This window comes from Equus asinus, chromosome 22 (genome assembly GCF_041296235.1).
Source record: "Equus asinus isolate D_3611 breed Donkey chromosome 22, EquAss-T2T_v2, whole genome shotgun sequence".
In the NCBI taxonomy this organism is placed as follows: domain Eukaryota; kingdom Metazoa; phylum Chordata; class Mammalia; order Perissodactyla; family Equidae; genus Equus; species Equus asinus.
Window position 1 is genome coordinate 26565957 of NC_091811.1, and position 126123 is coordinate 26692079.

Here is a 126123-nt window from a genome sequence, read left to right on the forward strand (position 1 = left end):
TGTCTTGTTCAGGAGCTTGTCTTGCTGCCTTTAAGGTTACTATTTGAGACTAATGTTTTTGTGTCAACATAGTCCTCTCCAAATTTTATTTTTGAAATGCAGACATTTCCTTGAAAGGACAAAGGCAAACTTTGTTTTGGCCAGTAGTGGGGAGGGAGTAGATAGAAAAAGAGAGACTGGAAAGGAAAAGTGTGGATGCTTAAGACAATATTTTCCTTCTTTGTCATAGCTCTGTCTCAGACTGACCTGGTCTCAGGTCTTCCTATGCCAAAGCACGTGTTAGTACTTGCCTAACATGGACTCAAAGCTCTGGGGTCAGGAGGAGTTTGTAAGGCCTGACCTGGGAAATCCTCTAAACAGCACTTCATCCAGGAGACTTCCTCTGATTCACTGTAAACTTTTAATGAACTTTCTTGGCTGTCTGTCCTCTTGGCCCTGTTACTTGGATTTATATTGGCTTATATATTAGCTAATCATTATGTAGCACCTGATAACTTATCTAGGCATTTTGAATAATAAGGGAATAAAGCAAGTAGGGCCTAGTGACTGACCATAGATAGCACATGTAATGAGCTTATTGGCTTCCTGAATCTGCTTTGGCATCTCTAATACAGCAGGCTAGACTAATGGGAATGCATGTGCCACAGTGGGTGATACAATTAGCTCTGAAGTAGATTTTAATGCCAAGTACTCCTCCCTAGTTTTGCCTTCTCAGACCTTCCCTCACTCTGCCCCTTTTGCCCTCTTTCCTCCTGATGAATCTGTGGCTAATCCTCATTGGTTAAAATATTTTATTCAAACACTTAGATGAAGAATTCTCATAAAATTTTCAGGTGAATCAGATCTCCAAGAAAGAGCTAATAAAATAAATGAGAAAATTACCTCAACTATTGAATTCAACAAGATGACATTTAAAAAGAGATAAAATATACTTTGCATTGAGATTATAAGATATGCTTACAAGGACAGGATTGGGGAAGATGTGACTTGTCATCAATTTATGTTAAAAATACCTGAAGGTTTTAACAAGCCATGAGAAGCAAACATGAGGAAAACAAATATAGGCTTAGACTCCCCATAGATGCAACAAGGTTTGGGTCATGAGCAGTCACAATTTGTTGCTTTCTGAGACCATTAGACAGTATGTTGTATCTCACATTGAGTCCTACAGGACAAATACCAATGAACTAGAATGTATTCAGAGTAAGATGCATGGGGGAGAAGGTGATGTAAGCAAGATGGTGGAATAGGAAGCCCTGGACCCTCCTTCTCCCCACACACACACCAATTCAGCAACAATTCACAGACAAATTCCTTTTCTGAGAAATCCAGAAACCAGTTGAAAATCTCCTGAACCTCAGGAAAACACAAAACAAGACTGACTGAAGCTGTTAAGGAGTCTCTGCCCCCAGCACAGCCATGATCTGGAAGAGACCCCTTAGCTCCCAGGAGGGATTAGTTTGCACGTCCAAGACCCCAGATTTTCTGAGGAAGCTATCTAGAAGCTGATTCTGTCTTGCCAGTCTTGGAACTCCGATGGGTCTAGCACAGTATAGCCACATGAGGGTAAAAGAGATGGCAGCCTGGGCTGGTAGGTGCCAGAGATGCTCCTCCCTGCTCTGCACAGAGTGAATAGGTTGAAAAATCCCAGCTCTCAGCTACCTACTGGGAGACAAAGAATTGATCCATGTGTCTACTCTTTCAACTTTTCCAGGGCTGCTCAAAGAACTAACTTCTGTAGTGCCAGTCTTGGAGTTCTGATGGGTCCAGTAAAATCTAGCTGTCTGGGGTAGAACAAAGATGGTGACTTGGGCTGGTAGATGCCATAGATTCTTTCCCCAACTTAGCACAGAATAAGCAGTTGAAAAATCCCAGCTCTCAGGTTTCTTCAGGAGAGGGAAAGAGTTGATCCATGCATCCAATACCCCAACTTCTCTGGCATCTATCTTACCAGTCTTGGAACTCTGATGGGTCTAGCACAGTCTAGCCATTGAAGAATAATGGAGATGATGGTTTGAACTGTTAGACACCATAGTCCCCCTGCACCTCCTCCTGCTCCCTGGCTCAGCACAGAGTAAGTGGACAAAAAATACAGCTGCCTGCTTCTCCCTGGGGAAGGAAAGAGTGGGCAGAGGCCCCCAGAGATTCTACTTGGGCTGATAGCTGGGAGTATACTCCTGTACGAGGTCAGTCCCTGAAGACTTGGAGAGGTGCCTGCTTTGTCTAATGTACAGACACCAATACAAAGAGTCAAGGAAATGAAGAGTCAGGCAGAGATGTTCTAAACAAAGGAACAAGATAAATCTCCAGAAACTGACCCTAATTAAATAGAGTTATAATATTTAAGTGAGATATAATTCAAACTAACTGTCATAAAGATGCTCACTATGGTCAAGAGAACAATGTGTGAACAAAGTGAAAATTTCAACAGAGATAGAAAATATAAAAAAGTACCAAACAGAAATCAAGAAGCTGAGGCTGGCACAGTGGTGCAGTGGTGAAGTGCTCACGTTCCGCTTCGGCAGCCTGGGGTTTGCCAGTTCAAATCCCGGCTGTGGACATGGCACCACTTGACAAGCCATGCTGTGGTAGGCGTCCCACACATAAAAATGTAGAGGAAGATGGGCACGGATGTTAGCTCAGGGCCAGCCTTCCTTGGCAAAAAGAGGAGGATTGGCGGTAGTTAGCTCAGGGCTAATCTTCCTAAAAAAAAAAAGAAGAAATCACGAAGCTGAAGAACTCAATAATTATAACTGAAAAATTTACTAGAGAGGTTAAACAACAGACTAGATCAAGTAGAAGAAAGAATCAGTAAACTTGAAGACAGGTCATTGGAAATAATTCAGCCAGAGGATCAAAAAAATGCAAAAGAGTGAAGAAAACTTAAAGGATTTATAAGACACTATCAAGAAGATCAATATACACATTATGGGAATCCCAGAAGGAGAAGGGAGAGAGAAAAGACCAGAAAGATTATCCAAGGAAATAATGGTTGAAAATTTCCCAAATCTGAGGAGGGAAATGGCCATCAAGATTCAAGAAGCCCAATAGAATCCCAAATAAGATGAACTCAAAGAAATCTACACTGAGATACATTATAATCAGATTGTCAAAAGTCAAAGACAAGGAGAGAATTTTAAAAGCAGAAGAGAAAAGTGAGTTGTCATATACAAAGGAAACCCCATAAGACTATGAGTGGATTTTTAAGCAGAAATCTTGCAAACCAGAAGGGAGTGGGATGATACATTCAAAGTGCTGAAAAAAACCCTGCCAACTAAGAATACTATATCTGGCAAAATTATCCTTTAAAAATGAAGGAGAGAAAAAGACTTTTCCAGACAAAAGAAAAGCTGAAGGAATCCATCACCACTGGACCTTCCTTACAAGAAACAGTAAAGGGAGTTCTTCAAGTTGAAAGGATGCTAAATAACAACATGATGGTATAAGAAAGTATGAAACTCATTGATAAAGGTAAATATATGGACAAATATAGAGTATTATATTACTGTAATAGTGGTAAGTGAATAACTTTTAGTTCTAATAAAAAAGTAAAAAAAGTATTAAACATAACTGTAACTGGAAATGTGTTAAAAGATATACAATGTGATTACCTGCAAATTGTGACAACAATAAAATAAAGTGTGTAGAGGGAGAGAAGTTAAAGTGTAGAGTTTTTTATATGTGATTGAACTTAAGTTGTTATAAGCTTAAAATAGACTTATAACTATGAGATATTTTATATGTCTCAAAGTAATTATAAAAACCTATAAAAGTAACACAAAAAAATAAAGAAAGGAATAAAAACATACCAATACAAGAAAAAATTAGCAAAACACAAAAGAAGACAGCAAGAGAGGAAAAGACAGACAAAAGAACTACAAACCTAACAGAAAATAATTAAAAATAAAAATGACTATCATAAATTCTTCCATATCAATAATTACTTTAAATGTAAATGGATTAAGCTACCTGTCTTTCTCCATTCTGGCTGCTATCATGAAATATCTCAGCCTGGGTAGCTTATGGACAACAGAAATTTATTTCTCACAGTTCTGGAGGCTTAGAAGTCCAGATCAAGTCACCAGTATAATCATGTTCTCATGAAGGCCCTCTTTCTTGTTCATAGCTGGCATTGTCTTGCAGTGTCCTCACATGACAGTAGGGGTGAGGGGTCTTACTTGGTCATCTTTAATAAGGCACTAACCCCATTTATGAAGTCTCTATCCTCGTAAATAAAGCACCTTCAAAAGTCCCCACCTACTAACATCATCACCTTTGGGAGTTAGGATTTCAACATATGAATTTAGAGGGAAGGCATGTTAGATCATAGCATTCTCCAATCAAAAGCAATAGAATGGCTGGGTGGATTAAAAAAAAAAGACTCAACTACATACCATCTACAAGAAACTCATTTTAGATTTAAGTACCTACAAAGACTGAAAATCAAGAGATGAAAAATGATATTCTATGCACATAGTAACCAAAGATAACAGTACTGTCTACACTTATAGCAAACAAAATAGACTTTTAGTCAAAAACTGTCAAAAGAGGCAAAAAAGGTCATTACATAATGATAAAGGGCTCAATTCACAGGAAGATATAATAATTATAAATGTATATGCACACAACATCAGAGCACCTAAATATATAAAGCAAACATTGAGAGAACTGAAGGGAGAAATAACAGCAATGCAATTATAGTAGTAGACTTCAATACCCTACTTTCAATAATGGATAGAATATCCAGATAAAAGAATATAGACTAAATAAACCTAATCCACATATGCACAACATTCTACCTAAAAGCAGAACACACATTCTTCTCAAGCACACACGGATCTTTCTGTAGGATAGATCACACATTAAGTCATAAAACAAGTCTTAAGAAATTTAAGAAGATTGAAATCATACCAAGTGTCTATTCTGACCACAACGAAATGAAACTAGAAATCAATAACAGGAGGACAGCTAGAAAATTCACAAATATGGAGAGATTAAACAGTATATTTTTGAACAATCATTAGGTCAAAGAAAAAATCAAAGAGGAAGTTAGAAAATACCTCGAGACAAATGAAAATGAAAACACAACATACCAAAATTTAGAGGGTGAGGCGAAAACAGCACTAAAATGGAAGTTCATAGCAACAAATGCCTTCATTAAAAAAGAAAAAGATCTTAAATAAACAACCTAACTTTACACTGCAAGGAGCTAGAAAAAGAAGAAAAACTAAGCCGAAAGTTAGCTGAAAGAAGGTCATCACAAAGATGAGGATGGAAATAAATGCAATAGAAAATAGGGAAATCAACAGGAAAAAAATAAAGACAACTAGGAGTTGGTTCTTTGAAAACATTAATAATATAGACAAACACTTGGCTGGACTAACAAAGAAAAAATGAGAAAATACACAAATAAACAAAACAAGAAAGTAAAGAAGAAACATTAAAACCAGTGCTGCAGAAATAAAAAAGATCACAATCTGAGATATGGGATTTATCCTTGAGATGCAAGAATGACTCAACACACAAAAATCAATTAATATGACATACCACATTAAAAGAATAAAGGGTATAAATCACATGATCATCTCCACAGATGTAGAAAAAGCATTTGGCAAAATAAAGCACCTTTTCATCATAAGAATTTCTCAATAAACTAGGAACACAAGAAAATACCTCAACTTAGTAAAGACCGTATATGACAATCCCACAACCAACATCATACTCAACAGTGAAAAGCTAAATCTTTTTCTCTAAGATGAGGAAATATCAAGGATGCTCACTCTCAAACTTCTATTCAACGTAGTACCTGAAGAGCTAGCCAGAGCAATTAGCCTGGAAAAACAAATAAAAGGTATCCAAATCATAAAGGAAGAAGTAACATTGTCTTAGTTTGCAGAAAAAATTATCTTATACATAGAAAAATCTTAAGGATTCTATTAAAAACCTGTTAGAACTAATGAACAATTTCTATAAACTTGCAGGATATAAAATGAATGTATAAAACCAGTTACATTTTTACATACTAACAACAAACTATCTGAAAAAGAAATTAGGAAAACAATTTTATTTACAATAGCACCAAAAATAATAAAATACTTAGGAATAAATTTAATTAAGGAAGTGAAAGACTTCCTTTCAGCATACTGCAAACTATAGAACATTATTGAAAGAAATTGAAAAAGACACAAAAGAAAGACATTCCATGTTCATGGAATGGACGACTTGATATTATTAAAATGTCCATGCTATCCAAAGCAATCTACAGATTCAATACAATCCTTGTCAAATTTCCAGTGGAAATTTTTGATAGAAATAGAAAAAACAATTCTAAAATTCATATGGAACAACATATGATCAATATAATCAATTAAATCTAGCTAAATCAACCCTGAGAAAGAAGAACAAAGCTGGCAGCATCACACTTCCTGATTTAAAAATACATTACAAGTTACAGTAATCAAAACAGTATAGTACTGGCATAAAGACAGATGTATAGACCAATGGAAAAGACTAGAGAGCCCAGAAGCAAATCTACAAGTATATGGTCAATTGATCTTCTACAAAGTTTCCATGATGCACAAGTGGGAAATGATAGTTTCTTCAAAAAACGGTGTTAGGGAAACTGGATATCCATACACAAAGGGACCAAATTGGACCCTTATCTTACACTATACACAAAAACCAACTCAAAATGGGTTCAAGACTTAAATTTAAGACCTAAAATTATAAAACTCCTGGATGAAAACACAGGGGAAAAGCTTTATGACATTGGTTTTGGCAATGACTTCATGGATATAACACCAAAAGCACAGGCACTCAAAACAAAAATAAATAATTGGGACAACATCAAACTTACAAGCTTCTATGTAGCAAAGGAAACAATGAACAGAGTGAAAAGACAAACTATGGAATGGGAGAAAATATTCACAAATCATATTTCTGATAAGAGGATAATCTCCAAAATGTATAAGGAACTCCTATAACTCAATAGCAAAAAACCAAATAACCCGATTAAAAAATGGGCAAAGGACTTAAACAGATATTTCTCCAAACAAGACATACAAATGGCTAACAGATATATGAAAAGATACTTAACATCATTAATCAGAGAAGTGTAAGTAAAAATCACTCTGGGATATTACTTCACAATTGTCAGGATAGTGATTAACAAAAAGATAAGATAAATGTTGGCAAGGTGGTGGAGCACTTGGAATCCTTGCACACCGATGCTGGGAATGCAAAATGGTGCAGCCACTATGAAAAATAGTATGGGTGTTCTTCAAAAATTTAAAAATAGAACCACCATGTGATCCAGCAATCCCACTTCTGGTTATATATCCCAAATAATTGAAATCAGTATTGTGAAGAGATAATTGCACTTCCATGTTCACTGCAGCATTATACACAACATTCAAGATGTAGGAACAACCTAAATGTCCATTGACAGATGAATGGATAAAGAAAATGTGGTATATACCTACAATGGAATATTATTCAGCCTCAAAAAAGAAGGAAATTCTGCAATATGCATGGATGAATTTTGAGGACATTATGCTAAGTGAAATAAGCCAGTAACAAAGACAAATACTACATTATTTCACTCATATGAGGTGTCTAAAATAGTCAAATTCATAGACTCAAAGAGTGGATGATGGTTGCTAGGGTTGGGGGAATGATAAAGACTTCCTAATCAAGGGGCATCAAATTTCAGTTAAGTAAGATAAATAAGCTCTAGAGATTTGCTGTACAACATTGTACCTATGATCAACAATAATGTACACTTAAAAAATTGTTAAGAGGATGGATCTTATGTGGTGTTCTTACCACAACAAAATAAAATAATAAAAACAGAAATTGTATAACTTTGCTGTCTTAGAACATGGCAAATAGAACATATGGCATTTGGTTGTTTTTTGCCTTGATATGAAAAGAAATTTGCCTTTGGTAAGTGAAATAGACCCCCATTCCTGAGAACTGTGAGCTCCTGGTCACCATGCCCTTCTCAGACCACAGCTGATATACCAGATTACTGTGCTTATGAAAAGAAAATGAGTTTGTTTTACAAGTAAATGGAGTTTGTGTTTCTGTTTGCTAAAAAAGAAAAAAAGAAGAGATGCATGGGAGGGTGAATGTGTCTGAGCAACATGGCAAATGTGGAAGTTTGAAAAGAAGAGAAATGAAGCAGTAGGAGAGACTCATTCTGTTTTGTTCTAGAGAGAATAATTAAGGCCAAAATATTTAAATTGATTCAATACGAGAAAAATTTCTATCCTAACAATTAACTATCCAAAAATGAACTAGGGCATCATGAGACCCAGAGAACTCCGTGGCACTGGGGTTTTGAGTGAAAACGGGAAGCCCATCTGCTACTGTATAGCCATATTGTATGGTATAGAGTAGCTACATGATAAATTTTTGTTAAATGTTAAATATAGGCATGCTATAGAAAGAGTGAGAGGCTGGGCTTGGCTAGTAATTCTAAAATAATGTTGTGCAAGATGATAATCAATACCCTTGAAAAGAATGTTCTATTGTCAAATTATCTTATGAACCCCTGTATTAAATAGACTCAAACAGATTTCTTTATTGATGGATCACACAGAGGGTTTAACATATTAAATATGTTTATATCTCCAAGAGGGGATATATAAAGACAGTAGAATTTATTTGGGCATAATAGAACTTTTAGCAAGACACTGAAAGGAATATCATTCCTTAGAGTACTCATTTGGGAAATACTGGTCTAAAGTTGCTCCATTTTTTTCTTCCAACTCTTCATTCCTTTTTATGTTTCCAAAGAGATAGATGCTATTTGTCCATATGCTTCCACTAAATTTTGTAGTTTTAGCCACATTTTCCTGGTGGCTAAAAGAACCATGGCTGTTCTATAGAAATATATTTCCAGTTTAGTGAAAAGTTTATCTCCTTTATCAGCTCTGTCTTCTTTGATATGTTCTCATGTTTGAGGTCTAATTTACCCCAAAGACTAAGTCACAGCACTTATGATTTTTTTGGGGAATACTTTTACAATAGAAAATCATTATCCTTTAGGAACCTTTCCAAGACCTCTTGTAAGGAGGAAAATACTCTCTCAGAATGTTCAAAAACATGTATCCAAATGTATGCAGATTACTTTCCTACTTTATTATAGGTTTTTGGTCAAAAGGAGTGGTAATTATCTTTAGATGAAAAGAGTAGAGGCAAGTTTTGTGTATTGCTCTCTCCAAAGTAAAGGAGTCAGAGTGTTTCGAGGCAAACACCATAAAAATCTGCTGTATTAAATGAGAAAAGAGCATATTTCTTGAACAGTATTTTTCAAAGCTTAACCTCATGTTTTAACAACCCTAGATGACTTATGTTCCTGGCTTTCTTGTTTGTTGGTTAGCTTTCAGTGCCTGAATTCAGAGAAATGAAAGATGGAAAAAACCCCAAAAGGTCACCTTGTTCATTTCTCTAAAGAAATTAACAGACGAATCTCATAATATAGTCCCTGGCATCAACTTACTTGAGGATAGTTGGGAGGTTACATTTTCAAATCAGAACAATTGGGGCCAATTTCTATCATGGGATAAATTTAGAGACCACTGGGAGGTTCTCATATCCTACCTCTACTTTATATATATGTGTGTGTGTGTGTGTGTGTGTATGTGTTTGTATGTATAACATATATTTATAAACTGAGCAATTAAGCCATGACACATTCTCGCTTTTTAACACTGAACTGGCAGGGGAAGGGACAATGAGAAAGAAGCAATCATAAGACTGAAAAATGCCATTGTTTGGGAAGCTAGGTCTTTACACACTACATTGACTAGTGTGTGTATGTGGGCTGTTTCTGGAGAGAGATGTGTCTTGTGGTAAGTTGCTCTCTTCAGCTAAGGGCAATCTTAGGAGAGGGACTTAGTCAGCTTGAAAGCCGTCAGCAGTCAGCATCTAAGGGAGTGAGTGCCTCAGTATTGAAGAAGGGACCTGGGGAAAGCACCACAGCATCAATTACAGTCCACACTCACACTGTCATATCCACTTGCTTCATACACTATGTTCCAGGAACAACTTCTCCAGAATTCTGGTTGGTTTTTTTTACAGGAAAGAATTACAGTAGATTCTAGCCACACTTTCCTGGATGTTGTGGCTGTCTTACAGATATGTATTTCCCACTTTTAGCATAACAACTATCTCCTCTTTCTCACCTCTATAATTTCCCCTTTGGTGTATTCTCCTATTTGAAGTCTAGTTTGTGCCTAGGGACAAGTTAGAATATTCATGAAGGTTAGTGGGACAAACTACCACCTCTGCTGCTGCAGCTGGTTTTAAGGCCACTATTAATACTCATTGTCTCCTTCTTCAACTACCCGCTCTAGATGGCCTCACTCTTGGCACATCTGGTGGTCTAGGTGTCTAACTTAGTGAGTGAAATAGACCCCTATTCCTGAGAGTTGTGAGCTGGTCACATGCCCTTCTCAGACCATGGCTAATATACTTGTCTATTTACTGTCACAATTGGGCAGAGAAATATCAAGAGATATTGCAATGGATTACCTGGGTATCAAGTGCATTTTTCACTTCTTAGATTCAGAAACCCTACCTTCTCTTGATGAACATGCTCAATTACCCCCATTAGACAAGATGACTCCTTTACTTGCTGGCTGGTCTCAGCATGAAGAGCCTGAAGTGACTGGGTGGCATCTAGAGCTTAAATGGAACTCTTTCAGCATTCCATGATACAGGTGTTCTCTCTATAAGAACCAGGATCTCCAGGCCCACAGATATTAGAATTGTAGGGATGGAAAATGTAAATTGCTTAGGTGGGTTACAAACGATGATAAATAGAGCCACTCCTGCTACCATACTTAAATTCTCAGACACATGTATTCTACCTAGTGGGGACATACCACTATACAATGCTTGGTAGTTTAGGATGTATAACATCGTGGATAAAGGTGCTCTATTCTTGCAGGAAAAGTAGAGTGGATTAATATGTTCTGTTCTGAATTAACTTCAATTGCCAGGGATTCTTACTGGTGGGGGTAGCATGGCAGAAGGTTTATCTGGCAATAGTCAGAGAGATAGCAATGTTTGGGTGCAGAGGACGGCCATCTAGGATGAAATAGAATCCTAATTCATGAATAGAAAAATGAAGGCAATCTAGGCAAATTTTCAGGGTTCCAAATTAAAATGAGTTTAGGATAGAATTTACTCTCATTAGAGTTCTGTATTATGACAAGGAACTGAGCCAGAAGCATTGGGATTGAGGAATTGAAAGAAAGGCTGCTCATGATGGATAATCAAGGTACTCAAGAACTTAGATGCAGAACAACAAATGACTTGCAGATTTCCTTTTTTTGAGAAGGTACAAGTAGGGATGAAAATAGTGCTTGAATGTACTACAACTACTATGTAAGTGTATAACTTTAGCTCTATTTTAATACAGATACTTTTATGACTGCATTAAAATATGGCTGCATGAATTCCAAACCCAGTTGACCATGAAAGCTAAGATCATGAATTTTCCTTAAACAAAAATCAACTTTCCTGACCTAGTCTTCTGAAACTGCAGGCTTCATCAGTATATGCAGATGTAGCATGGTGGAAAAGAGAGGAAGACTGGAGTTGGTATGAGGTAGGCAATGCTATCAATAGTTTTTGCCTATAAATCCTGTTGACTGCTTTAGAAGTATAAGTGTGAATCTCCAAAGTGGAATTGTCTTGCTGTTTCTTAATATCCAGAGTATAATACATTATAATAATTATAAAATACAATAGAAAATGACAGTAGAATTAGTTAACATTTCTTAGGCACTTACTTCATGCCAGGCAGTGTTTTGTGCACTTTACATATATTCATTTATTTAATGTTTACAACAACTCTAAGGTGGTTACTAGAACCATCTTATTTAATAAATAAGGAAAGTGGAGCCCAGAAAGATTAATTAACTTGCCCAAGAATGACACAGTTCTAAGTGGTGAGGCTGGGAGGCCTACTTCCAAAGTCCTTATTCTCAAATACTATGCTAAAATGCTAAATTGCTTTTTATGGGGTTGGAGCAGAGCATTCTGCCTTTAAACACTTTTTGGTTCCCAGGATGTACTAGTCCATGAAATGCCTGGTGATGAAAGATGGTGAAAGAGGAAGAAGATAAGACGTGTAACATATCACTTCATGTGTCTTAGCTCTGAAAAACCAGAGTATATCAAAAAGAAATAGAACTGAGAAGGTGGGTAGATAATATTTTGACTGAAGTGAAAACTACATTAAAAATACTTTCATCAGATTGGAAGGTGTGACTATTCACAATGGGAGGTTTGTTCAAATATATGGATCATTTATACATAAACTTTAAAAAAAATTGGCTTAAGGAATTAGATTTTATGAGGTCAGTACATGTGAATTTCTTAAGAGAATAGAATTACCTGCCCTTGGAACACTTATTTAGTCTCTAAGCTCTCAAATTCCTCAATGTAAAATGAGGGGGTTAAATTAGGTTTTTGCTGGACTGCATGCCAGCTCAAAAACCATGAATCTAGTGTTGTATAATGCATAAAACAAGAAGTCTGGAGACAGAAGACCCTGGTCCCACTATTTACCACCTGAATGACTATCATAGATCTGATTCCCTGGGAAACAGGCTCTAAGACTCAGAGATTTGTGGGGAAATGGTTTATTGGGACAATACTTTTGGGTGTAACATATGAGAGGGATGCAGGAAGTAGGATTAGGCAGAGTGAACACTTGAGCTGTGCAATTGCAATAAATGCCTCAGCCAATTCCATGGGGAAACTCTGAGGTTGGGATGACCATTCAGAGTAGTCCTGCTTGATTTAACGGGCTTTTAGGCAACGTGGAATCTCAGGGATGGGATTTATCTTCTCTTTGGAAACAACTAGAGAAACAAATATAAATGAAACAATGATTTTCAAGACACTGGACATCAAGCAATAAAAGATGGTGATCCCTAAGAGACGAGAAACAAAGTGAGCCCTGTGATTGCCCTAGCTTATTGCCTTAAGAGAGTTTCCAGGCTATGGCTCAGGGAGGGGGAGCCAAGAAGGAGTTCAGTGGATATTTTGAGTTGAGATGGAGTTGAGGGTCCTGGGAGAATGTGGTGTTTATGGTTCACATGGCAAAATACTGGAGAGAAGAGAGCTATAGAGAGAGGGATCTCTGGATATCTGTGGAGGACACTCCTTGTGTATATAGCAGAGAACTGATTGGCATATGTGTGTGAGGAAATGACCATCCAAAGGGAATGGAGGGAACAATGGCTGGCACAAACTCAAAGCTGGAATTATTGCCTGTTCCTACCACCCAGTCATGGGACATTGGGTGCAGTACTCAGAAAATCTTGTCTCAGTATGGGGGAAATAACTGGCCCTAGATTAAATACTGTGTTTGTCTCATTTTAAAAGCAAGACTTAAAATGATCAAGCTTTTTCCAAGTGATGCAATTGCATCCCAGAGCAAAACTCAAGAATACTTACAGAAATACAGAAATATCCAGCAGACAAAAAGGTAAAATTTGCAATGCCTGGGATCAAATGAAAGACTACCAGGAATTCAAAGAAGTAGGAAATTAGGATCCATAGCACATAGAATAATCAACCAATCAAAACCAACCGGGAGTGGGGCCAGCCCAGTGGTGTAGGGGTTAAGTTTGTGCATCTGCTTTGGTGGCCTGGGGTTCGCAGGTTTGGACCTGGGTGCAGAACTGGCACTGCTCATCAAGCCATGCTGTGGCAGCATCCTAGATAAAATAGAGGAAGATTGGCACAGATGTGAGCTCAGTGACAATCTTCCTCAAGCGAAAAAAAAAAAAAAAGACGAAGATTTGCAATGGATGTTCGCTTAGAGCCAATCTTTCTCACATACACACCAAAAAAACAACCTGCAAGTGAGATAGATATTAGAATTAGCATATAAGGACATTAAAATAGTTATCATAACTGTATCCAAGATGTTTAAGTTGAGACATGGACAATATGAGAACACCCAAATCAAACTTCCAAACATAAAAACTGTAATGTCTGAAATGAAAAATACACTGGATAGGATTAATAGTAAGTTAGATATTGTTGAAGATAATGTTAGTAAACTTGTCAACAAATTAAAGTCTGAAAAACGAAACACACAAAGAAAAAACAACTTATAAAGATAAAAATAATATCAAGGAGCTGTAGGACAACTTCAAGTGACCTAATGGGCACAACATCACAGTCTCCAAAGGAGAAGAGGAGTGAGAGAGGCAAAATACTTGAAGAAATAATGACTTGAAAAATTTCTAAAATGAATGCAATCCAAGGAGCTCAATAAACCCCAAGAAAAATAAAAATAAGGAAAACCACACCAAAGTACACCATAATCAATTTGGTCAAACCCAATGATAAAGAGAAAAACCTTAGAAGCAGCCAGAGATAAAAGACACAGTACATACAGAGGCATAAGGATAAGAATGACAATAGATTTTACATCAGAAATAATGCAAGCTAGAAGACAGTGGAACACCATCTTAAAAGAATTAAAAGAAAAAACTGGCAACAGAATTTGATGTACGGTGAAAATATCTTTTTGTTTAAAAATTGCAGTAACATTGGTTTATAACATTATACAAATTTCAAGTGTACATTATATTTCTATTTCTGTGTAGATTAAATCATGTTCACCACCCAAAGACAAATTACAGTCTATCACCACACACGTGCCTAATCACCCTTTTCACCCTCCTGCCTCCTTTCTTCTCTTCTGGTAACAGCTAATCCAGTCTCTGTTTCTATGTGTTTGTTTGTTGTTGTTTTTATCTTCTACTTATGAGTGAGATCATATGGTATTTGACTTTCTCCCTCTGACCTATTTCACTTAGGATAATACCCTAAGGTCCATCCATGTTGTCACAAATGGCCAGGTATCATCATTTCTTGTGGCTGAGTAGTATTCCATTGTATATACGTACCACATCTTCTCTATCCATTTGTCCCTTGACAGGCACCTAATTGCTTCCAAGTATTGGCTTTTGTGAATAATGCTGTAATGAACATAGGGGTGCATGTATCTTTATGCCTTCATGTTTCCGTGTTATTTGGATAAATTCCCAGCAGTGGAATAGCTGGATCATGTGGTAGTTCTATTCTTAATTTTTTGAGGAATCTCCATACTGTTTTCCATAGTGTCTGCATCAGTTTGCATTCCCACCAGCAGTGTATGAGAGTTCCCTTCTCTCCACATCCTCTCTAATACTTCTTGTTTCCTGTCTTGTTAATTATAGCCATTCTGACAGGAGTGAGGTGATAGCTCATTGTAGTTTTGATTTGCGTTTCCCTCATAGTTGATGTTGAACATCTTTTCATGTGCCTTTTGGCCATCTGTGTATCTTCTTTGGAGAAATGACTATTCAGATATTTTGCCAATTTTTTAATTGGGTTGTTAGTCTTTTTGTTGCTGAGATGTATGAATTCTTTGAATATTTTGGATATTAATCCCTTATCAGATATATGGTTTGCAAATATCTTCTCCCAGTTGTTAGGTTGTCTTTTCATTTTGTTGATGGTTTCCTTTGCTGTGCAGAAGCTTTTTAGTTTGACATAGTCCCATTTATTTATTGTTTCTATTGCTTCCCTTGCCTAGTCAGACATTGTATATGAAAACATGCTACTAAGACAGATGTTGAAGAACGTACTGCCTGTGTTTTCTTCTAGAACGTTCATGGTTTCAGCTCTTACATTCAAGTTTTAATCCATTTTGAGTTAACTTTTGTGTATGGTGCAAGATAATGGTCTACTTTCATTCTTTTGCATGTGGCTGTCCAGTTTTCCCAACATCATTTATTGAAGAGACTTTCCTTTCTCCATTGTATGTTCTTGGCTCCCTTGTCAAAAATTAGCTGTCCATAGATGTGTGGGTTTATTTCTGGCCTCTTGATTCTGTTCCCCTGATCCGTGTGTCTGTTTTTGTGCCAGTACTATGCTGTTTTGACTATGAGAGATTTGTAGTATATTTTGAAATCAGGGAGTGTTCTTTTGTTCTTTTTTTCTTGGGATTCCTTTGGCTATTTGGGGTCTTTTGTTGTTCCATATAAATTTTAGGATTCTTTGTTCTATTTCTGTGAAAAATGTTGTTGCAAGTTTGACAGGGATTTCATTGAATCTGTCAATAGTTTAAGGAAGTACGGACATTTTAACTTTGTTTGTTCTTCCAATCCAAGAGCATGGGACATCCTTCCTTTTCTTTGTGTCTTATTCAATTTCTTTCAACAATATTTTATAGTTTTCAGTGTACAGATATTTTACCTCTTTGTTTAAGTTTATTCCTAGGTATTTTATTCTTTTTGTTGCAATTGAAAATGGGATTGTATTCTTAATTTCTCTATCTGCTACTTTATTGTTAGTATATGGGAACACAACTGGTTTTTGTTTGTTGATTTTGTATCCCGCAAATTGGCTGTGTTCATTTATTGTTTCTAGAAGTGTTTTCGTGGATTCTTTAGGGATTTTTATATACAAAATCATGTCATTTGCAAATAGTGACAGTTTCACATCTTCCTTTCCAATTTGGATCCTTTTTATTTCCTTTTCTTGCTGGATTGCTCTGGCTAAGATTTCCAATACTACATTAAATAAGAGTAGTGAAAGTGGACGTCCTTGTCTGGTTCCTGTTCTTAGAAGGGTAGCTTTCAGTTTTTCTCCATTGAGACTGATATTAGCTGTGAATATGTCATATATGGCCTTTATTATGTTGAGGTAGTTCCCTTCTATACCCATTTTATTCAAAGGTTTTAATCATAATTGGATGCTGTGTCTTGTCAAATGATTTCTCTGCATCTATTGAAATGGTCGTATGATTTTTATTCTTCATTTTGTTAATGTAGTGTATCATGTTGATGGATTTGCAGATGTTGAATGATCCCTGCATCCCTGGAATAAATCCCACTTGATCATGGTGTATGATCTTTTTAATGTATTGTTGTATTTGACTTGCTAGTATTTTGCTGAGGATTTTTGCATCAATGTTCATCAGTGATATTGGCCTGTAATTTTCTTTTTTTCTGTTGTCCCTGTCTGGTTTTGGTATCAGGGTAATGTTGGTCTTGTCGAGTGAATTAGAAAGCTTCCCCTTCTCTTCAATTTTTTGGAAGAGTTTGAAAAGGATTGGTCTTGGGTCTTCTTTGATTGTTTTGTAGAATTTGCAAGGAAAGTCATCTTGTCCTGGACTTTTATGTTTGGGAGATTTTTGATTACTGTTTCGATCTCCTCATTGGTGATTGGTCTATTTAAATTCTCTATTTCTTCTTGATTCAGCTTTGGAAGGTTGCATGATTCTAAGAATTTATCCATTTCTTCTAGCTTTTCCAATTTGTTGGTGTATAGCTTTTCGTAGTGTTCTCTTATAATCTTTTGTATTTCTGAGGTGTCTGTTGTAATTTCTCCTCTTTAATTTCTGATTTTATTTATTTGAGGCTTCTCTTTCTCTCTCTTTTTTGCGGTTAGTCTAGCTAAAGGTTTGTCAACTTTGTTTATCTTTTCGAAGAACCAGCTCTTGGTTTCATTGATTTTTTTCAAGTCTCTATTTCATTTATTTCTGCTCTGATTTTTATTATTTCCTTCCTTCTACTGTTTTGGGGCTTTGCTTGTTCTTTTTCCAGTTCCTTTAGGTGTACTGTTAGATTGTTTATTTGAGATTTTTCTTGTTTGTTGTAGGCCTGTATTGCTATAAACTTACCTCTTAGAACAGCTTTTGCTGTATCTCATACATTTTGGCATGTTGTATTTTCATTTTCATTTGTCTTCAGGTATTTTTTGATTTCTTCATTGACCCAATCGTTGTTGAGTAGCATTTTGTTTAATCTCCACGTGTTTGTGACTTTTCCAATTTTCTTCCTGTTGTTGATTTCTAGTTTCATACTGTTGTGGTCAGAAAAGATGCTTGATATTATTTCAAACTTCTTAAATTTACTGAGACTTGTTTTGTGGCCTAATATGGATTATTCCTGGAGAATATTCCATGTCCATCCAAAAAGAATGTGTATTCTGTGGTTTTTGGATGGAATGTTCTGTATGTATCTACTAAGTCCATCTGGTCTAATGTGTCATTTAAGGCCAATGTTTCCTTCTTGATCTATTTGGATGATCTATCTATTGGTGTAAATGGAGTGTTAAAGTTTCCTACTATTATTGTGTTAGGCTATTTCTCCTTTTATGTCTGTTAATTATTGCTTTATATATGTAAGTGCTCCTATGTTGGGTGCATAGATGCTTAAAAGTGTTATGTCTTCTTATTGGGTTGTTCCCTTTATGATTATGTAGTGCCCTTCTTTGTCTCTTGTTACAGTTTTTGTTTTAAAGTCTATTTTGTCTGATATAAGTATTGCTTCCCCAGCTTTCTTTTCATTGCCATTTGCGCAGAATATCTTTTTCCAATCCTTCACTTTCAGTTTGTGAGTGTCTTCAGGTGTGAAATGTGCCTCTTGTATACAGCATATGTATATGGGTCTTGTTTTTTTATCCATTCAGCCACCCTGTACCATTTTATTGGAGCATTCAGTTCACTGACATTTAAAGTAACTATTGATAAGTATGTACCTATTGTTGTTTTGGTACTTTTTGTCCTGTAAATTTTAGTAGTTCTTCTTTGTTTCTTTCTTCTCTTGCTCGCCTCCCTTGTGGTTTGACAGCTTTCTTTAGTATTAAGTGTGGGTTACTTTCTCTTAATATTTTGTGTTACTTATAGATTTCTTGTTTGCGATTAGCATAAGGTTCATATATAATAACCTGCATATATAGGAATCTATATTAAGTTGATCTCTTTAGTTTGACCTCTTTCTAAAAGCTCTACTCTTTTACTCCCCTCTTCCCACATTTTGTTCTGGATACCATATCTAACCTCTTTGTGTATCCATTATAAGAGTCTCATGGAAACAGCTTATTTTAATACTTTTGTCTTTTGACTTTCACGTTATCATCATTGTTGTTTAATCTGCTACTTTACTGTATTTTTGCCTTTTCCAGTGATTTTATTGCTTTTTTATGATAATTTTCTTATTCCTACTTGTGATCTTCTCTTTCCCACTTAAATAAGTCCTGTTAGCATTTCTTGTAAAGTGATATCTTGGTGATAAACTCCTTTAATTTTTGCTTGTCTGGGAAACTGTTTATTTCTCCTTCCATTCTGAATGATATCCTTGCTTGGTAGAGTATTCTTGGCTGTATGTTTTTCCTTTCAGCACTTTAAATATATTGTGCCACTCCCTTGTAGCCTGTATGATTTCTGCTGAGAAGTCAGCTGATAGCCTTATGGCATTTCCTTTGTAGGTAACTTGTTGCCCTTCTCTTGTGGCTTTTAGGTTTCTCTCTTTATCTTTAATTCTTGACATTTTAATTATAGTATGTCTTGCTGTGGGTCTCTTTGGTTTTATCTTGTTTGGTACTCTATGTGTTTCCTCTACCTGGATGTCTGTTTCCCTCCTTAGGTTAGGAAAATTTTCAGCTATGATTCCTTCAAATAGATTCTCTTCCCCTTTGCTCTGTCTTTTCCTTCTGGGACACCTATAATACAAATGCCAGTGAGCTTGATGTTGTCCCAGAGGCCCCTTAGGCTGTTCTCATTTTTAAAAATTATTTTTTCTTTTATCTGTTCAGCTTGGGTGATTTCCTCTAGTCTTTTGTCCAGCTTGCTAATATGTTCTTCTGTATCATCAATTCTGCTATTGAGTCCTTCTAGTGAATTTTTCATTTCCAGTATTGTATTCTTCATTTATGATTGATTCTTTTTCATATTTTCCAGTTCTTTGGAAGTTCTCACTGAGTTCATCCAGTCTTCTCCCAAGATTAGTGAGCATCCTTGTGACTTTTTGTTTGAACTCTTTGTCAAGTAGATTGTTTATTTCTGTTTCATTCAGTTCTTTTTCTAGGGTTTTGTCCAGTTCCCTTACTTGGAATGTATTCTTTTGCTTCCTCATTTTGCCTCTTTCTCTGTACTTATATCTATATATTAGGTAGGTCAGCTATGTCTCATGATCTTGGAGAGATGGCCTTATGTAAGAAGTGGCTTATGAAGCCCAGCAGTGTGCTTCCCTCTCATTGTTAGTTCCAACGGTTGCAGGGGTCTCCTGTGTGGGCAACCTATGTCCTTCTGCTGTGGCAGGGTTGCTCTTGCTGCAGGTGCCCAGGGAAGATAGGCTGTCCCCATGTCTGATTGATTTTAATGCTTAGCTGCGTGTGGCTGCTAGGGACACTTCAGTCAGTTTGTTGGGCATGGGGAGTCCCAGCACAGTTGGTTGCAAGGTTTGATAGCGCATTCCTGTTGCAATTTTTCTGTTAAGTGAGTAGGCCACCACCATTCCTTGTTGCTAGGCTTATGGACTTACAATTGCTGTAGGCCTCTGGCCTGCAAGCCTCTTATCAGCTTTCTCAGGATTATAGTTGAGTGTGGCTGGCCCCAGGCATGGAGCACCCAATTGTTTCAGGCTTTGGAAGGTGGGGCTGATCCCCTATATGGCTGTTTGAGAAGCACAAGTCTTTTGCAGCTGATGACCCCCACTGCCTGCAGGGCCACAGACACTGTCAACACAGGCCTGTCCCATGTGCATGCCACAACCCCCTGAAGCAGACCTAGTTTCCCCACTGCAGAGACTCCACACACTCCACCATTGCCTCAGACACTCCACCCAATCCTCATGCATGCCTTGCACCTCAGAGGTGGACCCATGTGCCCAGATGCAGAAGATCTAGGCACCCAGCCTATGCAGGCCCACAAGTTTCCTGAGGGCTTGCTGTTGGGTAGGGCCAGTCCCTAGGGCAGGCTACCTGCCCTAGCTGAGCTGGATTAAATCAGTGCTACAGTGGGCAGGGGGAGATCCTGGGCTAACAGCCCATGGGAAGACCTCCACTGGCATCTGCCAGTGTCTGCCAGCATGCCTGTACTAGGTCACAATAAAGACTGCTGCCAATGTCTTAGTCCCTGGAGAGGTGCCACCTCTCACTGAGATGTGCTCAGAGACTATCTGGTGAGTCCCTTTTCAAGAAAAGACTGTGAACCTTTCTTTCTGGTGATTTTAGGTTGCTTTCTGTAATGGGTGAATGTGTGTGCTAACCCTTTAAAAGCTGGCTTTTTTCTGTTTATGTTGGTAGCTTTTCTAGGGGTAGTCTCTGTTGTAGTTAATAGCCAGCAAGGTCAGATATTATGACACTCACTCAGTTGTGCTAAGTCCAAAGAGTGCTTATAGTGGTAACGTTCCCACGCTCAGGTCCCCGGCTCCTCCAGGGAAGGCTGCATACCTTGGGATTGCTCCTGGCTGGCCATGAAGCACTATGGTTTGTGGAGGTGGATTTTTTTTCTCTCCAGAAAGGAATTTCTGCCTCTTCAACCTGAGTCAGGACTGTCCTTGTTGTGGGGGTTCTTTTTATCCAATTTTTGGTTCTCTCTCAGGGGTAACTGTGTCAAGAATAGCTGTAAATTGGTTGTGTCCATGAGGGTGGGTGTCTTCAGAGTCCACCTACACCGCCATCTTGACACCAATTCCCCAAAATATCTTTTAAATATTAAAGCAAACTTTCAAAACTTAAAGAATCCAGCAGATCTTCACTGCAAGAAATGTTAAAGGAAGTCTTTCAGGCCAAAGGAAAATTACACCAGATGGAAATCTGGATGCACACAAAAGAATGAAGAACATCAAAATGGAAACTACGTGGGTAGACGTATGAGATATTTTTTGTATTATCTAAACCTTTTAAAAAATAATTGTTCAAGAAAAATATTAAACAACATACTGTAGGATCTATAACATGTGTAGAAGTAAAAAAATAATTGGACCGTTTATACTATTTACATATAATGAGATTATTGAGATAGGTTTAAGTCTATCACCTTGCCACTTGTTTTCAATTTATCTCTTCTGAGTTTTTTCCCCTTTTCCTCTTTTTGTTTTCCTTTTATCTTCTTTTGAATTGCTTGACAGTGATGCATGAGAGATGGGAGACAAATGAAGTGAGCCCTTTAATTGTCCCAACTTACTTCCTGAAGACTTTTCAGGCCACGGGAAAGAAAATGGAACCCTGACAGAGCTTCTATGGCTCTCCTAAATTGAGGAGACGCAGCTGGGAGTCCAGAGAGGTGGTTAGTAATCAGAGGAAAGAGAACCAGAGAGGATAAAGATGCTCACAAAGAGTGCTCTAGAGATCTGTAGAGAGATGTACTCAAGTTCTGAGCTGGAAACCATCGGCTCCCAATACCCTGGTGGCCATGGGAATAATTTCTCACTCTGAGTGGCATACCCCTGCATCTACTGCAACATCTTCAGAAAGTTATTTCTCTGAGTCTCAATTTTACCATCTAAATATTACCCATCTTCTGGGTTGTTGTATTATCTAATGAGTTACTGCATGCAAAGGATCTCAGAAAATTATACAAATCTCACCATTATATTAACATGATCATGGTTTAAAATATACAACACATTTTTATGATGAATCTAACCGTTTCAGAATTCAGTGATCACTCCCAGGCATGACTAGGCAGTCTGTTCTTCATTCAGCTTTCACAGAATACTCTTTGTGAAGAGAACATGGTACTAAGGTTATAGAGAGGAAAAATTGCAGTTACAGTGCCTGCGCTCAAAGAATTTGCCATAATGCTAGACAAGCCAAATATACATGAAAATAAACTTTAATCAAAACACGAACTGAATAATATCGTACTTAGTTCTTTACATCATTCTCAAAAGGCTGAATACTGATACAAGGTGAGTAGTTTTAATCATTACTGATTTCATAAAGTACTTGAGTTTTGAGTAGGATTTTGAAGGAGTGGAAAGACACTCCACTAAAGAGATAGACAGTGGACCTACCAGAAGGAATGGATGTAAAAGGTGGGCTTGAACAAGTGTACATGGCAGAAAAGAACAAAGTCTGAATTGACACTGAGAAGTGCTGGCTTCTATTCTTAACAACCAAGGAGGGAAGACTTCGGAGCCTCATTTACTCCTCAGCAAATCAGGCCTAAAGGACCTCTAGCATCAGGTCTGGCTCCAAAATTCCACGGATGTGTCATTTTAACATCACTGGTGATTATTAAAGCAAATATTTTCTCTGTACAAGTAAGAGTGGAAAGTGTAGCATCTTAGGAACTGATAACTTTCACATGAGGGTGATGAGCCAGGATACAGAGTCACACACAGAAGGAATTTAGGAGCCATTTAAAGTTTGGGAGCAGGAAAATAAAATGGTTAAGTGTCTATGATGTTTGAAAATCCTGGAAAACACATAATAGAAAGCAATCATTTACTGATACCAAGGCAGAGAGAGTCTAGACAAATTAGGGCTGGGTGAATGTCTTCTAAAGTTCATTATTCCTATATAGTTTTGCTTCTGATTGACACTAGAACATGACTGACAGAATCTCCTATTCTGGGTTAGACGGCTGTGATTTAAACATCTCAGCATTTTCCCAGAAGAATCAGACTCACAAAATGAAAGGATCCAACCAGAAGTTTATTGTGTAGTAATTACACATCTTAACTCCCCTTCAACCTTCACTACACTGCACTTTCACTACTCATCAATGCGGGCAGGAAGGACGGGTGCAGCCAGATGAGAACATTTAAGAAACAAGCAATTTGTGTGTGTCTATATAGTTCAGTGATGCTACTGCAAGGGAATACAAAACCAGGCACCAGGCTCTGGAAAGAAAGAGACGTTTCCCAATCTCATTTTTCCCATCGGCGCTGCCGGAAATAGCGATTGTAGGCAGCATCGTATCCGTAAACCATAGCATAGCGTTCGCAAAGTTTGAAGTCCTCACAGGCTTCCCGGTTGAGCTCATGGGCAGGCTTGGTGCTTTCTCGGATCCTAGAAAGAGGAAAACAAGAGACAAACTGAGAAGCAGAAAGAGAGTGGAGAAAATAAGAAAAAGGAAAAGGAAAAAAAGAAAGAATAAGAAAATCGCAGAGAAATAGCCCATTTGCCGCCAATATTAAGAGATATTTGAAAAGCAGGGAGGAAAGGTGAAACTGGGAATTTTTTTTTCTATCCTCCTTTCCCTCTTCCCCCCTCTCTTTTCTGAGAATTAAATAATCTCCTAGATTTTCATTAAATAATCTCCGAGAGATTCAGCTGTTTTGTATATTGTTATTAAATTCTTTGATTTTGGGATACAATTAGAAATAATATATATGATGAAAAATCTATCTCTCACTCCATTCAGATCTGGGATGCTACACTGGGAAAAACTATTTCCCCCCCACCCCGACCCTGTCAAGTTTTGTTACCCACCTTTCTTGGGCTCTAGCTCTCCATCTCTGCTGCGGAGTCATAAAGGTATTAGCATTTCTCCTGTTAAGGAAGGGATCTTAAAACAGAAAGTAAAATAGTTGTAGTTTTAGGGAATCAGTAGCTGAAAATATTTCCATGAATATTCCCTAACACAAATATATTTGAAAGCTTGTTAACCCAGGCATTTCATGTAACTAGGAATCTGGAAAAATCAAGGGGAAGATAGAGCAGATTTCATAAACTGCCTGATTGAAAGAAATCAATAACCCACACTTGTGTCTTGGAGACTTTTTGCTTGTTTGTTTTTCCTTTGGGCTATCCCTTTGCCTCTTTCAATTTTGGTATTCCTACTCAGTGTGTTTTTAATTCCTTTGAGGATAAATTGTCTCTGTCCTGAGGACTTGTAAAGCAAAACTTCAGATTACCAGTAAATGCACAGTGTAAACATTATAAAAATAGTGAAAAAATTAAAAATGAGAGTGATGCGTTATTTTTCTCCAATACCCAGTCTTTATAAATCCAGACAGTCAATAGCATCCAATATAGGACTGGCGTCCGTGGTCTCCCAGTTGACTCGGCCTCCCATTCTGTACTTTACCATGTATTATTCCTCCTTGTTTTCCACCTGTGTAGTTGATGTGGTGCCAACTTAAAATTTCCAATTGAGATTTTATGGATCCTAAGTATGTTGAATGCAGTTTAAATGCCATATTACACTACTTCAAGTTTAAAAAATTGCTCATTTGGCGATTTTTATAGTTATTCGATTTTTAAATTTACTTTAGTTTTCCAAAAGAGGCCCTCTTTATCCTCCCTGTTATATATCTTACCACTTTGTCTGTTTGAGAAGAGGGAGAGAGTCTTTAATACATGAGATTTAAATAAGGAAGTTGAATATTCACTTACTAAGTTCATAGGATTCCAAGCTTTCATGAGATTCTGAAATTAAAAACAAAGATTCATTTTATTGTTATTTATCATCCACTGCAGTAGTCTAAATATAGGGAAGGAGGGAGAGGGAAGAGTCAAAAAGATGTGAGAAATAGATTTAGCGATGTGGTTATTAAAAATTTCAGGCATTTAGGATTTTTGGGTTGTTTCTCTAGCTCTGTCGTTGTGGTGAATATCTCTGTGCTTTAGTTTTTCCGATGTTGGAAGAGCTGGTGAACAGTCTTGGCTACAGTTTCCCAAGGGCTCTCTGGTTTTCAGGCCAGTGAAATAAGACAATTTAAGCGCTGCACGTGAGTCTCTGGAGAGCCTTCTTCTCTGATTAATTTGGGACCCAACTGAAAACAGGGCTGAGGAAGGGACAGAAGGGTCTAGAAAACAGCTAGATTTTTCCAGGCAGGCTGGGCAGATGCTCAGCTGGGCTCTACCAAGACAAGTTTCTAAGAGCTTCCAAAACCCTCTTCAGAACCTGTGTTAAATTGGCAGCCACAGAAACCACTGGCTCCAGCTGACAACTCAAACTAGACACAAGGCCAGTTCAGAGAAAGAACTGAGATGATGTCAAAGCAAAAATTTTCTTCTTTCTCCCACTCTCCTGAGCACAGCAGGTAAATTTGGCAATAAGAAGCTTATATTTGCAAGCAAGTGAATTTGCTTGAAAAGTTAAAAAGGAGGTAAAGAAACCAAATCCTCAGATGCAGAAACCTTGTGAATAATTTCAAGAATAAGAAGCAAAATACACATGGTTGTTAATATAATTTAGGCTTAAGAACGGCTAAAATATCCAGATAATTGGAGCATAAAACCGAACAATCTAAATAATTTTGCTTCAGATTTCCTTTCATTAGCTTTGAACAGACAGAAATATATTTAACAACATGCAGAAACCAGGCAAAATTTATCTTTTCACAATAGAGATTATAAAACCTATTTTTCTCTGAGGTTCTTTAAATGTAAAACTTTGTTTTTAAATAAATCCACTGAACAAACGTAGTACGTCCACGAGACAGTTCTGTCCCCAGAGACGGCTATAGTTAAGACTTCATGAGAAAACTCATTTTCTTAAAGATGAGTGATTCAATCAATATCCTTAACCATTTTTTTTAACCAAAGTTTAAATAAATATCCTCAAAAATGAGATCTCAGGGGCCAATAATTGGCTATCTTCTTTCTGAAATAGTGAAGTTTCCAGGTGCATAGTGACTTACCATAGAAAGAACTTGCCTAATAAGTTGAATACAGGAATCTGGATATTTAAGATGCAAAAAAAACTTGATGGAACGGATGAATGTCCATGGGGCTTGGGAAAGGTTAAATTGATGGTACTTTAAGATTATAATAGAGAAAGAGAGAAGAAGTGGAGGAGGTGGAGGAAAAATCAAAGTGAACTGAAGTCAGAGGCAGCAAAGAAAAACTGGAGAAACGCCAGGAGAAAGGATTCTCACCGTAACACAAAGCTGCCATGGCCAAGGCAGCCAGAATTGAGAGAAGGAGCAGGCTCTTCATGTCTCTCTGTGGTCCTGTGGGTCGTTCTCACTGTCTTGTGCAGCAGCAGTGGGGAGGGAGGCTCCTTCAGGCCGTGAGTGAAAGGCTGTGGAGTTTTTATATGAACCAGAGCAGCTGAAAGGGGAGGAACCAGTGGGAGGAGGCCCGAGAAGGTGGGGACTGGTTGGCACTAAACTAGCACTGGGACGTTTCCCAAATATTCATTCCTTCCAGATATTATCTACTCTGAGTGGGCAGCTTTCCCTCATTCCGGGACCTGGCTGTGCTACGGCCAGATGCTGCCCTGGTACAGCAGTTGTGGCCACCCTATGTTTGGGGCCAGACCTGGGCAAAAGTCCATGGCGAAAGGAGTTGCCACAAACACGTGTTTGCCTTTCTAATTCCTCCTCTGATCTACCCTTCTGGCCCTGACTGCGGGCCTTTCAGGTTTGGTCCACAGACAGAGCCATAGTGTTCTGCTTAATCCCCAGGTGGATGGATGAAAGGTTCTGGGGGGAGAAAGGACTTCGCTTCCTATGCTGGTTCTAATTTAGACTTATTTTCCCAGTAGGGCTGAACTGTGAATCCTGGACCAACTGGGCGATCACCTGGTAACATTGTACCATTTGCATTTTTCCAAGAGCTCAGTAGGGTAAAGATGTACAGTGACCCCATGAATTCTGTTTCCTCAATTGATTTTGTTGTAACTCGCTCATCTGGTTTTGTGACTTGAGTCCAAACCTGTGCCCTAATGCTCTCTTAGGCTGAATATCACTGATCTAAAGTGCAGCAAGGATAAGAGGGTACTCATCTCATTTTCTGAAGGCATTGTCTTGATAATTAACTCATTCAATATGCTTTTAGTGAGTGACAGATGAGATGCAAGGTACTGTGCTAGGTGCTGTGGGGGATCTAGAGACAAACAAGGCGTCTCCCTAAGGAGGTAAGTAAGAGCTACTTACCATTCACTTTGCTCTTTAGCTGTCATGTATCCTCAAACACAGATTCTCACAAACATACACTTCCACTATACCTTTAGGACCGGAAATGCTGTTTCTTTTCTTATAGGTGCCTCTGGTTATCTTGTAGACAGAACGCTTTTGGTTGCATTTTTTTTTTTTTGTCTCTTGGACAATCAGAAAATCATAGAAAATGAGAGTGTCTCTGTTGCCTGGGTACCCAAGAGTCCCATACAAATAGACTTGAGTCACAAAGCAGCAGATTGCAGAAGTGCTAAAAGTGTAGGACCTCGGACTCTTGGGCTGGACAACAGCAAAAGGGCTGGGCTGGGAGTGGGTGGGTCTACTTTTCAATAATGATTTGTTTCAGGGAGCCGTGATAAACAGCTAGGCCTCATGCCTTATTCTTTTTGTCTCTTTGGGATGGACTTTCCCTCCTAACACCACCCTGTAAAGAGCTTTTATAAATACAAAAAGATACTCTGCTGAAGGAAATAACTCAGTTGTAATCTGAAGGATTAGTGAGTTCTGAGGGACCCATGCAATTCAGGTTTTCCTTCCAGATTTTTTCCATATTAAGAGATACAGCCTTTGTGACAAAATCTTAAAGAATACCTAAAAAAGAAGACAATATATGTTCATCTCTGATAAATTCAACCATCACAGTTTCTACTCACAAGCTTGGTGGTTGTTCCCCTCTTTAAATCATGAACTTGCTCTCAATGTTGGCTTCTGTGGCCTTTTCCCAAGATAAATCACCCAAATCAATATATTTGCAAAAGTCAGTTTACTACACTGCATGGTTTTGGGGCAACAAGCTAGACACGGTTTGCTCATGTAGCATTTTATATGTGCTCAACTTAGTCACTAACCCCCAATTAATATGATATGAAACAAGTTTTGTTTTGATGTTTTACTCCTAAAATGTGTAGGCTACTCATCTCGCCACTCTATCTCCAGAATTCAAGAGAATTCTCTCTTTTCCAGTCATAGATACGTGCTTTGTAATGTACGTTAACCTGGTCTTTTCCAACCAGTTCTAAATGTCTCTTCTACTCCCCAGATCACATGGCAGCTGCGCTCTGTCAGCCTTCTGACATCACAGTGGTTCATTTTTACACTCTTTCAATCCAACCTTGAAAATCTTATACTTCTCTTTCCAACTTAAGCTTTGTCTTTTTTCACAAGTCTTTGTTATCACTGCTTCCACTGGATTTCCTAAATTTTAAGCATTTCTCTGTATCATCTTGCTGTTTGTAAGGCTAACACATTCTGCTGGGAACTGTCTCTCACCAGTCATTCATCTTTCCTTTCCACTGTTTTCCATCTATTCCTGGGTTCTTCTGTGCTAAATCCCATTTATAAATGATTCATGAAAACTATTAACATGTGTGAGAATTCAGAGCTCTTCTTTTTCTCTTCTCCCATATTACTGAAAGACAATTTTGTATGTGCCAACTCCAGCCATGTGTTTTTTATAAAGAGGATTTGGACTAACTTGATGGCGGCTTTGTATTGAAAAGGGCCAAGGTTGACTCATCAGAGATAAGAGAAAAAAAATAGAGGTGGAAAAAAGTGCAGAAGGAGAAATGAGAAGAGCTTTATGGATTTAATTTGCTGGGTGGGAGTTTTAGGTCGGGATTGAGTTCTAGGTAGAGAGAAAAGTTTTGAGGAAGCTGCAGGCTGTGAGACCTATTAAAAGTGAGTCATGGGAAAAGACAAATAAGAATTGCTTTGGTTATGAATAGGATTGTTTGAGATTGTAAAGTATTGTTTGAGAATTGCCAGAAAGTATTGAAATTGTTTTTAATTAATGTTGGCTGCTAGTTTTATTTTCTTAAGTGGGATATCTTGTAAAGACTAGACCACATGAAGCTCCAACTTATATTTGGGTTTTAGATAATTATGAAAGTTATTTATATAGATACTTCTCTCTAACTAAAGAGGAGTATTCTTCAATGGGGAGAATATTTAAGACATTCCCAGAAGTGACAAAGAAAGTATGAGAGAGACAGCCTCATGATTGCCAGTTTGTTTAGATTGTACGGAAATCTCCTCATGTGAGATTGGCAGTGTGGTATAACCCAGGCATGAGAAGCCACAGAGCAGTACAAGATCTCCTATTCCACCTGCTCTCAGGAGGAAAAGAGAAGCAAGACTGTGCCTTCCAGAACCAAATTAACCTCATGGTTTTAGTCATTCTTCCATTCATCCATCCATCCGTCTGTCCAACCATCCATCCATCCATCTATCCATCCATCATCCATCCAACCATCAATCCATCTAACAAATGTATTGAGCATCTACTCTGTGCCAACTCTAAGCTGGAAATATAATGGAGAAAAATACGGATATGAACCCTACCCTTGTGAATCAAGTCTGCTCTTAGATCACAAATTTCATTAGTGGCTCTTCTTTTTAAAAAATTTGGTTAGCCAGAAATTGGCCTAGAGAAGACCAAGTGATATGCTTTCACATTAGATTGAACATTTTTGGGGCACTCAGGAGCGTTTTTGTTTGTAGAACGTTGAAAAAAGCACGGATAACAAGCTCAGATGATTCTGAATTCAGCAAGAGAATGGAGGAGAGGGAAAGTTTGCAGAGCTGCCAGGAATTACTGTGGGGAGAAGTTTCTCAGAAAAGCATTTGCTGGAGGATATACCAAAAGAGTTATCCTTTTTCTGTTGTATTTCTGTGACTGAAATAATGGCACAGTAATAATAAAGGTAATGTATTTCCACATCAATTCTACCTCCTCCTCTCTCTGTTTTAGCTTATCTTTTCTCTAACTCTTTTTCAGACTGCTAGGCATTTTGTCTCTTTAAGGAATTTTCCTGGCTCTGGGAAAGATTTTTTTTTTTTGGTTGCTATTCCATGAGATTCAGCTTTATTTACAGAATGTTGGTTTTATGAGTTCGTATTGTTATTTTACTGGCAGCACTAAAACCCTTACTCTTTACCAGTAAAGGAAAAATGCAAAGGAGAGAAGAGTTAGGAAGCAGCAGCCCTGAAAATAAAAACAGAAATCACTTTCTAGGACATCAAAGGGCAACGAAATGAGAGAGAGATCTGGCCAATGTCATGGGACAGTGCTGACCACTTCATTCTGTTCTTTTAAGGGAAGTCCCCCGACTGGATTCTACAGCTCAGATTTCTTAATTGACATGGCTGCCCAAGCACCAAATCCCTCGGTCCTTTTCTTCATTTGCCTTAGCTAAACTAAGTGAAAATAAATGTTTGTCAAACTCAGGTACGGGAGGACCATCTGGGGAATCGTGGGCAGAAACTTCTGGGGAAAAGTGGAGAAGCCTGGATTTTAAATAAACTGAGCTCCTGGTTTAGAACAGCTGTAATTTTTCTTTTCTTCCAATATAGATCATTTCCTCTATGCTCTTCCTTTCCACTAAAAGCTTCAAGTTTTAAATAAGATGTCAAATATCAAATAATAATTATACAGCTATCTAAGTAATATTATCACATATCAAGAGCTTGCTATGTACTAGGTACTGTGTTAATCACTTTTTATTCATTGTGTTATTTACTTCTGGTAATCATCCTACACACTGAGTATAACTATCCACATTATATATGAGAAAATTAAGGCTCAGAGAAGTTATATTTTATCCAAGGTCATATAGAAACTAAATGGCAAAGGCAGGATTCAAACCAGGGCTGTTTGATTTCAAAGAATAGGATTTTAACCACTGATACAATCACACAATATTCCCCAAGTTTCTGACACCTGCTTAAGTAATTCTGTGAATGTGGCCACAGGGATCCTAGAGTCTGCAGTTTCAGAGTTAAAGATAAAATTATACAAAGATATACATATTTAAAATGCTGATTCTCAAAGTTCTTTAAATAGGACAAGAGGAATTAAAGATTTGCATATTACCACTTAAGCCCAGATAGTTAAATGACTTATAAAATCTGTGAAAGGGATGAATTTGGTATTGGAACGCAAGTCTTTTATTTTTCTATCCAGTACTCTGCACACATTCTGTATGTTGTCCAGACAAGCTGTAGCTCAACCATCTTGCTTTCCAAAACCTTTCATCTTAGTTCGGGAATCAACAAGTCTCATCACGGTCTATGAACACTCATGTTTGCTGACTGTCACCTGACACTATGTCTGGTTTTGTATAAGAATATAGGTTCTGCAGTGTCTACAAAGTCAATTTCCACAGTTACTTAGACCTCAAGCAAAACTGGAAATCCAGGCTCAATTCACAACATGTTCCCTCAACTCAAGTAAAATAGAGAACAGGTCCTCTGTCCCCTGTCTTGGCTGGACATGGAGTTAGGAAACGCTGGTCATCTAATATTTCTCCCTCAGAAGCATGGCCTCCACTGGAGGGGAAGCAGCACTTTCAGATCTGTTCCACCATCATCCCACTCTCTGCCACATCCTTGAATTCTCCTTTCATTATTCCAACTCATCACCTTAAAAATACTCCTTCCTATATTCAGGAAATGCATAACAGCAAGAAATGGACCTAAGTTACTTGTAGAAGTTTAGATATTGGTGACTGGCAGAAACAGGAGACTTGAAGGCAGGACTGGTGAGATAGGATGTGAGAAAGATGAAGTGATGTCTCTCTGAAGGAGAAGGAAGCAGAGCAGGAGTATGTTTAGTATTTGTCAAACATTAAGGAAAGGGAGAGGCTGATAGCTTCACTCATCAAATCATGGCACACAGGAATCTGAGAGCACAGTTATAAGTTTTAAAAAGTAGTTTTAGAGAAGATAGTGCAACAGCTTTAAATAGTGGGTGATTTAAGAGGGACTTAAGTAAACATAGTAATGATAACATTTGCTATTAAGAAAAGTTAAACATAGCTGGTGACTTTTAAAGTTGACATGAGAAATGAAAATATACTCTGTGAAATTTTTCAGTCTGGATGGACCTGGTATCTAATCCTAAGGTATTTCATGTAAATGGAAATTTAAAACATTCATAAAGTGATTTTAACTTTAGGTAATAGATTGACCAGAAGAAAATCTGGTAGCTGCATGAATCAAATCTACCAAATTCCTCTGCATTTCAGACTATCTTTTTTACCTGCTCTCCTCTTGCTCTGTCAAACAAAACAAACAAACAAACAAATTAGGGGGAGTGAGCAGCCTCATCTTCGCTCCATCTTGGTATCCCCTCCATAATTTTGGTATCTCCTTAGACAAACAATCATCACATAAGCTAGATTGGACTGTGAAGAAAGGATCTGTAGAAGGTAAATAACTCTTCCGGCTGAGGGGTTTGGTTTTTGGAGTAAGAAAGCCTGTGGGAACAACCTAAGTGTCTGCTGACAAATGAAGGGATAAAGAAAATGTGGTATGAATACAATTGAATATTATTCAGCTGTAAAAACCATTTGTGACAACATGAATGAATCTAGAGGACCTTATGCTAAGTGAAATAAGCCAGACACAGAAAGACAAATACTGTAGGGTCTCATTTATATGTGGAATCTAAGAAAGTTGAACTCACAGAAGCAGAGAGTAGAATGGTGGTGCTGGGGGCTGGAGGGTGGGAGAAATGGGAAGATGTTGGTTAAAGGGTACAAACTTTCAACTACGAGAAAGTTCTGGGGATCTAATGTATAGCATGGTGACTATAGTTAATAATACTGTATCATATACTTGAAATTTGCTGAGAGTAGATCTTAAGTGTTCTTACCATGCCAAAAAATGGGTAACTATGTACAGTGATGGATATGTTAATTAACTTGATTTTGATAATCATTTTACAATGTTTATGTATATCAAATCATCACATTGGACATCTTAAATATATACAATTTTTATTTGTCTATTATACCTCAATAAAATTGAAAAAAAAAGAAAACCTGGATTTGATTTCTTCTTCTGCCACTTACTGCTTGTGTGACATATGACAAGTCATTTAAATTCCTGAGCCTTATATTTCTCAGTGACACAGTTAGGGCTTATAAAATCTGACTCATGGATGCTTGGATGGATTAAATAAAAAAATAAACGTAGACCTCAATTAATGGCTGGCATGTAATGCCATGGAGTACACACACACACAAAACAAATATTATTTTAAAAAGATTCGTTTAACTCCATTGGTTTAGTGTTACTTCTGTTTTCCCCCAAGAGCTGAGGAATAGATTGCCGAGGATGACAAAAGCAGAGAGAATGCAAAAAGTTGGGATGATTGAATCAGCAAGATCTTATCCAATGGGAACCAAAGTGGGAGCTGGAAGAGCTCAGTTTAGTTCTGACAGTGCCACGCAATGCCTGTGTGACTTTTGAATGAACCATTTAATTCTCCTTTTCAAACAGAAATTGGAATAGATTTCTATAATTTTGTGTTTCTAGACTATTTCATCCTTGAAATATATAAACAAGATAGAGAAATTATTATATAATCCAGTGTTTGAAGGAACACTCTGTTCTTAATGCTGTTTTGCAAGTGGTGTTCCAGGGCTGACTGGTGTTTGGACATCCACCCTGGGCCTGAAAACCACTAGCAAGATGCCTTGCAAAAGCTCCATTCAAATCACTGCCTGCCAGTAGATCCTGTCTGCTGTTATTTCTCAGTATAGTCACATAACCTTATCCATTCGAGTTGGACATTGATATGCTTTGAAAGGCTTGGGACAAAAAAGGCAAGATTTGCAGCCAGGCTTTGGTCGGTGAGAGAAAAATCTCGTAGAAGAGATCTGAAACTTTGCAGTTCCTCTCCTTTGTTTCATCCTCTAGTCATTGCAAATTCTGGAAATAGGATGAAATTCAGAAAAAGAAAGTTTAGAGAAGACACAAAGGAAAAATTCCAGGTTAATAATCAGGGAGGGTTTAGTGCAGAACATGCCTCCGCTGATCAAAATAAGTGAACAGGTTTTGAAATAAGAGATTGTTTCCACATCCAGTTTCTCCCTGATAGAATTGTGATGGAAAATAGCACAGTGAAATGTGGGTTGGGGCGACCCGGGGAAAGTTAATTCAACCCTGTGTGCTGGCGTTCGCTTCAGCAGTCCTATCACCAGTGCTTGTCTGAATCTTGGTGGGTTCTCCCCGACTCTGATTCTTCCAATTTATCATTCTCTGTGTTTTCCGTCTTTCTCAACATCTTAGATTATTTATTTCCTGCCACTATGGAATTTTGAAAGAGACTTTTATTTTGTTGGGGGAATGAAAGGATTTTTCATTGGAGTTCTTTCTCTGGCTTTCAGTTAGGAGATAAATGAGTGGGAGTAAGAACGGGATCAAAAGGAATGGAAGATAAAGTGAAGGGAACAAGATGTGATGTAATTTGTCGTTTTGTTTTGAGAGAGCAATAGAAGGGTAGGTGAAATGGATATGGGCCGGGGTGTGGGATTAGTAAGGATGAGATTCTGGCAAGAACTTTGTTTGTCTTACTCTTGCATCAGACTGTGAGGTGGAAGAGGTTTTTGAAGTGCAGATTCTCTGGACCTTTTTTGTCTTTAAAACATACGACAGCTGCTCACTGCTTGAATTAAGACAACATCCCTCTTAAATGCATCCCTAATTCTCTGGTGACATAATAGATAGTGGAAAAGAGCGTGGGCTTTGGAGTCAGTAGGACTGAATATGAATCCTACTCTGTCACTTAGTGATCTCTGCTGTTTCCCTAATTCTCAGGGTTTTTGGATTTAAAAAGAAATGGAGGTGATAATGGAAAGTAGCTTATTGAATTGGAGTGAGGATTAAAGGAGATAGTGCATGCGAGCATCCAGCTGGTACAGTGCTGGCAAAGAGTGAACATGCCATGAAAGGAGCCATTGTTATATTTCTATTGTTATTAAATCTAACTAGCTATGTGACCCTGGATAAGTCATTTCCTCACTGTAGCATGCGAGGGAAGACAATTTTTACGTAAATTGTTGTAAGGATTTAATGAAATCACCCTGTAAAATACCCAGTGTCTGCAATATAGTGGTTGCTCATTAAATGTTCCCTTCCCTCTATTTCCAGCGGTCTTTTCCATTCTTTTCTTTCACTGTTTCCCTGCGTGTAACCAATACCCCAGCCAACCTGAGCACCTGGTTCCTAAGATGTCCCTGAGTGGTTGCCATCACACCTTGGCTCATTATCCTCTCTTTTTCTGCTTCCATGTCTCTGTCTATAGCAACCCTGGGCATCTTTTAAGGCTTATATCAAATACCACCTACTTCATGATGTCTTCCTTAAGTCAGCTTTCCAAATGGGTTGTTTCCCCTTCCGTTAAACATTCCCTTAGCGCTCTATTTTATTTTTTCACTAGTCTATACCTTCTTCTGTTTTGAATTACAGGTATTTCTGTTCTCCACGTTGCCACACATCCTCTCCCCAGCTATTGATGCTACAGTCACCAGTCTCCCCATCTTCCTCCACCTCAGAGCCATTTATCCGCTAGACTCCAACTCATTATCTAGGAAACTGTCATCTCTAGAAAGACCAAATCCTTTCTTATTGAAAGAAGAAAGAATTCCCTTGCTGAATTCACATATTGAGTTAAATGCGTCTCGTGTGTCCTCATAGTAACCCTATGAACGCTTTCATAGATCTTACCTGATTTCATTACAGAATACTGAAATTGTCTGCTGGCACGACTGTGGCCTACACTGAATTTTAAACTCCTAATGGATGGCAGGGATTGTGTTCTCTTCCTCTTTGTGGCCCCAGTTCCATGCACACTGTCTTATCTGTGAACCCAGTACAGTGCTTGAAAACCACAAGAGCTCAATGAAGTTGCCCGTAACCATCCGCTCCAGCAGGCTCCCGAAGCATACTCAAAATATCCCTACCCTTTAATGGAAGTAAAAATTTAGTTGCTTGTGAAGATAGGAAATTGCTATGATTTGAAACACTAGTTGTACAGTATGCTTAAAGAAGGGAAAAAATGCTATTTCACTCCTGTTTTCTCTACCTTTCTCTTATGTAGCAATCCAACTGCTAAATTAGCTGTTTATCTTCTTTATAAAACAGCAATATTCCTGAAAGTTTCCAGATAATAACATTGTAAGATTGAGTTATAGGGTAAATACATGAAAAAGTATACACTCTCTTCAAGGAAAATCACTTGAATAGCAAGAATTCCTCTGGAAGAGTAAAACAAGAAATGCTCCCTTGCCGTGTGTGGGATGTAAATTCTCCCCTTATGTGCTTTTCTTTACATCTAGATTTTTCTCATTGAACTCCTGGAGTGCAGCTGCACATTGCAACATGAGATCTTAGAAAGAAACTGACCCCATGCACAGCACCAAACCTTGGAGGATTATGGATATAAGAAGTTCAATGGAAAGAAAACAAGAATATATGAAAGGTTGCTAAAGGGCAGAATTAACTGTTAATTCAATTTCTTTTTTCATTAAACTAAAAATGAAAAATAAGTATTGATTAATTAAATATTATCTCATTTCTTCCGTTTTTCCAATTTTTTTCTAGTGGACCAAAACATTTCTCATCTATGTCAAAGAGCTTGAACAAAAGCACAATTTTTTGTCTGAAAAGGAAAAATATGTGTCTTATCTATAAGTAATCATCAAAAAAGTTAATTCATGAAGAAAAGAGAGTATGGCTATTCAAAAGCTTCTCCTCTCTCTATGTATGCAAATTTTTGCATTCACTGAACTTTTACTGAATAGCTGAAAGGAAGAAAATTTGGTACCATTTTGTCTTTTCCCAGAAGTTTGATGTATTTGTTGGAGTGAGTTTCGGTCCTTTCTTCCCGTCTTGAGATGACGGTGACATATGAACTTTCTCACAAGGTCAGCAGCCAGAGATGAAGGATATGTGGGGCTACGTGTTTTGAAGCCAAAGATTCCTGGGAACGAGAAGGAACTCAGATACAGATATTGGCTGTTCTCTATACTGTGGACTCTCAAGAAAAGCAGTGTTTAAATACTTAATATTTTGGAGCCAGAAATAAATCAAATGGACAACGGTGCAAAAGTTAAAATGTTCTCGGAACAGCTGGAGGTCAATTTTGACCTGAGCTAGCTAGTCTGGCAACCTTCACTTGGATTTCTCAGCCCCCACATTTGGTCTGCGTATTGTGCTTTGTATCTGCACTCACCCCTTCTGGGGCCAGGCACAGTTCATCTGGCTGGGAGTTTTCCTGTGTATGCTCAAAGATAAGTCAAAAAACTGACTCACTGCTCTTCTTGCCAGCGTTTCTTTCTGTTGTACAAGAAGAAAACAACAACATTGGCTGCCGTGAAGAGGTTTGGCAAGGCTGACTTGTGGGAATGATTTCCATATGTTGTGAGATTAAAATTAATTATTCAAACACACAGCAGTTAAAGATCCCTAAGGCGTATTGTGTGTCCTGAAAGAAAAGATCAAGAAAGGAAAAGATATGGAAACATTTCAGTGATGACCCAAATAAATTTATACAGGGCTTGGCAGATAGCCTATTATTTAAACTGTCTAGGGCTTAGACGATACTTCAAGGAAAAAATTTCCACTAATGGCATACATCAAAATTGAAAAAATACATAGAATATATGCGTAAAAGAGGCTATTTTTAGTCCTCTTCAAAGAGGACCAGGAATAAAAGGTATGCAAACAAGTAAACAAATCTATAATAAGAATTCATATATGCATATGGATACAAAATATAGTTTAAAATATTATCTTGAGCTAGGAATATAATTTATTTTTATAAAGTTCTTATGGGGAAATGGAGGCTCAGAGCTGTCAAGTGGCTTATCCCAAGAGGTACCCTGGGCTTGCATGCCTTTGGCTTAACCTGACTTAGAACAGTTCTCGTGTGCATATTTATATGTTTGCATATACATCACTTGTACTAGACCACATATCATTTATATTAGATTATAGATATCGAAAGAGTGAAGATTATGTATTCCAATACACATGATGTCTGTATTCTAATGTTAACACATGGCACATTGCCTAGCAAATAGTAAGCACTTAATAATTATTTGCTAAATAGAACTTATAAAAACAACTTAACAGATCAGTAACAATCAGGGCAATTTCTAAGCACAATAATAATAGTTCATTCATTTGCTCATTTATTCTACAAACACTTATAAGCTACCCACACTATTCCAGATATTGTATTAATTAGAATTCATATCTGTCCTCAGAAAAATAATAGTCTATAGAGGGATAGGAAGAAATATAAACAAATAATTATAAATACTGTGAGAAAGTCTTTAATCAGTTCTGTAAAGAGCATTATACTGTAGAAAATAGTCTTACTATAGCAGTAATTCTAGTTAATGTAAATAGGTGAAACTCACCAATCAAAATACAGACTGTTAGAATAGACTTTTAGAAAGAAGTCTAGGGGTTGGCCCCGTGGCTGAGTGATTTAAAGTTCTGTGCACTCCGCTTTGGTGCCTGTGTTGGGATCCAGGACGTGGACCTACAACACTCGTCAAGCTGTGCTGTGGCTGTGTCCCACATGAAAAAGAGAGGAAGATTGGCAGAGATGCTAGCTCAGGGCTAATCTTCCTCAAGCGAAAAAGAGGAAGATGGGCACCGGATGTTAGCTTAGAGAGAATCATCCTCAAAAAAAAAAAAAAGGAAGTCTACTAATATATGTTTTCTAAGAGACACATTTAAGGCCAAAAGATACAAAAAGATTTAAAAAAAAAGAATAAGGGGCCAGCCTGCTGGTATAGGAGTTAAGTTCACATGCTCTGCTTCAGGGGCCTGGGGTTCACCAGTTCAGATCTCGGGTGCAGACCTACACACCACTTACCAAGCCATTGTGTCGGCATCCCACATACAAAATAGAGGAGGACTAGCACAGCTGTTAGCTCAGTGACAAGGTTTCTCGAGCAAAAAGCGGAAGATTGGCAACGGATGTTAGCTCAGGCCAATCTTCCTCACCAAAAAAAAAAAAAAAAGAATGGAAAATTATTTCAAGCAAATGTGAACCAAAGGAAACTTGGAACATCAATTTTAAGGTCTGAGAAAATAGAAGTCAAGGAAAAATTTCGTAAAGAACAATGGAGTATGTTTTATACTGAAAAACTATCAATAGAACAGAAATAGAATCATCATGAACATGAGTGCACCTAACATTTCAACACATGTGCACCCAACCTTGCAACCTGAGAACAGATAAAACAGTAAATTATAGGAGTTCAGGGATAAACAAATAAATTGCACACCTGGATTTTTAACGTACTTTTCTTTGAAACTCAGAAACTGCTTACCAAAGAGATCTCATTGTTTTTCCACCATATTTTCAAAAATATTCTATATCATGCTGCAAATGAAGCTTCAATAATTCCAAAGTATCAGAATCATATAGGCCATAATTTTTTATCATAATTAGACTTTAATGTGAAGTATAGCAAAAAAATGCCAAACACTGGAAATTAAAAATATACCTACCAAATAATTCCTAAGATAAAAGGAAATAAAGGATTAAAGGAAATAAAGGAACGGTTAGATCTGTATAATAATGAGAGCCCTACATATAAAAATTTGTGTGATTCAAATCAAATTAGTGCTGGGTGGGAAATGTATAGCTTTACATACATTAATCAGAAAACAAAATAATTTGAAAACAAATGAGTTAAGCATGCAACTCAAGAAGTTAGAAAAAGAACAACAGAGCTACCCAAGAAAAGAAGGAATAAAATGACAAGGATACAGTAAGAAATCAATGAAATAGAGAACAAAATGTAATATAGAAGACATTTATAGAAATTTATTATTTGAAAGAGAAATAATAGAGGTGTCTCTGCAAACACAAAAGTGTTAAACCCAAAACTGGCACAAGAAGAAATAGGAAATTTGAACAGATCAATAAACACTAAGGAAACTATAAAATGGCAGCCAAATGCCTCTTCTCCAAAATTCCGCTGGCCCAGATGGCTTTGCAGTGCAGACCTACAAATCTTCTGGAAAATAGTTTCTATCTTATACAAGTTGTTCCAACAAAATTTTTAAAAAGTTAAAGATGTTTTGGTTATTGTATGAGACTAGTGAGCTCTTGATTTTAAAACTAGATAAAAACAAAGAAAAGAACAAAGAAGGAAACAAAATTATAGGCCTATTTCGATTATGAATGTGGATACTAGAATCCTAAATAAAATATTAACTAACATAATCTGAAAAAATATTACAAATTATACATACTAGTCAGGTAGGTTTATACTAGGAATGCAAGCCTTTTTGAGAAAATATTTTCAGAAAATATATCAATGTTATTCACCACAATAGATCAAAAGAGAAAAATTGTATAATGATCTCAATTGATGCAGAAAAAGCTTAATGATATACATCTTTTAACTTTATATATATTTTAAATATTGATTTTGTATTTATAAATTTAAAATTTATATATTATAAAACCTAAATGTATTTATATAATATAGATATATTTATAATATATTTATATTAAATATATACTTATAAATAAATATATTTATGTATAAATAATATATGTATACAATATATATAATATCTTTTCAACTTACAGATAGATGGGAAACTCCTTAAATTGATAAAGGTTACGTGCCAAAAACTTACAGCAAACATTCTGCTTAATGGAGAAAGTTAAAATGCCTTTTCTTTAAAACTAGAGATAAGAAAACGGTGCTCACTGTTATCACTATTAGTTATCACAGGACTGGAAGGCCAGGCTGATGATATATAGAGAGAAACAAAATAAAACCTGTAAGGACTGGAATGTTAGAAAAGGATAAACAACATTTTTTGAGACAGCATTATCTCAACAACATAAAAAATAATCATCCAATCAGCAAACTATTAGAATCAGTGAGAGTTTAGCAAACATATCTATACACGATGGTACCATTTCTCTACATCAGCAATAGCTAACTGGAAAATACAACGGAAATAGAGTACATTTCACAGTACCTACAAAAACTATCAAGCATCTTTGAATTAATTTAACCAAGAATACATAGAATCTCTATGAAGAAATCTCTAAGACTTCAACAATAGTGATGGAAGATAATCTGAATGAATGGAAATACCTCCCATGCCCATGGATAGGATGATTTCATATTTTTTTTTTGAAGATTTTATTTTTTCCTTTTTCTCCCCAGAGCCCGCAGTACATAGTTGTGTATTTTTAGTTGTAGGTCCTTCTAGTTGTGGCATGTGGGACCCCACCTCAGCATGGCTTGATGAACGGTGCCATGTCCGTGCCCAGGATTCGAACTGGCGAAACCCTGGGTGGTCAAAGCAGAGTGTGTGAACTTAACCACTCGACCACCAGGCTGGCCCCAGGATGTTTCCATATTTTAAAGATACAAATTTTCCTGAACTTAATCTATAAACTAAATGCAATCCCAATAAAAACTCCAGTTGTAAATTTTGAGACATCATAATCTCTTAAAAGTTTTACTTTTTATTTTTCACATTTAGGTCTTTAATCCATCTGAAAATATTTTCATATGGGTTGAAGTAGGGACTAATTTTGTCTTTTTCCATGTGAATGGCTAATTGTTCCAGCACCTTTTGTGTAATAGTTCATTCTTTCCTCATTGATTTGCGGTGTGCTCAATTTCCCATAGAACAGGATCTGTTTCTAGTTTCTGTATTCTGTTACATGGGTGTTATGCCTGTGCCAGTAACATATCTTCTAATTTCCTAAGACATCTAGTAATTTTGCTGTGTAGAAGAGCAAGTTTCCACCTTTTATTAAGATTGTATTGGCTATTCTTGGCTTTTTGACTTTTCATATAATTTTTTGACTAACTCGCCAAATTTTATTTAAAATCTTTTTGGGATTTTTCTTGGCATTTCATTTGGATTTACTGATGAATTTGGGGAGAAATGATATATTTAGAATATTGAATCTCTTCATCCACAGGTGCGATATATTTTAACATTTCCTTAGTTACTTTATATTTCTTATGGAAATTTTACAATTTTTTCCCCAAAGTTCTTGCCTATCTTTTGTTTGATCTATCCTGTTCAGCATTCATGTGAATGGCATTTAAAAAGTGACATTTAAATATAATTTTTACTTTTACTTTAAAATTTAGGAGCACTGTAGATTTTTAAAAAATACTATACTTACAACATGGCAAATTTATTGCTCTCATATTAATTTAAAAAATGTATCTGTAGATTCTTTGGATTTTCTATGTAGGCAATTATATAATCCATAAGTATTAGCAGTGCTGTTTTGCATATTCCTTTCAGAATCATACATGTTAGATTTCTTTTTCTTGTTTTATTGCACTGGTAGGAATATGGTAGCTAGTAGGTATCCTTACCTTGTTCCTAACATGAAAGGAAATGCTTCTCATGTTCCCTCTGATTATAATGGGATATATTTATAGGTTTTTGGGTGAATATTCTTTATCAGGAGAAGAACATTCTCTTCTAATCTTAATTTGCTAAGAGTTATTATTTTTAAAACCAAGGGGTGTTAAATTTTACCTAATATTTTTTTCTTCATCTATTGAGATATCATAGTATACTATTCTTGTTCTGTTTTGATAGAAAAGTTTTACCAGCTTTATAATATGAGTCGTAGAGATTTCCCTCTTTTTCTATTCTCTGGTACAGTTTATGTAAGATAAGAATTTTTAGATTTTTAAAATATTTCAGATACTTCTCAATTAATAGTGTTTAAATTTTGCTAAATACATGGTTTTAAAGATCTTTTGTTATTGATTTCTAGTTTTATTGCATGTTGGTCAGTAGAGGATGTGATCTTTATGATATTTATTCTTTGTTATTTTTCAAGACTGTCCTTTTTAGCTTAATGGTCAATTTTTATAAATGTTCCATATTTGCATAAAATTTATTTTTAAATTATTAGATGCAGAGCTATATATATGCTTATTTTATTAAGCTTATTAATTGTGTTTTTCAAAACTTTCATGACTTTATTAAATTATTTTTGACTGATTGATTAACCCATTAATGATTACACCTCCAGTCCTAATTGTGGATTTTTTAAATCTTGCAATTTTCACAATTTTGCTTTATATATTTTAAAGATATATTGGTAGGTGCATATAAGTTGAGAATTTTCATAGCTTCCCAGTGAATTCTTCCTTCAATTGTCATTCAGTGTGCCTCTTTGTCTATAGCAGGCTTTCCCTCTTAAAGTTTATGCTAACTTATATTCATTAAATTTAGCTATGACAGCTTTGTTTAGCTAAGTATTTTGTTGGTATTATTTTTTCAATATCTTTTCTTTATGCTTTTATAAATTCTTATATCTTAAGTAGCTCTCTCGTTAATGCATACAAATAGAATTTAAAAGTCTAATTAATTTGTATTTATTCTCATTACTGATTTATTCAAATTTATTTCTAAGATATTATTTTGTGCTTTCATATGCTCCTCATTTTATACTTATATTTTTAAAAATTTCTTTCTTATTTCTGTTAGCTTATTTAAGACTTCATTATTTCATTTTTATTCCCTTATTAATTGCTAAATTTTACATTTTATATCAAATCTTTGAGAGAATTTTCTCAAATTTTTTAAATGATATTTAACTTAGCACAATCAAAAATTGATCAATACCCCCATATATCTCCTAAACGATACAAGGACATTAAAAGGTTTTAATGCCAATTAGATTTTTTCCATTATTAGTCACTGTTACCATTAATGTTTGTTTTGATTTATGTGATTTACATATATGTTTACCAATCTCTTTGCATTCAATTTCTTCTCTTTTTGTACAATATTCGGGAGTAAATCCTTTACCAACAAGGATTTGTGAATGGTGAACAATTAGAGTATTCATCTAAAAATGTATTTATTTTGCGCTTCCTCTGAAATAACATTTCACCTAGGCATAAAATTTTAGTATGAAAGATGCTTTCCCTCATACTTTCAAGATGTTTTTCTGTCATCTTCTGGCTTCTTCTGATACTGTTGCAAAATCTGGGGCCAGTTGACTGGTTGCCTCTTCTCATCAGTGATTTTGAGATTTTTCTCTAATTCTTTGGTGCTCTGTGTTTCACTGTGATGTGGGTACATGTGGCTATGTTTCTATTTACATGGCTCAGGACTGTGCTTCTCTAATCTGATGAATTCATGTCTTCCTACAATACAGGCATTTTCTAAAACATTATTTCTTCAAATTTGCCTCTGCCACATTTTCTTTAGTGTCTCCTTCTTCAGCTTTTACTAGTTTATGTTGGACTTTCTCATTTTATCCTCCATGTGTCTTATGCATCTTTCATGCTGACTATTTATCTCTTTACTGAATTCTGAGTAGTTTGCTAAAACCTTTCCTTTTATTCACTGATTTTCTGTTCTTGATTTTTATGTCTCTTGATTCATACTCTTGATGAGTTTTCTCATATATTTCGTAATTTTGGATAGTTAGTTTATCTTATTCTGGCTGTTATTTGTGAGGATCCTAAGCTACAAGTCATTAGATTGTTTTTTCAGAATTGTCTTACTTTTTACTTACTTTCTGTCTCCAAAGGGACAGAATTTCCTGCTAATTTATCAACTTGAGAGTTCTTGGACACAAAGGTAGTATATATTTTGATTCCAAACCCATCAGCAGAGTAGGCCTAACTTTTTGATTTCTCCTGGGAGATTTTTTTTTTTATTCCCAGATATCAACAAGCTTCCAAGCAATCTCTCTGTGCTGCTGGATGAATTTTTTTCTGGTCATTTATTCAACACTATTTATCACGTATAAACTGTGTGCTACACACTGTACTAGGTGCTAGCTGTTTTCAATACAAAGATGTGCCCGTGAGATAATAGAAAATATATAGATTGGTCTCTGCCCCTACTCCCTGGCAGAGCTCCTAAAACCCTTGTAATTTCCTAAGTGGTAAGAGCAATAAGAGATCTCTTGTTCTAATACTTGTCTTTGACTCATCTCTGACACAGAGCTCCTAAAATTCTTATAAATTCCTAAGTGATTAGAGCACTGGCAGCATATTTTATTCTACTGAGGTGAGTCTGGGTGGGCTCCTGGATGGCAGCTGTCACCAGAAAAACCAAGCCATGAACAGAAGTTTGGAATTTTCAACCCTACCCCTCATCCTCCAGAGAGGGGAGAGGGGCTGGAAATGGGATTAATAATTGACCATGCCTACATGAGGAAGCCGCCATAAAATCCCAATAGTATGGTGTTTGGAGAGCTTTTAGGTTGGGAATACATTCACACCAGGACAGTGACACACCCCAACTTCTCCGGGACAAAAGCTCCTGTGCTCAAGACCCTCCCAGTCTTTGCCTTATGTATCTCTTCATCTGGATGTTCACCTGTATCCTTTAATAAACTGGTAAATAAGTGTTTCCCTGAGTTTTGTAGGCTGCTCTAGCAAATTAATTGAACCTGAGGAGGGGGTTGTGGGAACTTCCAATTTGTAGCCAAATTGGACAGCATTGTGGGTAACCCGGAGACCTACTACTTGGATTGACATCTGAAGAAGGGTGGGAGCAGTCTTGTGGGACTATGCCCTTAAAATGTGGCATCTGACACCATCTCCAGGTAAATCGTGTCAGAATTGAGTTAAACTGTAAGACATCTAACTGATGTTGCAGAGAATTGCCTGGTGTGTGGAAAACCCCTCCCTGACATTGCAATTGGATTTAGAATCTTTATAGTACCTGACACAGATCTCAAGAAACTCAAAATGTACAAAGGCTCAGTTAGTCACTCAAATGTCACAGTAGAAAAATGTAAATGCTTCTGCACGTCAAGGAAGTATAGCCTCCTCAGGAGTTAGCCTGGCAGTCTTTGTCAGAGGGTACAGACTACACTTCCTTCTCAGATTCCAGAACCAGGAAGTTTTGTTTGTTTGTTTTTAACTTTTCTCAATGGAAAAAATGAAATATTGGCATGAATAACCCTGGTCGGTCTGTGCTGCTCATTTCTCCAGCCTCTGAAAAGTTCCACAGCTCAACCAAGCCTAGAATAATGGCCTCAACATTTTCTCGTAGCTTATATGTCTGCCATAATAGGGTTTCAAAACTTAGGCTGCTTAAAATATATTAAAAAAACGGTGGAACAAATATTAAAAGTTCACTCTTCACTGAAGTGGTTAAATGGAGGTGAGTACCATGAAGGATTAATTAATCAGCTCCTTTCTCTTTCTGTCTTCTAGTTGTTAGTTTTACTCAACCTTATTAATACGATAATAATAATTATAATAGGGGAGACTTACAAAGATGCATTCAACAACTGTGATAATATAACTACACATCTCACAGACCCTTCCTTTGCCTAGTGCTCTGTCTATAGCCACCTTTCTAGGTACTCATCTCCACTTTCCAGTCATACATGTTATTCTTAGACACTGACTACTCTCAAACATTTATACTGATTTCTAATTACAGACATAATTTTCTTCTTCCTTGAGGTACAAATTCGTTTTTTGGTATGAGGGTCATTTCTCTTGAATTGGTTCATTATTTTTTTTTTCATTTTAACGTGACATTCACTTTCACTCATTTTTCAAGCCATCTATTTATCAAAGCCTACTCTGCGCAGGTACCATTCCAGGCACAGAGAATAAAGTATAGGACTGAGCAAAGCAGGCGGAAAAACAGCTCTCACAGAGATTAATTCTAGTAGAGGAGACAAACAATAAACTAGTAAAAATAAGTAAATAATTTTATATGAGATAGTAGTAAATGCTAAGAGGAAATGGAAATGTTGTAGGAATTGCTTTGAAGCTCTGCACCTATTTCACATGATCTTTGGTTCGCTTACTCATATTTGGGTGTTCCTTTGGATCAGCCCACCCCCATCTGCTCCCAACATGTGTTCATCACGTTATGCTACGCTAATCAACCAGATGGATAGAGCTCTACCCATGTGGAACATACAGTTTTGTGGAATGAGATAATCGTGAAAATGTATGATTATAAACTTTGATAAATATTGTGAAGGAAAAGTACCGCGAGTTGAGGAAGTACACGACAGAGGATCCAGACTTAGTTCAGTAGGTTAGAAAAAATCTTGAAGAAGAGTGTTTGATCTGCAATTTGAGGTATACATAAGAGTTAAATGTGTAAAAGGGGCAGTAAGAACAGAAAAGAAGGAGTCTTACAGGCTGAAGGAGCAGTCACTATACGTAAGTTGTAAGGTGGAATGAGATTTTGTGTTTTAAAAGGCACAGAATCTTAAGTGTTCTCACCACACACACACACACACAAAGGTAGCAATGTGAGATGATGAATGAGTTTATTAACTTGACTCTGGCAATCATTTCATAATGTACATTAGCTCATCACGTTATACAGTTTAAGAACACAAATTGTACAACCTAAATACTTACAGTCTTGTTAGTTATACCCCAATAAAACTGGGGGGAAAAGACACAAGACAACGCTAGGCAGAACCAGGTGAAAATGCTAAAGATCTAACTTTTTTTAATCTTAAAGGTAATTGGAAACCACTGAAGAACTTTAAGAAGGAGAAGAGAGACATAAACAGATTGTGTTTTAAAAAAATGAGTCTGGCTGCAGAGTAGAGAATAGATTGGAAAGGAGCAAGAGTTAATGCAGGAAGATAGTTTGGGGGGCCATTGTAGTAGCCCAGTGCTAGGAGATGGTAGCTTAAATTAGAATGGTGTTGAAAAATGAAGAAAAGAAGAGGGATATGAAAGTTATTTAGAGGGTACTGTTGAACCAATGAAAGTAGCAGTAAAGGTGTGCTGTCAAAGGTGGCTTCTTTGTTTCTAGATTGCACAATAAGTGTTAATCTAGAGCAGTTCACACTTTACAGGGAGAAATGAAAATGGGTATTGTGAGTTGATATGTTTTTGCAATATCCAGATAGAAATATAGAGTAAGTGGTTGGGGTTCAGTGTCTGATCTGAACTTAAAATACAAATTTGGGAGTCATCAGCCCATACAAATAAAGCACATCTATTTTTCAAAATAAATGAAAATAAACCTTTCCCTAAATGGGTTCCCACTTGTCTTCCTCCATAAAACAAACTGTTTATACTCTGAGATGGATGAAGAGAATGAGTCCTTAGGAGTAAGTGACTGTCATTTCCTTTTGCTTACTATTTTTTAACTCCTCATGAGTAATCATAATAAAACCAAACAATATATTGCATAATCTCAGTAAAATTGAGTTATATAGAGAAAGTTTAAACCACATAAGTCCGTTGGGATGATTTGCTCAGAGTAGGCAATCAATACATATTTGTTGTTTGACCAAGTTGCGCTAAAAGTATTGCTAAATCTTTTTATAATGATGGCTTATAATTGAGTTTGTTGTAAAAAACATGACTGTGACCATAAATACTTTTCTACTCCCCTTTAAGAAGACAAGAGAAAGTCCTTCCCACTCTGGAGAGGCTGACTTTGGCTACATAGTTCAGTGACCTGGCATAACCTCAGACCCAAGGTTTCAGTCTGTCACTTAGCCTTTGGTGGGACATGAGCCTTCTCAGCTATTATAATTTGGCAAACACAGAGTGTTTTATGAGAGAGGTGATGTGGAAAGAACTGTGTAATTTTGCAAAAGATTTTGCAATGTTTTTAACTACTCACCTTCCCAAATGCTCTGCCTCAAATTCATTTACAAATATCTTGTATTTTCCATGTCTTTTTCCATTCCCTCTCTAGGGACCAAGGACTTGGCATGAACCCTAACTCTAATGACCTCATGGGATTGCGCTGAGTAATCATCTGAAGGGACCAGAAAAAGATACTATTTAAGGGGCAAGTTCAAATGATTCTCAAGGAAAGGGAATCAAGGGATAGAATCAGAGGAACAATATTATATGTTGGGTCCTAGGTAGAATTCAGGGCTGTAGACAAGAAATGTGGCAAGAATGGAGCCAGCCCTGTGGCTGAGTGGTTGAGTTCACGCGCTCTGCTGCCGTGGCCCAGGGTTTCACCACTTCGAATCCTGGGCACGGACATGGCGCCGCTCATCAGGCCATGCTGAGGTGGTGCCCCATATGCCACAACTAGAAGGACCCACAACTAAGAATATACAGCTATGTACTGGGGGGCTTTGGGGAGAAAAAGGAAAAATAAAATCTTTAGAAAAAGAAATGTGGCAAGAAGACAAGAGATTGGCAATAGGTCTCTGAGCCTAGCATAAGGATACGAGAACATGAAAGCAGGTCAGGAATGGAGCTCTGAATAAAACCGTAGTGTCAGGAGTTTCTGGGGACATTTAGAGGCTCAGCATCTTCTCAGACACTTGTGTCTCTTTGCTTTGTTCCACTCCCTTCTTTTGGAATGCTTTCCTCTCTCTTGCCTATCTAAATCCTTTCTCTTTTCTGCGGACCAGCTTGAGTCCTACGTCTTGTGTGACCACTGACATAATATTTAATTGTCCTGAGGACAGTTGGGCAAAAATCTATTTCCTAATAAAAATGCCAAGTCATTGTAGTATGTTTGTTTTAAAGAGGTAAATTTTGCAAGCTTTTATGTGTCTTTAAGCATTTTTCTCCAGAACTTTCAGAGGGTTTTCCTCTTCTTTTGTTTTGAAAAATTTCTATTTTCAGGAAATAATTGCAGAAGATGTTTTAGTCATATTTTAAAATTTAGTGAGTCATATGCGTATAACCCACTTGAGGTTAGGAATCATGTTTTACTTACATTGCTTTATATTCTGTAATAATAATAATAATATCTATTATTTATTAAGTGCCAATTATATTCTAGATGCTTCACCTATATTATTTCTAATTTTCATAAAAACCCTTCCAAGTTTGCATGTTACCCCCATTATGGGCTTAGAAAGGTTAACTTGCTCAAAGATTGAACCAGTACGTGCTGGAGTTGTGATCAGAACTCAGATTTGAGCTCTCTCCACTACTCCAGGCCGCCTTAGATCTGTTGATTTGATTAATGTGAATCATTGGTTACATAGTTATATTGCCTCTCTCCTAGAGCTTCTGTGACAATCTCCAGAGCCAGACAGGAGCCAATGCATGCGCATGCAGGGGAGAGAGAGAGAGAGAGAAGGAGAGAGAGACACCCACATTTTGTGTCTCCTCATTTCACATGAGAAAAGCTCCAGTTTTCTTCTTTTTTGCCTTCATCATTTTTTGTCCTTTTCCTTGTTCATAAACACTCCTTGACTTAAAAAATGAGTTTTCCTCTATCATACTTCAACCCTTCCTCCCACCTCCCTGATGTAATTTTCCATCAGTAAATGTCTGATCTAATCTATACTTATAATTTTCCAAAGGCTCTAGCAGGGAATAACTTGTATGCCCTTCCAAGGAGGAAAAGCATATAAACAGTTTCTTAGAGGAGAAAATCAGTAAGTTCTAGCAAATTCACTTTTGGAGGCTACCAAGCTAATTTTCTAAATTAAAAAGAGAAACTCTGTGGAGTCTCCTGAATTGTTCAGACCTGGCCCTGAGGCTTAAGACCCTACTTGCTGTCCTCCAGCTCTGTGCTCAAAACCTCTGTCTTCCCCAGGCAGCTCTGTCCCCTGTGACTTGTCGCTGTCTTGTGCTCACACATTTTCTGATCAGCATAGACACGATGGTGAGAAAAAACCAGTGAAATCAGGTTTTTGGATGTATCCCAGAGATATTTAAACTATGTATTGAATTCTCAGTGTGTGCTATATGCTTTTTAAAGAAAGTTAGATACTTATAAATAAATTAATAGTGGCAATAAGATGCAACCAATGCTATACTAGTTGAAGCCTGTACCAAATGTGAGTTGAGTCTAATGATTAATTTACTGATGTGCTGCTAGGGAGCCCAGAGGCCCAAGGGAGGCTCCAGAGAGACCCATTTGAATGGTGCCCTAGATGGCTGATGAAGGAACTGCCAACTAGGGAAGGTGGAGTGGATATTCTAGGTAGAATGAACAACTGGTGCTTTAGCACGAACCAGGGAAAAAAAGGAAAAACAAAGAAAGCTTGTGAAGTGTGTGATGTCTGCCCACTTTGGGGCATTGCTCAAGTATAATAGTTGACGTTTGCTCTGTGCCATGTGATGTTCCAAGTCCTTAACTTGTGTGTTTCATTTAATCTTCACAATAAGCCTAGGAAGTTAGTTCTGTTATTATTTCCATTTCACGTTGTAGAAACTGAGGCACAGAGAAATTAGGAAACTTGTGAAAGTTCACACTACTATTAAGAGTGGAATCAGGTTGTCCAACCCCAGAGCCTATGAGTCTAATTGCTGTGTTCTATTGCCTTCCACTAGGCTCTTCCAAATGTTTGTTGAAAGACTAGACGTAAGCATTAGTGTGGTTCATTTTTCAGGTCACTTGTGCACTTCACAAATTAAAAGCCCTATGTTTTAAGAGCACTTCACAAAATCTCCTGAGGAGAAAAGGAGGAGGCAGACCCAAAAGGAAAGGAAAACCCTAAAAGGTGCAAGAGAGAAGGCTGAAAACAAACTTGATCCTGGATTTAGTGATAGATCTGAATATCATGTTGGAACAGGAACTGGTGAAGGCCACCATTTTTAATTAAAGCTAGAAGAGCTGTGAGTGCCAAAAAACATGGAATACAAGATTCAGACAAAAATGTGTCTCAATCACTTGGATTAATGTGCCAACTTTTCTCAAAGGAAGATAAAAGATCTTCCCAGGGTTCAGGTAATTGATTTTTTGTCGTGTTCGATGTGTATTACTGTCAGCTGCCTTTAAGGACTTCTTGTATTCTTGGCTTTATTATTCATGAAGGGTCAGGTGTTCTACATAGATCTGGGGCAATAATCACATGTTGAAGGCCCAGATTACAAGGGCTGTTGGGAGCAGATTTGTGAGAAAAGAGTGAAAAGGAAGCAAGAAGGAGGATGTTTATTTTTAATACAGAGACCCTGCCCTAACTTCCTGAACTCAGAACAGTCTAGACTTGTTCTTTCCATTTTGCACAATGTCCGCAACAACAGAATAAATTTATTAAAACCAAACAAACTGGGGGTTGAGTTTTGGCACCGAAAGTCAGACAGAAATAGAATCAGCTGCTTTTGAGTTGAGTCCAATAACTGATTTACAAAGCAGGGGTAGATTAAAGCTGCATTGGCCTTAACTGAACCACAGTTATTTTCATTATGAGGAGACAATGGGGAGGCAAAATGTCTGGACTGGTGCCCAGGACATGAACTTGTCAGTTATCAGCTCTGCCCTCTTTTTCCATCAGTTTTCAAGACTCAAATTGTTAGAGTCAGGAAGAATCCTTACAGTAATTTTTCCCAACATCTTATTTTGCGTAGAGGGAACTGAGACTTGAGAAGTTCGATGTCCTCCCCTTCCCTTAAAAGCATTAGATTAGAATGACATATTCATAAATTACTAGACAGTACCTACAAATGGGGAGATTCAGTTTTGGCTCCTCTGGATTGGGAAAATAAATGTGGGAACAATTCCATTTCTACATACTTTAGCATGAATTCACAGAATCAGCTCTTTATGAATTGATCGACTCTGTGTTTGTGGATTATCCCATTTTCTCCCCTCTCCTTCTTAGCCATTTTAGGCTACCTTTAATAGTGCTTCAGCATCTAGACTCATGGGAGTAGTGTGTGTTTGTAGAGGGCTTGTTCATAGGAGTTTCTGAGTCCAGGTCAAAGTCAATGTGTATTTTTACATTTCACAATGCTTTTCATTCCTCGTCTCATTTTGTCCCAACTATACACTTGTAAGGAGATGGAAAGTGAAAATTAACTTCATTTCACCTGTGGGGAAAATGAGACACAGCAATATTCCCAAGATGACATGCTGAATTTAATGGAGAAGTCAGGATTCAAACCCAAATATCCTCTTCCTTGTTTCAGTTTTCATAACAGCAGGCCACTCTTGGCCACCACTCCTCTCCATTAGAGAAGTGGTGTAATAAATGAATACTGGAAGATACATATGCCCCATGTTCATTTTTACAAAAGATGGTTCTAGTTAAATTGCTTCAATACATTGGGTTGATTTTGAAGGGATGTATGACATTTGGAAACCTGAGAGCCACTTCTTTTCCGGACCCCATTGTTTTAAAATTTAACTCTCCATATCTAGATTAAAGAGACAGACACTTTTACAGTCCTCTTTGCAATGAGCAGTACTCCACGCCTGAGTCTTCTAACAGACAATTGTTTTACCGTGGCAAATTGTAAAAGACAAAATGTCTTAAATAAATGAAACCTTATGACAGTCTTTGAAGTGCTGAACAGAGAAATAACTCTGATGGAAGGGACAGCTGCTTGGAAAAGTGACTTTTTCCAGAGATTTCCATTCCCTTGAAGTGTCTTCCCTTTCCTACAACTGTGACCACTTTGCTTGGATCTTAGGGGCTCCATCTCCCTCCAGAAAAAGGAAAACCCTTTATCTTATTGAGTTTTTGAGTATCTGTTTATTTAAGGGTATGTCTCTTACAGAAACATGGTCACGAATTTGTAGAGGGTCATGAGAAATTAATATTAGCTTCACAAACAATACAGCCTTTGCTGTGGTTTGGGTTCTATTTTGTTTTTCATGACTAAGAGCTGTAACTGTGTGTGACCTCTTCCAGATGCATCCCTTGCAAGATCTTGCCTGATGGTTATCACAGCTTTCCTCATTCCTTCATTAGTTATCTAGCAACAAAGTCCTTTTAGGTTTATCCTTATAATTCTATCTCTTCTTAGAACTTGAAAATATTGTGCTTAAAACCAGACATTTTGAGAACTATGTGGAAATAGTGTTTTGTGACTTGAGCTTTTCTGAAATGGCTATGCTAAGATACTAAGATGTAATTAGAATCACACCGATTGAAAAATGGTGACTTTCTCCTTGAGGAAATCCTGATGAACTTGAATATTCTGTAATTTAGGAAACTGGAAAATGAGAAGGTGGAAGGAGAACTAGCGGGTCATAAGCTTATGACAGTTCTACAACTGTAGCCCTTATGAATTGCCATTTTAACACTTGGTCTGGCTTCCATAATTATATACAGACTTAACCTCACTAGCTACCATTCTTTTCCAAACAACAGCTGACCCCAAAAGAGCAATGATTCTCTGACCTTTAGCCCTCACCTTACAAATCAACATCACATTATTGGCCACTACCATTCTTGAGTTTCACAATCATGTAAATACCTTACCACAAAACACCTACCTGCCCATGAACACCTAACATTTCCACTGTTGACTGACCTAGCCTCTTCCTCTCTCCAGCCCTGGCGTATCATTAGTGGTGTGAAGGGAAAAGAGCATGTGGAATGAAAAGAATGAGTCAATCCAGGAGAGGCTGCAGGTCTAAGGAGTTAGATCACAAGTAATTCTTTCCCATTTTCATTCAGTGGCATGTTTGCCAAAGTGTGGTGGAGTGAGGGTTACTCATTCCGTGGCATATTTGCCAAAGCGTGGTGGAGTGCCCTTTGGGACTACTAAGATTCTCATGGTCATGGTGTAAAGCATAGAGATTGCAGGACAGGGCCAGAACTTTCAATATACTGTTCAGTGTGTATCCACTTTCCTCCAGATACTTCCTTCCTTGACCATTTTCCTTTGTGCCCAGCTCCCATACTATAACTCAACCTACCTCAACCTCTTCCCCACGTAGTCACCTGGAGTAACATCCTAGGAAGAGGTGAAGATGGAGGAAGAAGTAGAGACAGAGGTCATGAATTGGTAGGAAAGTAATAAAGGATGGACCACAGGGTGGGTAATTATTAGCAAGAAGGTGGACGTGCCAGAAGGAGTGAGAAGCAGGGAGTAGAGGCAGGAAAATAAGGCACCCCCGATTCTAGATATAAAGGGAAAAGATATTTAATGAGAAATATGATAGGGTCCATGAAATTTAGTTGGTATAAATAAGTATTATGGTCAGAATTTAGAGTCAAATCTGACATTGGTTTTTGCTCACTCTCAAATTGCTGTTCAAGTCTTTTGTTTCTCTTTATTGAGTATACATTATCATCATCATGATTAAAATATCTGAGTATCTACTAAGTACATTAGAAATTCAGACCGTGTTGGAAGAGGTCATCAAGAGGATGTGACTACACTTTGACCTGTGAGCTGGACTCAGGCAATCAAAGGCTCCTCCCCTCCTCCGCTGTCCTTAGGATGTACATTCTGCCCACCATTCCCATAGCTGGAGCCGTTTCAAGGACATAGCCTTGAGAGAGTAAGGTGTTGTTGAGGCCATGTGGAGTGAATAAATGACTGAGCCGAGTTAAGGGTTCTACATAAAGTTTTAAGATTCTGGTGGGTGGGTGCGGAGATCTATTTGTCTTCCAGCTGCCCCAGATGAGCCTCATATAAGTTCCTTTTCTTATTAAAACTCCCACCTGCCAATCTGGAGTGATCTTCCTCTTTCTTCAGTCTCTCCTTGCCCTGAGTGTATGGTGTTCAGATTTCACCTGGGGAACTCCCAAGGTTTCAAACCAACAGACCATTGCTCAAATTCCTGGTGAATTTTGTCCTACACTGGGGAAGCAGATGGCTGGGGATAGGATGGGGTGAAGTCAACATTATGCTTTGTGGAGTCTGCTTAGTTTCCTGATACATCTTCATTTTGTAGTAGAGGTACTCAATAAATGGTTGATGAAGGGATGAATGAGTGAATGACTATGAGAGTAAGCACTCGTGTACACTCCTGGAAACCTGTTCTAATCCGTTCTGTGAGGACAACATAGACATATGGTCTCCCCCAAGACAAATTCAAAGAAGCTTCTAAGTATTTTATTTGATAAAATAAATTCATTCTTTCCTCACTCTTTTGCATAGCATTGGTGCAATCATTACGGTAGCCCGAGAGAAGACACTCTTCTAGGCATGTGTAGTGGATGCTGTGGTGAGCCACACAGATCACCCTCAACTTTTTTAGGTCAGAATCACTGTTCTCCCATGTCTTAGTCTGTTCAGGCTGCTGTAGCAAAATATCACGACTGAGTGGCTTATAAACAACAGAAATTTATTTCTCATAGTTCTGTAGGCTGAAAGTCTGAGATCAGGGTGCCAACATGGTTAGGTGAGGGCCCTCTTTTGGGTTGTAGACTTCTAATTGTATTCTTACACGGTGGAAGTGGAAGGAATCTCCCTAGGGTCTCTTTTATAATGACACTAATCCCATTCATGAGGGTTTCACTCTCCTGACCTAATCACCTCCCAAAAACCCCATCTCCTAACACCATGATATTGGGCATTAGAATTTAACACATGAATGTTGGGGCCACACAAACATTCAGAGTTTAGCACCCCGTCTGCTGAATGTGTTGACAGATGACAGTTCTTAGCTGAATCTTACTCACCAACCTCCAACCCAGAGATTGCTCTCTGCTGAGATGAGCCGTTTTGCCCATGATCACACACCCTTCCTGTGTGCAGCCCACACCAAAGGATCAGTGTGAGGGTCCAAAGGCCTGGCTCTCGTTCTCCAATTTGGGACAACTCTGAGAGGACTTCTCAGCAGTGATTTCTTTATGGGATCATCTGAGCCTTGGTTGTGATTACATCACAGACCAACTTTTCCTGCTGCCCAATCCTACTTTCTTCATTTCCCTACAGGTGCCAAGAGCACTCCTCAAAAAACTTCCTGCGAGGAAATTTGGTCTCAGAGTCCTTTTCCTGGGAAACATGACCTGTAACACAAAATGTTTGTTAATTTAAAAATTCTTACTTCACCATAGCTAGAATGATGTCAGATCTCATCTATTTTTACATCCTCGAGCCTAGGCTAACATCATGTTACCACTTTAAGATCAGTGGGCCTAAAGTAGAAAGTGAATCCTGTGCAACTCTTTGGACAATGAAACACTAAAGTCTGGGTTCCACATAACTTTTCATAACCTATACACATAGCTTAACCACCTAATCCTTTCCTCTCTCTTACCTTCCACTCCTAGCGTCAGTCAGATAAATCACGGTCAAACCCACAGGAACAATGACCTCTGCTTACAAAATGGAAAGAAAAGAATGCACACGGGCCTATCTTAGAAATGATTTCAAAGAGGGTAAATCTTCCTCAGATTTAGAGAGGTATGATTTAAAAATTGTTCCTTTTTTAATTTCTAGACTATCTTTTCTCCAAAGGTTCAAAACTCAAAAGAAGGTTTTTACTTCCTGCTTTTTCTATTCTCTAGGTCTCTCCACGTAAAAGTACCACAATTAGGAAAGTGGATCAGACATATCCCACTTCCTGTTTTATTTTTCTCTGCTTAAAAAACCAGATACTTTTAGAAAGGTGAAATAAATAGAGCTGCTTCTCAATTCAATTGTGGAATAAAGTTTGCTCATGATGAGTCTCTTCCCTTTTGTGGTAGACCCTTTCCCTTTGTGGCTTCTCTTCCCTGAGCTCTGAGGCCTCCTCAGCCCACTAACAGCCTCCTGTCCATCCCTCTTCCTTTCTGTCCCGCTTTTCCTGTTCTGCTGTTCTCTGTCCATGACCCAGAATCAGTCTGATGGCTTCCATGCTGCCTGTTGTCACTACAACTGAAATCTCCCTGTTCCATAGCTCATTACCCAAGGCCAGCTTTGCTCTCTTAGGAGGCAATTTTGCAGTTGATTAGTGAGTATTGAAATGAATGAATAAGTATATGAATAAACAACTGCTCTCTCATTATATACCACTTAGCACCCATGCTATCCCCACCCACCCAAGATTTATGTGTATTAAGAGGGGCGTGATAAAGACAGCATGGCTTCCTTTGTAGCATGACCAAATTAGCTGAGTTGGAGAGAAATACCCTGATATGTAGATGTTTGAGTATTATTTTAACCATGTGCTTTTGATGCTTTGACATCAGGGGCCTTGCTGACCCTGGAGAGATTGTTCCTCCCAGGGCTAGCTAACTCCTAGAGATAGTAAACAACTCAACTGCTAGAACGTCTTTCATATGTAAACCAAACAATCCAGAGCCCACACGTAGCCACTTCCTTCACTGAGCTCTCACAGGACTCTCACACTCTGGGCCACCATCCACCTGATCTGATTACCCCAAGGCCAGGTTCCAGACAACTAGGAATAGCTCTTATGCCCCAAGCCTGCTGAAAGTATTCAGACAGCCAATCCTAAGCCTGTCTACACTGCCATGCTTGTTCCTTCCCATAGAAAACACAGTAAAGGCTCTTGCCCACATTTCCCCTTGTTCCCCTGCTCCTGTGAACACTAGTGCTTCCCCACGTGGAACGCTGTGTTCCTTCCTCTTGGGAACTGTGAGTAACAAACTATCTTTTCAATGGCAATTGTCTCCTGATCTGTTGGCCTAACCATATTCAAATAATAATAAAACCTACATTTTAACAGTTATCTCAAATACTGCTCTAATCTCAAGTGTGAGGCCTCCCATATTAATTCTTCTAAGACCCTAGAGGAAGCCTCTCCTTTTCCATAAGTTCTGACAGTTGGAGAAATGACTACTACTCAGAGAAGGCACTGTAGTATTAAACAAACAAAACAAATAAGAGTAAAGATAGACTTTACTTAATATGTATTATTACTCTGATTTCTCCAAAAATCCTATAAATTACTGTATTATACCCAGTGAACTGAAGTTCAAAGATAGAAAGTGGTTCTTCCCAAGGTCACAGCCACATACAGAGAAGAGGTGAGACTCAAACACACACTCTCCTGGCATTCCTCTGACTCATGCTCTGCTCCTGCTCCTTCCTTCTATCATAATCTTCCAAATCTTCCATTATCTCTTACAGAGTTCTCTTGCATAACATCACTACTTCTTTCATACTTTAAAGAAAAAGTATGGCCGTCTTGCCAGCTAGGGCCAATGAATGAGTCCATGATGAAAAGTAGTGAAGATACATTTAGATATTTCAACAATAAAATAGCCTTGGGGAAATGAATGTATTATTTTAGGAAGATATTTCCCAAAGCCAGTGAAGATCTAGAAATTACAGAAGTTCACAATACAAAGCTGGTCTTTAGTGAATGAATGAGAACTTTCAGAAATCTCTTCTTTCTGAAGAAGTTCCATTCTTTGGTCATGAACCCCAGAGCTACAAAGAACAGCATTGACTGTGAAGAAGACATGCAAAAATGTCTTGGAATTTTGAAGAACCATTAACTGAAAAGAAATACTTAACTTCAATACCATAAAGATCAAAATAAGCAAACAAAAGACAACAGATAACAAAATTGCTATTGAATGTCATCCAGCAGCAAAATACACCATAAAGATGTTAAGACCTATGTGGTCAGTGTTGACCCTAGTCGTCGGGGGGAACACTTCAAGTAAAATAATTGAAAACTCAACCCAACATTGAATACAATATAGCTCATGGGAAATCATCCTTTAGCATTTACCAAATTCCTACAATAGTTTGGGATCCCACTATTTTAAGCAAGAAAGAAGGAAACTTGAGAAAGAGGGAAGAGAGAAAAACAATAAAGTGAATCAAATGACTTGAAAACAAAAAAAAAATTGGGTAAAGAGCTGGATTGTAAGTATGGAGAAAAGAAGACTGGATAAGGGGGCTTAAGAGCAACCAGCAAGAGCTGAAGGCGGCATTTGGAGATGCTGATTGGCAGCTGTTGAGAATTTCCATGGTGTGTAGGTAAGAAGAAACGAGCTTGTGTGGCTAGATGACCTCAGTTGGATATCAGAAGAATTTCCTGACTGTGAATGTCAAGAGTTCTGGTTTATAGGATCAAAGGGAGACTTCTGGGATATGCCTATCCTAGGAATATTTTTCAGCCTCAAGCAAGAGAGTGGGTGGTTTTCTGCAGCCCTGTGGATGGGCTGGATAGCCTTCTCAGAATCCCTCAGTCTCATGTTGCTGAGAGGCGTGCCGTACACAGCTGCTTTCACAGTGTCCTTGCCAGCTGCTGACTCCCAGCTCGGGGGCTGTGGAGTTTTCCCCACAGAAAGGAATAACTAAGCCTTTCATTCTCCGTTCCTCTCTTGGACCAGCCCTTAGGTATACACTGTGGTTTTTCAGCTCTTCAGCACTTAGGCCCTTTCCTTCTGAGCCAGGGGCCTCCTGGGAACAATGTAGCATCTGTGTGTTGACAGTAACAGCCTGTGGGCCAGAGACACTCAGCCAAACTCTCCCTCCTTCCCACATGGGCTGCCCACCTCACCTGCAATATAATCCATGGCTAGTCAGCCCCAACCTGCCCCCTCGCCAAGTCCCCCCTTCTCCTATCCGTTCCCCAACCTTTTGCTTAATTTGGTTCCTGGCCCCTTTGCCACATTTACACCAGTCCTCATGCAGCAAGGTCTCTACCCACCTCCCATCCCACCCACAGAGTGAACAATAACACATTAATGGTTCACGGCCTGACACTAAACAGTGGGCATCGAAAGGTGAGGTGCATGCTGCTTAGTCGGGCAACTGGGTGTTTGGAAAAGGTTGGGCCTGCAAAGAGATGCCAGTCTTTTCCTATAACATTGTTGCTTTTTATTTATTATGTGGTTGTTGATTTACAGGGGGAGTTAGAAATGCTAAATAAACACAGAGTTTTAAAATGGCCTGTTTCTGCTGAGTTCGGAAACTTGGAATTATCTTCTGGCAAAAAGAAAATTCCAGAAAGGTGTTTAAAATCATCCTTTTGTTCTTGGTCCTGAGTGAGAGAGGAACATGTGCTTATGAGGAAAGTAGAGTTTCCACCCCCAGGGAATCCTAAAAGAGCAGAAGCCATGCTGTAAGACGTGCAGTGTAGAAATTCAATATTAAATGATGAATCAGAACAATCTCCCTCTAGGAAAGTCTCTCCTTCATAGTGGTTTGCAGTATTTCTCTTAAATCCTCCATCCAGTGATTTTATGGTGGTGCTATAGTGCGTGGGCCTGTGCAGTATGAATGCATAAGAGAAAACTGGATGGATAGTGCGTGAGGATGGGAAGTTTAAAAGAAAAGACAAGAGATCAAATGGGATTTTAAGGAGCAAAATGCAGCTGAGTGCGTGTGTGTCTGAGGGCCTGAGGATCCTGTTGTTTAGTGTCTCTGAGGTTTGAGTTGCCCCTTTTTATTCAGCGTAAAGTTGATACTTGGTAATACGCGGAAGTGTCAGGGAGAAATCAGAGTTCCACCTTTGGAGTCTTTTCTTCTGATTCAGGATTTTGTTTCTGAAAAACACCATGACACTGAAATTTAGACTTGGAATCCACTCTTGTTTTTGAGCTCTGAGATTAGCAAACTGAGCTATTTAACCACTCCCGGAAGTCGTAAATCCATCTTCAATTTTTATTTCATGAACTCTTTATAGGCAAGTTGATTTCTTTCCCATTGATACTGTAAACAGAATGTTGAGAAGCAAAATTCAACTCCTTTGAATACGCAAGACCTTTCCAAAAGTGCTTTTGTAGTTCTTTTCCCATAACTGTAATCTAACCAGCATCCTGACTCTGACCACCATATCCTCATATATTTTTGCTCTTAATCAAATCCAGTAGAATTCTTACTCAACAGGAAATAAAAGGGACATAAAGAGGAAGAAAGCTCAATTGGCTTTACCTGTAGTCTCACACTTACCAACCGTTTCCCTTTTAGGAATCCATCACAGAAGTTTTGCACACGCTCTACTGCAACTTCCGTAATGGGCAGCGTGTCCCACTCATCATCCACAGTGTGGTAAATTGCCAGCGCAGGCAGCTGAGACACGTTAAGTTTGAAAAATGCTATCACCCTCTCATTTTTCTTCACACCACTGTCCATCAGAATAAAAAGTATCTGTATTTGGAGAAATTTGAAACAGAAAGCTCTATCTGAGGTCCTGGGCAGAAAGACATAGCTTGTAATTATTGCAGTTTATACTGATTGAATTTGTGGTCTGTGCTGCACAATTTAAATCTCAGTTTAGAATGAACTTCTCCTTATTTAGCATTGCTTTGGTATTTTATCCCTTTGATCAGGTTTGTTTAATTTTAAGAAATTAGAATTGGAAAAGACTTAAGCAACTAGCTAAGGGAGAAAGTATAGCTTAATGGTTGAAGTGGAGAATTAGTCTTGAATTTTGTCTCTAGTACTTTCCAGCTGTGTGACTTTGGGCACATTACTCAGCCTCTCTGAGACTCAGTGTTATCAGAAAAATAGGCTTCTGTTGGGGGAGGTTAAATGAGAGGATGCATGCAATACGTCTAGCCCAGTTTTCAGCACATAGCGAGCGCTTGTTGAATGTTAACTATTTTATATTTTTAAATTAAATTTTTTACCCAAAGTAGAAATCTTCTTTATGATATTCTTGTTAGAGGATCATCTACATTCAGGATCACTGAAAGCTTTGAGTGTTAGGGAAACAACCACTAGAAAGTCAATTTATTTATTACCAGACAGCTCTCATCATTGAGGAGATCTCTAGTTCAATGCAGCAGCCTTGAAGTGGTTGAAGTGTTACTATTTCAGTGATATTGAGCAGAACTTCACAAAGTAGGGAAGGGAAAGAAATATTTATTGGACATCCAATAGGCACCAGGTACGTGATTGGTGTTTTATGTCAGAAATAAGCCCTGAGGTCTAAAACCTTAATAGATGATGACAAGGAATAAACAAATGGTGACTAATAGGTGATTTTTATTTTTCAGTATCTTTGGGTCTCTATTTTCTCTCCACCTGTTAATGCACAAAAAAAGAAATAGACTTACCACTAAGGGAAGATTTCACTATAATAATAATACTTTATTAATACAAAATATGGGCTTTTAATAATACAAAATACAACATCTTTAATATTAAATCAGAGTAATGTGATTTATTATGCCCCAGTTATCACTTTGTTACCTCTTAGCCATACTTGTTGTTTTTCTTACTTTTCCTTATTCCTGGCTCCATCTTCCTTTTCCTAGTGTCCTGGGGCTGAGTATTCAATAGGATGTCTCCCCTTACAGACTTACCTTCCCCTGGAAGAGCTTAGCTGCCTCCTGGTATCTGTGCAAGCTTTCTTCGTACTCTAGGGAGGCCTTGTTCATCATCAGTACAAGATGAATCTCAATCATGCTATTAAACAGGCCAACCGCAGTCTGGCAAGTAGAAATGTATTATGGTAGAATGAAAGAGAGAGGGAGGAAAAACCCCATTAGTGGCAACCCAGTGAATACGTGGACTGAAACAGTAATGAGAGTTGTCCGTTCTTAACACAAATGATAACTAGCCTACAAGATGGCTCTCAATAAATCTCATGCTCTGGTTTTCATGCAATTGTGTAGATTTCCTCTCCACAGTGAATAGGGCTGAGCTGAGTGGCCAATGGGATATTGCAGAAATGACAGAGCATGACTTCCAAGATCAAAATATAAAAGACACCATGGCTTCTGCCTCGCTCTCTCTTATATCACTCACTCTGGGAAAAGCCAGCTTCAATGTTGGGCACTCAAGCAGCCCTAGGGAGAGATTCACATGGCAAGGAACTAAGCCTCCTACTAAAAGCCAGCATCAACTTGCCAGCCATGTGAATGAGCCATCTTGGAAGGAGATCCTCCAGCCCCAGTCAAACCTGCAGATGACTGCAGCCCTGACCAATGACTGCAAGCTCACAAGAGACCCAAGATCAGAAGCACATAACCTACCCACTCCCAAATTGTTGACCCACAGAAACTGGATGAGATAATCAATGTTTATGGTTTTAAATTGTTAAGCTTTGATGTAATCTGTTAGGCATCAATAGACAACTAATGTAACATGTAACACATTAGTTACTTATTTCAATCCCTCTTTGTGTTGCAAGTGCAGTCGTATACTCTTGAAATGTGGCCTTTGGCCGCATATTAGTAGCACATACCTACTAAGTGCTTGCTGTGTACCAGGCATTATTTTGAGGTCTTTATATGTAAGAATTAATTTAATCCTCAAAATCTCAGCTTTTTTTTTTCTTTTTTGGAGGAAGATTAGCCCTGAGACAACATCCACTGCCAATCCTTCTATTTTTGCTGAAAAAGACTGGCCCTGAGCTAACATCTGTGCCTATTCTCCTTTATTTTATATGTGGGACACATGCCACAGCATGGCTTCATAAGCTGTGTGTAGGTCTGTACCGCGGATCAAAACCAGGGAACCCCAGGTCACCAAAGTGAAGCATGTGAACTTAACCACTATGCCACTGGGTGGCCCCAAGGTCCCAGCTTTTTAAATGAGGAAATTAAGGCACAGATAATTAAGCAACTACCCAAAGTCACAAAGTGGTGGACTTGGAATTACACCAAGCACTTTGGATCCAGAGTCTGTGCTCTTAACCAGCGGGGTGTACTGCCTCGTACACAGCTGATTGCAAAACCCCATCTAAACCAATCCAACCCCAAGCATAGTTGAACCAGTCTGCCCCCCGTCAGGAATAAGGTAAGCTCTTCTGGAGAAGCATTGGCCCTTTTTTGCTGATTAGAGATGGTGATTCCCTATGAAGTTGTCCATGACGGAGGGAAGCGGGACAGTCATAAGCCCGAGTGAGGAGAGGAGAAAGAGGGTGAAACTATGGCAGTGGCTCCCTTCATTTCACTTTCCTAAATAGTGCTGCCAGTGTCTCTATTTTAAACAAATTCCATTCCTTTTTACCTCTCCCTTCTGAATACAGACAGCATTGCTGTAAAACTAGTATGTGCCCAGGAAGACAGAGTACGGTGGATTAACGAACCAGAGGGCAGAGTCCTAGGATGGTGGGAAGAGGGGCAACTAGGTAGGATCCTTCTGGAAGCTACACACTGCTCTGTAGAGATTCTCCAGCTCTATTGGCTGGAGGCAAGGAGAGCCCAGTGAGTTCTTTCCCAAAACTATCTCCCTGGAGTTGAAAACCAGCTCTTAGATTTTAAATTTGGAAGATTGGATGGTAAATAATTGTCTCTTGTTTTACTAGATCCTGCGACGTAAATTTAGAGCATGCATCTACCCTCCTAGAGCAGAGATGAAGGGTAACTCTTGAGAAGAATTGAGAAATAAAAGCTAAGGAGTCAAAAGGTACCATTGTCTTAGCAGAAAGGATTGAGCATAGCAGAGGTGATTAGTTTAATCCTAACAGACACAGCCTGAATTTTCACCTTGAAGCCACATATTGCATGGGCATTAAAAGTGCACAGCAGGTCAAGTACACATCTGTGAGTTTCTGCCTAATTGCTACCGGTACAAACCTCTGCACCAGCAACAGATGAGAAATAACTATAGAGGTGTGGGCAGGTCTTCAAATGAGAAAAATACTACTTTTGGCAAATGAAAAAGTCAAAATAAAAGTTGAACTTGCTTCCCTAAAGAAATTCTTACCTAATCTCTTCTTGAAGTGATTTGCCTTCACTACTAATGTGAGACTTAAAAAAATATGTCACTGTTCTGTAAGATGAGACATGGACCAGGCATAAGAACTCAGGAAGGCCAGTCCTTACTCCTTACTCCTGCATTAGCCTGAAGAATTCCAGGATGCTGAAGCCACAAACCCAAGGACCATAAGATCATCTTTTCTGGTCCCACATGCACACCTGGCAGTCCTATAGAGAAAAATGCCTTTTTGGTTCTCGCTGCCAACACCCCCGGCGTGCACGTGTTTGGAATCTTAGCAAAAGTGGAAATGGAGTCACTGCTCCACAGAGACAAACATGATGTGAGAGGTGGACAGGAATTTAGTCAACAGGAAAAGGCGTGTTTTCTACTGAAGGCTGTGTGGGGCAATGGAAAAACCACAGGACTGTCAGACAGAACATTCATGAAAAAAGCAGGGACCAGTGGATACAGATGTCTCTGAAGCTCAAATTACTAGTCATATGGCCTTGAGGAAGTTATTTCACTTTTCTGACCTTCCATTTCCTTTCCTGTAAAATGGAAATAGACAACATGAGCTAACGCATCATCAGGTAAATTTTCTGCCTGAAATGATGCTTTTCTACATACTCATTGTGTGATCTTGAATAAGTCACTTGGACCTTGAATTTTCTCTTCTGTAAAACGGGCATAATAATTTTCTCTCTTCTACCTCAAAAAAGTTAGTGGGAGGATTAAATGAGAAAATGACGAGAAAGAGATTTGTAAGTTCTAAAAATCATGACATGCCTGTAAAGTCCTGTCATTAGAGAATGCACAGCATTTCTGAGCTGATGTAGATCACTGGAAATTAATACTCTGTCACTCTGATCTATGTCATGGAAAATAAAAGGCAGGAACTATGGTGACTCTATAAGTTGTAGGATGTTAGAAGGCCAGAAGATTATCAGGACAGGTGGAGCAACACCTTCCTCCAGGTTGCATGCAGCATGCAACATCAAAGGAAGACAAGCCTAAAAGGGAGCTGAGGCAGCATGAGAGTCTAGGCACGTGCAGGTGGTGCCAGACCAGGATCCATTAGATACTAGTCCATAAGGGGGTAGATGCAGAAAATGGGAATAAGTATTTAAAACATAGAGAAATTTTACGTTACATAGAAATCCAAATATGTGAACAGTGGGTTTTATTTTTCAAAATTTCATTTGTCTGTTAATTGACTTTTATTCTATTTTACAAAAGTATTGGTCACCAACGCTTTATGTAAAAAATGGACCTTTGGTGTGGATTGCAATCTTATTTGAGAAGCACGGTCTAGAGAGTTGCTTGGATCAGAGTTGCCTTCACAGAACACTCTCAGGCTGTAACACTCAGAAGTTTTTGAGTCAGTCACCTTAACTATGCATTCTGGCTCTTTCTTACTAGTCGTGTGATACGTCATTTAACTTTTCTGATTCTGTTTCTTTGTTGGGTAGGGCCAAGTCTATCAATGATAAAGGGTTGTAGGAAGGATGGCAACATAAACAACTCGGTGTTCAGTTAAAGGTGGTTACTGTTATTATTGGTCAAAGGACTCGAACTCCTGGACAGAAGGATCTCTGCTATGAAAAGTACCCTCCCTGGCGTGGGGACTGAAGGAGCTGGAGACAGGGACTATTTTTTACCACATCGTTGTACTCTGTCACCAAGTGGAGATTGTTGGTCTCAATGAAAAGGCTTAATTTGGTGGCATCAATGTTTTCGATGTCTTCGTTCTTTAAATCCAGTTGCTTGTTATCCACCTGGGTAACAAAAAGGATAAAATTATTACTGTTCTGTCTTAATTCATTCATTGATAAATGTTTCTGGACCACTTACCACGTCAGGCACTATCTAAAGCTCCAAAGATGGAAAACTACGTAGGAAATGTTCCCTGCCTTTGAGGAACACACTGTCCTGAGGGATACAGAGAAGTGGACAGAAATGTCCCACGTGTGGCGAATGTCATCACAGGGGAGTCACAGTCCTGTATGTCCCATAAGGACGAGCAGAAAAGCTTCCAGGAAGAGGTAGCTCCGGAAAAATGGCTAAGATTTGGTGAGATGAATGAGGATGGGGAGGGAATTTTAAGTAAGGAACGGTATTCCCAAAAGGCCAAAAGATGTGAGATGCCATGTTCTGGAAGCTGCAGTTAGTTTACTGAGACTATAGCAGTAGATGCCAAGTGCAGGGAGGAAGGAGACAGGTCAGTGGGGTAGCCAGGGTAAGAAGACTAAACTCTAATCTGAAGGCAAGGGAAGCCATTTCCATGGTCAGTTTTATGTTTTATTTGTGAACCCTTTTAATGTGAAATAAAAGGTACATATAGAGAAAAGCACAAAACGGAAAATGTAAAACAGTATATCATTACACAGCAAACAACTGAGGAGCTACCACTTGAGTAAAGAAAGAGAATTTTGCCAGAAAACTTGAAGCCCTCTGTACTCCCTTCTAATCAATAATCCATCCATTTGTTCCAAAAGTAACTATTATCCTGACTTTTATGATAACCATTTTCATCCTTTCCTTTATAGCTTTACCACTTAAAGATGCATCTCTTAATGCTATAGTTTAATCTTTTTAAAAAACATTATGTATATGGAAAAGAACTATGTTTTTTGTATGTGTACCTCATTTCTTTCGCTTAACATTTTGTTTGTGTCACATATGTTATTGCATGTAGCTGGAGTTTGCTCATTTTCCTTGCTGTATAATATTCCATTGTAGAAATGTGCAAAATTTATTTATTCATTTTCCTGTTGATGAATATTTAGGTTGTTTCCAGTTTCCAGTTATTAAAATAATGCTGCAATGAACACTCTTGTTCACGTCTCTTGGTATAAATATGCCTCTTATCTGTTGAGCATATATCTAGGATTGGGATTTTTGATTATAGAGTATGTGTATTTTCCACTAGCAGAAAATACCAAGCTATTTTCCAAAATGGATAATTGCTTACACTTGCACCTGAATTGTTTCAAAAAGTTCTATTGCTCCACATTCTTGTCAGCACTTGGTATTATCAGCCTTTCTGAATTTACTTGTTTTTGTGAACATGTGGTAGTATCTCATTGGGGTTTTAATTGCATTTCCTTGATTAACCACTTGTATATCCTCTTACAGGAAGTTTCTGTTCAAGTCGCTTATTCTGTTGAGTTGTCTGTCTTTTTCTTGCTGATTTGCAGATGTGTTTATATATTCTGGTACAGGCCCTTTGTTAGCTCTATATTGCATATCTTCTCTCTCACTGGGGCCTTCCCTTTTAATGGTCACTGCTCATAAACAGAAGGTAATTTCAAAGTAGTTGAGGTTTTCAATCTTTCTTTATAGTTAGTGTGTGTTTTTGTTTTGTTTTTAAAAAAATCTTTGACTACACCAAGGTCATGAAGATATTCTTTTATGTTATCCCCTAGAAACATTATTTTGACTTTCACGAATATATCTAAAACCCACATAAAACTTGTTTTTCTTACTTCTTACATGGATGCTTAGATCCTTGATCTTTAGGATTACTCTTTTCTAAAATGTACATTAAGATCTACACATTTCCTTCTTAGAAATGTGTAGGCTATAAATGCATCCCCAAATTTTATATGTAGATTTTATTATCATTCAGTTTAAAACGTCTTCTAATTTCTGTTATTTCTTCTCTAACCTATTAGTTATTTAGAAGTGTATTTCTTAATTGTAAAATGTAAGATTTTCTGGTTATATTCTTATTACTGATTTCTTGCTTAATTTCTACATTTTATTTACATCACATGTTAACTTCCATATAGAGTAGTCCCTCTTTATCCATGGAGGATATATTCCAAGACCCATGGTGGATAGTACAAAACCCTATATAGCCTATGTTTTTACCATACATACATACATATGATAAAGTTTAACTTACAAACTAGGCACAGTGAGAGATTAACAACAATAACTAGTAATAAAATAGAACAATTATAACATTATACTGTAACAAAAGTTACTGTAGGTCCTAGCAACCTCAGCATAAAGATTTTGTTTTCTTTCCTTATTAAGTTGAGAACTTTCACTTTTTCACTTAAAGGAAGCACTTTACAGCTTCTCTTTGGCACGTTGGAATTGCCAGCATCTCTACTTTGGGGCCATTATTAAGTAAAATAAGGGTTACTTGAACTCAAGCACTGCAATATCACAACAGTTGATCTGATAACCCAGCCAGCTACTAAGTGACTAACTGGCAGGGAGCGTGCACAGTGTGGATACACTGGACAAAGGGATGATTTATGCCCCTGGCAGGAGGGAGCTGGATGACAGGAGATTTCATCATGTTACTCAGAATGGCAAGCAATTTAAAACTTATGAATTAATTATTTCCAGTATTTTCCATTTAATATTTTCGGACTGTGGTTGACCAAGGGTAACTGAAACTACAGAAAGCAAAACTACTGATTAGAGGGGGCTAATGTATATTACATGTGTCCTTAAAATTATGTATATTCTACAATATTTGAATACAGGATTCTGTACATGCCAATCAGGTCACTTCATTAATTTTATAGTTCAAATTGTCTATATTCTTAATGATTTTTTAAAACCAGTTTATTCTAGCGAGAGAGAAATATTAAAATCTCGCACCATGATTGTGGTTTTAACCAGTTTCTCTTACAATTCTGTCAGTTTCTGCGTATATATTCTCTGGCCATGTTTTAGGTAAATGCAAATTTAAAACCATTAAATCTTCTGGACAAATTGAAATTTTTATCTTTATAAAATATCATTCTTAACCTCTAGCGATGCTTACTGCCTAAAATTCTACTTTGTTTACTGTTAATATGCTTCTATTAGTTTTTTTTTTGGCAGTGTTTGCTTGGTATATCTCTATCCTTTTACTTGTAACCTATCTTTATGTTTTACATGAGTCCCTATGTTTTAAAATGACGCATTCCTTGTAAAAAGTATGTAATCGTATTATTTCATCCAGTCAGTTTGTCTTTCAATTGGATTATTTTTATATAATGTATTTGCTAGTGTATGTAATTAAATACGTATTTTCCTTTGGTTCTGCCTGTTCCAAATCCCATTTTCATTCACTTCTGGCCTACTTTGAATTGAAAGAGCACTTTATTTTATTCCTTCTTTCCCTTTATTGGTTTAGAACTTACATAGGCTGTAATTATTCTCTTAGGGATTACCAGCATGCATGACACAACATGCATTCTTTACTTATCAGAATCTGATATTAATCGGCAGTTTTATCCTTCTTGGCCACTGCAGATACTAGAATATACTAATACAGGTTACTTCCTTCCAATTGCATCCCCTGGCTCCACACTCAAGACTCACAGGCGATTATTGTCCTGTGTCTTAATTCTAAATCTCAGAAGACATTATTATTATTGTTGTATAGTCAACACACTTTACATTTATGCACATATTTACATTTAAGGTTCTCTTCATTTCTTCCTGCATTTTTGAGCTTCTATCTGGGCTTTTTTTCCCCTCTGCCTAGAGAACACCTTTTAGTATTTCCTTTAGTATGAATTAGATCTGTTGGGTGACATAGACTCTCAGTTTGGCTGTTTAAAATATCTTTGTTTCACCTTTATTTTTGAAGGCTAGTTTTGCTGGGGGTAGCATTCTAAGTTGACAGTTATTTTCTTCCAGTTTTTGAAAGATGTAATTCTTTACATTCGGCCTTTCACTCTTTCTATTTAGAAGTCAACTGTGAATCTTTAATATTACCCCTTTGAGATTACTTTGAGGGTAATCTTTTTTCTCTGATTTAAGATATTTCCCTTTTACTTTGGGTTTTAGCTGTTATGCTATGGCATGGTGGAGGATAGATTATATATGCTACATAGATACATAATTACATATGGATGCGGGTGTGTGTGTGTATATATGCATGTGTGTATGTGAGTATGTGTATTTAGATATTCATATGGGAGCATCCTAATCCAATTTCAAGGACTGAGGTGATTTGAATCTGTGCTGCAGCCCTTGGGAGGACTGATCTACTGATCTAGTTAGGGTTCACTCTTATCTTTAGGGTCCTAAGTGGGGCAAAGAGTGTTTACCAGATCTGCCTCCTACTTCCTCTTGTGGGCCCTGGACTCCAACGTTTACTTTTCTGGCTCTTTGAGGGTCTCAAAAATGCTAATAAACCTCTCAGCCTCTTGACTGCTTCTTCTAGAACTGGCTAGGCCTCCCAGAGGAAAAGCAGGCCCAATACAGGGTTCCTCTTTTTCGGTTTCCGTCTTCTTTTAAATCTTAGTCTAGACATATTCCCCTCTCTTGCTAGTTCTCCCATGCCTTATTCTTATCTTTTTTTTTTTGCCCAGGCTTTAAAAAATCATCTTTGATGGAAGGGATTGTCTAGTTACGCAGTCCGTTCTCCCAGATTTGCATTTTAGAACAACTTTTCCACCATATTTAGATATATTAAAAGATAGAATTTCATACTGCCAATCATCGTTCCCAGGACTTCCCACTCCCATCCTCCAATCTACCTGTGCCCATAAAGACACAAGATAAAGCTCCCATCACCCATAGCAATTATGCCTGCAGATAAAATTATCAGGGCTAGGTCCTGAACAATTTTCTCTGTTTCCTAAAACAATTTGGATCACTTTTGAGATCTTTGGGCCACCCCCCCTTGGACATCTCCTTAACCCTTTCCCCTCACAACTGCTATCTCATATAGATCCTCCCCAATCAGATCTTGCCTTGGATTAGTGCCATCCTTTTACCTCCAAGATACTTTCTCTCAGTCTGCCCAGCAAAGTCAGAGGTAGGTCTCATTTTAGTTTCTGCAGGAGGGAATTCAGGCAGAGGTAAATTAAAGTTGCTAAACAGTAAGAATCCAAAATTGTTCATTATTGTCATCTCCATGATGACTCCCATTTTCTATTTTTCACTTCTGTTGTTCAAGATGGTCCCCCATTGGGTTAATTAAAAGCAATATGAACCTCTAAAAGGCCCATTGCGCTCTTTATGGTTAATTATATAAATCCTGAATATATGTGGTTATTCTTTTATAATCCATTTGTTTATGAATTATTTGTTGATTGCCTTCTATATGTTAGGCACTGAGGCACGGAAATGTTGACATGCACTCAGATAGCAATTTAATCACTTTATTTTATGAACTGTTTTTCACAACTCAAATTTATGAAATAAATCTAGATGTGCAGAAAATGTTTGTATTTCCAAAAAAGAATTTTGAAAAAAATTCATAAAAACCACAGGATATTTTAAAATGTGAACTCCCTTCCTATATTCAATTGTTTTAAAATTCACAAGGTTCTGAGTAGAGAGCTTGGGGCAGAAATATAAAAGCAAGAGAAAATATCATCTTGGGTGGAGTCCTTGCCCCCACTTCTACCATCCTCCTCTCCAAGCCAGGAAGAGTGAGGAGAGACAGACAATGAGCGCACAGGATCTTTACTGCTGCTGAAGTCCTGCCTTGGCCAGATGGCATGTCTCCTTCATACTTAAGGCTTTGTTAATTGCAACCATCAAAATCATCACTATTATAATCGCAATCAGGGCCCTTTTAATATTTAATACGTCTAAATACTTCCTGATTATTTTTCTAGGAACTCCCAAGCCTGGCACTGCTCCTCCGCAGACATAGCTGTGCTCTGGCCAGGGGCCCCCTCCCACTCTGCTCTCTGTTCCAGGCAGTCCCTCACATTTCCCAGAACAGGGGGAACAGGAAACACCACTGACTCCAGGTGTTTCTGGACTTAAGGAATGCGGTCTGTTGGAGGCACAGGATGTTAAGTGGTGATAACATTCTTTAAGAAGCAAAGAGCTTTCATAAAACCACCCTCCTAAAGTCTCTCCAGTTTGTGGAGCTTCTTTTAACAAAACATGCCTGATTATTTCACTATTTCTTAAACTAATAAACTCTGGAACAGTCATGTGTAGGATTCCTGGAAACAACATTTGAAGAGGATATCTCCTTTCTGTAAAAGGAATTATTTGCATAACTCACTGGAAAGAAAATCTGACCCTGGAACCAAGAGTTGGGAAAAAAAATTTTTATGTATTTTTTCAGTTTGGGGAAAGAATTTTACATGTTATTTCTTTCCCCAAGAAAAGAAGGACCAGAAGAAAAACAGAAGCAGTAAACCAGAAGGGAGGCCACTTTAAAACGTAATTTTGAGTTTCCCCAAGAGGACTAGAAGTGGCTTCTTTTATGTTTTAAGACACTATAGCACATTATCCCAAGAGATTCAATCACTCCTTTTCTGTTCATTAGCATTTCAGCAGTATTCCATGGAACTTCTCTAATTACCCGCCCAACTTTTCATAAAATGTGTTAAAGTTGTCTTAGTGGACACTGCAGTTATAATATTAAATATCTTGGGTAGCACAGAGAAATCATCTGTTAAACAAGTGCCCTCATGCCCCAGGTTTGTTTTCATAAGCTGCATAGCTTACCATATCTTTGACAAATATGTACTTTAGAAAAAATATTTAATAATTTGACACATCTTACTTCTTGCATTTCTTATCAGTTTATTTTTTTGCACTAGTTCCTTCCGATTCTCTTTGTTTGGCAATGTGCATTTCTTATAATAGGAATGCCACAAAGATCTGTCAAATGGATGCAAGAATGCCTCTACTGTGTTTCCATTACTATCCCATTGGGTCAAAGTTAGGATCCTTACGTTTCTTAAAATAAAAGTGATTGAGAATACCCAAAGCAGGGTAAGCATTCACATAATATCTGAAATTCCATTTTAGGGTAGGTTCATGGCTTATTCGACCCAGGGTTGTATCTCTATGAGGGCAACAATAAGAGCCCTGTTGGGGAGTGTGGAGGGTCTTCCTCTGTCTCACAAAAGACAACCTGTATCCTCAAACTGACAGGTCGTCATACACAACTTATTATTATTCCATTTTACTTAAATTCTTCCTGATAACGTTTATATAGTCAGCTTGCACTATTTTTGGAGAATGATGTGAATGATTTGCTGGCCTCTTACTGCTCCAGCGTTTCAAGCATTTGGTAATGTCAGCTCACTATAGTCTTATTATTTCTTCACTTATCATTATTTCAGCTTATCTCTAAATATGTTCTTACAATTGAAATTTCTATACATCTAAATTCTGAAATGTCTTTGCCAAATTATGTAGTGCTTAGATTAAACCTTGGGAAATAATCTTGGAGTTTGATTAAATAGTGCCAGGGGCATAGAGAAATGGTTTAGGAGATAGTGATTGGAAAAAAAAAAAAAAAGGCTTTAGAAGAACGGCATTAGAGTAGATAAAATCTAGCAGTAAAACAAAGGTTTTCTTCCAGCTTAACCATCTTAGGGAGTCACTATAGTACAGTAAGAAATGGATGCTTCAGGGTCAGCAATGCTGGTGTGAAGCAAGTATCTGTTACTTTATAGTTGTGAGACTTTGGGAAACCAAATTGATCTCATAGAACTTTAGTTTTCTTATTGATAAGACAGGGATGATAATAATGATTTAATCAGATTCTCGTGAGAATTAAATGGTAGAACATAGGAAAATACCTAGCAGAGTGCTTATCATAAATTAGGCACTAAAACAAACAAACAAACAAACAGAAGAAACTAGATCTAAGATGAAAGTAGGTACAAAAAATTTGCAAAAGGCTCAAGTTTCCCAATGTAAAAAAGAATAATCTTGGTTGATGCTCTCTTTAAAAAAAGTTACCCCAAACTCCTGAATAATAATCCTATTCAAATATGGACTCAACTTTTCAAAGTGTAATCTGAGAAAAAAATATTTATCGAAAAGCTGAGCCTCCCCAGACCAGGAGTGGGGCAGGAACCAGTGTGTTTGTTTTCGGTAAGGCTCCTCAATAATCTTCTCCCCAGAGGTCCCAAGAGTTCACTCAGAGTGGGTCTGTCTTTTAGTGGTAAACAAAAAACAGATGCTAAAGGACAGCGAACAGCTCTGGGAAGTCATCAACGGGGCTTTATAAAGAATCAGTTGTAAGCAAAGCTAATGAGCCCATTAGAGGCTGTAAAGCAGCCCGAGACATTGGAAGCGCCAGCACTTGTTTTTCTTCCCCACATGTGTATCTTGGTCGTACCAAGACTTTTAAATCACACCTTCGTGAGATTCACAAACAACAGACTCGGGCAGAGGTTCTTGTGGAGCTGGAGCTGATTCGAATGTTTGTATTGAAGGGTTACTGCCAATGGTTGGACTGTAACATAAAAGACATTAGCTTAACCTTCCATAGCTTTCTTACCAAAGCTTTTCACAGAAGGGCTTGCTTTATTCCTGTTTCACAATGGTAAAAATGCAAACCTGCAACTGCTGTCCGGGTGGGGGAAAGATTGCCGAAGGGACTCATGCGCCCTCAGACAGACTCTTGGAGGTGAGTCAGTTCCTCAAAGACTTTCTGAGTGTCTTCTAGGTACCTGAGGTATATTGTTGACCTTTGGAATACAAAGATAAATAAGTCATGGTTCCTCCCTTTGAATAGCTCGTGGTCTAACTGGGTAAGAGGTGAGACAGCTGCATAAATACATGCCGTGCACTATAAAGTGGTAAATGAAAATAGAGATAAGGAAGTCTAGAGGGAAAATGGGGCCAATTTGGAGATTCCAGGGAAGCTTTGCGAAGGATAAGATGCCTGAACTGATTCACTGGAGTATGAGGAGGACTTAGCTGGGTGAGGCTAAGTGATAGGGGGCAGTAGGGGTGGTGGCTTTCTAGGCAGAGGAATAGCCTATGTGAAATCATGGAATTGTACCATCACACCATGTATAGTTGGGTATTGAGTGTTTAAAGCCCAGGATGAGAGTGTGCTGGAAAAGGGAATAGAAAAGCAGGTAGTTGCCAGGTCATAAAACACTATATGTTTAAATATCATCCTTTTGATCTTGTAAGAAATGGGGAATATTGAAGAATTTTTAAGAAAGGAGTGCCATGGTCAAATTTCCATTTTAAATCCATCATTTTGATACCAATCTAGAAATTGGATATGAAGTAGTAAAGGGAGATCAATTAAGAAGCTTTTGAAATTGTTTATGCCAAAGATGCTGAGTCTAAATGAGAAATGAAGTAGAAAGAGTGGAGGAAAATATAGGTTCAATAAGATAGAGTACAATTGGCAAAAATTACAGACTGAATGAACATAGTCATTCGATAAAATAGTGTATCATTTTATTGAACGATACACTATTCATGATTCAAGAATAGTACATGATTCAGTAGGTGCAGATGATAAATTCAGTTTTGAGCATGTTAAGATTGTAGCGCTTTTGAGAGTATCCAAATAGTTATATCCAGCAAGCATTTGAATCATGAGAGGGGTCGAAGCTAGAGGTAAAACATTCCAAATCCTCAGCAACAGATAATAGTCAAATATGAGAAAGAATTATATTACCTAAGGATTACACATTAATTAATTAATTAATTCATTCATTTACATATTCATTTATTCAACAAACACTTAACGAGCACCCACTACATGGCAGGCACTTTTTTTTTTCTTTTGCTGAGGATGATTCACCCTGAGCTAACAGCTGTATCAACCTTCCTCTATTTTGTAAGTGGGTTGCTGCCACAGCATGGACACTGATGAGTGGTGCAGGTTGGCACCTGGGAACCAAACCCAGGCAGCCAGAGCAGAATGTGCTGAATTTAACCACTAGGCCACAGGGCAAGCCCCTGGCAGGCACCACTTTTTCAGTCTTTGTGGTTGAAGTAGTGAACGAACAGTCTCTGCCTCCATTGAGCATGGATTCTATAACCTAGATTGAGAAGAGCATTGGGTCAGGCAGTAGTGTAGATGGAGGAAGAGAAGGTCTCACGGAGACTAAGAAAAGAAGAGGAGGGCCAGGAGTCGAAGGCTGCTCGAGGTCAAGGAAAGAGAGAATATTAAAGAGAAAAGAGTGGTCAACAGTGTCAAATATGGCAGGAACGTCCGGTAAAATAAGACCTAATGTGCGTTCATTGGATTTGGAAATACGGAAGCCATGCTGACCGGGATGGCAGCAGTTTTAATGGACTGATGGAGCATAAACTAGATAGCAGTGCATTTAAGAGCTTAAAGAGAGTTGGAGACACTGAATATAGAGCACATTTAAAAGAGGTTTGGATGAGAAGTGAACGAGATAGAGAGGTTGGAGGCTAGAAGAGGAAGGACATTCAGTCCAGAAATCTTCAAACTTTATCTCTTGCTTAGTTTCTCATTTCCAGTGGACTTTGGTCATCTTTACCTTGATATTCCACCAACAATAAAAGCTCAACAACTGACGAAATCACCGTAAATCCCTCTTTCTGTATGTGCCCTCACTATTCCTAGTTACCCTCGCTTGAAACTTGGCCTCCTTTCCGTAGTTTTGATATCCTTGCAGGACCTGCCTTTCTTCACTTTCTATTGCTCTCTTTCTGCTACAGACTCTTAGTACATGATCTGTTTTGTCAGCCTAACAAAAGTTCTCTTTACTCTTGTCTTTTTGCCTAACAATACATCTTACCCATTGCTGCCAAATAATCTTGCTAAAACACATTCCTGTTCATGTTACTCCCCGGGTGTAAAGGCTTTAGGGGTTTTCCAGTGTCAACTAAATTAAGTGCAAACCCATTAAGCTGGTATTCAAATTTCTCCACAATATGCTTCCAATCAAGCTTTTCTGTTTTATATTCATTTCCCCAAAACATGTACCCTGAGATCCAGTCAAATAGGCCTGATCACTCTTTCCTAAGTTTAATTTTTTTTCCCACCTTGGCCATGAATTCTCCTCCACTTTGCCCAAATTTTGTCTGTCCTTTAAATCCCAGTTCAGTTGTCTCCTTCATCAATTTTTTATCAGAATTCCTACACTGCCTTTATCCTTTAAACCCTTATAATACTTTATCCATAGTGATGCTCTTTGTATTATAGATACTTGTAGATTATGTTTACAATCTCTGCTATATTTTAAAAGCTATGAGAGAGGAGAATATACTTATATTTTTATTATCAATATCTTGCATAAGGCAGACAGTAGTTGTTTAATCTATGCTTGATAAATGTAAGTGAACTCCCAAAGATATAAAAATATAAAATTTTAGAGCTCAAAATGACCTTAGAATGAAATGGTCAAATCTTTTTATTTTATAGGTGAAAGAATTGAAGCTGAAAAATGTTAAGTGACCTGCCCAAGTCACATGGCTGGTAAGTGACAAAGCAGTGCTACAAATCTCGTCTCCTGATTCTCAGTCCAGTCCTCTTCCCATTTCATGACAGTATCTGTTTGGGAAGCTTGAGCTGAGCCGTCATCCTTGCCATCATTGTCCCTGACTCTGGCATCATCATTAGTGTTAACGACATAGACTCTTTTCTAGTCTCACAAGTTTGTGAATCCACAACCTAAGGAACAACTGGGAGAAGCCTTGAGCTGCCCACCCAACTCACCAGCCGAAAGAGGAAAATGGCGTTCCCAGTGACGTTGTAGTGAGCCATAACCTCAGAATCAGTGCTGATTCCAAATGACACGTCTTGGAAATCTTGCACCATACTACGGAATATGGACACTGCTGGTATTTCTAAATCCTAAAAACAAGAGGAAAAAAAAAAACCCACAGAAGTTATTTTAGATGAGAGACACATAGAAACAGAATAGAGAATAGAAATGTGCTCACTCATATCAGAAATCATAGACTTGATTTATTATCCCGTGAAATATTTACTGCTGAGAACACAGGCTAAATTTGCAATGGCATTGTTGAATTTTCCAGGCTGGGTGGGTTAATAGGTAACTAGAAAATTGTGGCTAAGCCTAGCACTCCTTACCATAGAACTTGAAGTTTATTAATAGCTGAGGGGAACCTCAAAATCATAGAGGCCTGCAGAGTTGGGCTGCATCATCATTAATATAGCCCAGGAGGCAAATGTTTTGGGAACAACTTAGGGAGGAAAGAAGAAATGCAAAAGTAAAAAATAGGTGCTGTCAAAAGGGCCAAGAAAAGAATAAACAGTAAAAAAATTAAAAGAATAAAGAAATTAAAATAGGGGCTGGCCCCTGGCATAGTGGTAATTTTGTGCACTCCACCTCTGTGGCCCAGGGTTCCCCGATTTGGATCCCGTGTGTGCGGACATACACACTGCTCATCAAGCCATGCTGTGGTGACATCCTACATAGAAGAACTTGAAGGACTTACAACGAGGACATACAACTGTGTACTGGGGTTTTGGGGAGGAAAAAAATTAAAAACAGGAAGATCAGCAACAGATGTTAGCTCAGGGCCAATCTTCTTCACCAAAAAGGACACCTTTAAAAAAAAGAAATTTAAAATGGAAGCTTAGAAGTTTTATTAACAAAGGTTTGTGCAGGACATGGAAGAATAGTCCTGCTCCTTCCACTGTGAGCTATTGTCCATGAAGATACTGTTCATGTGTTGCTGTAACTCTGGAACCCAGGTGGCAGTTGGGAACAGGGAAGTCACTTCTGAGTGATGATTCCAGTCCTTCTGCAGCAAGCTGGCATCATTTTCCCTGCTATCACGGGAACTTAGCCGGCACCAGCTCCAGGCAATAATTGGGAGTGAATGTATTCTTCCCTGACACCTCTCTGGGCTAAAGGAGGAAATGTCTAAAGAGAAAAGAAGCTGCAAGGCCACTTGCATCTGGGGTCAAGCGGAAGGAGTTCATCTGAAAGGGTGTGTGGAGTTCATTTGAGGCTATGAACACTTGTCGATCTAGGCTTTCTCTTTTTGTGTTCTGCTCCTTAGAATGGACTTGCTCAGGGATCTAGTGGCGGCATCTGGTGGCTGTTTATGTTATTGCATCTAATTCCACTTTCTTGCCACCCCTTGCCTTCCTGAGGGCGGCTGTTTTTGTTTAGAGATCGCTCATCACTAAAAAATGTGCTCCCTTGTCTTCCTTCCCCCTCTTCCATCTCATCGCAGCTACTTCTGACTGTGTGTACAGAATTGACAGGGTGATGGTGAATGGAATTAATCAATGGAAACAGACAAGAAGGTTTGCAAGGAGAGAGTCGGGGCTTGATCAGCTGTGAGAATCCCCGGATGTTGTCTCCAGAGAAAGATAAAGAGGCTGGAAGGATGCTCTCTCATTTACGGCTCCTTTTATTAGCCAGGCAGCCATTCTGGAAGATGGAGGCTAATACTTTTAATATACAAAATGCCATCTTTTTTCAACATATCAGAGCAGACAAAGAGAAAGAAGAAGGAGGGGCTACCCATTTGGTAAGGTTTTAGACAGAAATAACTATTGACTAATGTGTGTCTGGACGATAGAATTTGGGTTTATTCCAGCCCCTGCCTCAGCAATCCAGATATTGACTTAAGCTTATATCATCCGTAGATGAGGAGACCCAGTCGGCAGCCTCTGAAATCTTGAAGCAAGTATAAGAAAGATAATTCAGAGAGACTGGGAATGTCTAGAAATTGAGAGATCTCGACTGACCAGCTGAAAGCAGACTCTGTGCCCTTTGGCCTCTAATGCATGTCACCTGGCCAGCAGGTGACTGTGCTGGCTCCCTGAGGTAGACCATTTCTGGTTCTCTGGGGGAATAGAAAGTGGAGTATCTGGACAAACCTGGAAGAAGCCTATGACAGCCACCTCAGCAGCAGCGATGAATTCCATGGCAGCTGGGACGTCTGTGAGCCACACAGCTTCCTGGGAGCCACCGGCACCATCTAGACAGAGACAGGGAGTCAGAGAGAGGCAGAAGGTGTTTGGGTACCGAGCAGAGAAGCGGCAGCTCTAAATAATGAGGGTATCTCTACTTTTTCTCTTTATACCAAGGTCAAGGAGATCTAGGGGTGCGGTTACCATTCCAAGGCTTTATTTTTCCACTAACGTGGAAGATGACCCCACCTGGTGGCCTCTCTCTGAAGGATAAAGGCAGACTTCCCTCTTCTCCACTAGGCAACACAGGTCTTTATCTGGCATTTCCTGGAAAGTTTTCTGGGTTTGGAGGAAAGTACCCAGAGTACTCCTGTGTTCCCTTCCCTTCTCCTAACAACGCTTTCACCCTGTGGTCACCCAAGTGCTTTTTTCTTTTACCTGAGGATTCCTGAACTTCTGCAGCAACCTCTGGGGACAGCTCGCAGGTGAAGAGCAGTAACAGAAACAGGCATCTGGACTGGGCGGCTTCCATTGTTCTCCTGCTCCTGCTCGGAGCCCTGGACGTGGTGTTTTGGGATACTGACGCGGGGCAGCCTGCTCTGTGGTTAATTGGCTGTGGTGTTATTAGTGCTCTGGGAACTTTGCAGCTGGCTCTAGGGGGACCTTCAACTTCTGAGATAAAAGACCAAGTTCAGTGACAGGGCCTCAGAACATAACCAACCAGAAGAAAGTCAGGTCAGTTGATTTAAATAAAAAAAATATATTCTATGCTAGGTATTGACCTAAGCACTAGGAATAAAAAGTTAACTATGATCTGATCCAGCCTCTCTCCCAGCTTAGATTGTTAAAGTGAGAGATGGACAAATAACAGATCACTGAAACATAAAAAGGAAGGTGGTAAAAAAATTGAGAAACTCATAGGGTGCTGTGAGAGTACAGCCTAAGGGCATTCAGGCCAATGGTGAGGTTCAGTAAAGGCTTTCTTCCTGCAAGGGATGCCTAAGTAGGGGCCTGGGTAAATAAAATATCACCAGGTAACAAAGGTGGAGAGTTTCGTGTGAAAAGCCAAAGCCCAGAGATGCTAATGTCACATGTGAGAGCTTTATTAGTAATTGAGTATTACGAAGGGAAGGGAATGGTAAATATGGACAGGAAGGCGTGCTGGGGCCAGATCGCAGGGGGCCTTATACACTAAGCGCAGGAGCTTCAGTTTTATTTTGTAGGTGATGGAAATCCATTGAAAAATCTTCAGCAGGAGAGAAACAGTGTCTGCTTTGGCCCACAGATGTTTGCCGAAATCCAAGAGATTCCCACAGGCAGTGGGACATACAGGTCTCAAGCTTAGAAGAAACTTACATATGATAATACTATAAAATAAAATAAGTTGAGATTTTTCTACCGTTCATATTCTGAATGTTCATTGCCCATCACACTGGAACAAAGGGATCAAACTGTTCCCACTGATGTAGATACCTCCTCTCCTGTGCCCCACCACCAGCCCCCTGAGGAAACTTGTGAATGTGAACCATCCAATTACCATATCTGTTCGAAGGAAGAAAGCAGGTAAATGAGGGTCTCAGTCGGATTGTACAACTGTTTTATTTACTCTCTTGTGCTGTTTACAGTGTCTCCCAGAAAAGAAGAACCCCAACTGACAGGGAATATGATTAGGGACCTTCATTGAGCCAGCAGCAACCACAGAAGAATCTAGGGATGGGAATGAGCTACTGGAACCCAAGGCAAAAGGACTGTTAGTGATAGTTTGCCCATTTCCTGGTCTCTAGTTGCTCAAATGGAAATAAGAGGAGAAAATATTAAATGATTGTGTATTGAGTTGGCGAACTTCAAAGATCTGGCCATGGTGGGGGATCAGAGGCAGCGGGCAGGATGAAGCCTGGGTTTTAAGCATCTTGTGCTAGAGACCACTTTGAGAGACAATGTGGGATAAGATGCATCAACAAGAGAATGTGAGGAGCATTGGAGAAGGGACCCAGCTGTGAACAGGGAGGAGGGACAGGGTGGTGAACTGACTGAGAGGATTCTTCCATGGGGCATGGGTAAGGAAAGGGATGGGCAGGCGGACTCATTCTGTCCACTCCTTCTTAATGGACAGGTTCCACTCCCAGGTGAGGTGGTCATGCTTGTCGTCATCGGTGAAGAAGGACTTGTTGTGGTAAGTGCCTCGGGCCAGCATGCCCTTGGGAGCCTCCTCAGTTGGAGTCAGGAACTCATACTCCTCTGGCCGAGGCCCGTAGCTACCAACCATAAATGTTGCCTTATCCACTAGGAAGAAAGAAAAGTTCATTCGGGTAAGAGTCTGAGAGAGGAAAAACAAACACTGCAACCTGGAGAATTTGGAGCACAGTTTACAGTGAACAAAGCCAGGAGCAACAGTTTCCAAGTCTGACTAAACATCAGATGTACCTGGGGCATCTTTTTTTCTTTAAAAAAATTTTTATTGGAGTACCTTTTAAAAATACAGGTTCTTTTGACCCAGTGTCAGAGACTATGTTTCAGTAATCTGCTGTGGGTTTTAAGAAATAATGTTTTTAAAAAGCATCAAACTGATTCTGAATATCAGGAAAGTTGGGGAATCAGTGCCCTAAATGGATGGGGATCAAGACTCTTTTATGGAGATGTAGGGATTATACCACAAAAAATCCCAAACTAGTTGACACCTGAGTTCTGGTCTCAGCTCTGTAGCTACCTAAGTCATATGATATTTTGGGGCTTCTGTTTCTTTCTATATATAATAAACTTCAAGGGTCTTCTATCTACAAACTATCATTCTATGAACATACTAATTAGGGGAGACAAGGTAATATCTGATGATCAGAATGAACAGAATTCATGATTGGAATAATTGGATAAAAGGGGATAATCAATAATTTGGTAAGAAAAAAAAAAGAAGTAAATAACTGGGACAAAGGGTTAAAATAGACAACCAAAGATATTAAAAGGTGAATAGTTGGGGCATATATTAAAAATCATAGGGAATTAGAAAGTATAAATACATCTAGGTAGATAGACAGGCAGGCAACACATAGTTGTTAAGTGTTCTGAATAAGTTTGAAGGAACAGCTACAGACACATCATGGTGATGCAACGTAGTTTCTATGCCCAAAGGAAAATAGGAAACAGAACTATTTTTCATGAGACTAGGTATTGGAAAGACCAATTAAGTTCTTTCAGGTCAACAATCTTCTGTGGAATTTACGTAACTGAGTGGTTTTCCATGTCATGCAATTTTATCGGACAAGTTCTCCCCATCCCTTATTGATTTGCCGGAACTGACTGGTGCATTACTGTTTCACACCTCTGGGGGAAGAGAGCCCCTCAGGTAAAAAGGAATTGTAAAAATGCTCCCATCAGCCTTCCACCTTTCATTTCTGCCTGCCCATATTAACGGAAGAAAACTGAACAGTTTCCCCAGGCATGTGGTGTTTAGGTACAACTTGTCAAGAACAATGGTAGGTTAAAGTAATGTTATATTATTGGTTTTAATTCGACAGCTTTTCTCAATTCTAGAAAGAGTATTTTTCTTGTTTCTTTGTTTAGGAAATTGAGTGCTGCCCCACCTCCATCAGCCCCGCACCCCCCGAACCCATGGTGCTACCAACTCCCATCCCAGCAAGCGCACGTGCCATTGGATGGGTCTTTCCTGGCCTGGATTTCTCTGACACTCAGGTTTTATATCTCTGAACTACCTTTTTTCTTTACTTCTGAGAGTGCTTTTAGGTACTTTATTTTATTCAAACTTATCTTGGTGACTCTTCCCCTTTATGAGTAATAAAGTTGAATTCTAGAAGCTGAAAGCTGAAGGTTAGCGGCTGACAGTCTAAACTAGGTCTCCTGAATGTAGACCTTGCCGTTAATATCTAGGTCAGAGGTATACATGTGCCCTATTCCCGGGGTGAGCGTCCACAGCTTTTAGCAGATTCTTAAACGAGTCTATGACTAACAGTTGCTGATAACCAGAAGTTTAACTATCAGTAAGAAGCAGAGTTTGGGACAGTGTAAAGCCTGGGTCCCTTACCTTTCACCCCAGTCCGGTAGGTGTGCTGCACATATTTCAGGCCCGACACAATATCCCTGTTCACCTGGAGGTGGGAAGAATCCAAGCAGGTCAGTTTAATGAAGGTCTATCACTTTTCCTCATCTTTCATGCTGACTCTACCTCGCTGAGTCTTCTCTGAGGATGAAAGGACTGAAGATTTAGTTTAGCATAAGTGTTACTGGGGCTGGTCCGGTGGCGCAGTGGTTAAGTTCATGTGCTCCACGTCAGCAGCTTGGGGTTCCTGGTTCAGATCCCGGGCGCAGACCTTCCCACCACTTATTAAGCCACGCTGTGGTAGGCATCCCACATATAAAATTGAGGAAGATGGGCACGGATGTTAGCTCAGGGCCAGTCTTCCTCAGCAAAAAGAGGAGGATTGGCAGTGGATGTTAGATCAGGGCTAATCTTCCTCAAAAAACCACCCCCCTAAAGTCCAAACAAAAACAAAACAAAAAACAGACATAAAAATGTGTACTATTATGCTCTAGTGTGGCGGTGAGGCAGAGATTGGAAAGAAGACATCACAAGACTCAACGTTGTCAACCTGGTTTTATCATTGAATATTGTGATTTTTGGTTTGGAGAAGGGAGTATTTAACTAAAACATTGTCTCAATAGTTTTCAGTACATTTCTTCTTTCTCAATGGTCCAAAGAATGCTGTTGAGCTCTCCCTCCCTCATACTACCAGCTAGAAGACTATCCTTGTCTTAGGAAATGTTACAAGGGTACCAATGGAAAATATTATGTAAATAACTGAAAATCCTAACCTCAGAAATGATCCGTCTACCATATGAAAAACAAGCAACAAGGAGAAAAGCATTAATGGAAAATCAAGTTGAGAAGATGGTCGTGGCTGTACGGTAACTGTGGCTGAGTCTGGAGCTGAGGAGATGGGCCACATGAAAACGTCCTTCCCTTATGTAAATACTGGGTGAAATCCATTTGTGTCTGGCAAGTATTTCTGATGTCTGTCATTTTCAGATGTTATCTGAGATCTTGCTACTTTCCCAAGCCTCTCAAAGGAAATCTACTAAAACAGAATGAAAATATAGACAGCCCAAGCACTTTGTTTTTCCATGATTCATTTCACCTAGGACTGAACTGGGTTGTCTGTTAATTTTACACAGTGGTCATGTTTATACAAACAAATTAAAGTGGACGTTGCGTCATTAACTGGAGGGCTTGGTTAATTGTTCACCGATATGAAAAATTAAAGCATCTTCTGATAATTTCTCCACAAGAATAATTATGGCTCCCTTTTTGTTTTGGACAGAATAATTAAACCAACCTCTCAATGCTACATTTTGTTTTGTTGGCAATGCGGTAACATAGCAATGAATACTGCCAGCTTAGGTTCTCAGCTGTCACTCAGTAAAATCTGTGGTATAAACCTATCAAAAGCAGACAGAACGAAAACAGAGTCACTGAAAATATTGTGACAAAATGAAACCCAAACTTTCTAATTACTCCCATGTGTGGTTCATAGGGATAAGGAAAATGAATGTATCTTTCTAGAAGTCTCTAAGCTGGTCCCTTGGGCCTATTAGGAGATGTGGTCTTGTGGGAAAATTCCTAAAAACAGGAATGGTGGTGGAGTGGTACTAAGGACTTCAAAACAAAGATCTCCTGTTTTTCTATGGCTGCACTGCGGGTCTACTTAACGTAAATATGTTTGAGATGGGTAAAAGAAAAGTATGAATGTTTCTAGTATTCTCTTCCCCTGCTTGCACGCCCCTCCCCATCATCTCTCCCACCACAAAAGGAAGACGCTTGGTGACATAAATAACAGGGAGATCTATGGAAATCAGATAGACTACACTTCCTTAGGAGGCAGAAGGAAAAGGGGGAGAAACTGGAAGAACCATCTCAAGCCAAGTTTTTATCGAGTATTGTGGAGTGTTGGGAGAGAAAGAACGCTGAGAGAAACTAAGATGAAGAGGATGTTAGGATGTGTTGCTGGTGTTGTAAATGGAAACTTTCTTGGATAATTTTTGAATTTAAATTTTGAAGTGATGTTTCTTCTAACTACAGCTTTACGCTGGGACAGGCCACAGGGTGGTTCAACTTTATGTCGGTTACATGTAGAGAGTGATCTTTCTCCTGTTAGACACAAGCTCAAATCTCTGACGTGGATGGGATGTGAAAACCCCTTTCCGTGCCCGCCTCCTCCATCACCCTAGTGTGTCACCATGACTGCTGAGGCCCCATAGCACCACATTCCTCCCTGGCCTCCCCATTCATAGCAGAAGCCCATGCTCTAGTCCTTCTGATCTTATTCACATCAAACTTTACCTTTCATGTTTCATTTGATAAAAACTGTCTTACTAAATTGACAAGGCAGTAGCATTAATAATTAAAAACTGGGCTGATGTGTAAGCCCTTCCAGGAATATTTGGCTACAACACCTCCCCAAGCTCTCAGGTGCTTTAGTAAAGAGCAGTTCTATAGGAAACAAGGACGTGAACCATAGTTCAGTGCCTATTACAGAGTGGGCATCAACAAATATTTTCAGAATGGAATTATTGGGAGGCATATTTGCATGTGGTGGAGAATGGTTGTCCATGAACCCTGAATCACACCCTGCACCCAGAGGAAAGAAGGGCCTGGTGAGTGAACAGAGAGGGCGGATAGAGGCTTCCTTGGTGAAGCTCAGGCCCTGGAGGATATGACTGAATGTGAATGAGGGGCAACTAAGACAGGTATAAGCAATTAAGGGCAAACAGTGAATTTCTGGCTTACTTATTTTCAGAGTCAAGGTTACTTTTCTCCTTGATTTTGGCTGCTCATTGGGATATGTCAGTTTATCTGTTTAGTTTTGCTCTTACCTTTTCACCTCCTCCACAACTAAACTGTAATTTTCAGTTATTTACCAAGGACCCCACTCCCTGTATTTATGTAATCATTGAGGAAATACAGCTAAGGCTATGTCTGTCCTATTTTCTTTGCCTGTTAATTGATTTATTCATTTATCTATTTCTCAATAAACATTCGCTAAATATCTACCATTTACAGAGTTTTGCATGACACATTTTGAAAGAAGGGATATACAATCTCTCCCTGTCTCAAGGTGCTCAGGCTGAGTAGGGGAGAAATGACACAAATGGTACAATACAGAGTGGTGTGTGCCTCATGGATGGGAGTACCAGGAGTTCACAGAGAGGGGATCCCATTGGCTTAAGTGATCAATGGAGAGTTCAAGGAGAGAGTCCTGGCTGGGAAAAGCAGGAAGTAAGGGTAGGTCTCAACAGGTAGAGCTCAGAGCTGGGAAGAGGACAATTCAGATCCAGGGGAAAAAAGAAACAAACGAAAAATATGCCAACATGATCACATAAGAAATTTGATTCTTTTTTTCCTCTTATGATAGGGAGGATCTAAACTTTATAAAAACATACAGGACAAGATACTTACTTTGAAGTGAATTTTGACTCTATATTCAACACCTTCCTTTAGCACAAAAGTTTCTTTTTTGAGGGCTTCAAGATCACCTGTGGAAGTGGATTTAGAAAGAGTTTATTCACCTCAGAAGGAGAAAAACAAAAAGGTGAATGAAGTTTAAGCTCCAGAATCATTTGCTGGGCGCATCGGAGCCACGTGGTCCCTACAGCCCTTGATTTAAAGAATAGTCAAGATGAGCCCCGGCACAAATACACACTTGAAATCCCTGAAATCTTACAGCTTAGATATGAAAGAAATATAATAGAGCTTTTTCCTCCAAGGTTGATGACAACTCTAAGAGTATGCAAAACATTACCAGTAATGAATTATATTTGAAAATGTCTTTTGTAATTGTCAATAACAAATCAATCATCCTAGAGGACAGTCTGAACTATCTTTCTATTCTCTGTATTGAAAACAACGCTACAAAAATGTGGTCAAATGAAAAAATGATTAAAGAATATGTTCCTACTGCTCCAATAAGTAAATATAAGAAAAATATTATATAAGTGTACCAGCTATTTTTTGTAGATTTGGTAATGTTTGTGGTATTTTCCAGCCTTCAAAAATGAACTTGTTTTGGATCCAGGCTATGATCCTTACATTTTGGCTCAGAATAAACTCACCCTAATTTTGATTTATAGGTTGTTTATGGATTATTTGTATTGACATTTCTTGGCATAGTCACAGCAGGATTTCAGAGAAACCCACTGGAGACCACCTGGAATCTACACTGAACCAGAATTCGGTGCCAATAGGGGCCCACTGAGCTCCCCATCCACCCTGGATCACTGCATTCTTCAGGTGACCCTGGGGAGAAGACCACGACTGCATTCTATTATTTAATGTGGTTTACAGATGGGTCTTACTTAAACGATAAGCAAGGATGTTATCAAGCTGGAGATGTTGTCCAGCCTCAAGCATGCCTGCTACTTTCTGTTAACTCTGCTGACCCAGTAAAGAGATTTCCTTCTGTAGGCTCAGGAAATCGCTATGGAAGAAAAAAAAATATATAGGTGGCCACAAAACGGCGAAACAATACTTTTGGAAACGGTCTCCCACAGTGGCTCATAAAGCCTATACTTGTGCTGTATGCCCAAAGCATAATCCAGAGAAGCCACTTCCTTGTCACAAGGCCACTTTCCTTTCCTAAGGGACCCTTTGAGGTATGACAATTGGACTTTGTCCAAAAGCCACCATCTCAAGGATGAATCTATCTTGTAATGATCTCAATGTTCTCACATTGTGTTGGGGCTTTTCCTTGTAGAAGAGTGATGGCTTTAGGTAAGTTATTATTGAAAAGAATAATTCCTGATTGAGGCACTCCTACCAAGTTACACAGTGACCAGGGAACTCATTTCACCAGACAAATAATTAAATCTATTTGTAATATTTGGCCAATAATGCAGCATTTCCACTACGCTTACCATCCCTGATCCTTAGGATTGGTGGAAAGAACTAACGGCATTCAAAACTCAATTTATAAAGCTTTCAGAAGCATTTACTCTCTCATGGCCAAAAGCTCTTCTGCTAGTGCTCCTTAATCTTAGATCTATAGTTTTTGTAAACATCAGCTGTCTCCTTTTGAAATAATAATACAACAGCCTATGCAATGAGATGAAGAAATATACGAACCAACTTTGCTTAAGGGATGTATTACATTGTTGTCAGGGTCTTATTGAGAAGCTTAAGAGAAATGAAAGATTGGTAGCTGATTCTTTCACAGAGAACTCCCAGAACTTAGGGATCGTGGACTACAACCTAGATAATTTATTTATCAAAAGAGACGTCAAATAAATGCAGCCCTGTTGAAAAGGACCACACCAGGATGAGAAGAAGACAGCATCTATTGTAGACAGCTGTCCCAAGACTCTGGACCAGGCCTGTATTCCCAACTTTATATCTCCTCATTTAAACCTTTGTTTTACTTAAACTGTTTACCTATTTTATAATTGTCCCATTTAAGGTTTTGGAATACTATCATACTTAAAGAAAGTGATTAATTTGGAACAGACTGCTCTTGAAGGCCAGGCATTTATTGGGTATCTCCTAATGGAACTCAATGGTTATGCGGTACAAATCGCTGGCCTTGGCTACTGTCTGGATGGTGAAAATACTGCACCCTGAGTTTCCCTTGGATGCAGGGAAGGAGTCACACTGAGCTAACACCTGTTGCTAATCTCCCTCTCTTTAAGGCCAGGTGAGCTGCTTCAGTGTTCCACTGGTATGGCCACCAAGCAGCTATATTTACTCTTTCTTTGGGGCTAAAAGATGTCATTACCACATATGGAAGCACTGACTAAATTTACTCAACAAGCCCTTAATGATGGTCAGGCAGGAATAACCTTATTTAAATACTGAAATGTCTTTAATGAGAAAGACTGTCCTTCAAGACAGAATGGCTTTAGATAGTCTTACTGCATCCCAAGGTGGTACGTATACAACCACTCAAACTGAATGCTGTGCTTTTATTATGTGATGAATTTTCCAGTGTGTCATCTCTGCTAAAGCACATGAAAAAACAGGCGAATGCCTTACGTGATCCTACACCCAGTTCGATTTGTTTGGTTGGCTCCCTTCCAGTACTGGTCCCCTTTTTTCAATCTAGATTGCAATTCCTATTTCTATTACTTCTTGGAATTCTTGTACTAGTCATAATATTCAAATTGATTGTTGTTTTCTTTACTCAGTGTTGTAAGAATAGCATACAAACTAGAGTGATGATTGCTTGATGGCTTGAGATGGTCGATCTGTCTTATAACCCTGGACAAATTTCCTTTTCTGATAAGGAATATGTCTAAGAACTCATTTTAAACGAATGTTTTCAAATATGTTGAATTATTATCATTGTTCCTGTACTTATTCTATTATCATATACAATGTAAACATGAAGTATCATGAAAAAGCACATATACAATGTTTGTGCAACAACCTAAAATTAATTGAAAATTATATAACCTATGAAATGCTTCCTCTGTTAATATATATACCTCTATGCCTGTCCACTGTTTCCCCCCAATGTGGAAAACTTGGAAAATAAATGAGATAAAAGCCTAGCACCAAGGGACATGATGGACCCAGGGCAAGCAGTAACCACCCTGGTGCTGAGGGACAATATTTTGATCATCAATGCTTTCTACTGAAAGATTATAGATCAAAAGGGGAAAATGAAAATGACAAATAGAAATGGCAAGCAGTAGGATATATTGAAGTATATGAGGAAGCCATTTGGGGTAAACCTAATTCGGCCTGACTTTGTTTTTCCAAAAGGGCCTGACACGGCTATTGAGCATGCATTGTATATCTGATTTAAGCATTGGCTATGTCCCAAAGACAAGAACAAAAGTCCTTAAGATAAATGTGCAACTTCCCCTACATTGGCATTTCCTTAAGGATAAGGATCTCTCCCTAGCTTAGGAACTGATTGCTGTGCTCACCTGTGACCACCCAGATGGAGACAACAGACCTGCCACCCTGCTGTGTCCATCAATTGCTGTGCTGAGAGAGGAGTCTCATGACTATTGTAAAAGGGATATTTCAATCATATGTGAAACATCCTCTTTGTGGGTATATAACCACTCTGTACACCCCACTTCTTTGGTGCCCTTCCTTCCTGGGGGAAGGAAGGCCCTGGGTTATGGGCCTCACATTTTGGCTCAGAATAAACTCACCTAAATTTTCAGAAAAAGAAAAAAATTTACTTGTTTTGGATTCTTTTTATTATTCTAAATAACTCTTCACTTTTGTATTTAATTTTGCATTTGCAATTTCATATTGTCTTTCTTAAGGCAAGTCACTTAACTTATAAAAGCTTCAGGCTCCATGAAACTGAGATCTGCCCCTAATTCCTGTCTCCTGGTTAGAAAGGCTGTCATTCTCTGTTGTTTTACCAATGTGATCTTATATAAGTTTGCATTCAGGAGGAGTGTGTGTGTGTCTGAAGCATATGCACAGAACTGGTACCAGCATTCTCTACATATATGAGATTCACCTCATTAGCCTCTTTGCAACAGAAAACCAAATCTGAGTTTTCTGCTGCTGGGAAAATAGACGGAGACCAAGTTTTCCCTGCAATATCATCAAGCCATTCTGAGCAGAACAGATTTCCTGAGGGCTAATTCAGACCTGCTCTTGTGAAATGACAGTTGCACCTGGTAACATTACGCAATTTCACACAGGAAGAGGTCTGAGTCCTGGTGAGAGATAGAGAGAGTTTCTCTCCAGGAGAGATGCTAGAATGTGGGGGTAGCTGAATTGGTGTCTCTGCTCTAATGATTTCGGTTGAACAGGAAGTGTGTCTTTTCAGCCTCTGGCTTCCTCCCTTTGACAAAAAAGCCCATATAAGGTAAAGAGTGGATATGTCCTGTGGGAGGGGAACTACCTTGCTGCTAAGCCTACTGATCTAGAGTGATGCTTTGCTCTGTCTCATGAGTCCACTTTTTGAATCTGGTAACAAATTTTCTTTTTACTTAAGACCTGCCTTTGATGCCTTCAACCTCCTAGCTCTGTGGTCTTCTTCTCATTTCTCTCAGATGTCCATTTTCCCCATAATATCCACCTTCCCAGCCTCTCCTTATCTCCTCAAGACCTAGTCTCAGGAAAGGACTTGACCCTTGTTGCAATAAAGTGAAACATAATAACAACATCTTAATTTGTACATCTATATTGGGGGAAGTTGCTTATTTAAAAGATTCAGAGGGGCCTGACTCATGATGTAATAGCTGAGTTCAGAGTACTCTGCTTCAGCGGCCCAGGTTCACAGGATTAGACTCTGGGTGCTGACCTACACCACTCATCAGCCATGCTGTGGCGGCGACCCACATGCAAAATAGAGGAAGACTGGCATGGATGTTAAGTCAGGGCTAATCTTCCTCAGGGGAAAAAAAAGAATCAGAGCTTTAAGCTATTAATGAGTATTCAATTAATGGAATTCCTAGCATTATTCAGGAGGTCTTAGATTGCTTCTTGCCTCCCGGTAAGTTCTGTAGCTGATGTAAGATCAATACTTTCTCTGATGTTTAGCAATCTTTTTACATGAATAGTAATTCTCCTGCTATCATGTAGAGATAAAACTCTGAAGTAAATATGATACAAGTAAATGTATCCAGTATTTATACCTGCACTCTCTTCAGTTAAATAGAGACAGAGGTTGGGCTTTTCATTAAACATGGTAAATAGTGTGTACTCTGAGAGCAATGATTTGTGAACTGGTCCCAGCACACTTATCTCTGGGATTAACCTTACTAGGGTTTCCTTTTGCTAGGAAAGAGGACAAAGATCAAGTTTTCCCAGTGATAACATTAGGCTCTTCTGAACAGATGTGTCCACTTACCAGTGAGGTCCATGGTGATTGGTCCAGGAGCACTCTCACAAACCAGGGTGAGGCGAGTAACAGTAACGTTGGGGGCTGTTGGGTCTGCAGGATGTAAAAGGAAACGTAAGCACAGGGAAGAGACATGTATGTACAGTGTACGTGTGTGCATTTCAAGTAGGAGAGAGAGAACATAAAAAGAAAAGTGGTATCTGCATCTAGAATAGAAATGGAAGTGGCAGATTCACCATGATTTGCCTTAATGGCCTTATAAATTACAGCAATGCTGTTTCTGATTCAGGCACTTGTAGATCCATCTTAATTCTCAATAGCAAACATTTCCCAAGTGACTATGGGTAAAGTATGCTGCTAATTGGGCACTGCCCATCCATATCTTTGGGCCATGTCTTAGTCTGCCATTGTGTATGTGGAAGAGATGAATGGTTAGGTAAGGAGGGAGAAGGAGAAGACAGGAAGAAAATGTGAGAGATGAAGAGAAGACAATTTTAAGTGGTAGTCTGGAATTTTTTCTAAATCCTCCCTATGTGTTATCTTTGCCTGTTTCAATGTTGACTTGCACTTTCTTTCCAAAAAGCCTTAATTATGCAGTCCATTGCTTTAGGCAGCATATATAGACTGTGCCTCACTTGCTTAACCCTGGAAGCACTTGGTGCTTTCCTTTGCACCTGCTCCTGAATAGCTGACATGTGTGCCTTCTCTGAGACCCTCCACCTGCTCCCATCCCTATACCACACACCTGATACCACAGGACCATCCCCCAGGAGCGTTTTCTTGTACTTAGTTAGACTTTCATCATCTTTGTCCATCTCCTGTAGCTCTTTCAAGGACTTCTGAGGGGGAGGCTTGTAATTGAGTTTGCCGTCCAGCTCATCATCATCCTCCTCCAGGTGTGGCTCTGGGGCCTTTTCAGTCATTTTGATCTGTTTCAGAGAGAGAGAGAAGATGATAGTCCATTAGCCAAAGGTCAGTGGACATGAAAGATGTTTGTGGGGTTATTATTAGCACCATCTTTGCCCTGGTGGACTTCTGTAATTATCAGTGATTTTTCAGGAGATTTTCCCCTAATTCCACCTCAATGTATTTCATAAAATAAGAATATAATTCATTCCAGTCTTTTCTCTGACCTGCCTGAATTTTTGCACACTGTGATGAGCATCTATTTACTGGATAAAACTGACAAAAAAGAAGTAACTCATTTGTGAACTATACACTACAAACGGAGCAACATAGCACAAGCAGTCTTGAATAAGGAGCAAATAGCCCCAGTTCAAATCGTTAAAGAAATTATCACTGTCCTTCAAACGCAGCCTGCCTTGCTAGTATCAACACTCTCAGCACATACCGTCTCAGTTGTGAGGGTGTCAAGAGACTGGTGGAATACTTGCCAAAGAAAGTTGACTTTTTCCCATTCATTGAATCTTGCCGTGAACTCCTGCAATACCTCAGTGGTAACTTGTGAGAAGTTGTAGGCCCCTGTGATACCTCCCCGAAATGTCTGAATGTGTTCTACCCAATATTACTAATAATTCCTTGAGAGCAGCTACTAAGTTTTGTGTTTCTCTTGAATCTCCCATAACGCTTGAATAGTTCAGGAATTTTCTAAACATTCATTGATTGATTTATTAGGTTCTATATCTAAAGATCTTCTGTTCTTTTGAAATGACACAAAATAGCAAAGGACTCTAAATTTCTCTAGACAAAGTAGTAACTATGTCTGTAGTACCCTTCCATCAATCTCCTCTTTCTGGACCTACCTCCCTTTTAGTACCTCCCTCCTTGGCCCAGATTTCCAGTGACCTTATGCTCTAAGACCTCACCTGGGCGTACCTGGAGTCTGTCTTCTTCCACGATCATCTACATTTACTTGTTTTATATTAAAACATTGAGGGGAGATCTAATAAAATTATTCACACTTAAGTGTTAAAGACAGAATAATAGGTTTAGAAATTATTCCTCTTTGGGCATGTATAGTCAGAGCTTTTCAGAGCTGAAATAATCCTTAGATGTGATATATTCTGACCCCTAATTTATCACTGAGAAAATTGAAACCCAGAGGTTAAGAGAATTGACCAAGTTCACATTGCTGGATGAGAGGCAGTCTCATAATAAAGAGAAAGAAATCTCTATTGGAAGAATTTCAGGCCCCATGGCTGGCAGCAATGGACCTATTTTGGGAAACAAGGGAGATATTTGGACAAGGAGATAATTTCCTGATTTCCTTCAGTTCTACCCTGAGGGTAACCGCCTTCCTGGCCTGTGAGTAAAGCCTTCATTGCTCCCAACAGGCACAACTATAAGACAGTATCTCTCACATCTCATCCTCAGTCACTCTGCAAACCTTTATAAAGTCCCCTGAGAGTGAAGCTATCTCTGGCCAAAATCAGTTGTGGTTTTAACTTTCGATGTCACTGTCATTGGCAAGAAGAAGAAAAATAATTTGGAAATGAAGTCAACCAAAAGCAATTTTAACAGAAAAAAAAAAACAGAAAACAAGAGAAAAGAAAAAGAAATACCTCTTGGCTCATTAATCTTCCTCCAGCAACTTAACAAGCCAAACACTACGAGCCTTCATTAGCTCTAAAAACAGCCGTGCAATGCCCAGGTCCACTTCCTGTGCAGGAAGGAAACATGTAGGCCTGTTCCTATGGCAACTCTTGCTTCAGCTGAAGAACCAGCACCACTCAAAGCTGAGCCTCTAGAGAACAGTACCATGAACTCGTGACAAACTCAACTCGTATTGCAAGCAATACTCAGGGAAAGTGGATGAGCTGGTTGGAAAAATAATGAAAGGTGCAGTGGGTGGAAGCTATAGGTTGTGGGTAGTTTAAGGACAATCATTAAGAGGCAGATGAAGAGCGACCCAGATAAGACTAATCAGATGAGACAGGTTCTCCTCTGGTGACACCCAGGAGCCTGACTAGATACTCAGGGTGAAGGTCACATAAGAAACCTGTGGACAGAGCATCAGGAAGGCTGACTACAGATGAGGACATCTCAATTCCCATGAACAGAACTTGGTTCTAACGTGTCATCTGCTTAAAGTTTGATCATCAGATGGTAACATCACACTGAACCACTAACTAGCTCAAGTTGATTTCAATAACCTGCAGGGAATTGTAATTCTGTACTTAAATCTCAATTTTTAAAGGAGAATAAGAGATTGAGAGAGGCAGAGAAAGATCCAGTCTAGGACGGGATTTGCTAACCTCTAACAGTGTGATCACTGGCAAATTAATTTATCTGTCATCTGGATTTTGATCTTCTCATTAGTAAATCTGAGACTTACGTCAGTTCTAAATTTCATTGATTCATTGCAAACAGATATGATAATTGCTCCATGAAAATGAGACACAAAATTATTTAAAGACATTAAAGAGTAGGGCATTTACTATGTGGGATTACTATATAAAATTGTGGCAGTCAAGAATAGGAAATTCAGGACCACATGAAAATAATTTGGTCTGACGAGATGGCATAAGAAAAACAGAGATATGAGGCCAGACGACCCAAAACCAGCTCAGTCTTGAAAGCTGCTTAGAAAAAGATGAAAATGTGATAAAATGGCAAATAAAGGACTGGAAAAGCAGTTTTCAGGGAAAGCCCTTTTAAAGCAAAGTTAAGGTCACAAATATTTGGTGAGCACCTACTGTTTACAAGGAACTGTGCTTTAGCACATAGTGGTGTTTTAAGTTACCCCAAAGTGGAGAAGCAGTGGAAGATGGGCAATCTAACCACACTAAAAAGGCCCAGCTGGTTTGATTGATGGTTCTTAATCCTTTTTGAAGATTACAGGTCTCTTAAAAAATCTGGTGAGGGGCCTGCCCAATGTCACAGCGGTTAAGTTCACGCGTTATTCTTTGTCGGCCCGGGGTTCGCTGCTTAAACCACACTGTGGCAGGCGTCCCACATATAAAGTAGAGGAAAATGGGCACAGATGTTAGCTCAGGGCCAATCTTCCTCAGCAAAAAGAGGAGGATTGGTAGCAGATGTTAGCTCAGGGCTAATCTTCCTCAAAAACAGAAAAAAATCTAGTGAAAGTCATGGTCCTTATAAAAGGGAAAAAGGAATAAGCCCACAAAACTGTACATGCAGTCTAGGGGTTCATGGACCCCTGAGGTCCTTCATGGACTTTACTGGAGTCCAAGCTTAGGAACATGGCCTTGAAACTGTCACTGTTGGAAACGTAAAGCAGAGAGTTGAGTGTTAAGGGGAAAGCTTGCTTGGCTCCAAGGCCTGGCCAGATGGATGACACAACTTAGCCTCAAGCTAAGGATCATGACTATGCACCCAAAATGCTAGATATGTAGAAACAGGAGGAGATATCAGGTAACATCTGTATCTGAGGGAGCGTGACCACAAAGCCTGGCAGAGGAGCAGAGGTGCACAGGGACCAGCGACTCAGGAGGAGTTCTGTGTCAATCTACCTGATTTTGGATACTGATCTCTTCACTGAACTAGGCCTCATCATGCATGGGTTTGGGTTGTGGCTTAGCCAGTAACTGGTGGTGACCCCCTGAGCAAATATTTCCACCGCTGTGGATCTTACTTTCCTCATCTCAGGAGGTGAGGGCTCGAGCAGACTATCTCTATCTGCGTGTTTCTTCTGACCTGCAGTCATGGGTCAGTTAAGTTGCCATTCAGATACGTTATTTCAACAGTTTATACAAGAGACTATCTCCATCTTAATTATTTCAAATTCATCTGAATTCCCAAAAGATGCTGCATTTTTAATTTCACATTTCATCCATGAGGAACCTCAGATTCTTCCAAAGCCCCAGCCATAAATAGTTTATATAGTTTGACAATGACTTCCCAAGTTATATTTAGCCACAAATGTCAATTTTCTCTTTTAATTTTCCCATTTTATGGGAAACTGAGAATGGGAATATTAGGAAAATTCTACAGGCTACTTTCTAATCTCATCATCTAAAGGACTACTGGCTTACTATTGATGATAATAGTTAGAATAGTTACCATACATAGTGCTGCATGCTTTCATGAGGATTATCTCATTTAGTCCTCACTACAACCTTAAGGGCAGACATTATCAGCATTCTCTTCTACAGATCAGGAAACTAAAGCTCAAGTAAATAACTTGCCCAAGAAGACATATTGCGTAAGGAGCAGAATTAATGTCTGAGCCTAGGTTGTCTGACTTCTAGGCACTGCTCTCTGTTGCTTCAGCTGTCTTTATTAAGTAGTAATGAAATTATAGAGCTCGTTTGTTATTGGGGAATATATCCAGGGGTGCACAGGCAGAAGTAAAGGCTTCTTTGCAACACTCTTCAGGGACGGCTTGAGCAAAGCGAGGAAGTGTCACATGAAGAGAGTTTCAGTGCAACTCTACCTTGTGTCACTTTGCGCAAGTCACTGACTGTCTCTGCACTCCAGTTTCGTCCTCTGCAAAATGAAATTGTTTCATTAGAAGACCTCAGAGGCTCCTTCTTAATTCAATGACTCTAATGCTCCTTAATGTAAAGAAGGCTGTGAAATGAGAAAGTAAAAGAGGAAGTGGAGGTGGGTTGGGGAGAACACAGCCAGTCAGCACAGAACATTCTGGTTGGTCTTTTCTCACCTTCCTCTGCACTTTGCCCGCTGTTCCATGAGCAGGGTTATTTTGCTTGTTTGTTTGTATGTTGTTTTTGACTTTGGTTCTTTACACAGGAAAAGTGAGATGGAGAATTAGCAATTATATACCTAACGAGATTAATGTGGACTCTCTTGGGCCCTAAAGCACATATCGCTTTTTTTCAAGTGCTTACTACTCCAGTTATCTCTATTTTCTGCTTCACAGATGCCTACACAGATGAATTTTCACAGGGGAGCCCTCACGCCCCTATGTCTGCTCTTCAGCGAAACAATGTCAAGGATTAGATGTGCTGAGGTGGGGCCTTAATCTTCTCTTGCTCAATTAAAATGCCAAATTAAATTAAGTTGGTTGCTCATGGCATGAGTATGACATAGCACAAATCGGTGTTTTTGCTTGCAATTTCAGTGAAATTTCCAAGACACTGAAAGTGAATTACGCTTAAGAATTTACGCCAATCTCAGGATAGAGCACACGTGTCTGATTCATTCATGCAGATCCAAATAAGTTGAAGGCAAGAAAAGGTGAAACTCTTGAGTTTAGATGAAACCGATCACCTGGTTAATTCAGAGAAAGATGATCTTTATTCCCACTGGAACGTGGTCTTGGAGTTTGATGGATCAGAGATTCAAAATGTGGCTCTGCAACTGACTTATTACAGAACTTAGGCAAGTTTCTAATACCGCTGAGCCCAAGATTTTCCATCAGTAGTGTGGGAATATCAATCTTTCTATGCGGGGTTGAAGAGTTGGAGAGACATATGGAAAGTTCTAGAACTATAATGACCATTAGTAGATGTTCAGTAACTATCCATTCCCTTCCTCTCCTCCCTTCCCCGTGAAGCTGTGTTGTTGCACAGCTTCAGCGAAGCGAAGTGGCTGACTCCTTAGGCACCAAATGCTTTCTCTCGGCTCTTCTGTGTTGACAACGTCCATTCCTTCCTCCTTAAAAATAGATTTTGTTTCTTGGAGGAGTACGGAAGAGACAAGGAGTTCTGGGAATTGCAACGATTGTTTATGAACTGAATCAGTCTTAAAATGGAATTGTCACTAATATTTCTTTAAAAAACTTCCTCATGAACAATTTAATTTTAGATTCTATTTATTGCTCTCTTTCATAATTGAAGCCAGAGGTCACTGTGTGAATGATGAGAAAAGATAGAAGACACAAGCACAGCGAATGGAGAGAATTGCTGTGGAGCAAAATGCTGTGGAGACTTAACTCACGTCCCAAAGTCACCAGATCGTGCAGCTAGATGCACAGGCCATGAATATGAGATAGAGGAGGAGGAGACGAGGGAGAGAGAGAGAGAAATGTGGAAGGACCAGAAGTAGGGGATTTCCATCAGAGAAGTACCTATGAAAGCATCAGCATTCTCTGTCACCTCTGTCATCTCCACACCCCATTGACCAGGATATGTCCTACTTTCCCCAAATCTGGAGTTGCAGCTCTACAGCAGGTCATGGAGAGTTGGGTCATCTCTGAAAGACTGCCGACATTTCAGAGATACTCAAGGATTTGGGTCTGCTTTGCTGCCTGCCTGATGATTGGGTTCATTTAGGGAATCCAGGTTTATCCCACGGACACCAGAAGCTGTCTCAGTCCTGGAGTCCTCCATGGTGTCTCAGTATTCCCTAGCAACATGGAGGAACTGGTGCTTCCTGGGATCCTCACGGCTGTTTTCTACCATCTCTGCCCCATTAAGAAAACTGACACTGTGGTCGGCCCATGGTCGAGTGGTTAATTTTTCATGCTCTGATTCGGTGGCCTGGGGTTTTGGATCCTGGACACGGACCTAGCACTGCTCATCAGGCCATGCTGAGGCAGCACCGCACATACCAGAGCCAGAAGGACCTACAACTAGAATATACAACTATGTACTGAGGGGCTTCGGGAAGAAAAAGAAAAATGTCTAACACTGCAAAGCTGAGTGAGAAGAATCAACCGAGTGCCTGGGAGGAAATGTCTTCTTAGATACGATAAACACTAAAACCAATCCAGAGGAGGATACAAATTACTAGAAGCAGAATTCTTTAGTATTCCCCTTCGTGAGAGAAACAATATATTATTTCTTATCTGTGCATTCATAGTATACTCTAACCCAGATTCATATGCAAAAGATCGAGAACTCAATTCATTAAACTTTTCTGAGCGTCCACCATGTGAAGTCATAGTGCTAGGTGCTTTCACAAATATTTATTTTAAATCATTCTCAAAGAAACATGCATTTAAAGAAGCCATTATTAAGCAAAAGACAGGACAGCAATAACTCGATACATTCACAGAGGATTTAAATTAAGCATCAAAAATTAAAAGTAAAGCCAATTTTTATGACTTCTTGTACTTAGACTATCAGCCCCTTTAAGAAAATTCATGTGAATTTTTACCAGCTTTGGCTGTGGAAGCCAGAGTGTGTGGACACCAGCACAGAATGACTGACTAATTGTTTATTGAATGGATAAATGTTGTTGAAGTTCCAGGAGCAATACGAGACCCACCTCTGGCTGTGCCAGTGTGGACTCTAATCGAGGATCCTGGGCAGTGATAACACCGACCCAGGGACAAGGATGCTCAGAATGTGAGATTAAAGAAAATTTCTTCCATGGGACATTTCCTAAAATGTTGTTCTGAGGCATTGTACCTGTGGGTTCTTTTCCATACCAGGATGACTTTAGTCAAGCCATTTAACATTTCCAAGGCTTGCTTTCCTCCCTGTGTCCACTCAGGATTCAATTTGAGTTTCTAACGCTAGGCCTGACACATAGAAGGCTCTCCACATATGTTGGCTTTCTTTTTCTATCTGCTTAATTTCTCCTTCCCAGGGCTGGCTGAAGTTTGTAACATATTGTGCTCCCATAAATTGGCCCAGGCCCTCGCCTTTCCGTCAGAATGACTTTGCCCTTGCTGAACTTCCACTGAAAACAGAACCTTGATGTTGCTTGGAGTATACTTCCCTAGGGACAAACTTATATTCTTCCAAGCAAGGGAGGACCAAATTCCAGTGCCTGGGAGATGTCAGCTAGTTTTTGTGAAGCTGTAACGTGGTTACTCCACATGTGCTGGATCTGTGCAGCGTGGATGGAGAATGAACTGTTCTCTCAGAATTCCACACCTCTCATAAAAGACTAAGATGATCTTGTTACTATGCTTGTGTCATATCTGAATTTGGGAGGGAGATTTTCTTTTAAATTTAATAAAAGAAAGCCATGGCAAAGATGAATGATGCCTGCCTGTGACTGAACCCCGCTGTGGCCAACACAGACCTCTTGATTTCCCTGGCTTGATCATCCAACATGCTAATGCTGATTTCAGTGGTTCTTGGTCTCTATGAGAAGGGGTGACAATGGAACATCCCCGTGAGAGTAGTCTGCCTTCCCTCACCTTGAATAGGTGAACAGCTCAGGGTTTATCTGACCCATGGCACAAGTTACCCTAGGTCTAGAGTTTAATTACAATGCTTATAAAACATGCTGACTTGGACATCCTTCAAAAGGAAGAAGGTATTTCAGGTCATGCTTAAAGCACTTCTAATGGCGGCCAATGACCTTGACAATTCGAAGGCCCACTGCCAGGAATCCTAGCTGGGCCCACTTGGATTTTTCTAGAACCTATCTCCTAATAAATTATTTGATGTCTTCCTTGCTGGCTTTTCGTTCTCTCAGGTGTCAGAGCTATTCTTTGGCAACAACAGCAATTATCTCTCTGCCCATCTCACCTCGGGAATTCAATACATGGTTTTTGTTAGTGGTAAAAATTCTATCCCTGTACAACTGATGAGTAAATAACAACGCCTTCTACTGTACTTCCCCCTTGATGGTTAAACCCTATTGTACTCAGAGGGAGGCTATCATTATGCATTTCTCTTATATCACCAGAACATTCTTTAGTATCAAACAGTTTAATGTTTGACACTAAACATTAGTGTCATTTTTTTGAACCACTTTTTTTCTTTTCACCCAGTCTCTTTAAGTCTACTTAAAAACAGGAAACCGCACATCTCCACCCCAGCCCTAACCCACCATCCACCAACACGTTCGCATCAGTTTAGAGCTACAGTCTTTTTGCTTCTGAGGTTGGCCAGATGCCTGCTCCTACCTTGTAGGAAAGCCCTCCAGGCACTCCCCAGTGATTGTACTCAGCCGGTTCTCCAGGATATTGAAGATTTCATCTCCCAGGCTGCAGCGCACACCCTCTCCTCCCTGCCCTGACTCATTGCCACCGTTCCCAGCTCTGACTTCCCCTTCTATGCAGGACTGTCTCTGCAGCCTCCTTAGTACTTTCTTATCATAAAGTTTGTTTTAAACAAGAACCACTCTCGGAAAAAAAATGAACTTTGAGGGCCGTAGCCCAGTTTAGAGATTTCCCACATTTCTCTGTGCCCACCCACAGCCTGCCTCCCCCTGTGGTATTTCAACTTACATTCAGTGGTTCACGTCTCTGTCTTGGGTGCCTCTGTCTCTCAACTCTGACTTCTGAGTAGTCAGGCAGTTAGAACAGGAAGGAAGTTAGTGAGAAAAAAAAAATGTTCTAAACCTACTAGAAGAGGAAACCCGGGGCTGTCTCAAATCCTGTTCCTCTGCACTGCCTATCTCTTTATCAGCCAGCTCTGAGCAGCAGTCTTGTCAATTAATGGCACATGTGGGAGCATGATTGCCCATGTGAACATGGATACGCGTGAGTGTTCGCGCAAGGGTATAGTGCCTATAGCCTTGAGTGATATGAATAATTTTGCAGATATGTCTAAAAATCAAGTCATTTCAGTGCATAAGCCTGCTGAGGCAGGGAGTTAAACCCAGTAGCAGTAAATTCACATAGGCTTTACATCACTAACTTCTGTTCCCTCAGGGACCCTGCCAGCTTCTTCATCAGCCAGATATGTTGAAAGTTTGCTGGCAGCGAATGCAGGGTGCTAAAAAATTGTAAATGTTAACTGCATATATATTTGGTCTTAAATTTAAAAAATTGTCCTCAAACAAATTTTTAGAGTTTTGTTGGTCCTAATTTCAAGATGTAGCTTTGTATTGCGGCATAAACAATAAAATGTTATTTGTTGTAGTTTTCGTTAATTTTTCATTTAAATTAGAAAAAAACTCCAAAGCATTGCTTTTGATTAGACCTCGGCATGCAGATTATAAGATAAAGTAAGACTTCATTAATTCAGTCTTCTAACTCGGAATTTCTGATTGTAACAAGTGCTAAAACTGGCATTGTATCGTATTTGAGGAAATGGTTTATGAAGTAATTTAAATGGGAACAAGTTGCAGGGGCCATATTTAAACCATTTGAGGGAACCAACAGATTTTAAAGCACCCAAGCCACAGTTACTCTATACATTTCCATAGCTGCTGCCAGTAATAAATGCTTAATTATAGTGAGACTGACTTTTCTTTTTCCTCTTTTCTTTTATATATATGACACATTGAACTGCATTCTGCAGAATTTTATAGCCTTGGCATAAAGTTCATTTCTTAATTCAACAAACCTGTAATAATTCCCAGTTACATACCAGAACTCTGGTACAGAGATAAACAAGACACAGCCCTAGACCTCAAGTCGCTGACAATATAGTGGGGGAAGACAGAAATAAACATATTTAAAAACTTTTGTGAGCTTAGGAAAACAAATATATGTGGGCTATTACGAGAGCACTAAGTAGAGATATCAAGGAAGGCTTCTTGGAAGAAGTGACTACAGCACTCAGTCTGGAAGGATAATTGGTACTGGCTAGAGGATAGTTGGTACTGGCTAGTTGATATGGGGAGGGTTAGAAGTGGAGGAGAAGGCATTTGAGGTAAAGGGGAAGCATGAGCAAAGGCATGACATCCTAAAATGGTGTGGTATGTGCAGGGAATTATAAAGAAGCAGCTCAAGGTTGCTAGACTGCAAAGGGCTCATTACATAAAGATGAGAAATGTGCCTGGAGGGGGCAGGCACGGGGTCCAGACCACAGGAGACCTCTTGTGCTATGTAAATAAGGAAATTGGCCTTGATTCTGTGAGTGATGGAGAGCCAGTAAAGGAGGGACATGATCTGTTTTGTGTTCTACTCTGGTAGCTGTGTGGATGGATTTGATGGGAACAACGCCAGTTTGGAAATTCTTTAGGCCTGAAATAGAGTGCCCGTAATAGAAATGGACAGAGGCGGTCAGATTCGAGAAATATTTAGATGAACTTGGCATGACTTGGTGATTAATAGGATGTGAAGGATGAGGGTGAGGAAGAGTGAGGAATCACAGGTGACTTTTGGGTTTCTTGCTAGCATGGCTAGGTCCTTGGTGGTACCGCCAAATGGGAGAGAACACGAAAGAAGAAGGCAATGTATTGGGAGAGAGAATGACTTGAGTTTGGATACGTTGAGTGCTTAGTTTAAAAAAAGTGCATCATTTCTAGGAGGTGATTTCTGACAGAGAGTAAGATATATAAGCCTGGATTTCAACCCCAAACTAAAGATTTATATTTCATCAGGCTATGGATTGTAGTTTAAATTTGTGTAGTTTAAACCATGCAGGTTACCCAAAGCATGGTCTGTGGGCCAGCAGATTGGCACCACTCAGGAATTTGTTAGAAATGCAAATTCTTAGGCTCAACTCCAAACCTACTATATTAGAATCTCTAGGGTTGGAGTCAGGAATCTATGTTTTAAAACATTCTGCAGGTAAGTTGTGAAGTTTGAGAAACACTGGTTTAAACCATATCACCAAGAGAGAAGTTGGCCAAGCATGGGGAAGTCCTGTTTTATGAAAGCTCTACTTTTGATTTGCAACCTGCTGACTGCATCTCATCTCCTCCTCTGCTAGCATCCCAGTCCCACCATTGTTGTGCCTCCACTGGACTGTTACAACAGCCTCCTTTGTGTTTCCCACTTCCACAGTAGCCTCTCTAAAACTTCCTTCTCCTCGCAGTAGTCAACACAAAAAGCATACTCATGATCACATCATTCCTTCTCTCTCAAACTTCTGCAGACCTTTCATCCATTTACAATAGAATCGAAGTAGTACCATGGCCTGCAGGTTTGGTGGTAACCAGCCACCAAGACAGTTCCCGGTGATCCTGGTATTCAGACCTGATTACATTGTATCAGGGTTGGTTTGTGTGACCAACAACAAACAGCGGTCATGATGCTATGTCACTTCTGAGGCTATGTTATAAAAGACACTGTGCCTTCTCTCTTGATCTTTCTTAGGTCACTCATTCTTGGGAAGCTAGGTGCCATGTCATGAGGATACTCAAGCTCCCTGTGGAGAGGTCTACATGGGGAGAAACCGAGGCATTGTGCTAACAGCCATGTGGGTGAGCTATGTTGGAAGCGAATCCTCCAGCTCCAGATGACTGCGGCCTCAGCTGACAGCTCGACTGCAACTTCATGGAAGACTGAGCAGGAACCACCCAGCAAAGCCGCTCCTGGACCCTCAGAAACGTGGGAGATAGCAAATGTTTACTCTTATAAACTGCCACGTCTGGGGGGAATTTTTATGTTGTTATTAGATAACTAATACACTCATGAGCTGGCCCCTTGTACCACGCCAAACTCATCTGCTGACACTTAGCCTCTATTCTCTCTATTTGGGTACCTGCTTCCTTGCCAATCCTGGCATGAGAAGCAGGTTCCCATTTCAGGGGTTCTTCTTGCTGCAGGAATGCCCCTCCCCCAGATATGTGTACCTGAGTCATTTCCTCACCGTGGTTTTAATTTGCATTTCCCTGATGGACAGGTACAACGAACATCTTGTTATGTGTTTATTTGCCGTCTGTAGCTCCTCTTCAGTGAAGTGTTCATTTGAGTTTTTGTCCATTTTCTAGTTGGATTGTTTGCCTTTTGGATATTGAGTTTTGAGAGTTCTTCATGTATTCTAGATATGAATCTCTTGTTGGGTATGTGATTTGCAAATATTTGATTTCTCTAGTCAGCATTTTATAGTTTTTATCATACAAATCCTGTGCATGTTTTATTAGATTTACTCCTAGATATTTCATTTTCTTTAGAGCAATTATAAATGGCATTACTTATTTTATTCCAGTTTTCACTTGTTTTCTACAAATGCAATTGATATTTGTGTATTGATCTAGTATCCTTCAACTTTGTTGAACTCACTTATTAGTTATAGGAAGGATTTTATATGTCCTTAGAATTTTCTGTGTCAACAATCATGTCATCTGTAAATAAAAACAGTTTTATTTCTTCATTTCCATCTGTATGCTTTCTATTCTTTTCATGCCTGATTGAATTAGCCAGAACTTGTAACACCATGTTGAATAAGAGTAATGAGAGCAGGTCTCTTTGACTTGTTTCCAATCTTAGAGAGAAAGCGTTCAGTCTTTCACAGTTAAGTGCAATGTTAACTGTAGGTTTTTTGGAGGTGCTCTTTGTGAGCTCCCCTCTATTTCTAGTTTGCTGAGAGCTTTTATTGTAAATGGGTGCTGAATTTTGTCAAATGCATTTTCTGCATTAATTGGTACATAATTGTTCTTGATTTAGTGCATTACATTGATTCAGTTTTGAATATTAAACAAGTCTTGCATATATGGAATAAATACCACTTGGTCATGATGTATTATTATTTTTATACATTGCTGTATTTGATTTGCTAATATTTTATTAAGAATTTTTACATCTAAATTCATGACAGATATTGGTCAGTATTTTTTATTTTTTACTGTCTTTGGTTTTGGTTGAAAACAATTTCATAGGGGTAAAACTGGCCTCATGAAATGAGTTAGGAAGTGTTCCTTGCTCTCTATTTTCTGAAAGAGAATGTTGTGTTTTTAAGTAATGTTATTTTTTCAAGATTAACAACAATGTGCTGGAGAATCCATAAACATAGTAGGATATTAAGGGAAAGAAGGACCAACTTTGCACATTCCTCCTTCACAATTAGCGTGTTCTTCGCTGGAGTCCACTGTGTATTTGTCGCTCAGTCTACGAGACTTCTAGTGTGGAGGAAATGTGAATCTGATGTGTGTCTTCCTACTCACTGGCACTTTAAGAAACACAAAAGAAAGATTAGAGATTAGCTCTTGTGTAAGAAGCTTATGCAACAGCTAAAATTTTAATTACTTTCTAACTACTTAACATCTGCCCTTTAACTCCTTTTCTGTATATAATTAATAATGCTTTCCTATCTGTCCAAAGGCATCAATAACCAAGGATTGTAGAAGTATAGAATATATATTTTTAAAAGCATTTTATGATATTCAGTCTTAAAATTTGTGTACAGTAAAACTCACTCTCTGTAATGCACAGTTCTCTGAGTTTTGACAAACGCGTAGAGTTGTATATCCACCACTACAATCAAGATATCAGATAGTTCCATCACCCTTCAAAGATCTCTTGCATTTTCTGTTTATAGTCAGCGCCTCCCCTCAATCCCTGGCAACCACTGATCTGTTCTCCAAGTCTGTAGTTTTGGCTTTTCCAAAATATCATACATAAAATCAGACAACATAGAGACCTTTGGCTCTAGATTCTTTCGTATGGAAAATGTGTTTACTATATGAAAGAATCATCTTTGTCCATATGTACATAGTCATCTATGTCATTACATATTTTTATCAATTTCTTTCCTATTTTTTTTCCCTGCAAGTTTCCTGCTGGCTTTATTTCTTGTGTCTGTGAAATCTTAGAGTGTCCAACACACCCAATTTCTTTTAGAGGAATTCTTTGGTCATCGTCACCTTGTTTAGAGCCATGTGAACCCATTAGCTGGCTGCTAAGATCATAGACAGACAACTGAGCAAAAGTCGGTCGTCACTAGTCTAGCCAATGACCAATGAAGTGATGCAGTACAAGAACTCTGTCCAAGAGAGGCTGTGTGTGTTGACTGCTGATTGGCCAGTCTGTCCAAATCCTTTAAGACTCAGTGGCAGCAGAAGTAGTAGAGGCGGAGATAGAAAGAGCAGCCACTTGGAACGGGGAACAATGGAAGCATTCCATGAAGACACAAGACAATCAGATCTTTAGATCTTCACAGTTTCTTGAACAATGTGTCATTCTCCACAAAGCCTTGCTGAGGGTCACTGAGTTCCCTGTCTTCCCCTTGTATCCCATATTTTTGCTATTTTCATTGTTCTCTCTTTCTAGATGTTCAAAAATTTCTTCTTTTATTTGTTTCAAGAACTTCTTTTATCATTCTTTTAGGGTAGGACTTCTGGTGACAGATTCTCTTAGTATTCCTTTGTCTGAGGATGTCTTTATTTCCCCTTCATTCCTGAAGGGTAAATTCACTTGCTACAGGATTCAGAGTTGACAATTATTTTCTTTCAGGACTTGAAAATTTTGTGCCACTTCCCCCATGGTTTCTGATAAGAAATCCTCTGTCATTCAAGTTGTTTTCCCTCTGTAGGCAAGATGGTATCTCTTTTTAACTGCTTCCAAAATTTTTGCTTTGTCTTTCTTTTTCTGGTTTGGTTATGATGTATTTTGGCAGAGATTTTCTTGGGTTTATACCATTGGGTATTGGTAGCTTCGTGACACCATAGATAGGCTTACGTCTTTCACCAAATTTTGGAAATTTTCAGCTATTATTTCTTCAAGTACTTTTTCAGCCTCAACCTTTTCTCCTCTCTTTCTGGAACTCTGATGACATGAATGTTAGAGATTTTACTTTCGCAGATCACTGAGGTTCTATTAATTTTTCTGGTCTATTTTCTCTTTTGTTCAGATAAGAAAATTTGTATTGTTCTGTCTTTAAGTTCACTGAGTTTTTTCTCTGTCCTTTCCGTTGTGTTGTTGAGCACATCCATTGAGTCGTTTATGTTGGTTATTGTATTTTTCAGTTCTAAAATTTTCATTTCATTCTTCTTTAGATACATTGTTATTGCACAATGGTAGTGAAAATTCAGGTTGCTTACTGGGGCTCCCCTGACATCACTCTAATAGGGAGGAGGAGGGGTGAATATTATCGCTGGTTGGAGATGAAAGTTCACCCATGCGGCCTTCTCTGATACTACCCGAGGTGGGGGTAGGGTTACCTTATTATAGCTGGGCCAAGATGGAAATCTCCCTACTCAGCCTTTGCGGATGGAGTTGAGGTTGACCATATTTTTTCCATGATGATTGACTGGAGTAGGGTTTTTTTTGTTGCTTAAATGGTTTCTGCCTTACTGGATTTCATCTTCCTGGTCATTTGTCTAGAGAGAACAGGCTTTTTGAGAGGCTTTTTTTGTCTGCTTCTGTTGGTGTTTCTGGGTTGCTGTCCTGCATGCACTTCAGGATATACAAAGCAAAAAGAAAACAGGGAAACTTATTACCATGTTGTTTCTTGAGTCCTAAGTTCCCTATTTGGTCTCCTTTCTTCTCTTGACTTCCTAAAATATTCTTATGCTTGCTTCATGTATAATATCCAGGATTTTTAGCTGTATTTAGCAGGAAGCATGGGAAGAAGTATGTCTACTCCATGTTGGTCCAGAACTGGCAAGAACATAAACTTTTAAGTCTGTAAAGCAATTTAAGAATTTTCTAATCCTAAACCCTTGAGAGCTGTATTAGAATCACATTGGGAGAGTCTTTTCAAATTATATACTTGGCCTTTCCACACCCCCTTCCCCCCTCACTCTCCATTCTCCTAAGTCTCCCACGGAGGGAGAAGAGTTGTGGCATAGCAGCCCTCCCCTGCTGCCCTCAACATTGAGAATCACTGGGTTACAAACCCTGTCACTGATGAATGTGGTTTCTCTCTCTCAAGTGTGTTGGGACGGAAAACAATTGAGAACCCTGGCATGCTAAATCGTTCATTTTGTATATGGGGAAACTGAGACTCAAAGAGGTGGCAATCTTCTCACATAGCAGACTTGTGGTCAAACCAAGCCTACGCATGGGTCTAGAATAATACTTCTCAGACGTTAATGTGCAAACAGTTCACCTTGGTACCTTGTTAATATGCAGCTTCTGATTCGGTAGATCTGGAGCAGGGCCTGAGATCCTGCTTTTCTAACAAGTGCCCAGGTGGTGCTGATGCTGTTTCACTTTGACTAGCAACATTCTAGAACACTCAGCTTGTTGCTCTTTCCACTGCCCTTATGAATTGCAGTCGTTCACCAAAGAAATGGAGAAAATGTGAGAGTTTGACAGATAAGCCCCTAATTATCCCTGAGCTGGTGAGTAGAAGTAGAGAAACATGTGAATGGTAATGGAGACGCAGAGAAGGGAGTGGAAAGACCTATCCAGAGACCAAACACTCTGCTGGCTCTGCAAGGTGTTTGCTACCTTCAAAACTCCTCTAATTTTGGTAAAGACCATGGGAAAGCTTGTTTTAAAACCCTTAAGCTGTTTAGCTGCCCATGTGATCTGCTTGGGGCTGCAGGTTAAGGATCTTTCCCTGCCTAGGAAGGATGAATTGACCTTCTTTCTCTATAATCTTATGCAGGACAATTCTCTAAGATGTAACAACTTAGAGAAGGCACACTGCAATTCACTGGCAAGGCATGAGAGTAACTGGCAACACATGCATCTTGGTCCGTGTCTGCTTTGCTGTAGTATTGTAGAGAGACAGCTGAGTATGAAAGGTATTCCCAGGCCTGGGCCTTGCTCTTGGTGCCACAACTAACTTTATATGCAGTCTTAAATAAATCACAATTTCTCTATGACAAATTTGTCAAAAGAGCTTAATGATACTGGCATATGGGCTAAGGTCTATTTAAAACTGTATAAACTGATGTACAAAATAATACTAGTGGCTCAATGAAATTGGAATATTGAAGTCAAGTGTCCCACTGAATTGGATTGTAGCCTGAGTTGTATGACCTGAAGCCTTTGGGTATGGAAGATCCAGCAATCAATTCTCGAATAAATGTCATCAGTTAAGAGTTCCCAGCTATCTCTTGGGCTCTTTCTCTGTCAAGTACCACTGAGTTTTATGTCAGTCCTCATCTGTGGTTCCTGACTTGTGGTTCCCTCTCTCTGAGGAAATACATACAATACCAATTAGGGAGAGATATTATATACTTCTCAATGTCACTGCTCACATGATCAGTGTCCCCACTGCAGTAAGGGGCACTATGGTTCACTCTCTTTTTTCTAGTTATCTAGAGTCCTATAAAAATTATGTCATGGTGTGTATCTAGGTAGGTATTTGTGTGTGTGACAGAGAGAGAGATTGATTGTGTGCATGGGGATGTGTGTGTCAGGGAAGGAATGGTGGGTAGCATGGAGTAAAGCTGGGAATGGGGAAGGACAAAAGATATTGAATCACAAACCACAAATCCACCCTTGTATAGCAACACTGTGTGTGTTTGTGAATTCAGTACCTGTTTGTTGACAGGAGAGAGCCCAAGTCAGTTTTGTAAGAGAATCCAATTATCAGAAAACTCCTAAGCCTGTCCCAGTCTCACCTTGTGTTCCTCCACCTTCTTTGCACCTAGGTTGGTGCTCTAAGCTTATGACGGGGAGATTAGGTAGCATGAGGGTATTACAGAGAGATAAATCAGGATGCAAAGATCCTTTATTCTTCCACTGTGAAGAAGGCAACTGGACAGCTTATAGGAGCAACATTCAGCTCAGTGAGTATTTCTCCATTTCTGATGAGTTTAAGCAGAATATAATCAAGGGCTTGGGGGAGAGCGTTGAGCTGGTTCTAAAACAAAGAAATGGAAGAAGAGAACACACTGAACTTGTGGGCTTGGACTGGGGTTAGGGATGGAAATGGGAGAAAACATGAGGAAACGCAACTAAATTTCCTTATAATGCCACATGAGCTAATAAGTGAAATTTGATTATTATAAGGTCACTGCAAACCTAGATTATTAGTCATTATTCATTCAGAAGGAACCCAAAACTGAGGCTTCCTTTTTGTGGCTCCATGGCAAACAGTTTTCTGGGAAAGGAGGGTTTGGGGGACTACATGACCTTAGAGCAAACAGTTCTCTACTCCCAGGATGTGCCTGAAAGCTTGGCCGAGGCACCAAGAGGCTGACAGACCGTGTGAGGGTAAGGAGAAAGGAAGCTGAGAGCCAGCTTGGGAATGACCACAGGGCACTGTGGGTGGCTTACCCTTCCTTTTCTGAGGTTAAAGTGTTTGTTTGTTCCAATCTGAAGCAAGGTACTTGCTGGATTTTTGGTTTTGCTTTTTCATGGCCTTGGTTTGGGTCTTCCTTGGCTCTGCAAATTACTTGATTCTGTCTGCCTTGGCAGGACGCTGGGTGACATTTATGGGCCCAACCTCATCAGTGGAGGAAAAGTACTCCACCCCCTCTCTTAGTCCATTAACAAAGGAATCATCTATCTGTCCATGTCTTTGCTGAGAAAGACAGAACTGGAAGTCTAGGGTGATAATAGCAGCATCAGAGAACTTGACTCAAGGATCTTCCGAAACTGCCCTTTTTTACCTGGAATTTATGGAGGATCCTCCTCTGCAGCTTCCTACAGCTGAGCTCTGCTGCCCTGGGTCTAAGGCGACACTAACCCCAGTTCCCTACAAAACTATGTCTTGAAACATTACATTCCTGCCTCTGCTTCTTTCTGCAGAAGAACAGCTTGTAATCTTTAAAAGGGGAAGGGCTAACATTGCTTAAAACACAGGAAAACATTCTGCCTCATGAAGGAATGAATTAGTTGACAATTTTGGGGGCAAAAATGTGATGCCTCTTACAGCTAAAATCAAGACTGATGCTGGATTCAGGATTTTTGGCTCCAGGGGTGCCCTTGGAATTCCTAGGAAAGCATGGTTGGGATAAGTTTAGCCTTGGTGACATCTATGGCTGACACGATTGACTTCCAAGGCAGGAAAGGGTCATACTTGCTCTGCTCCTTCTAAAGGTTTTATAGGGAGACCTAGAGGGTGAATCTATGCCACAAACACTCTAGGGATTGGTTGACTGTCCTAGGTACTCAAAAATGAAATATTGTACGTGAAACATACAACAAACATCATAACAATCATCATCCATAGCGCAAATCCTGAGGGCCATGAGGATGCAGGGGTTAACCAGGCAGCTTTTAGGTAATCTTCCTGAAGAGAATTCTTTTACATGATGCATCACAGCTAGAATTAGACGTGAGCTCTATCCAAGCCTAGAGGTGCAACTTCTAAATTAAATAAACTTGCCAAAGAAACTTGCAAGAAAAAGGAGGAAGTGTAAGCAGGGGAAGATGGAAGTCAAGTGTGATTTTTAAGTTCTCCAAAGTTGCTGAGTGGTGTCAAAGGAATCCAAGAAAAGCTTCTTAAGACAGAATTTTGAGACCAGGAATAAGTTAATAGCTCGGGGTTTGGGGAATGCAGAGTATTATCCAGCAAGTGCTGATGACAACTGCCACTTGGGCACGTGACCAGCAGCAGACGGCCCAGGAGAAGGGGTGTCGCGGGGTGGGTGAACCTGTGTCACAACCAGGTTTGCGTGCATGTGCATGGTTTCCTTGACTTCCAGAAGATCTGGTACACAGGTACTCTTTTTTGAGTACTTTTCACCAAATACTCTATTTATATTATCCCCTCTAACGTTCCCCATAACCCTAAAAAGAAGGTATTATTTGATTCATTTTATACATGGAATGAGGCCCAGAGAGCCTCATTATGCAATGTGTGCAATTTATCCAAGGTCACACAGCCAGTTTTGTGGAGCAGGAATTTGAAACTATGTCTATTTGATTCTAAAGCCCATACTGTTTACACTATATTGTCTCCCAAAGGATAATTTAACTGATTGTAATTATTAGGCCTCATGTTATAGACTCTGGATCTAACATGGTAGGGTGATAGTTAGAGTTTCAGATAAAATAGAATATTCCCAGTTAAATTTGAATTTCAAATAAGCAACAAATGATTTTTTTAAGTATAAGTATGTACCATGCAACATTTGGGATATACTTATACTGAAAAATTATTTGTTGTTTACATGAAATTTAAATTTAATTGGATGCCCTGTATTTTCATTTGCTGAATCTGGCAATCTTAGTCCTAGTAGATTTTCCAGATGAGAGAAAGGAAAGTTTGTGTTTTCTTACTACTTTGAAAGAATTGGGAAGTCTAAAAAACTTGATCTGAGAGAAATTCTCTAGTTTTCCTCTGCAGCTTTGGCAGAGCTGGGATGTGTCAGTTACTGGAGGCACACTCTGAGAATAATGCTGGTCTTGGCTGCCTACCAGTGATTCCCATGGTCCCAACTATACTTGGGAGAGGCACAGTCTTTGCCTGTTTACCTGGAAAGGAGAGGGCCCACAGCACAAGAATTGGAGTCAGTGAGCAGAGCAGCTGGTAATACATTTCCTAAAGCTACTTAGGGCTTTGTGAGGTGAAGATCAGCTGATGCTTTCTCTTTGGTTTGATGGAGAAGGTCACAGGGTCAGGATCTCAAGACCCAAGGTTCAAGGGATTAGCTAGATTTCTTCATTTATTTAGTCACTCATATGCCAAATATATATGACGCACCTACTATGTGCCAGGCAATGTTGCAGGTTTTGAGGCTACAGAAATGACCCAAAACTGAAAAAGTGGCCTCCTGGAGCATATTCCAGTGGGGGATTGAGACAGGATCCATAGCATGAGAAGGTGATCCAGGCTCCTGACGTTCATCATCCCTGGTACCAGCTCACGGATCAGTCGATGTATTTCTATTGAAGAAGTTGAGGACTGGCAGGGGAGAATGAAAATAGCAATTGGCGAAAAGAAACTAAGTAAAAAATATCTTGGAGGCAAGAATAACAATTTAACCTGATTTTGAAAGTAATTAGAAAAAGTTAACGAACTTGAGGTTATACAATAAGATTTGAAAGATGCGCAGTGTGGCGGAAAGAGAGAGAGACGATTAGCATGAGCCAAAGATTGTCAGAGAGAATCCAAGCTAAGAATATCAGCATAAATCTGTGGGTGAAACAAGGAATCTTCATAAAGCAAAGCTCCCAGGCGGTAGACTATGGAAGGGGTTGTTTTAGGGTAAGAAATTAAGGCTGCTTGGAAGTTCTTTGGAGATTTTCAGAATCATCCTTCCCAGGCTAAGTATGATCAACATTTGTGATAGAAAAGGAGAAAGAAAAAACAATGTCATCCGTTAGCTTAGCATAGTTATTTTTAAAATTTATCTTTGTTAATCATGCTCTTTTATTTGTACTTGAAGAATGACAATGTACATTTCTGTAGTTAAAATAAAAGTCTGTGAAAACTACGTTGGATATGTCCATGATTTGGATAGGAGAAAATATCGAAGATTTCTGAGAAATGTGCCTGGATGTGGAGTTAAAGTACCAACTTCCTGCTTAATCACTCTGCGTTGACTTCCCTATTTGTGTATGTGTGTGTGTGTGTGTGTGTGTGTGTGTGTGTGTGTGTTGGGGTGTATTGAGTACTACATGGATGTTGTATTCCTGGTTCAGAGCTCTCCCTGTCCAGACAACTACATTGTCATCTCCCAGAACTAAGAGAGAAGTCTCTGTTTGACAGGGGGATAAAACAAAATAAGGACCATGAAGAACAAAGCCCATAAAAAATGAGCCAGTAAACATCGAGTCAGGTTATTTTGCAGCTGGATAGAGAAATATGTAAAGCTTAAATAACATACCTGTGCTGTAAAGACTGTAGATATCATTAGTTCATTTTCCTCTCTTACAGATGGAACTGGTGGTCACAGAGGCGAAGTACAACATTATAATAAATTCACATAGAAAGCTAGCAGTGAACATATCTACCTAGATTTTTGAGCTTTTAAATTTATCAGTTGCCAGTTTACAACCCACTATATTGAGTGCCTCCATCTATTAATATCATGTTTTCTTTAAAATACCTTTAAAAGATAACTTTTTCTTGTGTGTCAACACAAAATACTGTGCTTCTTTGTCAAGGTGCTTTTCTTCCCAAGTTTACAGTAAAGGTCTAATAAGCAATGGTCCCCACATCTTGAAAGATTTTCTTTTTTTCTCTCATTGTTTAAGGAGCCTGAAAAAGAGCCATCAGCCGGCAAAGGACCATCAGAATGAGTGACAGCACTACTTTAGCTCCTCCAGCTTCAAACCAGGGTCCCACTACCCCACGCAAAGGGCCTCCCAAGTTCAAGCAGAGGCAGACTCGCCAATTCAAGAGCAAACCTCCTAAGAAAGGTGTGAAAGGGTAAGACCAAGATGAAAAAGACAACTTTCTATTGTCCTCCCCCCCAAAAAAAACTGCTTTGGTTTTGAGAAATTAGTGCTTACAATGTTAAGCAGACTTACAAAAATTTCCATCCCATCCTCTATTTTCTTCTCTAACACAATCTTTGCTGAATCATTTCCATTAGCCCTGGAATCTTTGTCTCTCAGCTCCCAGGCCTATGGCCAACTTCAAAATGGCAAATGGAACCTGGCAAAGTGACCTTTGACTTGACCTTCCAGACTTTTCTTGACCACCCCTTTTTGCCAACATATCCTATGCTTTAATCTGGATACTGAAAAACTTTTCATTTCAGAACACAGTTTATTTTCAAGGCTTTAAATGTTATGTCTTCATTTCTTTGTTTTTCTCTTTCTTTTCTTGGCAAAATCCTACTTATTTTCCAACACACACTCACATATTAACTTCTTTCTGAAGTCGTTACTGACTCTCTTAGGTAAATATCATTATTTTCATGTTTGCATTTTGTACATTCAGCTATCACAACTTGTATTATTTTGTATTACGTTTCTTTATTTACATCTGTTCCCTGATGCTGAGATCCTTTAGAGAAAATTCGTTTGTTTTTCCTTAGCTCCCTGTGTCTAACACAATGCTTGGCACATAGTAGATGCTTAATAAACGCTTTTGGATAACAAAACAAATGGAGAAAGGAATCATTTTAATGCATCTCATATTGCTTTCTCATTTCAATGTCTATTTTAAAAAGTAGAGCTTGACCAAATTGCTCCACCGATAACTCTTTCTGACTCCCAGTTGTCTTAGGCTAAATATTCACAGGGGGTAAAAATCTCTCTCCCCTGGGACATACTGTCTAAAACTTGCCCAAGTAACATTTTCTTTGCGCCAGTTTAATCCAAACAAAGAGAATTTCTCAAATACAAAACTTCTCTTCTTCTTCTCCCTTGAGTCAGGAAACTCTTTACGTGAGTCATTCCAGGATGCTTTTGCTCTGATCACAGCTAATTTCTCTTTTTCTTTTTTCCCATAGGTTTGGAGATGACATTCCAGGCATGGAGGGGCTAGGAACAGGTGAGCCACCCAAGGATTTCAGTGAAGAGTTTACACTTGGAGTTTCATGTTTCTATCTACTTCAGGCCTCAAGGGGCAGGTGAAAGTTAGCGGAAATGCCTAAGGCAGCAGATCTTTTGAAAATCTAGAAATGTGGGGTTTTAATTTAACCTCCTAAGTAAGTATGTGTGTGCCCAGATGCAAAAACTAAAAGAAATCAGACAGGCCCAAGGTTTAATGAATCTTCTTGTTTCCTTAAACAACTCTTGGGGGCATATAATGATAAACTGGAGACTTCCACAGTAGACAGATTCTCAGAATGAGCCTAGCCCAACTTCTTTATTTTTCAGAAGAAATCTGAGACTAGACAAATTAAGTGAGTGACAATCTGAGGCCACAGAGTGAGGTCTTGGAAACAAGGGTGGGGCCTGGAGAACCTTTCTACTCTAGCAGGCAAACCATCCCCTTACCAGCTTCCTCTTTTTACACATCCTCTGGCACCCAGAACAGGGCCTTACACGCTAAATGTATTCAATACAGTATTTTTTAATTGGCTAAAACATTGCGTTCATTGGATAATGAATGCAAATTACTGTATATTCCTTTTTAAAAAAATTAATACTTTATTTTTTTAGAGTAGTTTTAGGTTTATAGAGAAATTACACAGAAAGCAAAGAGTTCCTACATGCGCCTTCTGCCACCTTCCTCTCCCTGTACGTAGAGTTTCCTCTATCATTAACATCTTACGTTAGTGTGGTACGTTTGTTACCATTGATGAAGCAATATCGATACATCATTATTAAGTGGAGTCTACAGCTTACGTTAGGGTTCACTCCTTGTGTTGTTCAGTTCTATAGTTTTTGACAAATGTGCAATGTCATGTATTTACCATTACATTTTCACACAGAATATTTTCACTGCCCTAAAAATCCCCTGTGCACCACCTGTTCATCGCTCCCTCCCCCTAAACTCCTGACAACCACTAATCTTTTTACTGTCTTTATAATTTTGCCTTTTCCAGATTGTCATATAGTTAGACTCATAAAGGATATATAGCTTTTCCAGACTGGCTTCTTTGGTTTAGCAATATTTATTCATTTAAGCTTCCTCCATGTCATTACACGTCTTGAGAGATCGTTTCTTTTTACCACTGAATAATATTTTACTGTATGGTTGTATGACAGTTTATTTGTCCTATTGAAGGACATCTTGTTTCTTCCAAGTTTTGGAAATTATGAATAAAGCTGCTGTAAACATCCTTGTGCCAGTTTTTGTGTGGACATAATTTTTCAACTCATCCAATACACTTTTGACAAGTGGTGGCACTCATAGCAATCAGTGTCCTTACCAAGCAATTCTCAGTGTATTCGTTTTTTGCAGTGGATTGCCAATCCTGGGATCTCAAATACATTTTCTAGGCACTTTATAAAGCTCATTTGCTGTTCTTCTAAATTAACTGCTTCTGTGTTTTGGCTGTGTATATATAAGACCAGCCAACTCACTTTGGACTCCAGAAGATATGCTTAACTCTGCCAACATACTTAGAATAGTGGAAAAAGGCTTATACTGAGGGAAAGTCTGAGGTCTTTGATCTGGTTCTGGCGCCATCCCTCAACTGTGTGGTTTCTTGCTAGGTATTTAATCTCTCTGGATATCATTCAGCTTCTCCATAACTGCTGTTTGATATCTTATTGCCTGATGCAAGGGACTGGAATAGATGATGCCTTGAAGTCACTTCTCAATGTGTGATTTGATATTCACATTTAAAAAAATGTAAAGGAACTGAAAAACAAGTCACAGAGGCCCATGGAACCCATCTGGATTAGTAGAAGATAAGGAGATTGTGGATTTCCAGACTATGGAAATTTAATGTGCTCCTATTTCTCATTTTAACACTTGGCCTAACTAGAATCCCACTTCTCTTCTTTCCTTAGTCATTGTGCTTTGGGGAGACCTTGTATGATCAGTTAGCTGCACCCCCAAAGGGTAGCCTCAGTCAAAAACCTTGGGTTACCTCCCCAAAGAGGATAAAGAATAAAACCAGCAAAAATGCCTCGTGGTGGGGGGCCGGCTGGTGGCACAGCAGTTAAGTGCGCATGTTCTGCTTCAGCGGCCCAGGGTTTGCCAGTTCAGATCCCAGGTGTGGACATGGCCCCGATTGGCAAGCCATGCTGTGGCAGGCATCCCACACATAAAGTAGAGGAAGATGGGCACAGATGTTAGCTCAGGGCCAGTTTTCCTCAGCAAAAACGAGGAAGATTGGCAGCAGATATTAGATCAGGGCTAATCTTCCTCAGGAAGAAAAAAAAAAATCCTTGGGAGAGCTCCTGTTCCAGGGGCATCAGAACTCTGCAGGATTAATAAAGCAGTTGATCTGATCCCTCCTGGGCTGCAGGGCCATTCTAGATAACTTCCCAGTCGCAGGGACAATGAATAGGAGAGAGGAATGCGGCGTCTCTGCCTTTTTGAGCAGACGAGGCCTTCCTGAGGATGAGGTTGGCTTACGAGTTCTTCTTCCCTCTCTTATAGATATCACGGTGATTTGTCCCTGGGAGGCATTCAGCCACCTGGAATTGCATGAGCTTGCTCAGTTTGGGATCATCTGAGGCACCAGAGGTTCTGCCGCTCTCTACAGCATCTATATTGACTCTGATCACTTCTGCCCTATTGATCTGCCGGAGTCTTGAAATTCAGCTGTTCGGATGTGGTTTCTTTGGCTTACACAGTCATTTCCTATAAGTTCCTACCAAGAGTTCGCTTAGTGTCAGACTTTCTTGCTGTGTAGCTCAGCTCAGAACAGTGGGTGAAAACCAACCTTTGTTAGGGCATTTCAAACTTTACTACCTTTTTCTGTCAGCTGGTTAGAAGTCACCACTATTTCTCCACATTTGGCTTATTTGTTAAGTCCTACAAATCTATTTTTGCTAGGCATTTATTTTGATGAGTAGTAAACTTTTGAGATAACATTTATGTCACTCCCCTCCCCTTGTTATTTAATAAAGGAGATATTTACCTTGAATCTCATAATGAAGTTGTATTAAATGCTATATGGAAATACCTGATGCCCTTTTCTGAGAACCAATTAAACAAAGAAGGCACAGCCATGCAGGAAATGAGCACACTGCAGGCAAAGAGCACGGGATTGAGTCAAGTCCTGATTGTGCTTTGTAACTTTGTAAATCCTGCACTTTCTGGGTCTGAATTTTATTGAACTAGGCTATTCCTGAGGTCTCACGCAGCTTTAAATTGTACAGCTCTAAGCTGGTGGAAGACTGCAGATTTAAACTCAGGATTCCAACGATGGGAGTCTAAAAAGTGCCTTGATTCATTTATTGAAAAGATTTACATACCACAAAGTTTAGACTGAGAGGCAAAGGACAGGTAGCTGAACCCTCTAAATAAAATGATGGTTTGCTTCATCCCTGGGGTTGTGTCAAATGTAATGTGCACATAACTTTCTTTCCCCAAGTCTTTCAAAGCAATTGTGTAACACAAACGCTGCCTCTGTCTGACTTGAATGCCTTAGGTACTAGCAGTGTTAATTTCTTCATTTCAGTTTTGTAATCTGTGGTAAAAGAATGGAGTAAATTAACTGAAAAGAGAGGTAAGATGATGGAGAGGAAAAAGATTTGGGTTCTAATCCTGACTTTACCAGTAAATTGCTCCATAATTTTAGGCAAAGATCTTATTGTTTGATCCTCCAGGTTGCCTGAATTAGATAATCTAAGGTTCGTGGTAGCAATGAATTCTGTGACTTTGAGCTAGGTCCTCAGAGTCTGAGCATGAGAATTAGAGATCAGCGCTCAAGAAAATTTCTTCTGCAGGCTTTGTGTGAACTATTTTGCACAACCGACCTAGTGACCTTCTGGATTGGTAGAGGGTAAGGAGACTACAGATTTACAGACTGTGGAATTTAAAGTGCTCCTATTTATCTTGTAACCCTTGGCCTGGCAAGAATTCTACTTCTGTTCCCTCCTTAGTGGAAAAGAAAAATGACAAAAGAGAAAGTAAGGTATAAATTCAAAAGTGGAACCATGACATGGGGGAGGTAACGGGCACTTCCTCCTCCAGCGGGAGCGCCCGCCTCCACCCACACACCTGCTTGCCAACCAGCTGCTCCACCAGACAGCCAGAGCCTGCGGTCTGCACTTGCTCACCCCAGTGTGTCTGTCAGTGAGGGAGGTCTGGATTCTTCTCCAGCTGAGTGAGACTCTGGGCCACATTTAGCTTACTTTGCAAATGTTTCTCTAAACGTGAAGCAATAGCGTTGACAAAAAGAGAATGCATCCAAAGGCCAGGATGGAGAAAGATCTAGAAACCATGCAAATAAAGAACTGTTGAAGGAATGAATAGTATTTTGCCTAGGAGAGAAAAATATAATTGCCAGCAATTGCCTGTAATGAAGAGGATGAAGCAGACCTATTTCATGTAGTATTCTAGCATTTAGTGGTAAACTGGAATAGATATGATATAAAGCCCATTCAAACTATAGAATTCTATTCTTTCTATTCCTGAATTCTAATTTTATCATCTCTATTATTTCTAATAATAAACAAAAAACCTCTATTATATTAAAAGCACTTATGAAAGAGATAAAGGTAAATCCTTGTTCCCGTCAGAGTCCTGGCAGCAGAAATGCCATACTCAGAGTAATTGAGGAAGTTTTAACAAAGGGACTATTTACAAAGGCTGGGGAAGAGTTAAGGAGAATCTACAAAAGGTAGCACACTAATGTTGAGTTAGCAACAGCTTTGGGGCTACAGCATTACCAACCCTAGGCCTGAAGGAACCCCAGGAGGTCTGCTCCAACTATAAGAAAGGACCCCCTCAGAGGACTGTGACCTTCAGTACAGGGATATAGCTGACCCACAGGGATCTTGTGGGCAATCAGGAGGAGGTGCGGGTGAGACAATAAATACGTTAATGGAGTTCTTCTCCCATTCTTTACTCTCCTGTTGATGCCTCCCATTGGATAAACTCAACTGGAAGTCAGAGGGCAAAGGAGCCCATTAATGTGTCAGTAAAGTTCACTTCCAACAGCAAAGCTCAGATGGAGAAGGGTGGAGAGTGGATGTGATGGGGCGAATGGGAAAGATTCAGCATAGCAATAATATTGAAGAACAGACACTATTGGTCAGCCAGGGATTTTTAGTTACAGTTGGGAAATAGTATGGATATGTTAAAAACCTCCAAAGGTGATTCTGATGCAAACCCCTGGAGTGGCAGAAGGACAGTTTTAAATACAAAGAACAAATAGAAAAGACACAATAGATGAAAAAGAACAATTGCAGAAGGAAATTACCACAGAATTTAAGGGTTTGGAGGAGTTTTTGAAATATTCTGATACTTTCCTGATAATTAGAACAACAGAGACTCTCTTGTTAAAAACACAAGATTTGGGCCCCACTCCAGATTTTCTGAATAAAAATCTCCAAGGTAGATTTCCAAGGTAGAGATCTTAGAGTCTGTATTTTTATTATTTATTTATTTATTTTGCTTGTGAGGAAGATGGGACCTGGGCTAACATCTATTACCAATCTTCCTCTTTTTGCTTGAGGAGGATTGCTGCTGAGCCAACGTCCATGCCAATCTTCCTTTATTTTATGTGGACACTGCCCCAGCATGGCTTGACAAGCAGTGCTAGGTCTGTGCCCAGGATCCAAATCCATGAACCTCAGGCTGGTGGAGCGGAGCAGGCAAACTTAACCGCTACACCACCAGGCCAGCCCCAGAATCTGTATTTTTAATGAGGGCCCCACGTGATTCTTATATTTGTGCCAGTTTGAAAACACTGATGTGGTCCAAGCCTATATTTTAAACATTAGGAATTAACTAATTATTACCACCCAGTGATCTATTTAATGGATTCTACTTTCCCCCAATAACATATGTAACATGTGTGAGAACAGGAGCTAACACTCGAGTGTTCTGATTCTCAGACTGTTTTGTTGACTGATACAATAGGCATGCCTCGCTACTCCACACCTAACCCAGCAAAATTCATCTTCATTTGCAAGAATGTCAGAGAGTTCGGAATGTGTCGGACTGAAGCAATTGCAAGAAGTATAGGGCCAAAAGGCACCACCATTCCCAGGGCTGACCTCTTGCCATGGCCTCACATGGTCACCCTCCCTCTGTAGCCTAGGTCACTCCCTGTCCTCATCTGCATCCTCTGTCTCGGCAGGTGGCCGCAGTGACCTTCACTTATCTTCCACCTCTTTCCTGTTTGTTCACACCCTTGCTTAGAAGTTGGGGTTGATGGTGCTGGTGATGTAGGCATCGACCCACATTCTAGGGCTCGGTAGCATTCCAGCCAGAGCAGAAAGCAGAAGATAAGGAGAAAATACTCCTCTGGACTGCCCTATTTTAGGCAAATGTACACAGTTGTTATCAAATAATTGCTACTGTGCAGTTGACTTTTTTCTTTGCACAATGAAGAAAGCAAGAATCACTATAAACTGAAGAAAGGAGGGAGAGTCTTTTCTCGACAACTAAAGAAGTTAAGGAAAAACTCATGCAGACGAGAATAATTGATAAAACCCATATCTAGTACAAGAGGAAAAACGATCACACAAGACTAAAAAACATAAAAACTAATATTACAACAACTAAGCAAATATGACACAGAATTGTTTTAAAGAGAAAAACAGAATAGGACTTATGTTTCATAAAAGGCTAGAGGGAAAGGCTTGTACGGGCCACAAATGTGTGGATGTATAAACCAGCACAGTGCAGTTTGCAGCTCTAAATGAGTTGTTTAACTTTCTTCCTCCTTCACGAGGGCAGAGTCAGAGTGATGAAAAAGGAAATTTAAAAGCAAGAATCATAAACTGATTGTCCACATCAACCACACCTTCTTTCATGGCAGAACAATCAGGAGGCCTGGGTCCTGGCTGGCTCTGCTGCCCGGCACCGCCGGATCATCAGCTAAGCCGCTCAGCTTCTTGGGGCTCAACGTTTGAGGAAAAAAGCAAGGGTATTGGACTAAATGATCACCAAGACCCTTTTCAGCATAAAATTCTAAAAGTCGAATAATCTAAACATATTTCAAGCATAAACGAGCCTTTCCCTTTATGGCCAGAAGTTCAAAGGCCCTGAGGCTCCAGGTCCAGCTCTTTTCGGAATGAGAGTTCACACACTTGCCTTTCCCATTTCTCCTGGGCGTAGTAGTCCAATCAAATCATGTCGCGCACTGCCACCTGCTGTAGTGACTGAGCACTCCGTGAACACGTGGGGATGTAACCATTTCTAGTAGAGGATGTAAATCCATCGAGCTAGTTCTGAATTCATTCTCACTCATCGACCAATTTCAACTGTTGTACTGCTTGGCTATGGAAAGGTAATCCGTGCATGAGACAGGCATTAAAAGGATATAAATGTGGACACAGCACAAGGTAAGTCTCACTTCCACCCAATGCCCTGTGTCTCGATCCACTTCTCAGTCAATCCCTG

General features: G+C 39.2%; 4 protein-coding genes across 7 annotated transcripts; 1 reads left to right on the forward strand and 3 right to left on the reverse strand.

The window, feature by feature from the left end:
- Nucleotides 1–23451: 23451 nt before the first annotated feature.
- MGP (matrix Gla protein) lies at nt 23452–26941 on the reverse strand. The gene is made up of 4 exons (XM_014834251.3): nt 26646–26941; nt 25159–25191; nt 24253–24328; nt 23452–23829 (listed from the first exon to the last, which is right to left on the reverse strand). Exons 1-4 carry the CDS (start codon nt 26704–26706, stop codon nt 23688–23690), a joined length of 312 nt encoding a protein of 103 aa, XP_014689737.1. The 5' UTR covers nt 26707–26941; the 3' UTR covers nt 23452–23687.
- Nucleotides 26942–56382: 29441 nt separating this feature from the next.
- ERP27 (endoplasmic reticulum protein 27) lies at nt 56383–81871 on the reverse strand. Of its 3 annotated transcripts, none has more exons than XM_070495243.1 (7): nt 81621–81871; nt 81150–81250; nt 79005–79142; nt 67279–67395; nt 63277–63402; nt 61919–62116; nt 56383–57069 (listed from the first exon to the last, which is right to left on the reverse strand). In XM_070495243.1, exons 1-7 carry the CDS (start codon nt 81712–81714, stop codon nt 56938–56940), a joined length of 906 nt encoding a protein of 301 aa, XP_070351344.1. In that variant the 5' UTR covers nt 81715–81871; the 3' UTR covers nt 56383–56937. The 3 variants fall into 3 exon arrangements, with proteins under 3 accessions (XP_070351344.1, XP_014689748.3, XP_070351343.1); XM_014834262.3 differs by lacking the exon at nt 56383–57069 and adding an exon at nt 60826–61512 and having other exon boundaries at nt 81621–81850; XM_070495242.1 differs by lacking the exon at nt 56383–57069 and adding an exon at nt 61497–61678 and having other exon boundaries at nt 81621–81846.
- An 894-nt stretch (nt 81872–82765) lies between these two features.
- ARHGDIB (Rho GDP dissociation inhibitor beta) lies at nt 82766–104204 on the reverse strand. Of its 2 annotated transcripts, XM_014834244.3 has the most exons (7): nt 104013–104101; nt 99354–99406; nt 94743–94926; nt 94007–94090; nt 88648–88724; nt 85219–85282; nt 82766–83465 (listed from the first exon to the last, which is right to left on the reverse strand). In XM_014834244.3, exons 3-7 carry the CDS (start codon nt 94918–94920, stop codon nt 83266–83268), a joined length of 603 nt encoding a protein of 200 aa, XP_014689730.1. In that variant the 5' UTR covers nt 94921–94926; nt 99354–99406; nt 104013–104101; the 3' UTR covers nt 82766–83265. The 2 variants fall into 2 exon arrangements, with proteins under 2 accessions (XP_014689730.1, XP_014689729.1); XM_014834243.3 differs by lacking the exon at nt 99354–99406 and having other exon boundaries at nt 104013–104204.
- Nucleotides 104205–107346: 3142 nt separating this feature from the next.
- Nucleotides 107347–121694, forward strand: PDE6H (phosphodiesterase 6H). The gene is made up of 4 exons (XM_014834205.3): nt 107347–107464; nt 117447–117621; nt 118652–118692; nt 121201–121694. Exons 2-4 carry the CDS (start codon nt 117488–117490, stop codon nt 121275–121277), a joined length of 252 nt encoding a protein of 83 aa, XP_014689691.1. The 5' UTR covers nt 107347–107464; nt 117447–117487; the 3' UTR covers nt 121278–121694.
- Nucleotides 121695–126123: the final 4429 nt, after the last annotated feature.

Bases quoted from the DNA above. Each gene is read 5' to 3' on its own strand.
- MGP (XM_014834251.3), bottom strand. From the start codon at position 26,706: ATGAAGAGCCTGCTCCTTCTCTCAATTCTGGCTGCCTTGGCCATGGCA. The intron at 25,192-26,645 runs GTGAGAATCCTT...TTTTAATTTCAG, and splicing joins CATGGCAGCTTTGTGTTACG to AATCTCATGAAAGCTTGGAA. The intron at 24,329-25,158 runs GTAAGTGAATAT...TTCTGTTTTAAG, and splicing joins CTTGGAATCCTATGAACTTA to ATCCCTTCCTTAACAGGAGA.
- ERP27 (XM_070495243.1), bottom strand. From the start codon at position 81,714: ATGGAAGCCGCCCAGTCCAGATGCCTGTTTCTGTTACTGCTCTTCACC. The intron at 63,403-67,278 runs GTAAAAAATAGT...TCTACTTGCCAG, and splicing joins TGACAGAGTACAACGATGTG to ACTGCGGTTGGCCTGTTTAA. The intron at 62,117-63,276 runs GTAAGTCTGTAA...CTCCAAATACAG, and splicing joins CTAAGCTCTTCCAGGGGAAG to ATACTTTTTATTCTGATGGA.
- ARHGDIB (XM_014834243.3), bottom strand. From the start codon at position 94,920: ATGACTGAAAAGGCCCCAGAGCCACACCTGGAGGAGGATGATGATGAG. The intron at 94,091-94,742 runs GTGTGTGGTATA...TACATCCTGCAG, and splicing joins GGATGGTCCTGTGGTATCAG to ACCCAACAGCCCCCAACGTT. The intron at 85,283-88,647 runs GTAAGTATCTTG...TCCCACCTCCAG, and splicing joins GAGTCAAAATTCACTTCAAA to GTGAACAGGGATATTGTGTC.
- PDE6H (XM_014834205.3), top strand. From the start codon at position 117,488: ATGAGTGACAGCACTACTTTAGCTCCTCCAGCTTCAAACCAGGGTCCC. The intron at 117,622-118,651 runs GTAAGACCAAGA...TTTTTCCCATAG, and splicing joins CCTAAGAAAGGTGTGAAAGG to GTTTGGAGATGACATTCCAG. The intron at 118,693-121,200 runs GTGAGCCACCCA...CCTCTCTTATAG, and splicing joins CATGGAGGGGCTAGGAACAG to ATATCACGGTGATTTGTCCC.